Raw genomic sequence first — 144,179 nt, 5'->3', positions numbered from 1 at the left:
TAATAAAAAAAAATCTTAATTGCATATTTAATTTCAGGGTGAACGGCAAGAGATACTTCACATGCCCACCAAATTACGGTGGCTTCGTGAAACCTGTCTACGTAACTGTCGGGGACTTCCCCGAAGAAAAATATGATCTGGAGGACGAAATATAAGTTTCCTTACTTCACATATATAACACTATATTGCTGATGCTTTAATTTGCGTACAATTAATCAGTCATATAGATTTTATGCTTTATTATTCTTAAATTTGAGTCGAACTTTGGTAAGTGAGAAACTCGGGTAAGAGAGATGGTTCCTCGGAATCTTGCTTCTCCATGTTCTAGTATTTATACATATTTGGTATATTTTTAGGTGCAATATAATCAGTGCATCATTAATTGTATTTAATTTGTATGTGTGAATGTATGAAAACATTTTTAACACTGGTTGATTGATGAAAAACAATGAATCTTTGAAATTGATAGATGTTTTTGTATAATGAAAACTCATTTTAACATTTATATGCTTGCTGGCAGGCTGAATATGTAGGCTTTTTATATATGAGCTAAAAAAGAATGTAAAGTGGGTGCGAGAATTGATATGTCGAAGATTTGGTCAAATGTTGACTCAAAATTTCTTTTTATAGCTAAGACTGAAACATGAAACATATTACTTTTAAAACACATTAAAATGTGATTTTTCACTTTTTTTATAACTTATTTTGAGAAAAATTACTCAATAATTGCATTTATTAGTTGTTAGATTTGATCATTGGATTTACTGTAAAAATAATGGGTAAATTAGTATTGAAAAGCACATTGCATATAATAACACCGAGTTTAGTGAATGATTACTCTCTAAAACTACGGCTAAATGGTTGTTAATATGAACATACACGGTATGTATGGTGACCGAACGTGATCTGGTTAGTGTGAAAGGTATCGCATATTATAAAATGTGGTAAATATCTGATTGTGCGGTGTTACACCGTACACATATTTTGATATTTCTCAAACGTAAATGTAGGCTTTTGTACCATTTTTATTGAAGTTGAAAAAATGAAAAATTGTGTTTGAATTTATTTTAGATTAAATTTTGCTGATTTTTTTTTTAATTTAAATATTAATTATTAAGTTCGTAAAATCATGTTTCCAGTTGAAATATTATATTGATTATAACATTCCACAAATTCGACAGATCTGGCGATATATTTTGAGATAGCTGTAACATTGTAATATTTTCGTATCATTGCTTGTCATTTGTAATTTATATAAAAATAAACGTATTTAACGAAATTAAAATGTTTTTTAATTATAAATTAATACGACTATTTATCATTTTAAATATAAAATACAGTTTAAAAAAGTGTATTCTTAAATTTTAAGTATCCATTGCTGCACATCTGTTTTGGTCTATATCTATTTTTTTTTTTAAAAAGGAAAGCACTAACAACGCCGTCCACATCATAACGAAACTTCAGGGGGGATTGAGGTCAAGCTCTATTTGATTAAAAAAAAATTATATGGGGGAAAACTAAAGACAAACCAATTTTAGTCACAAAATATTTTATTAGTCATTAGAACTTTCTCCTCTTCAATATCTCCGGTCTCCAGTTAACTGGATGAGTCTCTTCTGAGGCGGTGTCATCCTCCTTGTATATCTTGATGGTCTTGTCCGCTTCTGTGGTGATGAGTCTGGAGCCCGACTGGTCAAATGTCATTGAGAATATGCCCGCCTCCGAGTCCATTGATCCCGGTTGCACCGGCGCCTGGAATATCATCATCATCTTTACTCAAGTAAGCAAGAATATTATTTCAATTTCCGAAGATTAGAGGGATGTCAATACGTTTTTTGACAGTGGAATCAGACTTATTATATCCAATACATCAAAACACTGACCTGTAACCGCTGGAAGTTGTACCCCGTCCTCCAGTCCCACAGGAACATGGTGCCATTATCACCACCGCTGACAAGCACACCCTCAGAGTTCACCGCCATGCAATTCACTATCGCATTGTGCCCAGAGAGGTTCTGTATGAACTTGCCTTCAGGACACTTCCATTGTTTTATATTATCCGGTGATGCGGAGGCGAATGTGTATTGTGTGGGATGTATGACTACAGAACGGACTGATTTCTTATGATTTGTGAGTGTGCACATTGATTTGCCTGCTGCTAGATCCCATAGACGGATGGTGGAGTCATGTGAACCCGTTATTATCTAAAAAAATATAACAATGTTAATTGTGTGATTTAGATTTAAAGATGGTAATAAAGAGAAGATTCGTTTAAAAAAACAGCATATCAATAATTTCCATATATAAAAAATCAAATAAAAGTTGGCCACTGAGGGGAATTTAGAGAGTTAAGTCTCATTTTCTTCCACAGAAGGCAGGGATAAAGATTTCCGCCAGAAACAAAGAATGCAGTGTTATGTACCTGTGGCTCAGCAGACTGGCAGGCGAGCGCTGCCACAGTATCAGTGTGTCCCGTAAGTGTGTGCACATTGGCTTTAGTGCGCACGTCCCACACACGCGCGGTGGCGTCTCGCCCTGCAGTCACCAGCACGTCGATGGTGGGGTGCAGTCCCAATGTGTACACCGCTGACAGGTGCCCGTGGTAATGCCGGATCACCTTCATATAAATGTCACATTTTTATATATCATTAGGTTTTTAAAACCCGAAGAAAATTACTATGGATCATCGGAGAAATAAGCTTAAAGAAGCTTTAGGGGTATTTTAGACCGTGAGAATAGTAAGTAAGGATTTTTATGGTTGTCAGAATAGTTATAACACTTAAAAACATTAAAATTTACAAAATCACACTAAAAATATAATTTTCTTAGTTAAATTGAATCCCATTACTTACCTTGTTATACTCCAAGTCCCAGCATTTAACCTGTCTGTCCTCACCACAACTGAACAGGTAAGGATGTCTAGGTGATACTTCCAGACCTACATACAACATAAACATTGTTTTTAATATATAAAGTCAAATATTCAGTTTTGTTCAGTGCTGGATCAGTGAAAGAAAGCTCCCGAGAAAAGGACCGCCAACCACTGTGAGAAACTAGGGTTAGAGAGAAACATCTATAAACAAGACATCGGTTCCTTGGACTCGTGTATATCTATGAGCAACTGCATTTTAATTTATTATAAAACTATCATGTCTTTTTACAAATATAATGGTTTAACTAACCTCTTACTGTACTAACATGTCCTGTGAGGGATACTTTCAATTTGCCAGTTGCTAAATCCCAAATCTTTATAACTCTGTCCGCAGCACCTGAAATAAAAGTACTTGTATTATGACATAATATGGTTGAAAATAATTTAAATTGAAACAGCAACCATAAAGAACATAAATATCAACCCTCTGATGAAAGGAATGACTTCTTTACTAGACTTATCATTTAATACATACAACACACAAGTTTAAAAGCGCATCAAAATCATATAGACTTGCTAAATGATAAAAATGTAAATATAGTGCACACACCTGTAGCAAACCATTCATTGCCAGGCTCAACAGCAACACACCTCACCCACCCCAAATGTCCTGATATAACCCTGAACAATTTCCATGGTGCGTGCCACTTTGGTCTGGGTGCTGTTGGAGGTTTGCGAGGTACAATTGCAGCAGCCCCAGTCCCTAGTAGACCCTGAGAACCAGGGGCTGCTGGGGCTGTTGTGGACCCTGGGTTGTAAGGTAACATGGCACCATCTGAACCTAGAGCTGCGGACTCTGCCATTTCTGAATAATTAAAGAAAAAAGTTGATTGTTAATTTATGTAATATATAAGTTATATTATAGGTGCTTAAACTTTTTTGCTACAGTTTTTGCTGTGTATTAACAAAGTAATACCTGTATCATGTGGTGTTTCAGGTCGGCTCAAGATTTGCTGTTGTTTGACTGCTTGCGCTTGCTCCACTGCAGACATCACCAGACCATAGCTGTCTCTAGCTTTTATATTTTTCAAAATTTTCTCACTGCAATAATTAAAAAGAATTAACAAATATTGATTGAGTATACGAAGTAAAGAAAACGTTTAAGAAATACCAGCAAAAAGGCATTGTTGTCAATTATTAAGTCACTGCATTTTGGCTTATAAGGTATCATACTAACACAACAGGTTCGTGATCTAAAGGCAATAAGTTTTATTACCGTAAATAACCGCCGTAGTTGATTTAAATTTTGAATTTGTATTCATCTTAATAATTAGTACTTACGCTTTTTCATCAATTGGCGGCAATAAACCTTGGTTAGCCAAGAACATATCATGAGATCTTTTCAATGATCTGAACACAAGTGTATGTACAGAGTGCTTTATAACATCGTCAGCCATTTTTTGATATTATTAGTTTTGCATATCACAAATAAAACCGCTTAAATTATTTCTTAACTATTTAGTTTTAACTTAGTGTCAATTAAACTAACCCAAATACAAACAAGAATAAACAAAACGCGCTTAACGTTTTTGTCAAAATTGTAATAATATGACGTTGACACTCCGGCAACTTGGTAATGTGACAATGACATTTCATTTTGCGAAGCTTATTGTCTATGGATATTTGAACCAAAGTGGAGCTTTGGAACATTTTATACACTCTTTGCTTTGGAAGGTAGTTTTTGGTTAGGTTAGGTTATTTTATATACTCTTTGGTTAGGTCTAAAAAGATTTACTTATTTTTTTTTTAGATTTGATTTGTTTCGATCAATTTAAGTTTCCTGTTTTTTTACCTCTGAATAAGAAATAAAGGCGGATTGATGGCCTTCTCCCTACTTATCTATCTTATAACCTATTCTACCATCTTGTTATAAATAGGGTTTTATAAGTAATCTAATGTTAATAAAAAAAATAAAAGTACTGTTTGCAGTGGTGTATTAATCCTTTATTATTGTATTATAAATAGAAAATCATTTTACAAGTTATTATACTAATTTCATATCTTATTTATCATAATTTTAATTATCCAAAAACAATGTATTACAAATTACTACTAAACTTATTTTAAGACATTTCGAACAAGTACCACAAAATTCCAAAGCATAAAACATTATGCATATTATTTTATTATTAGCATCTTACGAAGCTTAATTTTTTGTATTTACATTTACTTATGTACAAGACAATTTTTTTTATTTGCACTACAATAATTACCTTATGTAAACGGAAATAATTCATATTGTCATCTTGCTTTACTATTACACTCAAAAACCTTAATACGTTTCTTCTGATATGATTTGGTTAGTATTATTTAATACGTAGGTAGAAGTATGTTAGGGTAGAGTTAGTCTAGTTATATTTTGTAAAGGAAAAACTTAAATTCTTTTTCGCCTTCTAATCGATTACTAGAGTAAACAGTACTTAAGTCTTAATTTTATTTTATTAAATAGACCTACGTTTTTGAGGGATTTGTGAACTACTTACAGATCTTAAAAATATAAATTATATGCGTTAAAGTACTAACATCTAGATATTATCTGTGCAATTAAGCTATATACCCGAACATAAAAACATCTTGTGAAAATAGCTAAAACACGTAGTTGAAATTCACTCATATGAAAGTTTTTGCTTTGAAGTGTTGAGAACTGTTAGGTTCTCACACGAGGCGATCGACGTTGGAGTCCGCGATGGACTGCCACTCGTAATCTATGTCTGTTGTATCGGCGACGGAGAAGACCGCGCCTCCCTCGCTTCAGATGGCCGACTTCTCAGAATTGTTGGCGTCACTGACGCGCCTCGAGTGCGGCGCTCGGCGGAGGGTCCTCGGCTGGAGGTTCAAGGGAGGAAGGTTTGGTCTTTCGATCCTAGTAGGCGAGGAGACTAGCGGTCTAGTTCTACGTAACGTTTCCATTCCGTTTCTAAAGTATTCCTCTGTTCTATCGGAGTAGCTTTCGATGAGAGGCGCCGGGTCTTCGTATTCGACGTTGAAGTGTCTTGTGATGGCGAGATCGTCCGGTGGTCCGAGTTTATATAGCGGGGGTTCGACACACTCGTAGTGATGGTCTTCGGTCTCGTCGTGCGGGTAGGTGTCGGCGACGAAGTGTCGCGTGCCGCGCGGGGTGAGAGCCGCCCACAGGACGCGGGAGTCCAGGGCGGCGCTACCGTACAGCGCGTTGGAGCCGCTCGCCTTGCCCGTACCACTCTTACAACCACCACGTGCCCTGAGAGTTCAATAGAACACATTAAATAGGTGACTACAAAAAGAAATGTAAAAATGGAACGATAGCAGGAATTAATTTAAAAATACGTACTCTCTACACTTGAGTAGGAAGAGTGCGAGTAGGGCTGCGATGCAGAGCACGGCGATGCAGCACGTGATCAACACCAGGAACCACGTGTCGTCGTAACCCGCAGGCTCTGCGATCACATAATGGCGGTTACTTAATTATCATTATAAACTAGGATCGTCTAAACTAAGATAAACCTGTAATTGTATAAAAACACGTGACTTGCGTGTAACTACAAAGAAGAAAATATATAATAAGAAGATAGGTCTTAAGACGTTTTGGAATTTATAGGTCAACGAGTGTTACTGAACTTCTCGTGTACATGCATGTTATCATCCAAATAATGACGAAAACACCTTAATACCAAACTCATTCCACTGACCATGTCTTGGTAGCTCATGGTATTCGACTCCTGGGAAGAGCGCGTTGACCTCGTTGTTGTGGTGCGGGGGACAACGCGCGGCCTTGCATGGCGGCGTCAGGTTAGCAGCGCCGGCGCTGGCCAGGAAGGCTGGCAGCGGCGGCGGCGGCATACGCAGGATGCTGTCCGGCGGTGGACCCACCGACAGACATTCAGACCCGCACGACATACTGTTACAAAGATATATGAAATTAATTAAAATAGACACAATAGTCCTTTTTGTTATATTTTTATTCCAATTTCAAACATTTTGTATTATTTTTAAAAATATCGATAAAGTTAACATAGCAAAAGTAGTTCAAAGTCCCGTTTTAATATTTTTCGCACAACCAAAGCGAAATAAAATATATCTTCAAGGAAAATATAGGAAAATGTCTTTAACCATCATAAAAATATTGTGATATAGTTTTTTAAAGGTTTTCCACGTAATTTTCAACACAAAATTAGAAGATAAAGCAATTAAACAATAAAAAAATTACTTAAGCTAATTTTTTGATATTGTTAAAGCTTAATTAGGTTATTAACATCATTAATTTATTAAGGAAGTAATTAGGTAATGATTTTATACTCACATGTATTTTTAAACAATTTTTTTATACAAAACACAGCACTTTACAACAGTTTCGAGTTACACTTGCACAGAATTTGGTACAGGGATGAAGAGCGCAGACGCGAACCTTTACCACAGACACACCAAACAATATTTTCAATCAGAAATTTTCTATTACATCATCATTCATTACCTGCTTAGTACCAAAGATGAAACAATACTTTTGAGTAAAACACGCAATGGATGTAGTGTATTCTATATGTTAGGAGGGAATTCCAGACGTAGTACGAAGCATTTTATTGATTCGCGCAAGCGCGGGAAAGGATTTTGCGACCCTTACATTATAGTACTCCGCTACACAGTTCAAGAGGGTGTCAAGTGTCACATGCTGTCTCTGTCTATTGTAATAGATTTAAACATGCCTGAAAGAGAGGGATGATTGATTGTGTGCATGCTTAAATATGTCTATGACATGTTATTATGGCCAGCTTTTATTAAATAATATTCTGTTATTTTATACACTTTTGGTTTTTTTCTTTTAAAAATTTATCAAGTAATTTTTATAAAATTACATGAAAGTGTATTTGTCCTACAACAACCAATGGACTAGCTAATCGGTTAATATGAACTGTGAGAGATTTGAATTCGAATCCCGGCGAAAAAATCAAACTTAAGAAAAAAACAACAAAGTTAGTTATCTTAAAAGAACCCTAACGGATTAGTTTTAAAATAATAAAAACATATTAGATAGTATTATATACGCACTGCCGACGATGTTTATTTGCTAGCCATCTTGATGAAATTTCATACGTGATCATCATCATCAACCCGCCCTTATCCCTGTCGAGGGCCGGCACAGTATGTACTACTCCTCCATACATCTCCATCAGCTGTCATATCCGAGTCTACCCCCTTCCTACGCATATCCTCTTTCACACAGTCATTCCATACTTTTTTGGTCTCCCTCACTCCTCCTTTGATTTATAGAAGTTATATGAACAGTTTGTTGAATGCAAACCGAACCTGAGTGGGTAGCGAATTTATTTCTTTGACTGTGTATGGAAGGTGTAGAAGAATTTAATTAGCTTTGCTAGCGCTTTGTGCTTGCGGAAAATTGAACGTATACTCCCGGGTTGAGGTTTATTTTGTTGATTTATTTTTACTGTGGAACATTCTATTTAAAACGACCACAAAGGTTTTAAATAAATGGATTTATATTGTAGATTTTTATTGTTTATTTATTTAACGTGTGTTATGTCCTACAGAAATAATTTTAATATACAAAAAAAACACGCACCATTACTACAAAATGTTTTTTTTCTCAGTGGTAATAATGGCCAGGATATTAGTATTTTTGTTTAATATCTAAAGAATTGCTAAATCTTACTAATATTATAAATTCGAATGTTTAAATGGATGGATGTTTATTTGAAGGTATCTTCGGCACGGCTTAACGGATCACGATGAAATTTGGCATGGATATAGAACATAGTCTGGAAGAACACATAGGCTACCTATTAAGTTTTTTTTAATTTCGCGCGGACGGAGTCTCAGGCGGCAGCTAGTTTTTAATAAATCTATCTTGTAATAAGTGAAATTAAATTTGAAGATACCATAAAACTAGATGTAAACGAAGCCTACCTTTTTAATAATTCACAACTTAACCTTCTTCAGACAGACAGTGGTGAAAAAAATGTTTAGTTTATGACGTCATCGGTACAGGAATTTCATTAGACGTCATTCCTATAGAGGGCGCGGGGAACGCGGCTTTGACGTGCGCCAAATAGAATGCTTCTCTTTTACACCGACCACAAAGTGCACCAATATTTTTTTAAATAATTTTCCCTTAAACTTTATTAACGAACTATTTTGATATTAAAATATGTTGTCAAATAAAAAAAAAATATAGGTGTTTAATTTTATTATTAATGTATGAAATAATTAGAAATAATATACTAGAAATGAGACGAGAATAATTTGAGCTATTTATTTTGTTACATTTCTTTTAGAAAATAAATAATTATCAACTTTTATCTCTGAATGAAAATGGAGGGAATATTGAATGTAAATTTGAAGTTCTTCAATCGACTTTTAACTGGGTAGCAATAGTCTTCAATCTGCATTAATTTAATCCTTAAATGAAATGATTTAAAAGTTGTTTGAAGCTTAAAGGTATTCACACGTCAATCGATCCTCATAACGCTTAAAATATTAACCGAACGAACGTCCATGACATTGAACTTAAAGTAATTCCATTGTTCTATAAATTTTAATAATAATAGTTAATTCAGTAACAAACTCAATAATTAGCTTATTTAGCTATAATATAAGGGGATTATATTTTGGGAAGAATGCCGAAATGAAAACAAACATTGCATAAAGGGCGCCATTTGTCTGACGTCATCAAGATGGCCGCCCCATTGATGAGTCGTATAGCGGTTGGGGGCGCACTGCGCATGCGCGAGCTATACAACCATTGATAGAGAGCGTGAGGACTTTTAAAACAAACGATTTCTTATATTAAAATTTCAAATATGTACTTTTTTCAATTTTTTTATTTACAGCGATTTATCAGAGAATAACATAAGATGATTGTTACTTATTACGATAATTCAGCTTACTAAAATAGAACATTTCAACGATAAAAACCCATTTTGTTAAGGAAATTACTGAAATAAGGCCCGCCATTTCTACGATCACTACATTCGTTTAACTGGTTTTTGTGTCACTCAGAAAATATTTTGTCTTCAGTTTCCACGTAACCAATCTAAGTAACGGTGGATTTTTGAGATCAAAATCTCCGTTCAACGCATATTGTTATCACTTTTATGTCAAAGATATATAGATAACGACATATTTTATACACAGATTCTGATCTCACAAACCCACCGTAAGTATTAATGTAATCTCTCTTAAATCGTAAGTAAGTCTTTGTTGGGGCCGTAAATTGCGTTGTTGTTTCCACTAAAATTAGTCTTCTGGCAGAACTTTATAAAAGCTAATAATAATAATAAAAATAATCGTGTGGTGTAAAATGCTTTCCAGAGCAGCCTCTTTCAGACACCTCACAATAAATATATAGGTAAGCTACGGCGTAGACCTCATAAAGGTTTCAGAGCGAGCGAGCGTAGACGCGCGGATGCTACGCCGCGGAGTTACGAATATTTTGAACAGTAAATTGAATATTTAAAATATTCAATTAACTTTATTTCTCAGTTAATTTTTTTCACACTTCGATTATTATAATTTTAAATTGTTATATAAAAATAAATAAATTCGTTTGCGCTGTTTCTTGAACTTCGTATTAAAACTAGCGGTAAGTTTTATTATTTAGAATTGTAGATATCTTTAGACTTTGATTTAATAAATTAAACACTTGATATATTGTTTAATTCTACAGTTTATTCAGATTACTACTTTATAATTTGAAATTATTTCTTTTTTTATTTACTGCAAAACTTTTTATAAAAGTTAAACATAAATATTAGTGTAAAATAAGCATTTTTTTTAATTTCACTAAAGTTATTTTTAATATAGTTTCAAAATTAAGTTCTTTGAATAGATAAATTAGTGTACTTAGCTATAATATTCATACAATTACGATTTTAAATTTGAAGTTACAAAGTTCTGTTCAAAACAGATGTTTTTATGACAGATCTGTCCTTAAAAATAAGAGACGTAATTTAATGGAAAAACAAATGGTTGCATGAATTATTAATAGATTCACTTTATTCGAGTGGTTGGATCTCTCATCTCAGATATTAGCTATTGTTTTTATGTAATCTGTTTATTGATAAAAAATTGCAATAAATATGATTTTTGTCTACACACACACACACACAAATATGGAAATGTTTTTTTTATTGTGTACGAGTGTACGATATATTTCGTGCACTGGAACAAGCAAACTGGAATTATCTTCATTTTTTTATATCATAAGGTGGCAAACGAGCGAGCGGCCCATAGACATACGCAGTTGCATATGCGTTGCCTACCTATAATCGATAAGGATGCACAGAAAGAAAATATTTTCCCTTCCCATGCATCCTCTCATCCGGAAAGACCACTTCCACTTACCATCCTTTCCTTATAAGAAAAAGGGTGGAAAGGGAAAGTGGACTGAATTAGGACTCCGGGACGCACACTCATCAGACGAAACGAGGAATTGCTTCCACTTGACGCCTGTCTTCTGTGTGATCGTGGTATTTCACCGGGCGAACCGGGACAATCCTATTTTAAGATTAATTATTAGACTGTCAGTTGTAAGATCTTTCGGTATTTTTGTATATCGTAAAAACATCGGATAAATCTAAAACTTGAAATAGAAAAACGATTCAACCTATGACCTTAAGATTACAAGTCGGACTTAAGCCAATGCGCCATCGGGACAATCTGATTATATCATACATTTAATATTAAATAATACAGAAATATTTAAATTTTTTAATGTAACTTTTTAAACCTTATTACAGCTGAGTGTAGTTTAGGAGACGGGCTATAAAATTCAGTCAATATCTATCAAATATTTATGAAGTTTCCCTCGTAGCGTAGCGTTCAGAGAGCGTTTTATTGTGGCCTGACCGTTTATAAAGGCCCCGACATTTATAGCTCAATGAATATTGATTACATTCTATATAATCAATCTCGACTTGAAAGTTTTACAATCTGAATCTATTGTTGTTGGATTTGGTTACCATTTTGTAAGTACGACAGAGTACCACGATCACTTGCAATATAAAAAAAGGTAAGGGTCGCTTTGCACGGACAGCTTCAAGCAGTGAGCGTACTGCAACTGTCAACGCTGTAAAATATTTGCGCTGTTAACTACTCAAACCTAATCATTTACGTGATGCAGATATTGTATTCACACAACCAATGCAATAAACTTCACAGTTGATATTCGTAAAACTGTAAAATACTTTTACTCGTGTTTTGGCAATGGAAATAAACGGTTATATTTAATTATCTCGTCAACGTCAAAAACAAGGCAAAACAAAAATGGCGACGATAAAGTACCTAATAAAGAATCCCGTGGTGGAGCTTAATCGGATAGATTGTCGCGATGGAAATAATTTATGGCGCGATTTGAAATTCTAATTGGACGAATGAAGAAAGATCTCGCCCACAGATAATACGATTAACTCCGTAAATAAATTTCGGTATGAATATAAAGGGAAATAATATATATAACGTAAAATTACATACCTAATGGTACTTAATTACTAAGTCTTTGTTATGTATTATATTGATGTCTAGATATACATTATGTAGACGTTAGATGTTCCGAATAAAAAAAAAGAATTTTAAAGTAAGAACATAGATAAATAAAAACAATTAAATATTACTGTCTCTTAATGGATTGGTTTAGAGTCGCTAGCGTGTTTTTTTCCTGTTTGAGATAGACAGGCACGGTTACTTTGCTTTTGTGGAAGTTTTGAACACACAAGCAATCATATGAACAAACAAAACATCATTTACAGTTCTAAAACAATTTAAAGCATTTGAAAAATGTTACATTTAACTTAATAATTGGGGTTTGCTTTTTCCTAAGTACTTACTTAGATTTAATAGAATTGAAATGTCTCGTTATTCAAGAAATAAACTTTGACTTGATGTACTTTGATTTGCCTGACATTACATCAACCTTTTACCCTTTCCCAAAGACGTAAGAACAAAGTAAAGTTGGTTGTATACTTATTATAATATTTTATTTCACTATTTACTTTAAATGTCCATAATTCTTTAAGGTAAGCGATGTGTATATTTAACCGATTTCAAAAAGGACGAGGTTCTCAATTTATCTCTATGTTTTTTATCTGGTCATGTAACACGGCAATGAATTATTTGTTAAAAGTATTTATAATAAAAATTTGTAACTAGTAAGAAATTACATGAGTATATATATAAATTTGTATTACCAAACAAACTATCGCCCGCGGCTAAGTCTGCGCGAAATCAAAAAAAAAACTAATTACTACCCTATGTATTCTTCCACACTATGTTCTACATCCATGTCAAATCTCATCGAGATCATTTAAGCCTTTGGAGATACCGTTAAAGAAACATCTATCCATTGATGTAAACAATCGCATTTATAATATTATTAAGATATGTTGGATTATAAAAGTTTCAAGTATAATTTAAAAAAAAAATATCTCGCACTAAGTGTCTCACAACTTATAAACAAATTTAATAAACAATTATTATTAAAGCTAAGCCCCGCTGGAAAGTAAATAATGAGAACTAATTGAAAGACGTCTCGAAGCGTGCAATCAAACAACTCAAAACAAATTGCCAACTAGACTCTCTTATTACATTGATGTTGTTTCGTTATTTGATTTACTCTAATTAATGTCATCATCAGTAAAGTTTTATATTAAACAAAGTGTATAAAAGACCAATAATACGATCTTACTAATATTATTAATGTGAATGTTTGGATGGATGGATGTTTGTTGGAAGTTAACTCCAAAACGGCTGAATGGTTGTTACTGAGATGCAGAACACAGTCTGAAAGAACACACAACTAGTAATCAAGTTTTTTTTAATTCAGCGCAGACGGAGTCACCGGCGACAGCTAGTCCTAAATAAATATATTGGTGAATGAAATTTTATTGGATAAGTTAATCAAACTTTTTAACTTTGCATTAATAATGAGCAAAAAAGCCACATTTATTTTCAGCCAGGTCCACAATGACATTTGTCAAGTTTCAAATGTAAAAAACGAAGTTGTTTTAAAAATTAATTATATATTTATTTTCTGTCCACTATTTCAGTCGTAAGATAGGAAAGTTAATAAAGGAACCTTTGGATTAATTAACATAGTTCTATTAGAAAAAAATATTCTTTCTGAAATCCATATTTTTAAGTTTTCGTATTCACTTTTTGCTATCTATACTTATTTTAAGTGCATCTAAGTTTATACCGTCTTTTATTTCTCTAACGTTAGAAGTCTCATGTCACGAGAGCTCGAAACACGAGCGAGTGTTACTTATTCATAAAACTGGGTTATTTTCACGGCTACCAAAATACTATGACCTTTTGTTTGCTCTCAACTCGTTATAAAGTCTGGCTTCGTTTTAAAATATAATTCAGTTGATTTTATTTCTAACGTCATCAAGAATTTATAAACGTTGTTTAAATACTGATAAAGACGACGGAAAATAAAGAGTATGGAAAAGAGCGGTTGGATTAAGATAAATTTTTGGTAAATAATAATAAATTAAAAAAGGAAAATGAAAATATTAAATAAAATAATTAAATGAGATTAGCACGCACTGTTAGTTTGAAGATATATTTACCACTGCTATTTTAAATAGCAACAAAAAAGGAAGAAAAAATACATTATGTTACACATAAAAAATATAAAAATTATTAGTAAAAACGTATAAAAATGTTTCGTATCTGACGACAACAACAGCTATTTTAATTTTGATAAACATAAGTAATGATTGTAAAAATACTGAAGATACAATTGTATAAATTTAGTAAATGCTCAGTTAATTTGTTAAATAAATGCATAGAAATTGTATATTCTACCTAGGATTTTCGTAGTAGTTTTAAATCCTATTTACTTAAATCGTGTAATAAAAAATCAAATAAGTCATGTCTTTATTTGGTTAAAATGCAGACATTATTACACTTCATTTGAAAGCAGACTAAGAATGAACGCATTAAACTTTAAATATCGTGTTGAACTGATATTTGAAAGTCAAAAGTTTCACACGTGTACTTTTAACATACGACTAATTACCAATATAGAGACGTCAGTTCACTTCATGGACAATGTTACAGTATGTTTCCATTGTGGATATATGTGAATAAAAACATACTGTTCTAATTATCAGAGATAATATGTATTGCTACATGTTCTTGGGCAATGTAAACTCACACCAACGTTGCATGCAACTTTATTTGTCAAATTACTTTCCCGCAAAGAATAGTACTAGTCAGTGTAGCAAAAAGGACAATGATACTTGTCTATCTCGTTACTATGTACCTTTCAGCGCTATGTACTTTAGGTGCGTCGTAATACATAGTGCTATGTATATTTTATAAAGCCAGAGACGCGGCGTACTTTGTTCTGAGTGCAGACAACTCCAGCTGCTTTGGCACGAGCTGTAGCACTCACCGCTCCCTCGTGACCTTCCAATAATTACAACTGACATTTTGTTCGTGCATATAACGTGTTTATTTAAAACCACATATTTTCATGTTACAATTCTTTTAAATGCAAGTATTTACTGTTTAACATTAAAAAATAAAAATGGTAATATTCGAACAAATATAAAAATCGTATCGCGTATTTCAAATCAATCGTAGCAGTTTGTAGCCGTTCGTAGAAATGACCCAGGCATCTACGAAATTCCTTAGTCTACGAGGCTAGAGAGATGCAGCGATCTTATTAGTTCATTTGTGGAGTCTTAACGACTTCTTTTAAAAAAATATTATGCTTCATTAACAAAAACGATGCTTTCTGAAAGTTCGCGAAGATTTTTATCTTTATCGAGCAATAGATGGCGCGGACCAGCCATAACTAGTGAAATATAACTTAACTAAAATTGTTTTTTCATTGTATAATGATAATGATAACAGTGGTAGAGCCCGCTTTAACATCTTCGCACGAATCGGCCCGGCTCGCCCGGTGAAATACCACGACCACACAGAAGACAGGCGTGAAGTGGAAGCTATTCCGCGTTTCGTCTGATGTATGTGCGTTCCGGAGGCCTAATTTAGTCCTCTTTCCCTTCCCACCCTTTTTCTTATAAGGAAAGGATGGAAAGTGGAAGTGGACTGTCCGGATGAGAGGATGCATGGGAAGGGAAAATATTTTCTTTCTGTGCATCCTCTCCTCCGTCGATTAAAGGTAGGCAACGCATATGCAATTGCATATGTCTATGGGCAGCGGTCACTTCGCTATTTCTGCGATTTCAGGTGGCCGCTCGCTCGTTTGCCACCTTATGATATAAAAAAATTGAAATAGTATACATATGTTATTGGTTTTATAATTATCTAATAGATGGCGTTAGGAATACAATATAACTGTATATATTGTGGGTTAGTAGAGAGCTCTTTTCGCTCGCCCTGATTTTGTAAGTGACCCGTTGCCAGATTGAAAGAGATTAAAACTGATTCTAATTCGATGCGAGAGATTTAATTAATCCGTTTGAAAACAAGAGTATGTACATAAAATTCGCGGTGTGTTTGTCTGTGTGAGTTAATATGGTACGTCGGGGCGAGGGGCGGGGGCGCGACGTCCGAGCTATATTAACATTGGCCGGATTATCCGGAGAGGTGTACCCCGAGTTAAAAGCTTTAGACGAAAAAAAAATACAACCAACTTAAAATTTTTATGTAATCCTCTTACAAAAGGATTACCTTTGTTCTTTTTCTAGAACTTTTCATGGACCTATTGTTTGATGTTAAACTTTTCATGATTTGGACAGGGCTTTGTTTGAGGATTGGAAAGTCCGAGGGAACTTAAATTTCAAAATTTACTGGATTTTGTTTCGTAATTTTATACAAATGTGAACAACAACGACAAATAAAGGCGCACATTATCAAATAACTTATTAAAAAAAAAGTAAGATAAAAAGTAAAATAAAATGTTGTAGTTATTTTTGTCAAATTTCTTGTTTGACAATCACAATAGGGTTCACGGTGGCCGTCCGATCGATGCGGGCTCTGACGTCACAGTCGCGACCAAAACCAGTCAATAATGAACTCCACAGCTGGTATAAAAATATAAACCCTTATTATGAACGGATGAAATGAAGCTTGATTAGATGTATAAAGCCTAGCACGATAATTTGTAGCACTTAATGGATGTCACCTACAAAATTAAACATATATCGCAATTATTCGTGATAGACGCTAGCTTTGAAAGTTGGCGGATAAGTTTTCAAAATGCATCGGTAAATTTAGTATCCTTCTGTCACCAGTTAAAACACATCTTACCATATTTAAGTTTTCATTTGTACCTTTTCTGTCTTATTTTATATCCTTACATCTTAAGTCTCTTGGCGAATAATATTTATTATTAAAATGATGATAACAGCCTTAATGGTGTGAATAAAAAGTAAGGCACTCAGATACATTAGTGTACACATAAATCTTTTTACATATTTGTAACTAAAACTTATCTAACCTAAACCCAAAAGTACAGAGAAAGGTGACATCTAAAACGATCATTGTGTCGATTCCCCTGCGACCTTGAACCTCGATCGATTCCAAAATTATCAAAGAAATGTCTCGACAATACTATTTCTTTCTTCGATGTTTCTACTCTGACAAATTGCTATGTTGTTATTTAATTTAGGTTTTACGGGCGCGCGGTTGCAGGTAAATGAGAACTAAGACGGGGAATGAACTCCCCAAAGGTTGGGGGTGAAAACCTGATTCAATCACATTGGAATAGAAAATAAGTACTGCTTGAAAAGTTAAATAAATGTCAGCGAATATTTTTAAAACGACATTTTATGAAGGCGTTGAGAGATTGTGTTGTCGTATAAATTCGTCTTTGGATTTAGGAAAATTATATCAATTTTCTTCAATTTAAGGAATGAAATAATTTTTATTTTAGTAGCAACTAATGTGTTTAAATCTTAACTTGATATCCTCACTTAATTCTTCTACTTAATAACTTGATCATTCTAAATTAAGTTATAAGGATTACAATAAGCTTTATGTTAAGGCTACTGTTACCTATATTCTAAAGTCTCCTGACTGTAATAATTGTTCCAGAATATCTGGACGAATGGGTCCTAAAATCTGCGCAGTATGTAAGCTGAGCTTGTTAAATAACATGCTAAGCGACTCGCGTCACTGAGCCGCGACGTATAACTTTTAATTGAAGCCATCTCGTTTGAATGTTAAGTGCTCGACATGTACGTGCGAGTTTTAACGAGCTACTTATATGTTTTTAACGACTGTAAGACAGTGCTATTATGTTCATAAAAGCTGTATAAGTAAAGCATTTGATTTGACACGTCCGGTACATGAGTACTCCAGTGCCTGACGTGCCAACTTTATTGCTGGATTCAACATTTTTTTCAGTGTGTTGAAACATATTTCTTTTTTCGAAAAGAACAACAATTATCGGTCAATAATTTTCCTTATAGTATTATAAAGTTTTAATAATAATTTTAGAAACAATAAATCTGTTATAGTAACGTCGAAATGAAGACAAAATAAGTTATTGATGCGTCCAAAATACCGCGACCTCTCGCTAACACGAACAACCTAGATTCCAGAATAGATTGAAAATTTACTATCTAATATTATTAAAACGTTCACTGTTAATGTAACTGTCGTTTTATATTTATTTTGCTATTACTATTATTAATATTATTCGAATAAACATAAAATTCCATTCTCCGCCTTCAGTCTAATGTAAACGTTTGAGTTCTAAATGTAATGCATCAATATTTATTTTTGTATTTTACGTTTGTATTTTGATTATTAATTTTTATATTGTATCCAACGAATAGAAACGACATGAAATGTCTGTCTGTTCAATTAACACAACACAAACATGGATGTTTCAATTCAATTTCACAGAACAAGGTTAACGGATTCAACACGGATGAATACGGCCGCCATTTTGTGTGTATGATGTGAGGATGCGTACTCAATCGAAGCGGAAACTATGATAAGATATGGTTTTACGACAGAAAAGAGCTAAAGATATAATATATTTTGTCCAACTAATAAAATACATAGTTAAGTATTAAATTTCTAAATTTACAACACAATATTGAAAAATCAATGATTTTGGTATTAAACTATCGGACTTCAAAAAGAAGGAGGTTATCTTCGTCCGTCTTTTTTTATGTGTGTTACCGCGTAACTCCGCCCCTGATGCTCCGATTTTATTTTATTTTTTAATCGAAAGGTTTTGCTTGCAGATGGACACCATTTTTTAAATTAATTGTTAAACTGACCAGAAGTTTAATAGATTTTGAGTTTAAGTTTAAAATACGTTACGAAAATTTTCTAGTCATGTATAAATATTGTTTCGAATTATTCAAATGACCACCACTAGATGGCGTTACTGAGAAGCGTCACTTAATTAACGTCTAGAGCCGTGTTAATTGAATGGGAACATCGAACACGAGCAGAGCGTTTGATAGACCAATCATGGAATAATCGAATGTTTATTAATTGTTCTTGATTTATATATAACCTGTTGTTGTTCTAGGAATATATTATATGACATTAGTTTTACATGATATGTACATACTGTTATTTTGTTTATGGCTAGTGCACTCCTAGGCCCCGAGATTCAGACTCAGCATAGTTCGGGGTCTGGAAGATACTTCAATATAATTGTTCTAACGTGTTTTTGTGAAATAAATTTATTCTTATTCTTATATAATGTGATTTGTATATCTGATATTTTGGTTGATAATTTTCATCTGTAAATGTCGAACGATTCGGTCCTTTTTTCATACAAAATAGCTTAAGCGTGTGTCATTTAAACACGGACATATGTTATACACAAAATTTATAACTATATTATCAAGTTGTTAGGAAATGGTGTGTATTGCCGCCGGCGAATCGTTCCAAGAGGAACTTGCGGAACGGGCGACGGACGGACAGGCGTCAGCGGGAACTTTTAATTGGATATTGGCGAGATTGTTCCAAAGGATTTTAAACTCCAACCGTTAAATTATGTGTTTATAAAAAAATAACGGTACCCCGCTAAGTAACCTAAGTTACAACGACATCAACTGGAACATAATATTTAGTTATATTCCAGTTAATGTTGTGTGTTTAAATAAAGCTATTGGTAATTTATTTGCGAAAGACCATATTATTTTCCCGTGGATAATTATCAACGTGTCATATCGAGATATAACAATTCTTATCGATTCTTGAAGTTGAATAAACATAAAAGAAATAATCATTAATAACTCACATTTCTATCTTAATCGTAGTTATTAAAGTAAGCCTACAGTAAGTAATGTTTTACCTTCGCAAAACCCTCACGCCCTAGTCATTTACACCTGTCCTTTTCTTACAACATACTTCTTGTATCATAAAACACAGATAATTTAGCATAAAATTACTTATAGACAATAGAGGAAAATTACTGTTTGCCTTTGCAACTCTTTTAAAAATAAAATAAAAAAACAGACGCCTAAAAGCATATGACATTAATCTTCTCAAAGTATACTCAAGTGCGGACGCTGAAGCAACATTTAATTTAATTTGAGGCTCGCTGGTTAAAGCACGTCACGCCAAGTAACACACTCCATCCGCCTTCTCAAAAGCTTGGCTGCACGTGCCAAAAACATTTGCCTTGCCTCGTTGAAAATGACGTTTTATTTCAAAATGTCACGTTTAATTTTTTTTTATTTTATTAAAGTCAAAGGCGAAGCTAGTTTGATGGCATGTAATTAAAATTAAATTTGTAATTTAATTATCTATTTTTGGTATAAAACTTGTTCTTGTAATTTAATTTAGCTTGTTTTTATTGAATTAAAATGTAAAACGTTACGTTTTACGTAACTATGTATTATATGAAGTAATTTTAAATGTTAATAATAGTTAAACTCGGCGTTAAAAAAAAAAATTACTTTTAAAGGGCAAATCTTTTTAGAAATATTCTGCCTTTAGAAACATTAATTAATACTATTTATTCAAAACTATTTTGTATTAAAATAGAGCTGAAGTATATGTGGGCGTATTCTATAAGCGCTAGATGAGGTCTTGTGGGGAATGAGGTCGCACGAGCCGCAAACACTTTATTGGAAAAGCGAAGGAATGCTTTGAACGAAAAAGGACTCTTTGTGACATAAAAGTTCATTGGTTTCTTTTATACTAGAATGGTATTCGATTTCTTTGAATGTACAAAATAAATAAAATAAACAATTTTATATTTTAATCAATTTATAAACTACTACTTTAATTCGTGTTGAATAGCACTGCTTGTACATTGTAATATTTCACTATAAAGATCAAATAAAATTTATCTAATCTGTGATTCTATCCATAGACAACTCTACAATTTTTCAACGGCTAAATTGTATAAAAATAATTAAGTAATATAATATAGTATTTAATCTTACTAATCTTACTTCTTACTAATATTATAAATGCGAATCTTTGGATGGATGGATGTTTGTTAGAGCGCATTTCTAGAACGGCTGAATGGATCGCGCTGAACTTTGCCATAGATATAGAACATAGTCTGGTAGAATACATAGGCTATAAATTCTTTTTTTTTAATTAGCGCCGAAGTAGTGGCGGGCGACAGCTATAAAAAATATAATATTAATCATTTTTTAATTTGAGCTAAGATAAAGGGCAAAGAGTATTTAATCATGGTAAATGGTTTGATATGAGAGTTATCGCTATAGGTTGAATTCTACATTAAACTTGATGTACCGTTATATCTTATCAAAATGTCCGTCTAAAAGACGAACCAAATGTGAAAATAAACGTGAAAAACAAATCTATATTTAAAACGGGGACGAGTAAATGTCGGGCGAATAATTTTTTCTTAGAAATTTAAAAAAAACGTATCTGATAATGAAATATTATGACATCAATATGTTTTAAAGAAACCTTTCAAGTACAACGTACATATACAAAAGATTTTTTTTTGCTTCTAAACAATAAGTACGTTTTTTTTTTCATTATTGTCAAAAGCACAACCATATTACCAACTCAATTTGAACCACGAATTATTTCTTTTTAATACGGACAAACAGTTTTGTACATATAACATACATATATATGTAATATGAGCTTTCAGAGCCATTCGCATAATGGATACAGACTCGCGGGTAAAAAGGAACGTAGAACTAAACAGTAATGGATTCTATTGTTTCGTTTCAATCACATAACCCGTATCCGCTAGCACTTTTAAATAATTAAATAATTCGACTGTTGCATTGTTTAATGAAATGATCTGAGAGGACTATTATCTTATATGTTAAATTCTCGTGTTACAATGTTAGTGACCATACTCCTCCGGCTTGAGCGATGTTCATTAAATTTTGACAAGAAGTCTGACAATCGCCTAGTATATACATACTGTCGGAGTCGCAGGCGATTATTAGTATAATAAAAATGCCTTTAACGTTTAAATTGTGGCAAGAGGATTCAAAAATATTTTGGTTATTCAAAGAGATAGTTCTGATTTAAGTAGTATTTATACTCTTTGATAAAAGGTCTTTTAAGCCTCACAGTACATGCGTAGTTTCATTATTACGTTTGGTAATTAACACTATAGAATTCTATCAAAACCGCAAACTTTATCAGAAGGTATATTATCTAAGATTTAGTATGAAACTATGCCGAAACCACTTCGATAAGCCGCTCCATTAAAATTTAATGAATGCTTTTAATAATTATCGATGTCTCGCAGCGACGATGGCGCGACAAGGATCGTAATTAAATATGGCGCCGCTCTCTGCAAATCTACTTATATCAGAGACGCGTGACTACGCGTATAATTTAATAACTCCATCGTATATTTGTATGGGACTATATTTACACGATATTGTTTAAAAACGTTCAGCTTAATGATAAATATAAAAGAGATGAAAGTACAAGTATTTAGGATATTGCAAATTTAATTTCACACGATCTGCAACTACTAACACTAAAACTAATGTACCAATGTCTTATTTTAAAAACATGAATGATTCATCGAACACCTTAAACAGTTTTAAGATGAAGGGTTGTGCCTTTGATGAATTTTGTTTATTAAAAAAATAATTATAACATATTTGTTTGCAGAAATGAGGCTGATCGTTCCCGGCTGCTGCAGCGACCCTCGCGCCTTGCCGTACATACGGCTGCTGGTGATCGCAGGCATCATGGCGCTCTATTTGTCTATGGGTATGTTCAGTCTTACAGAAAACAAGTTCATTACTCTCTAACCTTCCCATCATCGATTCACGATACTGTATTGGAGATCCTTCAAAACGATAATTTATACCGGTACATAGACGCGTATTATATAGCAAAAATATATTTTTGTTGTTATTTATGAAAGAAAAAAATATAGGCAACTTTTCAAAGGAATTAATATAGCGATGTTTTTTCAAGGAGCCCTTAAATATTCTTGGAAAGCTCAATCTCTGCTAATCCGTCTAAATCATTTTATGGAAAGAAAAAAAATTATAGAATTTCTTTTCAAGTGCGATCTTGACGTTTTAACAAATTTGTTAATGTTAGAGATAAATATATTAAAATTGTAGGAATTATAGAAAACTGCTTTGTTTTTGAAGATTATCTATATAAACTTAATATATTTCAGTGTCTTATATACATAAGAAAGTAATATGATCGAATAAATTATTTTGATCTAGCTATTGATTAATTCCAAATAACTAGAAGCTACTTTAACCAGTGTCAAATAACACACAATTAAAGGTAAAAGCGCCCACTCAAAGGTTTATAAATAAGTCAGTAATTTATTTTCCGTTGCTCAATTTTGCTACCTACGCAAAAGCGCCTGTCGAATTTCATCGACAATTATGTTGTTCAAATCGTGGGCGACTTAATTCCTCAGGCGTTATTGAAATATACTACTGTTTCAAAACATCTTTTGAAATAATATCCCAATTGAACAGTTTTTGTACGTCATAGGAATTTTAATGATTACAAACTTGTTGTGAATTTTATAACGAAACATGTTTTCCCGTTGGACCAAAAGGGCTGCCGATCAATCGGCCTAATGGAAACTGTATTTCCAATGGAAATATATATTTTCGACCCAAGGGGAAACAACCCTGTATTCTTATAAATAAAAGAAATGCATAGCTTTAAGAAATGTGGTTTTTAATATAATTACGGTCTTCATGTAATAATTTTTCTCTCCAGGCGCTTCGATTTTCCAGGCTATCGAAGGACCACTAGAACGCGATATGGAAGATCACATAGAAAAAACAAAGATGGAGTTCCTCAACAACCATCCTTGCATCTCAGGTAAGTTGTGTAAGCTTTTTTCATGACAAAAAAATAAGTTTATTTAAATTTCTTTTGAGATATTTATTAAGTAGACACACTTACTACTTCTTACTAATATTATAAAAGCAATTTTTTGGATGGATCGATGTTTTTACAACTTATATCCAGAACGGATCAACGGATCTTGAATAAATTTGGCACAGATATAGAACATAGTCAGGAAGAACGCATAGGCATATTGAGTTTTTTTTTAATTCTGAATTCTATATTCTATTCTATATAATGTTATATTTTTAGTTTGATTATTATTTAAACAATAAAGCATTACGCGTTTGTTGATACGTTTATTGATATTTCTCACGAGCAAATGATTCGTAATTAGTTTGTATTCGTGTTTGTTTAAAGTTGACATCGAAAAAGAGTTTATATTTCTATTAGAGTAAAGGTCAAAATTCAATAAACTTCATTTATTAATAATCTATTTTAAAAATGAAATTTAAATACATAAGTTAGAGATAATAGGATTCAATATTTTTTCAAATTAAAACGAATACAAAAAGATTATTGTTAACATAATCACTGTAACAAAGACAATTAGTAAGAGTAATGAGTTTTTAAAGTATTGTCTTTGTTATTATAATAAGTAAGAAGTAGTTCAGTGTATTTAGACTACAAATTAAAAAAAAATAAGTAGCCTTAGCACGCTAATGGAAAAAAATTAAGGAAATTTTGTGGTAATTTTTGTAAATATTATGTAAATGTATGAAACTAAATATATATATAAACTATCACAAAACGTAATATACTTCGTCTTTAATTAAATATCTCTTAGAATTTTACAAACTAAGTTACTCTTTAGAGCTGTGGTTCCCAAACTTATTTTGTCTACTGCCCACTTTGAGAATAAATATTTTTTTAGCTCCCCGAATTCTAAACTAAACTTTTACTATAACCCGCAACATGATACATGCAGCGCCCACAAGGGGGCGTTATCGCCCACTTTGGGAAAGACTGGTTTAGAAGCTTAATCGAAACTATGTTATCAGTTACCTAAATACATAAACTGAAACTTGCCGTCTGCGTAGAACGAAAAAAACTTACTTAGTTCCCGGTATTTATTCGATTTTTCTCACCTTTTAAACCTTAACCTAGACCTCCACGATCATTTCAAGACCAAGATAAGTTAAATCCGTTCAACTAACTAGAGAACTAGAACGAGACTAACGAACAGAAATTGATTTTTATATACATACTAGCGGAACCGACAGACGTTGTCCTGTCTACACGTCTTTAATTTGAAACTGACTGAAAAAATTTGACACTGCGATGGTAGCGCCGTCTGTCGGATCCAATGTAAAACATTCCAAAATCAACAACTACTAATAAATTAAAAATTAATTAAAAAAAACATTGTCCAGCGGACAAAATTGTGAATCTAAACCATTCCCAGATCACCTTGAACACACACAAAAAATTTCATCAAAATCGGTCCAGTCGTTTGAGAGAAGTTCAGTGACATACACACTCACAGAAGAATTATATATATAAAGATATATAAAGATATAGATTATTACATATAGACACTCAAATTTAATTAATATGTATTATAGGAACAAGCATATTGTATCTTATCCAAAAATTGTCGTTAGAGTTTAAAAATTTCCTGTTCCTTTAGTTTAAGTTACTTTGGTTTTGCCTCTGTAGTATTTCTTCTTAAACAATAAATCGATAATTGTTCTTATTATATTTGTAATGAGCACAAAAGTGACTGAGATAGAATTTATGAGGGTAATTATAATAAATTAGATGGCAACATCGATTTGTTTAATTGCTAAGTAGATCAGTTATAAACAATGTTATCGCACAAAACCGGCCGATTTATACATAAGGGTTAGTACACACGAAGCAGTTTTTGTAACGGTTACGCGATAACGTCAAACATATCTAACTTATGTATGTTTGAAAAGATACTTATTTCTAAATACTTCTAAAAACCCGCCTTACAAATATTTTATGTTTATATTATAGAAATTTAAATACAAAAAGAAATAATCAAATACTCAATTGACACCATGTTATTTTTTATTTGTTATAAAAATATTAAAAGAGAACGTTAGCTTTTAAACTAATTTTCAATGAAACCTTTTTTTTGGTGTAGTTGTTTAATATTAATAACGGTTAAATAAAAACAGTACACCCGCCATCTTGACACCAATATGGCGGGTGTAACTTAATTTCGTTCTGAAGAAGGTACAATTCTTTTTAAAAGCGTGGTACTAAATAGTACAATTTTGGTACATTTTTAATACTAGATACAAGAATATTCGTTAGGGTACACCCGCCATCTTGATTCTCGCCTCTGTTAGTATAAACTTCTCATACTAGATATAAGGGCGTTACCCTATGGACTATAAATGCTGCAGTTAGTGATTCACAATCATTATTTGCGTACTGTGTTCGCACCCTTATTGATATTCTTTTATCGGCTACCGTCGAGTGGGTCGAACAGTTGTCTGTGGGGTCTCTAGCGCATCACACGTACCTGGTCAAAAGACAGATTGTCAAAAATCTTTTAAACTTGTTGCCGTATACAATGCATCATAATGTCGCTTCCTGATCACATCAACACGTCCGAAGTGGCCGCGCTTTTCTTTGAGCCTAATCATCCGAAAAGATTCTTCAAGTACAGTTGACCGAAACTCATCTCCGTTGAGATCTTACTACTACGATCTGGTAACGGAAAGTTGATATCGAACTTTTGAACTTTTTCACGTGTTTATTTTGCATAATAATGTTTTAGTAATCGACTCGCTATTCGCTGCAATTTATACCCTCAAAGTGTTATTATAGTTCAAAAATATCCTTTTTAAAAAAATCGTCGTTGAAAATTTTACAAAATGTTGGAGAAGCCGAAATACACTCGTATTCAGTCGTACGGGAGTATGACGTCATCGAGAAGTGATGACGACATGACTGTACACAGCCAGCTGTTCCCGTATCCAAAAAAGATGGTGGTCGAAAGAGAGATTCTGTACGAAGAGGAACATCCGCCATTCCAGCCGCTGTTTGCTACAACCAGGATCTTCGGGAAGGCGAGATTCACTTGTCTAATGGCGCTGTATCTCTGCTTCTACGTGTTTTATTTAATCTCAGGGGCTATAGTATTCTCTTCATTGGAATATCCCTTCGAAAACGACATCCGCGTCAGCGTGTTTCGCGCCAAACATGACTTTATGGCCCGCAACCCGACCGTCTTAGGTATGTCTTATCTTTTTGTTTGTTTTTCAACGAGATTATCTCGATTGATATGGCTTTTATTTATTTATGATTTTATTATATTACCTAATATTTAGATATCAATAAATTAGATATGTTAAATATATTGACTTACATAAAACCTTTTTGAATACGTTTGCTAAATTTTTATTAAGAATAGCAGAAAAAACGTAAAGCATAAAAACTAAACGCAAATAAAATGATAATAATTGTTACATATTTCTTATTACTACGATATCAGTCGCGATGGACAATATGGCGTAATAGTTCAGATATTCAATCACGAATAAACAAAACATCAATATATTACATTGCGTGATAATAAAATAATATCATTTTTCTTTTAACAAATTAAGGGTAGGTTGAAAAAATTATACATCGTATATTTTTAATGTTTATTTTAACACTGTTATATTTACATTTTTTTTATATCCTTTTAATACAATTTCGAAAAACAACAGAGTCGTATTGTATCGATCTTAATTTCGCTGACAATTAATTACGCGCCAAAACGTTTACAATAATCTGTGCTGCTTTATTTCATTTTCCCGCCGAATAATGTGTCAGATGAAATGACGAAATTAATTCTGATTAAGCTTTAAAATAATGAAGTTGTTTAAATGTCGTTATTTAATTATAATGGGCATGATTTAGTAGAATGCAAAATTAATTCTTAACTAGTGTTACGAAGGAATTATTCGTAGGTTTTATAGTAATTATTTAAATTCGTATATTTGTTTCAAACGGTTGTGTTTACAAACTACTGTTTTAATTTTGTTGACCTAAAATAAATACTACAAACTAAGAGAAATATTTAGCTGTCGACCTTTGGTTTGATCTATCGCATTTTATCTTAATTTAATGTACTCGTCGCGTGACTATGGTAACGATACTTGTACTGTAATTAGGACGTTGTAAGTGGTATTACGTTTCATATCTAACGATCAACGAAAGATATTTTCAAGCCTCCTTGTGTTAACTTTGTGAAAAAATCACGTTAATACTCGCTTTTTTAACTTATTTCGTGTAGTAAAAATCACTTGTCACAACCTTTAACGCCTGTCAAATATAATTAGCAAATCGTTATTGTGAAAAATTATAAAATAAAATATTTGAACTTTGTGCCAGTTTATCGACCTTATTTCATGAAAAATATAAACTCTGTTGCCCCAAAAGTGGATTATTTGAACTTTGTCAAGGCTAATTAAATGTAATACATTAAGAGTGTAATTGAATACGGCGTAGTCAAACTGTTGGTTGAGGCAATGACCTCACCTTATAGCCATTCATAAAGTTAGGGCGTAATATTCCTTCAAATAAAAAGAGGGACCGTGGAACATTGTACAAGTAGTTTTGTAAATAATTGTTTTTTTTTTAATATGGCTATAGCCGAACATTACAAAAACGTCATATAGGGGTTATTAAGTAATATTATACGTTCTTAGTATTGCATTTTGTTTTGTTGCACAACTTGTTTATGTTTACGAATTTATAAGTGTGTGAGGGTCCAATTAAGTCCTATAACGGCTTTTAGAGCAAGGTAGACAGGTTTGATTAAAATAAAATGAGCAGGCAACAAACAAGTTTTGAAAACAAGTGAATCGCGTGGGACTGCGCATACGATGAATACGTAGTCGCATTTTGGACTCGGAGGGGGTCAGAGGTGTTAAAAATAGTGTCTGTTACCTCTACAGTGTTCAAATTTTAATTTAATATGAAACATGCCGCGTAGTGATATCGGTGGTCTATCCGCATTGTTATTTGACCAGAATTATCCCGAGAGACTCTTTAAATATAGCTGATAATCAATACATTATTCCTTACCAATGACAAATAACTTTAATAGTAATTTGTATAATGGAATTATTTTATGATTATTCATCGCCTCTATTAAGTTAGTTTTTTCGTATTTTAGTTTATTGATAAACATTTCATGTGGTAGATAAATTCATTAGCTAAAATGGATAACCCAAAGTACGCTCGAGTTCAATCCTACGGAAGTATGACCACATCCGCCAGCGAAGACGATATGACGGTCCACAGCAGACTGTTTCCATACCAAAAGAAGATGGTGGTTGAACGTGAGATTCTTTATGAAGAGGAGAACCCACCGTTCCAGCCGCTGCTGGTTACTTCTAGAATGTTTGGAGAAGCCAGATCGACGTGCTTGTTAGTGCCGTATATTTTCTTTTATGTACTGTTCTTGATGTTGGGTGCTGTAGTGTTTAGTATGCTAGAAGATCCTATTGACAAGCAGACGAGAATTGAAGTTCTTCAAGCTAAAGCGGATTTTATGGCGCGACATCCGGAAATATTAGGTATTTTTATGACAGTTCAGTATTTTTATAACATAATAAAAGACCTGTAATTCTAGATTTATTGATTAATTGAGTAAAAATAACTAGTTTTATTTGGCTGAAGGTTAACATAATATTAATAAGAAACAATAGTAGATACCTTTAGTATTTGCTGATAAAATGTTTGCAATATATGAGAAGTTTATGAGAAAAGTCTGGGACGATTTCAGTTGATATAAAATATTGCCTGTCAACGCAGACTTTACACCTTCGGCAGTAATATTGTGAGTAATATTTTCTTTCATATTACGAGATTAAAACGAATGGATGTGTTTGTATAGAGAGGAATTGTCGCCATTTTATTTAATAAAGATTTAACACACTATAACGGCTTAATAAATTGGAATTTAATTTAGTTATTACAAGGTACAACTTAGTAAACTAGTTTTAAATAAGCCATCGTTATTTATCAATATGTAATTAAAATTGAATTTAAAATTGCGTTTACAAAACATTCTTAACATGATTTAAAAATGCTTTGAAGAATATTCCGGTCTATAGTTAGTATTATCAATAAACGAGCAAATCGTAACATCTTTTATAGTCTCAATTGACCCCTGATGTGTCCTAGTGCGACGTAAGGCGGCCCTGTCGTCGGAGAGGATTAAGATAACTATATTTTATTACATACCTAATATTATCCCTTGTGGGATAACTAAATACCTAAACACATTAGATGACAATTTTGTCGATCTTTATCCACTAATTTAATAGACCGACGAGTATAATATTGGGCATAAACTAAACTAAATTATAATAACCCACTAGCGCCCCCCTGTCAACGCCAAAAGTGGTCGCACGATTCTTTTCATTTATACTTTTCGTACTGTAGCGGTCATGTTTTTTTTCTTTTTCTGTGCCCATGTAGGTTTTACATATTCTAAAGATTTCTAAAATAGTATGAGTCAATGTATAAGCACCTTTACGGTATCCCATACCACACGTTAGGCAGTGATTAAAGTTGATAACGGTCCTTTGACTGTGCATCCCGTCCATTTTCATTTCCTATTTGAGTACCTTAAATGGAATTTCCTCGTCCTTTTCAAAGGTGTGTCTAAAGGGACGTCACGTTACTGATGTGGGCAACTTTGGAAGTCGCCAAGTAACCTATGTATACTTTGTTTTCTATTTTTAAAATGTTAAGGCATTCGTTTTAGTTTACGTAGTTTGTTTTGTCCAAATTAGAAAATGTCTTGAAGTTACTTAATGTTCTGAGACAAAGTAACATATTATACATAGCAATATAATAGTTGTTATCAATGGCAATAAAATACAATATTTCCAATAGAAGTAATAGTGATATAAAAGTGATATATTGTAAGCCCCCTCTTGAGCACAATATCTGAGCGCTTGACCCCGGCGCCATCGGCACGTCGACCGGGAAATAGTTCGATGTTCGAGTTGAACTGCATCTGCGGGCAAAATGCAAACTTCGTTCAATACTACATAACTTCTGTTAACGCCGTTTAGACTTTTTATATCAGCAATGCATCGCCTGTTCGTCAGAACGGCTAGACTAATTTTGACGGAATTCGCACGGAAAGGTAGCTAATGCACGCACATATTATAGATTACGTTTTTATATCTGCACTTACGAAGTTATAATAATAAACTAAAGGAAAGAGGTTGTATTCAATTTTAGCCATAGATTTTTTTGACAACACAGCAAATTTAGCACAATACGGTCTAGTGGCTTGGCTTAGTGGTCCTTTTCTCACTTTTTTTGTGTTTTTTGTGTTGTTACATTTTTAGTACGTTTAACTGCCTAACAACCTTTTGAGCATTACATTCTGAATAGTTCTATTAATCTTAATTTTTAATAACTACACTAGAAGAAATTAGTAAATAATGTTTATCAATCCAAATGTTTGTGGAAATTCCAACGATATATTTCTTGTCGGGATGTCGTGACGTAATGACAGTTCGTATTATCGCAACAAATGAGTAGCAGAGAGCAAAGGCCAGCGTGCTGTACAGCCAACACCCCCTGCACAGATTACAAACGTGCCATTTGTGACGTTTGATTTATTGACGCATCAGAGTTAATTGTTGTTGTGAATAAATTATGCAACTTCAATGTTTTATTACTATAAAGTGTAGTGTAGAATAGTGAGTTTATATATTTTACAATAACTACAACACTTCTCTGTAAATGACGCACGAATCTCTCTCTCTCTCTCTGAGCACATCGTTTCCTCACTTCGTGACCTTTGTTTGACCATCTTTCGTAGGAGGTTTCTCCACTCTGTACTACTATTTGAAAAGTCACTACTTTAATATTACTTTCTAACCTTGTTATTCAAACAAGTGATAACAAACTAAAAAAAAGTACCTGAACTTTATAGCAAAGTTTTATGTAACTTAAGTACTTAACTCTTGTGTGATGAGTGACTCAGTAAAGATAGGGTGGGCTGAGAAGTTTTAATGTTCTCGTGAAATTTATAAAGCGCTTAAGAGCTCAACATAAAAACAGTTTTGTAACACAAGACAAGTCATGTTAGAAATAATAATAATTTGTGAATATATGAAACATAATTTTTCCATCACATGTATTTTTAAGATTTTAAATGTCTACGTCACTAGCATTAAATATTTGTTCCTGTAAAGTTTTAAAAGAACAGGGCAGCTCTACGTGGCTTAATCGGCAAGTGTCTAAATTTGTTTTACATTTCGTCAGACTTCAACCAACATTGACATTCGTTAATTAAACGTAAAATATTTTAAACTAAAGTGTGCGTATTTTTATGCCATAATAAACTAAACCAACTAACTTGAAATGAAATAATTTTAACAACGTCAAGATTTTTGTTCATAAATAAATAATACTAAAACATAGGTAACCAAAATAGAAATATTGCGCAACAATTTCCAATTGGAATTACATTCTACCGGTCTCAGCAAGATGGCTGATACTACAAACTAAAAGTTATAAATCGCCTAAAATCTAATACAAGATCGTAATGCTTTGTGTCCGTCTTTTTTTCGTTCAGCTATACTTTTTTTCTTCAAAAACTGTTGAGGCGAAAGTCTCTGTCGTATCCCGTCAAAACTGGCAAACAACAAAGCAAAACAATTTGGCCACAGTGTTCATATTAAAACACATAAAACTGCTTTGAGACCGCCATTGTTTGTTCCCTCTGTGTTTGCGTATTCTCGTCTCGGTTTGCAAGGGCGTGAAAATTGCTGTCTAACCTAATTTAATTCGCGCTCCGAATGCCTTTAACAATACTAAATGCCCGCCATCTTGTTTAATTTAGAACATACGTTTTAATAAGCCTTGAAAGAGGATTTGGAGATTAAATATTTATACAAAGGAATAATATACATATCTACATATATATGCAAAAGCGTACGTATTCTTGTGTCCTACTTATTAGACATAATTAATTGTACGAGGAAACTTGGTTATGAAGCACATTTACAGCTATAATTACTGCCAATGTTTATCTAAATTCATTAAATTATTTTATTAAAATATTATTGGGTAAATATTTTGTTAATAAGCAAAAAAATCGTCTAGTCTATGAAGTGGTTGTCATTTCTCCAGTTTGCTATCAGTATTTGAATATGTATGATTTTTTTATTGCTTTTAACGTGTCTGGTTGTTTTGCATAAATATTTATCATTCGATCTGTGACGCATAATATTTTGAAGCTTATTTACATACTAAGATAATGGGAATATTATATTTACCATTTATTTCCTGTGCCATCACAACAGCTGTCTAAAAAAAATAATTGGATTATCGTAAAATGTAATTTTAAATCATCTCAAAGGGATTAAATAACCGATAATCAAAATGACGTATACAAAGTTGCGCAAACTTACGTCCAATTTGCGCGGGAATAACCGATGTAATCTTGTTTATGGTCGAGATGAACTAGCAGATGTCAGTTACTTCGTTAAATCCACCAGAGATTAACAGGAACTTGTAGTTATGAGATCGATAACATGGTTGTAATTTGCATTATGAATTTCTTACAACAAACATAAAATAGAAATGATAGCGCCTTTGAAAACTTTTTATACCCTTTTTGGTGTGAAAATAGAAAAAGCTTAATAAATATGCGGTATCTTAGAGTGTAATTATTAGTCAGGTGCAAAATTCATTCAACAGTTTTTAAATTACGTGGTAACCAGCAGCTATAAATCCAAACAAACTTTTGCAATGATAATATTAGTAATGTTATTAAATTTTATACTATACGCGATATGGCCTGCAATCTCTTTATATCATCCTATTTGAAATAAGAACTATCATTGTATTATAAATTGAGTTCAATACTTTTTGTTATAATTTAAAAATAAAGAACTTTTCGCTCGGTCGATAACCATGTTGTCTAGACACGTTGAATGCAAACAGTAATGTACTCTATGTTCTGGTTTTAATTCCGCTAAAGGTTTTTATGTGGACTCTTGGTGACCGTCTGGGTCATACACCTCAAGTTTGTTCACTTCAACAATGAAGGCACATGCAATGATTAGACTTTTTAATTATAAGTTTCATGATGAACGCCTTATTTTGTACAATTTAAAAAAAATGTTTTGTTGTTTTTTTTTTTAATAACTGGATATAGAATATCAATAGCTATTCGTAGAAGAAACCTAAATATGTATTTTTTATCCTCACGTTTTCCACATTTCAAATACTGTACTACAAACGATATTCCACATCGTATATCTTTATATTCATGGTCGCCTGGTACTTATTTAACGAAGCCCTAGAGCTTCTCATCTAGAGATAACTCAATTCGGTCCTCCGGCGCCTTAATCCATTCAATTTAGCCACACATCAAGCTTATAAACCTAAGCCAATTACTTATTCTCGTACGAAGCAACAGATAACAAATCTAATTATTTTCTTTCACTAACTAAGCCGCCGTTATTCAATAAGAGTAATATGGGGTCAAACTTTCCTTTCCCTTATTAATTAATTTGTCGTATTAATTGCAATGACAAAAGTGACTGTCAGTGAATTATTAAGTTATCAAGATTATAAAAAAAACACTGGTGTAACCGAAAACGATAAAAAAATGGCGCAAACACGTGAATGTTTATTTGACATTTGTGTCTTTAAATTTAGAATTTCGTTTAATGTGTTTTTTAATTTTTATTTTAAGAACTGAAAACCAGCCTGTGTGAAATGATGTAATAGATGCATTATGGGCGTTTTTTCTAACTAATATAGCTAGATATGAATATCCTCGAATCTTGTAAATCTTAATCTTAGTTATCTTGTTAACTAAGATTAATCAAGGACACTTTGATGGATGGCAATCAGAATGACAGTTTTAGCTCACCGTAATCTATTGTTCCAGAGGGTGACCTGGAGGCGCTGCTGGAAGAGGTGATCAAGGCAAGCAACCGCGGCGTGTCGGCCTCCAAGAACGTCACTAGTGGTCCCAATTGGAGCTTCGGACAGTCGCTGTTCTTCTCGTCCACAGTCGTTACTACTATCGGTCAGTTTTTATCTGTATTACTGCTAATGCGTTAAAAACATGGATACCTACAGGTGTAAGAGAGATCAAGACCCTCCAAAAACCATCATCTGATTTGTTCCGTGTAACAATTTGTGTAGTTTTAAGCTTTCGTTTTAATTCACCAAAATTGTGTCAAGGCGGGGTCTAAGTCATTATCGTTAACCCACGTCTAGTTTCCAAAGTGTGTTTAGATAACCCATAAAATGCTAAAAAAATATTTTTATCTATGGACACTGCTGCAGCTAAAGTTTATAATATAAAATTCAATTTTCCGCTTCCCCAAGCACGGCATTGTATCTACGTAAACTATCGCTCCACCTTTCTGTTGCCAATTTACTGAACCCGAACTAAACGATAAGCTTCTGCGCATATATTATATCGCAGACATTTTTATAGTTTTAATTTCACTTTTGACTTTATATTCTAATCACGTTTTAAATCAAATTTATAGTACTACATATTTAAAGTACAGACTAAGACTCTTTCAGATAACGTCTGCTATTCAATTAGCGTCACTAGTGAGCCAATATTTTTTTTCATAGAAATATTGATAGCCGCAGTATAATTGAACCATATTTCGTTTGCAGGTTATGGTCACGTTACTCCGTTGTCGAAGCCAGGCAAGCTGTTCTGCATGGTGTACGCGCTGCTGGGTATCCCCCTCACCTTGGTGTTGCTGTCGGCGCTGGTGGAGCGACTGCTGCTGCCAGCCACCGCGCTGCTGAGAGCCCTCAACGCAGCTTTGGGACATCTCTACCGACCTTTCACTATACGACTAGTACACCTCATGATTATCGGTTAGTGAAATTACTATTTAGAACGATAAAAACTAATTTCTTAAATAATTAATTGAAAATTAAATTGTATTTCAGTAACGACATTCGTGGTGTTCTTCATCCTGGTGCCGGCGGCGATTTTTGCGAGCCTGGAACCGGAGTGGGACTTCCTGGACTCGCTGTACTACTGCTTCATCTCCCTCACCACCATAGGCCTCGGCGACTACATCCCCGGCGACTCACCCGAACAGCCCTACCGTCCGCTCTACAAGGTTGCTACAACACGTAAGTACAACGTAGATTTTTCTTTAAATTGTGCTCGATAACTTCACGATATCATTATATGTGGAGTAGTAACACACCCAGTATCTAAAATAATACAATAGAAGGCTTAACTAGCTGCATATATTAGAGAATTATCTAGACAATAATGGAAATGGTCACACCATTAGACTATCAGATATATTAAGTCAATAGGCAGCAGTATAGTATTAAGAGGTATTTACTAAATCCACTCTATTCCAGTATACCTCATCACCGGGTTGACGTTCCTGATGTTGACGCTAACGGTCTTCTACGACATCCCGCAACTGAACCTGAGCACGGTCTTCTCATCGATGAAGCTGGACGAGGACCCGGAGAAGATGAGGCTGAGCGGCTCCGCGGGACCCGGGTACGGTATCGGCGGGCTGGTGATGCGTGACCACTACGACCAGCGCCGCTCCGTCGTCCACATCCGACCTCACCTGGATGACAGCCCCAGCCCCGAGGACACCACACCCGTGCACGCGAGGGATATTCGCCTCCATTAAAAAAAAATTGTCTATACCTACTATCATTTAATTGTAATGTCAACTTTTTTTTTTAATTGAATCAAATCTCAATGACATTGGATGGTTATGAAATATATATTAGTTATTTTATTAGATCAGAGAAAAAAGTATGATATCTTAATTGTAATAAATGTCATTTTTAATAAATCTATGTGTTATGATGTAAGTGTATTCTAGACATAGGAATTAACAATTCCTTACGTAAAAGCAAGATAGTTTTTAATTAATTGAATTTTTTGATACTTACTTTTCAAACGACATCTTAGTTTTTTCTATTCCAACTGCAAATATTTTCAAAATTCCTTTTGTCACAATAGAAATTTTATGGTAAATACGGATTTCTTTTACATCGGTTTTAAGACAATTATCGCTACCTTAATAATAATAACCTTTAAGTGGCGTAAGCTTAGCCTCAGTATATTTTATGTATGTATCTGTCTTCACTCGCGCTGGAAGATTTTCCCGCGTATTAAATTTCATAGATAACGAAAATTAATGTCATATGTCAACCACAGACGATTTTTCGTGTGTAAAATGTGTTTAATTTGCATAATATTTTATTAGGTGTGTAGTAAATTGTGGCACAAAATAACATATATTTTTTAATAGCCAAATTATCAATTTTTCACGATTCAAAAAATAATTGCATTTATACTTGAAAGTGGAGAAGTTACCATAATGTGTGCCATTCACGGTAATCTTGTATGAAATCATGTTTAAAACTTTTAACGTGAAACTTTTTAATAAATCATCCAATTTAAAAAACAAGGGTAAAAAAACATATAATTTTTTGGCATAGTAATTTACTTGAACTTAGTTCGTAATAAGACTGAAAAAAAATGATATTTTCTACACAAATGATTTTGTAATCAGTAAAGGAAAGTAACATCTATAAAGTATACGCCTTGAAAACATATGTACAACAAAAACCTTAATTATCAATGTCATATCATAACAATCCTTTATAAAAAAGATATGTAAACGTAAACAAGACAAAAACCCTTAAGTTGAAATGTAGTCGTATTATTTTATAAATCAAAATAATAGAAAGAAAATATACCTGAAAAAAGATATAACTAGTAGGCAAAAATTCTATAGCTCTATGTATGAATTAATAAATTATTTACAAAAATGCTGGAAGTAAATAAAAATATATTTGATGTCTATACGAATATGTTAAGTAATAAATCTATAGGACTAGATATTATCAGCTATAGAAAATAAAATATATATCTATTTACCCATTATGTTGCCATTAATTAATAAAAATATTTTATAAATTAATAGATACCTGATATTATATGATAATACTATGCACCTTATTTATATTATGAATCGAGACGAAAAAAATACTTTCGTATAATTTGGTCCTATAAAAATGTAATAACAAATTTATTTAAAAGATCACTCTTAAACTCTACTGAAAGCAGCGTAACAATGGAAACAAAGGTACTTGCGACTGTACAGGGAACATAATATGTAAAATTCTTTATTATTTGCTTTTTATGACCGTAGGTTATATAAATATAAATGCCTACAATGTATCAACTTTAGAAAACTATCACAAATAATATTTACAAGTTAGTTTTTATCTATGATTACTAAATAGATTGTAGTGGATAGCCAAGTTATAAAATAAAATTCCTTTGAGTGGTAGGAGGAACGTTAAACCAAATTATATATGTGTATAAATAAAGAAATAAATACTTGTATTACGGGTATTATTGTATTATTCCCCAATGAATCATAATTTATTAGCAATTTTTTTATAATTTTCGTACAGTTCTACATTGTAGTGTATAATTTTTTGGAAATAATTAATGACAATAATTTTTATTTACCGTTTATTGTTCAAAAGTAAAATAGATACAGAAATATTTGAAACTGTTTATGTGGGACATCGCTATATTCTGATCAATCACCATCTTGCCTTCCCTATTTTGAACACCAGTAACAAAAAGAAGGGAAATGAATGTAAAGAAAAAGACCTACGTACTACTAAGACTACCTACTTCAACTAGATGTTTATATTTGGGACCTTGGTGTTCCAATATTATAAATAAATGACCGTTAAAATCGCTTACAAATTACAACAAAAGCGAATTTATTTATCTGTGGCATTAGGCTTGCCATAATATACTGAGAATTAATTAATAATCGTGTTACATACGCTATGAGCCATACATCTGTGGACTTTATATATGACCTAAAGGTCTATGTTACCAGGTCATAAAATTATAACAAAAAATGGACTTTATATATGACCTAAAGGTCTATGTTACCAGGTCATAAAATTAAAAAAAAAATGTACTTTATATACTCTTTGGTGGACTCATTGGATTTGAGCCGGCATGTTTTTAAAAAATGTCGCTAGTTTAATTGAAGATTAATCTACACATATTTTGTATATAAATTACACCTTTTACTAATATACAACAGCCTATTAACGTGGTATGTTAGTCACTTGTTGCGTAGGGATCTTATTGTAATATAATAAATTAGGCATTTTCGCATTTTGTGTTAAGGTTAAAGTAATATAACTTTTATCTTTTTAACACCTGATTTCTAAATGGATTCGCCTGTATCTGCATTTGCTATGTATAAAAATACTAAACAGTCTACACCAAAACATGACAAGAAGAAAAAGAAAAGTAAAGTAAATACCTCAAATGTGCAGAAACCGCTATCTCGTATACTAAACCATGATGGGAAAAGTGTCGCACAAAAAATAAAAAAGAAGCAAAAAAAGACAAACGAGACCAAAAATATAATTAAGAAAAAAACGGACAAGAAGAAGAAGCTTAAATCAAATAAAATCATGGTAAAAAAATATGACGATAGCATAAATCATTCAGTTAATAATGATACCATTAATGAAGAGGAGTACGATAGTGAAGAAGTGCCAGCGCTCATTCCAGTTCCCATGCCAAATAATGTTTTAGGCGATTCTTCACATGAAGATGATGTCAACTCATATTCCAGTATTGGTGAGCTGGAAATGACTCCAGTCACAACAGACAGCTCTGCAGAAGCCTTGAAGGTCTTCAAGTGGATGATTGCCCCATACAGCTATATTGACTTCTTTCGATCTGTTTGGGAGAAAAAACCGTTACATATTGTTAGGAACAAACCCAAATACTACAATGACTTGATTTCTACACCCCTTATTGATAATATGCTACGTACTGACAATATTCAGTATACGAAAAATTTAGATATCACTTCATATAAAAATGGTAAACGAGAAACACATAATCCTGTAGGCAGAGCTCTCCCGCACATTGTGTGGGATTTCTATCTGCACGGTTGCAGTATTCGACTGCTTAACCCACAGACTTATATGCCAAAGCTGCATTTACTGAATGCTACCTTACAAGAACATTTCACTTCTTTTGTTGGAGCGAATGCTTACCTGACACCTCCAGATAGCCAAGGCTTTGCACCACATTATGATGATATTGAAGCATTCATACTACAAGCAGAAGGCAAAAAACATTGGCGCATATACAAGCCTTTAAAAGAAAATGAATTGTTGCCCAGAGTGTCATCAAGAAATTTTTCAGAAACTGAAATAGGTAAACCAATCATGGAAGTAACATTACAAGCTGGAGACATGTTGTATTTTCCTCGAGGATACATTCACCAAGGAGTTACAATTGATGGAGAGCATTCCCTACATGTCACCATTAGCATGTATCAGAAACAATCATGGGCTGATTTGTTTGAGAAAATGCTCCCAGCGGCATTAGAAATTGCCATCAATGAAGAGCCACTTTTCCGCCAAGGCCTGCCATTTGATATACATGACAACTTTGGTCTTGTACACTCGGACTCAACAACACCAAGGAGAGTAGAAATGGAAGAGTTTATGAAAAACCTCTTTCATAAAATAAAAACTTACCTACCTATGGATGGAGCTGTGGATCAAATGTGCAAAAAATTCCAACATGATGCCTTACCCCCAGTGCTCAGTGACACAGAAAAAGCCTGCACAGTTTATGGAGACACGGCTGTGATGGTTGAAAATGGAAAAGTCATCAATAGAGTTGAAATGGGTCTTGATACAAAAATAAGATTGTTACGTAAGAATATATTAAGATTAGTTTCTGAGGAGACCATAAAAATATATTTCTATAATGAAAACTCATTAGAGTATCATGGAAATGAATTATCATTCATGGAAATTTCTGAGGAATTCGCTCCTGCAATTGAAACATTGATTACCGCATACCCAGAGTATGTTTTTATAGAGAATCTTGATGTACCAAATAACGATGATAAAATGCAAATTGCTGATGCCTTATGGTCAAGAGGATTAATAATGACTGAATATCCTGTAGATATTGTATCTGATTAAATAATTTACAGTTTACAATAGTTTCAAGCGACTAGAGATTTCACAAATATTTGTGATATGCATCTGTTTTTGGATATCTTATTGATATTATAAATGCAAGTGATTGGATTGATTAATGAAAATTTGTTAAAAGGATCTTAAAAACAGCTCACAATGAAATTTACCGGGGATGTAGAACATAGTGTGAAAGAACACATAGACTACTAAGTGTATTTTTTTAATTCTCCACGGACGGAGCCGGTGGCGACATTAATTGTATTATAATGATTGAACTTATTTCACCAGTTTCTGTTTCCATTTGAGAAACAAATGACTGTGTGTAAAACTAATCTAGTAATATAAGCTTGTAGTTTTTATTGTGTGTAGATTGTCTATGTATCTCTCCAAAAAACTTGTGTACTGCCTTTTGTATTTTCGTAATATTGGACTGTATGGATTTATCTTGTCGGTGACAGAAATCTAGTTTACCATTCATTTTGACTTATTTAAATCAACTTTAGGCACATAAAAATTTCTGGGCAGCATAAACCTTTATAATGTGAGAAATATATTCTATCATTATATGTGTTAGGACTAAAATAAATGATTACTACAAATTTCTCAACTTACTTTTCCTACCTTCTTATTTCCTAATTCCTTTGTTATTTCCTATCTTTTTCTATACTAAGGTCCAAATATTGCATCTCCATATTTTTAACTGGTATGCAATTATTATTTGTACTGTTTTGACCATATACTAAGGGTGGAAAATCTCAATTGACATACTTGTTAGGCAAAATAAAACAATGATCTTTTTATAAAGTACAAATTTATTATAAAAGATGTATGTGTAATTGAGCATCTCGTGAATAAATCTATTTTGTTTGCAGCTGCTTACAAATTTCTGTTACATCTGTTCAAATTGAAAAAGATTTTATTGTTTTTACACAAGTGACTACAACTTTATTTTCATGGCAAGAAATCTTAAAAAAAATGCCCTCGAAAACAGCATTTTATTTGTTTAATGAAATTTAATAAAAGGCATTAAATATGATATACAATTACCACTAACATAACATTTATTCAATTAACTTATATTTAGACCCATTATGTTAGAAATGGAAATAAGTAGAGTAACTTGCAAAGTAATTACTAAAAGGCACACTTAGGACTTGCGGTTTTATTAAACGGCAACTTCTTGAGTATGTTCTTGGCTGTCCATTGTCAATTTAGAGGCACATTTACATCTTTTCTTCACTTCATTATTCAAACCTTCTCTGTTTCGGGCTATTTCAATTGCATAGAACTGAACTCTTGGTACTAAAATTGTATTTTGTTCTGAATAATCACCATTAGTGTCAGCACGAAGTAATGTACCGAAGCTGTAGTCTTCAACAATGTTTTTAAATTTCTCACAGAACATACGCCAGCGAGATTTATTTACGTTATTTTTCAATACATTCTCGTTTATATATTTCACATCCATATCAGGGAAGTCCTGTCTGAAGTGATTGTAGATGAGGTCATCGTGTTGAGTGAGCCGTAGCCATCTTGTGTCTACGGAACATAGAACCTGTAAGTTATCGTTGAATAACTTTATTACAGAGATTTGTCTTAAATATAAGTAATGTAGAAGATGAGTACATTTTAGAGTTTGGGAATTTTTTAAAAAATGGGAAATTCAAGACACACAAATATAGTTTAAAAATCTATTATACCATTACAATAAATGGATAACAGCGGAGGCAACTGAAATAATCATAAAATAATACTTACATTAAAATATATATCGCTATGTTCCATAGCTTTAGCTGCCCATAAATGTTCCAAAGTTTCATCGTTGTCGAATTCTTCTGCAGGCCGTGATAAAACATCCTACAACATATAAAGTTTGTTTAATAAAACTTCCAAATTTAATTAAAAACCAATCTTTTATAAGAAGTGTCACCAACCATTGCGCTTTATTCAAAGGATCTCTCGGACTTTTGGATAATAAACTATGTTCTATAAGGGAATAACAACATAAATATCAAAAGCGTATGTTATTAAGATTTAAAATAACTTTGCGTAATTTTTATTGGGTAAAAATAAAACTAGGCTATAAAAGGAACTTTCGCATAACCTATGATATGATTTTTGATCTAAGATTGACAGTTTTTTTTTAGCTTGGGTTGCCAGGTTTAGATTTGATCAGTATGCTCAATGCTGCTCAATGTCAATGTTTGGATCTAATTTCTTGAAGTGACACAATAATTTCATTAAAAAACATCTTTATCAATCACCATGATTATGTTCCTGGTCGCATCAAGTTATAAAAGTATTCTAGTCACAGTGCTTGATTATGATAATTGAAGTTTGAACTATAAAAATGCTGATAATGATTTATAGGAGAAAAAATATATATATGGGCAAAAACATAGGATGGGTAAATCGAATATATTCAATTTTTAAATGACATTAATTCGTTTCATATACCAACGTATGTAGATGTGAAGTGTTGCAATATCAATGGAGATTGTGATGCACTTAAGAGGTTTTTGGTCATTTTTGTTTTTAATATAAAAAATATATTCGTACACATGATGTTTTGCGTTACAACACCGATACACCGAAAAGCCGCCACTCCACGTTTGTTTCGGGTAATCTCCAAAAATTCGAAAAAAAAACTAAAATTCTAAATTTAAATTTAATTTAATTAGGACTGATAATGCAAAGTAGCTCATGTATGAGCGAGTAACATCGGCGTCATTTTATTTATCTAGCTATAAATCATCATCAGCTATACGTCCTCATTGAGCCTACCCTAAATCAAGAGTGGTTAGGCCTCAGTCCACCACGCTGGCCCAGTGCTGGTTGGTTGACTTCACGGTAGGTATATATAGTATTAACTTTTCACATTTTGCCCACTATGCACATACCTAATTATAGGTAAGATAAGACTTATTAGTAATATAACGTATGTGACATGTAGTTAAATAAACTAAGATAAAGTCATTTAAGATCCGCCAAAGCTGTCATTAAGCAGCTATTTAGATAAAATATATTATAAATTAAAAAACTTATCCAAGGATTTTTTTCTGGGTTACGTATTTTTTTTAAATTACATAATAATAGGGAGATAGGCGGAAAAACAAAAAACAGAGACTGTCATCAACTATTAATTGTAACATGTGTAAATTTATAAGTTTAATACTGACTTTTTTAAAATTATATTCCTATTGCTTTTCTAATACCGTTAATATTAAAACGAACGCAACATTCCTCGCCTGATAAAACGAGAAAGTGATATATGAGAAGCTAATGTTGGAAAGAGACATAACTTTCCTAGAAAAATTCATTTAAGCATCGCTTCATACCGAGTATTCATTGGATAAGAGAAAAAGAGGGTGGCGCATGCGCGTTATGCCGACGCCATCTCTAAACTACTGTGCATAATACTTGTTGAAAGATTTCTTTTATCTAAACCAAACTTAGTTTTATTATTTTGTTGTTAAAAGTGTTAATTATGAAATAATTTTACCATCAACGAGGTTAAGTGTTCGTTAGTTGTAAATAAAGTTAGTGGCCTGAGCTCCAGCTACGGTTGTCGGAATCTTGCGGAAGTTTCTTAGAGCAACGCATATTTTTTGCGGTTGCTTCCCTGCAATCGCTACGGATACGCAGATATTTCATGAACGTTTGGCGGCTAAATTGTTACTGGTAACTTTTCACAGCTAAATCACAGCATGAAATCTGCTTTGATAATAGAAAGTAGCGGTAAAGGCGGGTAATCGCGTTTGCGCTCGTACCCGCGTACGCCTATACATAGACACAGGTTGTGTACTTGTGTTATGTATGAATTATTGTTATGGGTCAAAGACATCGCCAAGTGTGAATGTGCTATAATAATAGTGTAGTAAATGCCTCGCTTTTATGTTTCAGTGTGAACGTCTGAAAAACGCGTCAAGTGTTGTCGTCGTTTGATATGAATTCTGCTTTAAAGCCGGTGCTGCCCCAGCCGGGGGTCCCGCAGCCGGGCGGTCAGGCGAGTCCCGCGAAGGCCAACGTGGCCAGCGCCAACCACACCGTCGCACTTCCTCAAGGCGCCCAAAACTCCCTCCACCACGGATCAAATAACCTCGTCGGACAAAATCTAACGCATCACGTGAATGCTCCACCAGTTCCACCTCACGCTGTGCCCTCTATGGCGCCGGTGACGGCCAATATGGCACAAATGGCTCAAAATATGAGTCACCATGGAAACTTATCACACGTCACGCAAAATTCTGTTCCGCCACCGATTCCCAGCAAACCTGTGTCTACAAGTGCCCCGCTAAGCTTAGTACAGGAGAAGGCAAATACCTCTCAGCCTCTAGCTCTAACAAGAACACCAGAAAAGAAGGAACCAGATTCCAGCAGCCATGCAAATGGTACAATAGAGTCATCAAAAACAGGAACAAATGCACCAACAACACTAAAGGCACAAAACCCTGAAACTAACAAAGACAAACAGGATATTGCTAAGACTTCACCAAGTACTCCAAAACCACCTGAAAAATCACCTGAAAAACCGTCAAGTACACAGTGTACGCCTCAAAAGATAGACAGCCCAAATACACTCAGTCAAACGGAAAGTCCAGCTCAACCAAAAGTTGCCACTGCCAATGAAGCACCAGAGAAATCACCAACTAAACCATCTGAGCTCAAACCAACAACACCAGCAGTTGTTGCTCCCACACAAGGTGACCTCAAGCCAGTACCAGAAACAGCCAACAGCAGTCAAGATAAAGTGTCCCCATCTCCACCTCAGGAACAGGAACCTGTCTCAGATAGTCTCAAACCAGACTCACCATTAAAACCAGAAGAAAAGAAGGAAGAACCAAGTGAAAAGCCTCCCCTGGTAGAAGAAAAAAAAGAAGATGTCAAAGACATCACGGAACCTCCAAAAGAAGAACAGGCAGTTAATGTTGTAAAGCCAGAAGAGAAAGTAGAAGAGAAGAAAGTTGAAGCTAAAACTACAATAAAGCCTGAGGTAAAAGCAACTCCAAAGTCAACGATGAAGTTAGCAACAGTCACTCCGCCATTGAGAAAGAGAAGACAGCTTTCCCCAACAAAAGCTACTGATGGTGTCACACCTGCAAAGAAATTGTCAGATGTAGATTCCACACCGGATACTAGGATTAAAAGGAATAGAACTAAGGTGAGCATTTTTAATAACTTTTGTCAATATAATGTATTTTATGACATAAAAATTTATATTCTGCAATGGATATTCATAGTAAATATAGACTACATAGTTTTGGCGGGAAAACAATCATGGCGTCGTTCCTACAATAATATGTTTGTTTTAATTTAACTTTTCATTTTATAATATAAATAGTACATAGTACCTGCCATTTGTAAAATGTTTTACTCCAAAAAAAATCTTTAAAATAAATATTTGTAGATTTTACAAATATAGATTTCAAATAAATATTTTTATATTAAAATAAGACAATAAAAAAAAACTGAGGAAAAGGAAATATTGCACTAAATTATTTAATTATTGAAATGATGCTGCAGAATTCAATGAAGTCATGTTTACAAGGATAAATTTTTATGTGCAGATGAATAACAGTTATATCAAGGTCAAAATAATCGGTAATAATAATAAATGTAGTTCTGAATTTTGTGGTCTTATTTTGCTTTTTTATGAACTTTATAAATAACAGTTATTCTTAAGTTCATTGGACTTATTAAATATATTTTTACTTGAACTATTTGTATCCTATTGACAAGAGGGTAATGTTCTTATTTGGGTCTTTATATAAAAAATATGCTCTAGCGTAAGATATTAGGTTCTAGCCCAAATTACTAAACAGATTGGAACAAACAGAATGTCATTTGATTTGACTTCTTTCCCGGAGTATGATAAAGTAAACAATATTGGCACATGCCACTTGTGGACAAAGGAATAAAATTCTAAATTAAATGATAGAATCTCACTTGGCATAACTTTTTCTACTTAGCTTTCTTTCTTTAACATATATTCTAAGATAAGAAAACATTAAATACAATGTTACAGTAAAAAACTTAGCTTAATAAGTAGGCAATAGATGGTGCTAATCTATTGTAGCCTCAATCAGTTGTTTTTTTTTAAATTAAGGTTAACTAATTGTTACAACTATAAACTTATGATTATACAATAGTCATAAATTTATGTGTTTGTTGTAATTCCAGGTGCAATTGTATCAATCACCAACGCCGGAGATCGCAATGGCTACCAAACTATCAGCATCTGCTGGCCGCTCTACACCCACTAAGCCTAATGATGATAAGCTTATTGTTTTTTACAAGTAAGTCTGTTTACAAAAATTACATATCTTTAAAATATGCTTTAGTTATGAGTTGTGAACAATGAAAGAAAATAGACAGGGTTTAACAGGATTAATTTGTCCTTTAGTGCTTTTTATCTCTTATTTTGGTATTTATACAAAAACTTAGCTTGATTTCTATGCATATAACATGAGTAATTAATTTAATTTTTAGTTTAACTTAATAGTTTTTCTATCTTCGACTATGAAGCAATTTCTAATAATATGAGAGCAAGTTGACGAAAAACGTTACATCTTACTAATATTAAAAATGCTAATGATTGGATAGATGGTTGGATGTTTGTTACAAGGTATTATCAGAAGGGCTGCATGAATATAGCTGAAATTTGGATAGATGTAGAACATAGCCTGGAAGAACACATAGGCTACTAAATAAGTTCTTTTTATACACAGCCGCGGGCGACATTTAGTATCTTAATAAATCTCTTAAGAGTTGTAAGTCTTCTTGTGAGATATCCATTAACTTCTTTAACTGGTTACCAGGAACGAGTACCTAGCCGTACGTAACGCGGAAGGCGGTTTCTACGTGTGCCAAACGGTGCAGAATGTGTACCGGACCACGCGCAAGATCAAGATACGCTGGCTCTCGCAAGACAAGACCGACCCCTCCGGAGAGACATACAAACCTGACTTCTATGATGTCACAGGTACATATTGAAAGCGTTTTCTAACTACTTCGCACTGATAGACAGCTTTTTTTTTTAATAATTTATGATGTAAAATAGTCTAGCTTATTTTAACACTGAAAGTAGTTATAAAGTTGGTCTAGTTTTTGAATTTTTTGATTCAATAGTAAATTGTGTTTTTTTTACTTGCAATACAGTGTAAACATGTGTAAATGTAATGTTCATGAGTTTCCATTGTTGAAATACTTGTAAAAATAATATTGTGCCCATAGTTTTTAGTTGTAAAGTTTGATCTTTTCTTTATTTGCAGACATGGAATGTGTACTTACAACATTGTCGTTAACGAGGGCCCCAGCGGGTGGTGGTGCGCAGGTAAATCCATATAATTATTAATTAGTCACCTTTTGGTAGAAATTAGACCAAAAATCAAGAATATGTTTAAATAAAAATAGTTCTATGCCCTTTTTCACATTAAATTTAACAGTATCAAACTTGATTCATTTGCGCAATCATTGTATTAAAAGTGAAAATGTACAGTTACTAAAGCCGGCGGAGGAGGCGAGGGCGAAGTCCATCTTAGAACGCGCTATCAAGGCGGAGCAGAGCGGGGCCAACAACCTGGAGCTGACTGAGGAGCACCCCGATGGCCGTAAGTCATTTTACTCAACACAAATGTATAGAACACGCCATTTGACTCGTGAGGAACAAGAGTAAAGTTCTGTCCGACGTGCCAACTCAAACGACGTTACAATTTATTGAAATGCCTGCTTTCACCCAATGTTATGTTTTAATTTAATCATATTAATAGAGGCGAATTAGATTTTTATGTATGAAGTAATCCTTTATTACGGTGATGTAATATTTTAGATTTGTATGGTAGTTGTATGTAGTTGTATGATGTGTGAGCGTGGGCAGTTGTGTTTGCAGTGGACCTGTCGCTGTACACGGACGAGTCGCAGCTGGAGAAGGCGCGCAAGCGACGCAGCTCCAAGTCCTCGCGCGGCAAGCTCACAGACACAGACACCGCTGTATGTATACAAACTCTCATACATATGCTGAAACCACTCCCCCTCCTCCCCTCAAACTGGGTAACAAGTCCATAGAGAGGGATGTAGCTCCCATTTCTTATGTTGCCTCGAGGCATTTTTCTCTATTTAAAAATACTTATTTATACATGTTACATACAACATATGACAAAGCTACTAGTAAAATATGTAGATTTTAACTTCTGTTTGCACAATATTACTAACAGTTATTGAAGCTTTTCAGTATTGCAAAGATTTTGAGTTCTCAAAATATTCAGATATTAGACCTTTGTCTATGTGTTTTAAAGTATTTTTTTTGTAATTACAAGATAATTTAGACATTATTTGATATGTTACAGGAAGAAGAAACGCCAATAAAAAAAAGTCGAACAACACCGAAGCGCAGTCCGAAGCATTCGAAGCGCACGAGTGCGAAGCGGAGAGCGGCAAGTAGCTCGCCCGCTGCTGCTGCTGCTGCCGCTAGCAAGGTAGGCATTGTACGACGGATATATAGACATGTACGTATCAGCAATCATCCGCCATTTTACATTGTCTCACTGTGTGTCTGCTCGCTCCCTCCCGCTCCCTCCCGCTCTCACACCGCATGCTGGAGCGGGACGGAAATATGCCTCCATTTGGGTTTCTAAAATAACAAACATAATAAAGATAATATTTAAAAGAAAAGATCAAGGATATTAAATTAATAAATTTATAAAACATTGAAAAATCTCAAAAAAATTATATGTAAAATATGAAAACCCAAATGGAAAATGCTGTGAATGATTGAATGAATATATTGGATTTAGTTAGATGATGTTTGTTGACTTAGATGTAAGGATATGAGAGTAAATGATGTTGAGTTGCATGTTTGGTTTACTTATTTGGTACAGTTCCCGACGATCCCAAATCTTTATTTGGATTAAGGTATTAATTTCTTTTATTTATCATTACTCATATCATTCCATCAATGATAGAAAAAAATGCATTTGAAATTGTAGTAGACAAAAATCAATATATTTAAATCTAATATTCATTTTGAATTTTCCAAAAAATAAAAACTTTTTACTTAATTTTTTTTTCTAAATTAAAAAAAATTAGAGTTATAGATGTTAAAAAATAATTTAATGTCTTTTAACTTCAATGGCAAGAACAAAACATATATTTTTTATGTTAAAATGAAAAAAAAAATGCCAACGGTGTATGAGTGAAGAAATTAGATTATGCTTTTATAAGACTTCTATTCTTTAATATAGAAATTCTCTTAGAGAATATATTTCAATATTTCAAATAGTTTTAATAATAATTAAATAATCAATCACCACATATCATTGCTTGCTTTTGTGTTTTTATTAAATTTTATTGCCTACTTTTGTATGTTTTTTTTGCAATTTTTTATTAAAATCTTTGAACATTCTCTATAAAGAAATACATGCTGTTGTAATAAAGAGGAATATTTATCCAAATGGTTTACAAAAACCTGCAAAATATAAAAAAATCGTTTTAAACAAGTTTTTTTCATTGAAAACTGATATACTGGATAACGTCTTCTTTATTACAGAATAAATGTTAATATTAGAATAATTTAAGTGCAGTTATTATAAAATAAGAGCTTTTTAAAAAGGTTAATCTTAAAAATTATCGACTTGTATTTATTATCTACTTATAGTTATTACCCCTTAAAGATTGTCTCTCTATGGTATGGTGAGCTGTAAGAGAACTCTTTTTTAGAGTTAAGCTCACAAGTACCTCACCACATTTCTATTGTAATATTACAAACATTAAATATGAATACTATAAAAATATAAATTTGTTCTCTTATTATATAAAAACTGCACTAAATGTTTAATGGTAGCAAATATGGAAATGCAATGAAATTAAAAAGTTCTAAAAACGCTTTAATGTAGTTACTTTTAATTATTCTAATCTGTAACTTAATGATATCTGTTTAATAAGAAACTTTTTTCTATTGCATATATTCATTTTCTTGTGTAAATGTTCATCCATTAAAATGTTCACCTTTTATTAAAATGCTACAATCATATTTATTTATTAACTGCATTTTTTAACTTTAACCTCAAAAACATATATGAAAATAAAACTTATTACAAAAGATATATGAAACGAATTAATACAAAATGTGTGTGTATGTGTGTATACATTAATTGTGTTTGACAACACTGAGTGTGTGGTGACTGCAGACGGCGACTGCGGTGACGGAGAAGACGAAGGCGAAGGTGACGCCGGCCAAGCGCGCGCCCCCCACCACGCCCGCCACCACCCCACCGCGCAAACCACGCAGGACTGGCAAAGGTATTTGTTCCGGCAGCGCTCAGTCACCTGGAACTGTCAAATATATTGACTTATCTTTCTTGTTTATTATAGCACTTGCTTGATTCTCAATTACTGTTTGTTTGGACGTCTTCATAATCTTAGTTTATATTGCACAAAGTAAGCACGTGTATTGATTCACTAATCGTTGGTTTCTGACACCAAAATCCTTTATCTCTGTTTTGCCATAGATAATGAGAGGGATGACGATATGTTTGTTAAATTATTTCATAGTATACAAATTTGTTTGATCGTTTTATCCATTTAGATTTTTATTATTAACCAGCTGTAATTAATAAAAATATTATTTTTGTTGAACAGAAAGCAAACCATCTCCAATAGTGCCCACTCCGTCGACGTCGACGGGTAAGACAACTCGCACGCCGAGGAAACCGCCCGCAAAGAAATAATATTAAATGTAATAAGTTTGTGAGTGGACTGAACTATGACAACATGCCACATGCCCACGTGGCCTCAGTACTTTAAATTATTACCACATATTTATTTGGGTCACTTTGTTCGGTGTTTTTGTGTTTTTCTCAACAATTTCTAGCAATAAACTTACGTATACCGAACACGTACAAGTAAGGGTTCATGGTATGTACGTTTGTACATAACGCAACAATAATGCAGAAATAGTTTTTATGTAAAACTTTTTTTTTACATTTGGCAACATTTGCCAATATTTTCTTTTCGTTTTGTTACTGTGAACTCTTATTTTTACAACAATTTAAGTACACATAGGCCATATTTTGCACAACAATTTCTATTTTTCAAGATATATATCATAATTGTAAGGTTACTAATAAATTGGGGATGTCTGTTTGTTTGTCAGTCAGTGTGGAATGCCTCACAGCAATAAATCGAAGTTAGCCTTGTGAATTCACTGTGTTCATTGTGAGGGAAAGGATTCAAATAAACATATTGTTAATGCGAATTGTGTAGTTTCTAACTGTTTAATATTTTTACTAACAATAATATTAGAAGGTTTTTTTTGTAAATATATTCTAAAGTCACCGCAAAACTTTAACATGTTTATTTCGCAGGAGTAACTCTATTTATTAGCTTCTTATATACTTTGGGACTAGTTACTTCAGTTTTATTATATATTTGGGGGTAAAATATACAAATTTTGATATAAAAAATTATATATGTTTAAAATATTAAGCAAATATTTTATTTATGTAAATAACTTTGCTTATAAATAATTGTGAAATAAAAACAAAATTAAGCAATATAATAGTAACGATATGTTACTAAAAAAAATAAATAGGGTTATTCCTACTTGGTGATTGTAATGGTTATATAAATATATATATTATGAGGTATTTTTGACCTCAAAGTAGATTTAATAAGTTAAATATAAGATTAGTAAGTAAACGAAATCTAATTTTTTTTCTACAATATTCAATTTATTGTATATTAGTACAAAAGTGGTAATTTGACTATAGTTAAATACAAATGACTTGGCGTGGGTTTCTAAAACCAAAATCTATATAAAACATGTTGTCATCTTTGACAAAACAGAGATAATAGGTCTCAGAAACCCACGGTTATGAAAATTGTCTTTTGTATGAGGACATTTGTCGAGCCAATTTCTTTGGTAGTTGGATCTATCGATAGTCAATTTGGACCAATAGGCGGAACGTTTCAACCAAATTAATCACAGAAAATCACTACCAATCATGTGTTTTTGATTGTTTTAAAAAAATCATGTTTATTTGAGTATTTTTCACTAACGATTGTGTATACAATATAATGAAATAGATTTAAAATTAACAAATTTTTATAATTCAATAACATGCAACGGAATGCCTAGTCTAATATACTATTTTTAATGGAAGGTTAACAAAATTGTCCGACCAAAGACAAACTAAACTTCCGAAACTTGTAACTGTCTGATTTTGAAGTGTTAAAAACTCGAAATCGCTGATAAAATAAACAAAAGATGTAATGGTGCAACAATTTTTTTAAAGTAACTTTTCAATTTGATGAAATTTATATAATGGCCTCTGGCAGGTTTATAATAAGCCGAAATCAGATCATTTTTGGTGACGCTGCTAAATATGCGTAATTTTTTACACCTACGCATAAGGCACTGTGGTGTTGCAAAACGTTATCGAAAAAATGCACCAAACATCAAATTTTTACCTTTACCTTATCTATCACTTTGGTCGGACATAATAGGAGCTAGATATTGTTAAAAATCAAATGTAAGTCTCGCTCCAAATTAAAAAACATTGCCTTATAAGTGTTTATATTATAACTAAAGTTGAAAATGTTCGGTAATTTTATCGATAGCAGACTGTTAGGTCTCTAGTATTGACATTTTATAAGTTTGTTCTCTATTACATTGTGACAAACTGTTTTTTTGTTATATTGTTTTCTTTTACAATACGAGTGGGCAACTATTGCCACAATCTCGCGTGGATGTGTGTGTGGTAGCGGTTTTAATACCTAAAGTAAGGTAATATTAATTAGATATACATTAAAAGAGTTATAAGTATAGTATAAATTATTTGTGTGTGTATTTTCTGTTTCGCGGCGAGGGAGTGAACGCCGCGTCGTCTGGTACAATATATGTAAAACATTATTAGCGTTTTATACAAAATGATATCATTCGAGAGTACTATTGTAACAGAAAGTCCACAAATTTATATGCAATTCAAAATTAAATATAAATAATATAAGACATCGAGTGTTTTTATTTTGTAAGGTTTGGAAATCCCAGGCAGACGGACGGGACAGGGACATACTCTGTGGCTGAATAAAGCATGCGGCAGTAGTGTGCAGCTTAAGGTTAAAACACTGTACCATGATACAATGTTATAATTAAAGTTTAATTTATAAAAAGATTGCCACCTGGCCAGCTAAGTTACTGATTTTTGTAATTTATTCAATATTTATATTGTAGCCTTTTCCCCCTCCTTTCAAATCTAGACATTTACAAACCACTCAAATCATATGGTTGCAGATGTCTGAATAACAGTGATTGGTAACATCTTCCTATTTTAAATATTTATTAAGGTCATGAGAGCCTGAGTGGCCGGTAATTTTTAAAAGGTAAGTCATCACACAACATTGGCCTAAAAATAAGTTTAACTTTTTCTGTAGAAAGCATTAGAATTACCATCTTAGCTTATCAGAAATTTAAATAGCTTGTTAGCACTGCAGTGGCCTAACCGGATTTGACACCAAATTCTCTTTATAAAAAAATTCCCTCTTCCATATTTGACAACAAAGGTTGCAATATATTTTAAGCGATGACTTTGTACTCAGAAACCAAAGTTAAGAGTGTTTAACTCTTATTTAAATAATTAGGACACTCTTGCTTTAATTGTAAAAAAACCCTGACAAAAAACTGACTTCGGGTTCCAAATAAAATGTTCAGTGAAAAGGTATTCATTCATGTGCAAAAATTGTATGGAAATTAATGAAAATTCAGAGTTGAGTTTTAATTTTTTATTAATCTTAACCCTACGTTTACGAGGTCTCCATGGCGGTGGCGGTCTCCTCGGTGTATTTGCCCTTGTCCTTGCCGAGGGCTGCCAGGCGGCCCTTAGCCCTGCGGTCCAGGATCGCCTTACGGTCCTTGTTCATCTTTAGCTTGACAATTACACACTGGAATTAAATACTCTAGTTACTAGCAGTTCGAAATGGTGATAATGCTTATTATTGTGCACAAAAATCAGAGCCATGGAAGTGTCTCAGCATTAGTCCCATCTCATGCCAAAACATGAGCAAGCCCAAGTGAGACAGGATGGGTTCTAAGTTAGAACTTATCATCATTTTGAATGCATTAAAAAAACTTTCTAAAATAAATCCAGACACTAAATGACGTTGTCAGCCAGTGAAATGTTTCAGTAAATATAACTTTTAATTTCCATTGAATTTGACAATATTTAAACAGGTTTGCTCAATATTATTAATTAAGAACTTAACACAGCTTATTTCTCAGAAATTATTACTTTGGGCTTGGGTTTTTAAGAAATAACATGTACAAAACTTGCTAGAACTATAATATTTACCTTTGAGGGGTGGATTCCGACATATGCGCTGGCACCATTGGCCTTTTCACGCTGGATCCTTTCAATGTACACTACAAACTTCTTACGGTACACTTGCACCACTTTGCCAACTTGCTGGCCTTTGTAGTGACCACGGACAACCTTTAACAATGACAGCATCAATTATTAGAATTTTTTTTATTATTCAATAAAGAAAACTTAAAACAATGAGAGCCCTAATAAGTATCTAATTATTTCTTAGGTATGCGGAGAAGTTCCTATGGATTTCTTTAGTATGTAGAGATTTTTTACTTGTGACTTCAATAACTTCTATTAATATAAAACCTAACCTAACTTAATGAAAAAAATAGCCATAAATTTATTTGTATTGATAGGTAAAAATCTGCTTTATGTATCTAACATTAGTAATTTTGTAAGATATGTAGAATATTTGTCAAGCAAAACAATCAGAGCCAAATTTTGTACCAGGGCACAGGGCGGTAAAGCCGAGACTTGGACGCACACGAGAAAACCTCGAGCTTGTCTAGCCAAGGCAGCCACACCTGCAGTCTATGAATGGGTTATCGTCATCATTTTGTTTTGCACTTGACAATATGTAGAGAATCAAAAGTGGTGCTTTTTGAGGTTATGCATCATGTTTGTTTATGATCACAAACTAGCCAAGGGCTACTATTTTAAGAAAATACGGTGATATTGTTAACAAATACATGTTTATAAAACTAACGTTACCTGAACTTCGTCGTCTTTGCGGATAGGCATGGATTTCACGTTGAATTTCTGTCTTAATTCCTTTGATAGAGGGGACGACATAAGTACTCTTCTGATGTGTGAAGGTGCGCTAAAATGCCTTTTCCTGTTCTTCCTCCTCGAGGAGGTTACTTGCTTGTTGTACTTCATCCTGCCACTTGCTGCTGAAAAGCAAAATACCACGTTTTATTTCACTGACTCAAAACATTAGGTTACTAGTCCTTGCGTATGAAACGTCAAGTTGCCGCTGAGTTTATTGTGAACACTGATATTCAATTCTTGCAAAATATCCATGGTTAAGAACGATTAATCTATTTAACAATTAATTTTATGTGATTTTAACAATTTTTAAGTAACGCAACCGAGGATTTTCGAAGATTTAATAACGTACCCGACACAACACGGCAAAGAATCAAGTTAAGAAAGGCTCATAGATTACAAACGAAAATGGACGAGAAACAATATTGCCAGTTCAGAAAATAAAATAAGTCTTTTCTAACACATTTTATTTTGTAAATCGACACAAATTGTTAATAAAGTAAAAGTAACAGAAATAAAACCACGTTTTTTTTCAGTAAGCAGTTAACTTTATTGAAAACAAAAATAATAAAATGGTCAAAAAGAAAGAAAGCTAACTTTTCCTATGTAAGTTATCTCACTTTACTTTTAGTTAATTAGTGTTCCAGAAAAAATGTTGAAACAAAGGAAATATATGTGATAACATGTCGAGAATTAATTGGAAAAGACTGAATTTAACAAAATATTTAATACACATTAACTGTAGTATAGTAATAAAACAAAAAATGCTATTTCCCGAAAGTATCTATACATTATCGTTAATAGATTTGTTTTATGACCCAATAGTGATTTAATGTCTGATTGTAATTAATTTTACTATAGAAACGACCAAGAGAAATGTCAAAAATACATATTCGATAGTATCTTTAGGGTGCGCTGTAACTGTACCCTAACGATGGACCATAATGTCTTGAGCGAGCCGAAACTGTATTTTAGGGGTTTTGTTTTGTCGTCAATTTCTAAAAATCGCTAAACTTCTTATTCTTAGAAAATATTTGATGTTTAAAATAATTATAAATTTTTAATAAACTGCTCAGCAAAGATCATTAATTAGGGATTTTATGTCTCAATCGGTAAAGGGCCGTATCTATTTCAGCTCCCTTATTCGTCTGTATGGGATAGGAGTATGAGAATTGTCAAAGAGTAGTTAACTGGAGTAGTTACAATATTTTTTCGTTTTTAATTAATATTTGGTCATTTTTAATTTTTCATTCCTTATTACACATTTTAATTTTAATAACTAGATTACTAATGTAATTTTTTTGTTTACCAACTCTAGTGTAAAAATTGTTTGTTGTTTACTGATGAAGACGTCACTAGAAATTAAAATATTCAAATAATTCCGAAACGAGGCATACAAGCTTTAGTCTATTTTTATGCGGTTTGAACTCGAGTATCGGTAAGTCAGAGACTCCGGTAACTCAATAACAGGTATTGCCGCATCAACATCCGTATTCGATTGAGATCAAGACACTTGGAAGTGGCAATAAGTAACTGCCATCTGATACTAGATTTTCTTAGAGATTATGACAGGTATTAATTGATAAATAAATTGGGAAATAATTGAAACTTACTTTGTAAAGTCCCCTGTAAAACTAATATTATATTTGAATCTCTTTGATTTTATTAATAAACCATTTCTTACTAATATTACATACAATGATATTCTATATTTATAAAATAAAGTTAAAAAGTTATATTAAAATAGAAAAGTGTCATTGACTAGAAGCCAGAGAAGTTACACATGATAATTTAAGGTTTTTGAACTTTATATATAAGAAAAAACAGGCGTTGTAATAAAGCTCAACAGTGGTAGAGCCCGCTTTAACATCTTTGCACGAATTGGCCCGGCTCGCCCGGTGAAATACCACGACCACACAGAAGACAGGCGTGAAGTGGAAGCAATTCCGCGTTTCGTCTGATGAGTGTGCGTCCCGGAGGCCAAATTTAGTCCTCTTTCTTTTCCCACCCTTTTTCTTATAAGGAATGGATGGAAAGTGGAAGTGGACTTTCCGGGTGAGAGGATGCATGGAAGGGGAAAATATTTTCTTTCTGTGCATCCTCTCCTCCGTCGATTAAAGGTAGGCAACGCATATGCAATTAATATGTCCATGGGCAACGGTCACTTCGCTATTCAGCGATTTCAGGTGGCCGCTCGCTCGTTTGCCACCTTATGATATAAAAAAAAGAAAAGGTTTTTAATAACTTTTGTCGTTTGACTAACGCCCACTGCCATTGGTAGGTGTGGGCAAACAGAATTTCCATTTTGTATCACCTCTATATATTTATTCACCGTTTTACCTGAATACATAATTAATACATGCGTGTCGGTTAAGTGTAGGAACACTTGAATAAGCTTTTCTTCCTAAACCTTAAAAATACGTTTTTCTTTTATTACTTCCGTAATAATAAGATACTGGTTGGAAATAAAAAATGCCTTGATGCTTACAAGGTTTTATGATTCTGACTGAAGGTGAACTATTAAGTTGAATTTTTTACTACTTGTTATTGTTTTAGCCTAATTTAATTATTCTTTTCATATTGTATATATTTATATAATATTATATTGCGTGTGTGCAATATAGCATGAAGATATATGTAAAGAAGTAAAATCGTCAACTACTTTAACATCAAGAGCGCCAAAATATAACTTACAGTAATTATCCTTCGTAGCAGCGAAGAGCTTTCTACGCGTGCTACGAGGTAAGGCGCGTCCGGTCATTGACTCGCCTGCGTAAGCCGGCTACGAAATTGCGTAGCAATTACTTCAACCATTTGTAGAGAACAATCTTCGCGATTCATCACAGATTAAATATTAAATAATATTTATAAAAGATGTCTTAAGAATAGTCAAAAAACGTTGTACGTTTACAAAACTGTTAAAACAATAAAATATGAACTTGAAATGTGACTGTGAACTGTGTTACTTAAACTACAAAAATATTTTGTAATCCAAGTGATTTTTTATCATTGTAAAATCAAGAGTTATTGCATAGAATTGCGCCGATTACTAATCGATATCAATTAAAATTAATTTACCTGAATGTAAAATTGAATATAAAAAAATACTTGAATTTATTTGCGAAATCTGTAATTTTTAGCAGCAACAATGCTGTTTGTATATGTTATTAATAAATTAAAGTTACAAAACTCATGACGAAATGATTAGTATGGTGGATGATTCGGCTGAGTCCGTCAGCGACCTTGTGACCTCTGAGTGCGAGCCGGCAGAGCGGGCGCGGGCTGGCAGAGGGCGCTGGGGCGCGCGCGGGCCTGCGCACTGCGCACCAGCCTCCCGGGCGGCAGTGAATGGAGCGACGCCGAACAGCACCGCCGTGTGTGATAACATAGTGAGGTGATGTGATGGTGATAGCGGAGTGAATGGAGACATGGCCGCGAGCTCGGAAGAGCGCGGCGATCACCTACCATGTGCTGGATTGTAGGTAAGTTCAACCCTTTCAAGGTCAAGCAGTAAACAAAAGTTTGGTACAATCCTGATTTATGATACACGCTGGTTTAAAATATTGCGCTATTGTGATGCTTTGATATCATTACGAATTAAAGATTTTAATTTAATCCATCATTCATTAAAATAGTGATATATCACTGATTATAATGAGTTTCATTAAAATCATTAAATTACGCCAGTTTTCATTGAATGTGCTAAAGTACCGTCTCTAATTTGTGTCGTTAAGGTAAAAGCTGTACATTCTAAGCACATTAAGATTGAACGAAGACATGTTAAGGACGAGTTGATTTTAATTTATTAAGAAATTTAATTTTAAAGCGAATCGTCGAAATTTATTTTATATACATACCTGTGATTGAATATTGCGAGCTTGAAAACAAGGGCTTGTTAAAAAGATCTTTATTAACCAATAGTTTTTATTGCCTCAATAATTTCAAAATTATACCAATTTGACGAAATATCCAAATTTTGACAAATATTTTAACAGCCAATTTTTTTTTAATATTTTCTTATTCACATTATGTTTTGGTTAATGTATATTTAAAATATTGTTAAATTTGCGAAATTATGTGTATATAAGATCAAATATACAAATAACATGATGTAAGCATCCGTCAGGTCGTCAATGACCGGTGAACTTGTCGGCTCATTCATGGCGGGCCGGTAACGCCCTCCGACGCTAAAATATCGTTTCTTAAATTACGTTGTTTTTAAATTAAAGTATTAAATAAAATAAAAAAGTATATAATGTTATTTGAAATGTAGATATTTACTTTGTTTCTTAAAATATTTCATACTAAAATAAATAAAAGGATATTTACATATTAGAAAAGTTTAGTGTTCGTTTAAAGTAAAAGTATTCATAAAATTTTGGACTTGACTGATGTTAAGATAAACAAATCTTAAATTCAACTTCTGTTACTCTGGTCACGTTGTTACGCGAGGTTTAGGTTTTCCGTTAACTTTGTGTTCCCTTTCATTTTGTACATTCGTGCGTGTCGACACAACTCTACACGAACATTTAGCCTCGCATGTTACAAAACATATAGAATTCTGCATACAAAATACGTAAAATGTAGCGAAGTTTTTTAATACAAGCACATATAATTTTTATCAATGTGTCATAATTTAAATAAAAAAGCTATGTCTAATATCTTAGCTTGGCTTAATCTGACAATGATTTTAAATTACTTATATTTAACAATAAACTAACAAAGAATCTATATTCTATAAAAGCGAATAATTTACTAAAATATATTATTAAAAGGAGTCCCTTTAGGCAAGGTCTCGAATTTACTGGCAGCGTTGCCCCTTTGGATAGCTAAACTAATTCTTTGTCCGAGGTAGCTGCCAGCTCTTCGGTCCTCTGTGATGTCGATTAATTTTTTGGATATATCCTTAAAAAGTCTTAAAGCGCTAGGACCCCACGGGCCAAGGGTTTCGACGCCGAATGGGACACAGTCATATTTTAAATTGTATTTTACTTTCATATCGTATGATACAGCTAATATGGCAATTGTTTTTTTCTAAAACTTCATCTTATTTGTGTAATATTTGTATCATAAAATTATTGACGTGTGTAGAATATAATGAGATATATAAATAGGTTGTAATGGCCGTGTTCCGGGACGGTACTCGTTCTCGGAGGCTGCACAATTAGGCGACATAATGACCTGTAAGAGCGTGGGATGTGCTGATACATTGAGCACAAATATATCTGACAGGCATGTGTTGCAGAATAAATATTTTATTGTTCATTTTAATCATTATTTTTTTAATGCTGAGATTGAATGTATATAGCTTCAAAGATAGAGGAAGACAGATGTAAAAAGCAGAGGAAGAAAGTATGGATAGAATTATGTGGAAGAGAATATGCATAAAAAGAGAGTGGGTAAGAGATGAATAAAACAGCTGCGAAAGCAAAAACGAAACGCAGAATTTTCTCTTTATTTTCGTAACACGGTATTGATAAAAAAGAACGCTAATTGAAAAAAGCATACAAATATATCCTGTAAGATTAGAGATTTCTTTAAAGGCCTTGGATACGATACATGACCATTACCTCTAAAAGGCGTCCAAAAATACGATCCCTTGAATAATGGATGCCGGGAGAAAAGAGAAAGGTGTATGCTTAATGTTTGTGCAAACACTTCACTTCGCTCCATCTCTCTCTGTTTAATGGATGTCTAATAAAAGAAAACGGATCGACTCCAATGATGGAGCGCTCTTTTGTTTTTTATGCTACGCTTAATGCAACTGCCTTTTAAAATTTATAACTATAGTATATTTTAACGATACTTTATAGGTTTTTTTTAGATAAATCAATAGATTATTTTCTTATTTATATTTACAAACTCTTACTATCGAAAAGTAAAAGTCAAGCGGACTTTTAAACATGCTATATCATAGATTTTTTTTCAGAATACGCAATAATTAGCTTAGTTTGAATATAATTTTTAATATATAACACTTTACTAAGTGAAAGTGTGGTTGTAGAAACATATTTTATTAATGAGGGACCGCAGGTGAGCCACTGATATAGTGGCTCGATCAAAATAACAGCTCGTAGCGCACATGTAAAAATATCGACGTTATCTCGACGTTAAAATGTAAATTCTCCGCGACTCGCCGTCTGAATTTTTCATGAAGTGAAACTTCGCAACAACAGAGAACTGTGAAAATACAATTTTCAGCTGACATGTGATGTTTTAACGCCGGAAAAAGCTTTCGACGTTATTAATTACAAACAGACGTTTTGTTACAAATTTATTTTTTATGTATAGGTTTGAAATCTTTTATGTAGTAACCTAATATTAATAACGATAATTAAAAACATTGAAATGTTTTCTTGTAACTCTACGGTTATAATCGTTTTAATAATTATTTATGCTACGATTTAGTCAATTGTCACAATTTCAATAAAAATCATTATTCCATTTCATCGAATGTTAGCTTTTGCCTGCCACTTCGTCTGTGTGGATTTGAAAAATTATATTGATAAACATAGCCTACGTAACTCAGTTATAATGTATATTTTTAATGGAAAAATAATTAATGAAATCAGTCCACTAGTTTTTGAGTTTCTCCGTTACATACATAAACAAATCTTTTCTATTTATAATATAAGCAAATATTTCGAAATGTCATCTAATAGATGGGGATTTAACAATTCATCATAAATTCGAGGGAAGCTCAAATGAAGGGCCATCCCTTATCATATTAAATATTCCTTGTGACAACCGTACTCATGACCCTTCCGGAACACCAACTAAAAAGTTTCCTCACATTTTGAGCTATATTAATAATGTGCATTACATATTTTTGTGAATATCTTTCTGTAACGGGATCATGAATAACATGTCCCATTTTAAACTATAATATTGTATACAAAATATAACATTAAATTATGTATGGCAATATTGATTGAGCAGTTAGTGATGAATTCTTTGCAAAATCTATATATATATATATATATATATATATAAGAAAGTCGTGTTAGTTACACTATTTATAACTCAAGAACGGCTGTACCGATGTGCCTGAAAATTAGTGAGGAGGTAGCTTAGAGACAGGAGACGGACATAAGATGCTATTTATTCATTTTTTTCGAATTTATGCCTTAAAGTGCTGCTTTTTATTTTATTTATTTATTTATTTCATTTAACATTAGGTAACATTTTACTTAACTTATCTATATATTAAGTTTTTTTATATATCCACGCGGACGGTAAGTATTTCGACCATTTAAGAATGAAGTTATATTTCATTTAAATATCGCACATTGGATGTGTCTTTTTTCGTCGAAGAGATTCCTTTGTTTTATTTCTATTTCGTGAATTAAAAAAAACTCTTTCGAGTACTTAATCCATAGTCAGATACTGTAAAGTAAAGGATTTACGTTTTTGTTTTTTTTTGTGTACTTTTCTTCCAATGGTGTCTGTTTTCGAACGAGGTTGGTCATTAAAAGGATTTCTGTTTTTACAGGGGCGCCTTTAATTACGATCGGGGAGTTTGTTCCACGTTCAAACACAAATTGCCTTTAGTTTTTTTTGGGTTAAGACGCAGGCGAGAGACTTGATGTTAAAGGAAAAAAATCCCATGAATTTAACAATAGCAACAATAAAAGAATTGCTTTATCTGGCTTTATAGTAATAAATAAATATGTCTTATTAAGTTAAGTCTATTTTAAAGTTTATTTATGACCACTTTGCCGCTGTCCCGTTATAAAATAACTCTATTGGTATCGAGAAACGATCGATGGAAATAAAATTGCCGCAGCTGTGCTATTGCTTTTCATTCACAGATACTAAACGTGTTCCGATACCGGCGAATTGAAAATTAGATAATATACAAGATTACTGTTCTGTTACATAAACACAATATCTGAGGAACTCAGAGTCAGGTTATTTAAATAGATTCTCAGTTTAGATTTCTCATACTAAATCTTTAATTAGAATCTAAGCAATTAGGCATTTGCTAAGCTATTATATAATTTAAAAACAGGTGGTAACTTACTTGAGATGAAGTATTTACAAGAATAGAGGCGAGAATGTGGAGGAGGTAAGTCAGATGTGCCAAAACTGCGTTAAATGGCGGTCCGTTATCACCGCCTTCGCAATCAGAAGGGGGGGGGGGTTCGAAATAAATGCCTCTTTCCATTATTGAGTATTCTGATATACAAAAAAACTCTATAATATATTTATACAACTTTTATAAATATTGAAATGATAAACTTAATTCCGCGAAGTTGAAAAAAATATCCGTGACATGTTCTATTACTGTAGAGCTACGAAGCGTAGCGATTGCTACGGTTCGTAGCACTGTGCACGTCCAACGAGCCTTGTTTCCGCTGGTTTGGGAATTAGTAAAGTATATGTCGGTGAGAAATTGAAAACATTGTTAGTTTATACTATATTATGTCCTAAAACCGTGATTTAAATAAACATATCAATTATTTCATAACCATTCCAAATAAGCTCAAAGCCTGTGCTAGAATTCACGATAATACTCGTATTAATCAATACCTACCACTATTATGGTAGAAATGACGCCTGTCAGATTGTAAGCGGCGCGGGGCGCTTACTTTACAGTATTCGACCCCAAGACACTATACAATGTCTACATCGAAGTCTCTTTGTATGAACACGAGTGTCTTTTGATTCTTCCGTAAAACTGTAAAATACAGTTAATAATATTGCAATTTCTGTCCTAGTCTATTTAAATTTATAAATCGGAAGTTTTATCTCTAACCATTAGGCTATTAGCGCTGCAAAAATATGAAGAATAGCATGTTTAGGTTTAATTTTAATTTCCAAGAGGAAATTTCTTGATTGCGTAATTTCATATTAAAAGAGGACCAAATTGTTCCTCTTTATTAATATCGAATCTTTATAATCTTTTTGATCTCAAGAAAATTCTTCACTTTCTCATTGATTAGTTTAGTTAATATTAAAATACTTGGCAACATTTTTTGAACGTTGAGAATATTAAAACATTTTTTTAATTCTAGCTTCGATCGTTTTATAGTATATGGTAAAAATTAAGAAACAACAGTAGATTTTTATATCTTTAGTAGATTGTGTGGCTGGAATTTTGAATTTGTTTTTAAATGTTAACACATTCAGTGCCACATACTCACCTTGCAAGTTCACTATAATAAGTGAAAATGAAAGGAATATTGATAGTGTTAAAATGGTGGTTATTACTAAAGTTACTAAATTTACTAAATCGCTAATAAGGCCTTTCCTTTCTGTATGTTATATTTATAATGGACGGCCTATGTAACCATTAACCGTTGGATCTCAACCCGAATCACTTTATAAAACATATCACCCCTGCCATTATCTTTGTACAAAACAATGTGTTTAACCGGGGATTTTGGTCTCAGAAACCAACGGTTAATGACTTTGACTCTACCAGTTAGACCATGTCTTTGCTACTTGCGCTTCACCGGGTTGTAAGTATATATAGTTATTATCTATGCTTACCAGTCTAGTGCGCCATTATGCTAAGGTATTTAACACACACAGCTTATGAATATTTTATCGAGACAACGCTAGAGTGCGTTGGCGGTGAATACACAATCTCACTAATTGCTTGCGATCTATCTGAGCAACGTGTGATTAAAATAAATTATTTTATGCGTCTCTATTAATGTTACAATATAATTTTTAAGTGCTTTTTTTATAAGAAACAAATGAGTGACGGGAACGTCAGACATCCACAATACTGGAGGAATTGTAGATGAGTTGATGCCTTTTAGTATGAGAAAAAAGATTTTTTTTTTAGGTTATTTTGTTAATCAGAAATACTTTTTGAAATAGTTATAATAAGTAGAAGTATAAGTATTTAAACAGGTAGCCGTAGTGTATCAAGTATTATGTTTAATTAAAAAGGTATTATTGTGAAAACATATTGGAAATTTAAACGTAACTCGGTACTTATTTTAAAATTGTATTTTTAATTATTTCTTAGTGAACACAAATCGTCTTACCATTGTTTAAAATATTAGTGAACTGTGTTATTAATCTATTTACAATAAGATTATCTATCTTGATAATTTGAACAACGTAATACTAAAGGAAGTAAATCCAATTTAAAGGGATGAAAGCCTCTAAGCCGTGTTTCATTAATGGGATATAATTGATATCAGTGGCTACGAGCGCTACGACGCAACGAAGCTACGTAGCTACGGATAGAAATTGAATATTCCTAATAAACATCTCGTTCCGTTAAATGTGTTTAGAAGATGGAATGTGTAAATTGATGACACGTTTCATCGATTTAAAGATTTTATCTCAATTATAGATTATTATTTATGTACATTTTATGCCACTTATCGAATATTTTTGACGTTAAATAAGTTTTAGTACTACAATGTTTTTTTTTTCTATAATGTAATCTCTCACAAGCTTTAGAATTATAACAGAGTTAATAATATATATTAGTATAGTGTTGCCAGTGGAAATTCATTGTATAACTTGCATATTTGTGGCAATCGTCTACTGTATTCTTAATATTTAAAGTCGACCTACTGACCTACAAATCGAAGACGCGCGCAGCTTTGTCCCCTCGTATATCTCACGAGTAAAAAATGAACTCAACGTGAAAACACTTTGTTGTCTTTATTCCTTTATACGGAATTATATAAAGGTAAACTTAAAATGGTTGAGTTAGAATAAGTTCCTCAATTTTAAAAGTTACGAAATGAACGACCGAAACATGGATAGGCTGTACTCTTAACTTCTTTGGATATTAGGTCTGCAAAAAGTAATTGTAAAGGTATTCATGATAAAAAGACTGTTACCAATATAAAATGCAACAAAATATATTTAAAATTTGCCAATAAATTAAAATGTAAAACTACTACACCGGGAATTTTTTAATTGACGCCGATATTGTTAAAAATATCGTTTAAATTAATATTTTTTATATCACAGTAAGTTTGTAAGTGTATATGTTATCTATTGCAAGTCGTCTTGTTAAGTATTCTTCAAACAAAACCAATTAAACTGTAAGTTTGTCCGTCGCGGAAACTTTACTGTAGATATTGATCATTTTGTCTTAAATGGACCGAATAATGATTGCTCTGATATTGCTTGAACTGTGCGAAGTATTGTAGAACTTACTCTAGAATATTGTTCTCAAGTTATAACTGATCGTGACAAATTGTTCCGTTCAAAAATGTAATTTACATTTGTAAATTATAAGTAAAGAAAATGAAACCAGAGATTTTTTACAATCATTCACTAAATGAAATAATAAAAACGATAATTAATAAAGATCTCTATTTTAGGTTTGATTAGATTTTTATACATAAAAAAATATATCAGATTACTGTCTGGCAACTGCGGATTAGATGGACAACGCATATGCAAATGCGGAATCCTTAGGCAGGTCGCTACGCTATTTTGGTGAATTTACCTTTTACTATGATTTTTTTTACTACAATATGAAATGAGGTTATGTAACTTTTTTTTGATGTGATGTGGATGGATGGATAGGTGTTTGAAGATATCTCTAGAAGTGCTGAACGGATCTCGATTAAATTTGGCATACGTATAGAACATAGTCTGAAAGAACACATAGGCTACACTAATTAAGTTTTTTATATATCCACACGGACGGAGTCGCGGGCAACAGCTACTATTAGTATAAATAATAAACGTATTTATTAATACTTTAGGATAGATAATATAAAATAACTTTATCGATATTTCCCCAGGCGACCTTATACAGGCTTTAAATATGTACTCTGTTTTTTCAACCGTCGTATTTATACAAGCTATAGATAGCATTGCGTGCATTGACGTGGTTAAGTGGGACACCCCGCTTAGATTAGGCGTGACGTAGCGTCCGCCATTTTGTATTTTTAACCTGGGATCTAATAATCGGCTTCAATACACCTGATTACATTTTGTAATGGATTTTCTATTGATAAAAGTACCTGGAATTTGGTCGAAGTATTTAACAAAATAATTATTTACTTACTTATGCCAGCATAGCGGCCCAAAGTGGATCATGGCTTCTGACACAAGAGACCGCAAAATTCACCTTTCCTGCAGCACCTTCTCCTGCCAGTCCATCTGTTACTTGTAAAACTTACTGTTTGTGTATATTTTTTACGAAGTGGATCTAGATTTATTACGTATTGAGTTGGAATAAATTATAGTTAATAAAATAATTTAGAGCATTTTATCTCTTTTTGTAAGTTATTTGGTTTAAAAAATCTTGATAGTTTATTATTTAGATATTGTTGTGATATTTTTCGTAGGCTCGTTTTTCATCTGTTTATGGCTGGTGTTGGAATGTTGCCAGCGTATTGGTACTCTGTACTCAACGCTCTCTATGGTTTACGAATGTCCGGTCCGTATAAAAATATGGACATTTGATTTGTTTACGCATAACTGCCTTGACAAAAATGTTGTGTCATTTAAACTATTTATTAATATTTTGTTTTCCTATCTTTTTTATATACAGTAATGAACTTGAGTATTTTCCAATTATCACGTTTTACCGGCATATAGGTACTATAACATGAAAATGTTAGTTAAATTAAAAGTCAATTTTAAAATATATTTTTTATATATTATATTTTATAAAGACTTTTACATTACCCAAACGTAATCTTCTAATGTACATAAAAATAAAGACATAATCCTGATATTGAAACAATTTTCCTTCTAAAATATTGTTTCTTTTGCTCATAAATAAATTCCCTTTACCGAAACTAAAGAAGTCTTTAATAAAATTTCGCGGTAACGTCATATTTATGTGGTCATTAGATTTCGTCTTTTCGCTATTTTCTTTCATAATTGAATATTACAATGGCTTTATTTTCATAGCTTTTGATATTGAATAAATTGCATTATTAAAACGTTTCTGAATATAATACTTATGTTAAGCCCACTGCTGTACAAACAAATAATATTGACATATCATAAATCTACCTGAAAATCTATATATCTATGTATGTATATATATGTAAGGTATCCTATTTAGGTTAGCTTTGATTTAAATAAATTTGCACCACGAATTAACTCGCACAGCCGCGTTGTGGAACAGTCTGTCCTCGGCGGTATTTCCAAACCAATACGACTCAGGGACCTTCAAGAAGCGAGCATACCATTTCTTTAAAGGTCAGCAACGCATCTGCAGTTCCTCTGGTGTCGCAGATGTCCATGGGTGTCGTTGATCAACTCGGTGTTCCCCCTTATAAAAAAAAAAAAACAAAAAAACTCCCTGCTTAGTAGATCAATAAATCCATAGAACATGGTTGTGAATATTAGGGAAATCATTTTCATAAATTGATTGAAAACAGAGAAAGAAAAGCACTAACATATTAATTTTTCTTCTATATATGTATTTGTAATATTAAGTAACTAGAATGATGTATCGAATCAAAATGGGCCCACGCCTACAATATTAAGAGTCCGCTTTTTCCGCGATCCCACACCTCGATCCAGTCTAAGACATCGCTGCTTATGTAAATCCCTCTCTACCTCATCCTTATATACCTGTAAAATGCCGTGGTATATTGAAAATACAATTTAGATAATGGTTGTTAAGTAATTATCTTAAATATATTATATTTAGATATAACAGTTGATGTATTAACAATGTGTTTAGGGAGTTTGTCTTCCCTGCCAGTGATCCCTCTTGTCCCGGAGGGCACGTAACGAGAACACAACCCTGTCAGGACTTGTTCTGACATCTTAACATGTGTTTAATATTTATATTATAACTTAGTCTATGCTTAATGCTTCATGAAATGCGAAATAATTTGATGTATTTCTAGTTAAAAGAAAAACCTACCAAATAATCTCTTTTCTACTTAGTTTTTGGTAGTCACTAACATTATGATTTGTGTGAGTTATGTTTTATTATGTCGCCATATATTATGAAAATAGGCAAATGAAAAGCCTTATTTCAAATGGTAAGAGTTGTTAGACCAATGAACTATACATAAATATATATATATATATATATATACATATATATACCAAAAATATCTGATACTTATAAATTTAGTAACAAGCTGTAAATCTTTTTATTAAACTTAAGCTCGTTAAAAAGCAAGTATCTAATTAAAGCGTCAATAGCCTAATGGTTAAGGGTACGGATTTCCGACCACGAGGTCGGGGGTTCGAATCCCGCCATTCGACTATTATCGTAAACCATATCCTAGCACAAGCATAGAGCTTAGTTGGAATGGTACAAGAAATATTAGTAAATTTACAAAAAAATCTGCTAATATTTTAACAAAAAAAAAATCTTTATGTAAAGTAAGGTTAATATTTGAGAGCACATAAAGTATATTAGAAGTACATAACGTGTACAAAACATAAGGCATCTCATGAAATTTTCAGTGGCAGCCCTTTGATATGTTAAAGCGTGCAGTAAAAGACTCAGTGGAAGGTCGTCTTTAGCAATATAGCAATATAGGCTCTTATTTTAAATTATATGAAGCACCTATGTATGTATGTATGTATGAATTATGTGGTGTACTGTATACGTCCAGTACGCGCAATGATACATGATTGAATATAACAGTGACGTATTATTTGGTGACAGATTTGTGATAATAGGTTTAAAACTGTGATGAAATGTGTGATGACTTTGTGTTGTATAATTTTGTAAAATATTTTTTATATATCATCTAATTTCTTTTTATTTATGTAATTAAAAATCAACAAGCAATTTCCTATTAGCAAAATTTTGCTATTTTTAAAGTACAACGATATCTTTGAATGCTTGAAAATATTTTTTTATACAATAAATCAAGACATAACACATTCAAAATAGTACTTTCTTTTGTAGAAATTTATAGATTTGTATTAATCTATTTCCCAGTCCTTTTACTTGATAGTCTGAAAATATTAGTTATTCGTAGGTTATAGTTTTAAACATTTATTGACTAAAATTGGCAAAATGCCAACTTCCAACCACTTTGATCGGTTAAACACGACAATATTATACAAAGTGTATTTAGTATTTTCTTAAGTGTTCAGGCGCCCGGATAAATAAGAATTTATTGAAGCGAATTTTAATAGACTATGTTTCATTTAATTCTACTATGTAAATAACTTTGTATACTTTTGTATATGTATATAGCATGATTGTGTAAAAGTTATTATATTTTTATGTCATTACTTTTACTGCATATTTATATAATATATCTAATAACAGTAGTAGAGCCCGCTTTAGCATCTTCGCACGAGTTGGCCCGGCTCGCCCGGTGAAATACCACGACCACACAGAAGACAGGCGTCAAGTGGAAGCAATTCCGCGTTTCGTCTGATGTGTGTGCGTCCCGGAGGCCTAATTTAGTTCTCTTTCCCTTCCCACCCTTTTTCTTATAAGGAAAAGATGGGAAGTGGACTTTCCGGATAAGAGGATGCATGGAAAGCGAAAATATTTTTTTCTTTCTGTGCATCCTCTCCTCCGTTGACTAAAAGTAGGCAGGCAACGCATATGCAATTGCGTATGTCTATGGGCAACGGTCACTTCGCTATTTCAGCGATTTCTGGTGATCGCTCGCTCGTTTGCTACCTTATGATTTAAAAAATAATAATAGCCGAAATAAATAATGAATTTGAAACAGAGAACCGGTTTTACAAATTTTATCTCACGACCTATTATTAAATCTAAATTATAATAATTTAACTTTTAAATTGAGAATAGATCTTCTAAAATATAACTAAATTTTTTGGTCAAACGTTTGCCAAAACCGCAAATCGATTTCTAAAGCTTTGCATGTACAATAATGTACAATTGTAGCACTCGCTCGCTCACATCGCTCGATTATGCAAACGAGTTATTCGAGTGTGCTTAACGGATTCATGGTTACAACGCAGACAATAATTTTGCCATGATTATCATAATTTACTGAGATCTTATTTCTTTCTTATTTCGTTTGATTTATTTAAATATTTATTTTATTACAATTTATGTAATATTTTATTGTAAATATTACTGTTGTAAATAACGTTACATTGCCTTTCTATCAATCATCCAACTTTGTCATAACGGCTTTCAAAAGGTTAGAAAGTGCAGTCTTCATATTACAGAACATACATTGCTCTCTAACATAGAAATGTTAGTTCTCTCGTCACACACAACGAGAAATGGATGCGATACAACACAATAATATTAAGTATATCACAAACATCGATGTACATTTTGCATCTGCATAGGATATGTAACATCCAATTTTCCAACACAATGCATACGAGTACAAACAAAAGCCAATATAAACAGCTTGTGACAAGACCAGTCGGAACTCCTTTGCCTCTCAAGTCATAAAACTTTCGTAGAGCTACGAGGTTACGGCTACGGATTCGTAGCAATACGTCCTCACAATATGACGTATACGTGAGACGTTCTATTCCGCGTCCCAGGCGATATTAAAATTTGTTGGATGGATTTTATTGTCAATTGAAATTGTTCATGAAATCCTATATGATATATGCTTTGTATATTTAATGTTGTATGTTATAGCTTTTACTCTAAATAAACTAAGTTTTTTTTCAGATTAAGGCGTATTTTATATCTTTGGTAAATATGAGGATTATTAAAAAAAAGTATTTGTACTGTTACTACATTACTAGAGGTGGCCCGTGACTACGTTCGCAATAAACTAAAAAAAAAAGACTAGTTACTAGCCTATGTGCTCTTCTAGCCTATGTGCTCTTCTAGCCTGTGTGCTCTTCTAGCCTATGTGCTCTTCTAGCCTATGTTCTACATCTTTACCAAATTTCAGCGAGATATATATAGCCGTTCTAGAGATATCTTGTACAAACATCCATCCATAGTAAGATTTTGAAGTTTCGAAGGTAAAGATCTACATTGTCGTTCATTAATCGTAAAAGAAAAAATGCAGCTAATCCATTTGCTGTAAATTGAACAAATGTATGGTATATCTATAGTAACATTATAAACCGGAAGAGTTTGTTTAAACGCGTTAATCTCAGGAACTACTGGTCTGATTTGAAAAATTATTTTTTTGTTAAATAGTCCATTTATAGAGGAATGCTTTAAGCTAACATTACGCTGCGACCAATAGTTTTTTTTAATTCCGCGCGGGCGGAGTCGCAGGCGACAGCTAGTGTATTATACATTGTGTTCGTGTCAGATGTTAAAAGGTTATCTCTGTGAAAGAGTATTATGTTACAAAGTGCGCTGTAGAAAGTATTAAAATACTTTGTATTATACGTGCCTCTTTGTCTTTGTCAGTCACTTTTATATCACTGAAACATATTTAAAGGCTGTAAACATCTCTACGGTGTATATTAAGTCTACTTATACTATGTATACTTAACTAGCTGTCGCCCGCGACTCCGTCCGCGTGGACATATAAAAAAACTTAATATATATTATAGAAAAGTATAATAAAAAGCAGCTCTTCAAGGCATAGATTCGAATAAATAGTTTCCTATGTCCGCCTCCTGGCTCTTAGCTACCACCTCACCAATTTTCAGGCATATCGGTAAACCCGTTCTTGAGTTATAAATAGTGTAACTAACACGACTTTATTTTATATATATAGATTTTTAGCCAATGGTGCCAAAGCCAGTGGTGACTTGAATTCGCCAAAATAGGGTAACCATACTTTATACAAGAGATGGAGTACAAAAATAGATTGTTCGCACTCTGAGCGGTAGATCAGATTTCTTATTTTTGTTGCGTTCCTTAGACTAAAAGTAACGAGATTGAATGTTGACAAAGGTAGGGGAAGACCATAAAAAGTATGGAATGACTGTGTGAAAGAGGATATACGTAGGAAGGGGGTAGATTCGGATATGACGGCTGATAGAGATGTATAGAGGAGTACATACTGTGCCAACCCTCAATAGGGATAAGAGCAGGTTGATGATAATGTTGCGATCCTTAGATTAGTTACATTCGAAGCATATGGATTAAAAATGTCTTAGATGAAACAAACGGATGGATGATTTTTATGACAAACTGTTAATATAGACTACGATAAGATTAAGTTACCATTTGGTACGTATTTACGTAATATAGAATTTATGTAATTTTAATGTGCGTCATAAATTCAGTTCTCGCCGACAAGTTTTACAATTTCCAGATTAGATTAGATTTGACGATAGCTTCTCGTAAATTTGCAATAACAATGACAATACATATTGTAAAGTACTTAAGCTGCATTATTGGCATACGAAATATATTCTCATAATGAGTATTGAATATTTGGATGACGAAATAACAACGAAATAAATTTCTTTCCTCAAGTTAGTACAGAAGAGATTTATTTTTCGGATGGTTCTTAAACATTTATTCGATTAATCGGACTATAGTGAACATAATTATTTTTTAAAAGGATTAATAAAATGTTTAAAACAAAGTTTTAGAACGTCTCTGCGGTCGTTAGATCTAATATCAATCAAACTCAGTTGCCCCCAACTCGTAAACTTCGATTCACCTCCTTACTTTACGAGCGGAGACAATTTATGAGGTCCGCCATCTTGAATTACCAGCCACAAGATGGCGGATAATGTATTGTTCTATCGTAAATAGCTTGGTTTTATTTTTAATGCTTTTAATTAATATTATTTAATTAATTAATAGTTAAATGTTGAACTTATTGAAACTTATTATTTTAATTTTGTCAGCAAACATTGTTATCATTAAAATAATTGTTTGTAAAAAATCAAGATTATTTTTCAAGACTAAAAAAATAATTATGTATATTTTTAAATCTACTTACATTTTAAACGTTTTTTTAGCTCTATGACAAAAACTTAATTAAAATTTTGGCCGGTGCGACGTTCCTATACGTTTTTAGTAAAAAAATCCAAATTGGTCACCGGCTGCAGCGGTTCCCGCCAAACGGTTATTGCAAAATTAAAATTTGACTATAAATTTATTTTCTACCTTTTATGACAAGGTTTATCAATTTAAATTTTAAACTACTATCAATTTTTTTTCATATCAGGGTTAATTTAAAATAGATGAATTTGTTTCAGAATTTGTTTGTGTTTAAGAAAAAATAAAGTTCAAGTGTTTAATCAGTGAAACCCGACGGTTAGAATACTCGAAAGACATACATACATCTGACATACATCATAACAAGACCTGGCCGCGCTTTTTAATTAAAATTCACTAATTAAATATGCTTTCATAAAGTTTCTTTTCAAACATACGTTTCGTAATTGCAAGTTGGATATCCTACTATCGTAACTATAACAAAAAATTATTCGTATTTTTTTATCAATTGTATATTTAAACCAACCGTACTTCAATTACTAATTAAATGATATGCTGAAGCCTAGTCTACAAGTTCACAAACTGAACGGAAATCAAAGGGAAGTTGAATTTGACATAAAACTATGTATGTGCAGCAATTCCTTTTCTATGCGTTTTCGCATGTCGATTTTCATCAGGCGCTAACCTTTGCTGCGGTTCTGTTTTTCATAACTAGGAATAAGTGAATATCTTCTGAGTAATATTTAGGTTAAAGGGTTTTTATAAAAATATAATAAAATATTAAATTTAATTGTAAGGATACAATTTGCAATATATTAAATTTGATAATAAAACTGATAAGTAAAGTAGGCGAAGGCGAAGTAAACAGAAATATTTAAATTGCTTTGCTTATAAATTCAGTTGTCTTATTACGTATTCAATGTACTAACGGCGCAGGAGCTTGATACAGTGTTGTAATTAAACAGCCATTGCCGGGGTCCGAACTTGCGTTGCACACTGTAACGGCATCTGAATGGCTCCATTAGGCACATTCAAACGGTGTTTATCTCTGTGTGCAGTCTCTTAGTTATTCCACACTTGTTAATTAGCTAACATAACGCATAATGTTCACAAGATTCTGTTCTAGAAATTTACTTGGTACTTGAATCTTGATACTACTAATACCAATTTATATTCCTAGGAAAGACATTTATTTTTAATAACATAGAAGTATGTAGTATATTACATAAATGTCAAAATGTAGAATTAACCCTTATTGTGGCAAGATTTCGTCTTTGAAGAAAAGCAAAAAAAGAAAGTTAAAAATGATTTTATAGTGATCTTATATTTTTATAAAGTTGTATGTATGGTATACTATACAAAATGAATATAAGAGTTAAATACACACTTGTAGTACTTAATTTAGTACAGATGTAAACATTATTCCATATGTTAATTTGTTTATATTTGTACACTAGCGGACCCGACAGACGTTGTCCTGTCTACACGTCTTTAATTTGAATATTATTTAAAATTTGACACTGCGATGGTAGCGCCGTCTGTCGGATCCAATGTAAAACATTCCAAAATCCACAACTACTAATAAATTAAAATTAATTAAAAAAACATTGTCCAGCGGACAAAATTGTGAATCTAAACCATTCCCAGATCCCCTTGAACACACACAAAAAATTTCATCAAAATCGGTCCAGTCGTTTGAGAGCAGTTCAGTGACATACACACTCACAGAAGAATTATATATATAAAGATTTTCAGGTAATGTCAAACCATTTTTTTAATTTTGATCTGTCTGGTCATTGTAATCCTCGAAACACCTGGGTTGATTTTGACGGGAAGGTTGACTTGTGCAATTTTATAGGCTACTTTTTTGTTAAATTTCGCGCTAACAAAGTAAAGGATGTCCTCTAGTTAATGTACAATATTTAACTTGATTTATCCCAAGGTTATATTGAAAGTTATTCTTGATAATATTGAAGGTATGACAAAACGCTTTAGTAATTAAGTTACACAAATTTTGCCATGAAGCCATTGTCGCAGCGTGTCGGGCACATGTATACACTAAAATTTTCCCGCCATTTCCCCGATATTCACAAGTCAACGAGCTCTTGACGGGAGGAGATTAAATTTTCAATTAAACACCGAACGAGGTTCGTGAATATTTGATGTTACATTAAACAGAATTTTGCCTTGAATTTGGTAATAGCAGTTGGTCTAGATTATACCATCTCGTTTTTAATAGTTTAATTTATATGATGGATTTGTGATATTGAGAGGAAGACTGTAAAAAGTATGGATGGATTGCATGAAAGAGAATATGCGTAAGGCAGTGTATTATAATATTTCGTTTGATAGAAAGATTATGAGTAGATGTGGTGTCGACACTGTTTGCGGAAAATGTCAGGAATATTTATATGATTGGTGAATATGATAATTGGTGAATATAAAAATATATTTTGTGGATATTTTAGTTTTGTTTTGATGTTAATAAATGCTGAAAATATTTGTTTTTCAACATTTTCTTTATAGTATGGATAGGACACCTTTATAAAGTACCAGGCTGTCATAAGGGAATTGGTTTACGTCATTGTTAAATCAGGATTCCAGTAATGTATTTACGACTTTCCGAATAGGTGATTGCGTACAGGTTTGATGTAAGATTTACGACGACCCACACGGAAAATAACAGCCACAGGGGAAGAGACGATTGGAAGGGATTTTATAGCTATAAATTTATTTAGCCTGTTTTATTTTGCTTCATAATAAAATTGAACATTTAGTCCCGGTTTTTGTATACAAAGTATTAGTTAAAGAATCGTATTCGATTTAAATCAGTGTTGATGTTTATCATAGGGTCCGGTATAGGTACGGTGTTCAAAATATTATCTTTTTTAAATATATTTTTGTACTGATGTTTCGGTAGTGGAAATATACGTTTTATTGGCATTTTTTTATTTCTATTGTTTTTATACATTGTAATACTTCGGTTCTTTGAGTGTCACTTAATAAATCAATTTATAAACAAACATGCAAGCAGTAACGTACCAATTAAATAAGCAATAGAATCAGTGCAGCGAATTTATAGTCTATTTTAATGAATGCCAATTGTTCAATTGCATTTGTTATATTTTTAAACCGTATATAAAATGTTGTATTATTTATACAGTTCTTGACGACACATTTTCCGATAAAAAATTGAGTGTTGTTCAAAAGTTTTGGTAAACAGGATATTAATGTCTAACTGTTGGTTCCTAAGACTAAAATTTGATCCGTATGCGTAAAAATGGTTATAATTTACCCAAAATATTTAATATTAAGAAACAAGCAATATTTATGTTTCTATGGAGTTTATCACTTAACCACCAAAAGGGTTTAAACTTTGTATCGATAAATAAAATTAATATCATTATAAAGAAAACAAAAAAAACATTAAGCTTTCCATTTTTGAAACTACGGGACAAAAAAATGTTGTTGCCTCTTTTGTTTAAAACATAGTCATCCAAAGTACGTGTCTCGTTGGCTTTAGATATTCCTGTTTATTTCGAAATTTATTATTACAGACATTTATTGGTCTTAGTACAATAACCATAACTATGCCTATTATTTTTTATTATTGATATAAAAAAATGTATCCGACCTCTTTCTCTTAATGACGGTCTTAAAAACTACCATTAAGACACCGAAAAATAGAGAAGTACTCCATTTATACTTTTGTAATAAAAACCAGTCGGAATGTGCTTTTTATTAACCGTAGTACGTCTCGTAGAGCTTTTAAAAGATTTTGACGTTACCCAGAGCTTTTCGCCAAAAGGAATGTCAGGAAAGTTGCTGGCAACTCTTATTACTTTTTATGAAAATGTTTTACGACAAAATACAGACTGATGCGATAAAAAAATAACGCGAATTTTAAACTACATTTATACTTTAAAACAATTTGTATTTATAACCTATATTGCTTCACTTTTACATAATCGAAAATTAACGAGGAAGCTTGATTATAATTTCATACCAGTATCGTTAATCTAGCGGTGTAAGCAGTTTTCTGACTCCTGAGCGACGGTGGCTCAGGAGTCAAGCACTTGACTTGCAATGTGCAGGTCCTGGGTTCGAATCTCGCCATGTACCAATTTGTTTTTTGATTTACGATTTGAAAATGTATATTTATCAGACGTTCTTACGTTGAAGGAAAACATCGTGATGCAACCTGCACATATCTGAGAATAAATTCAAAGATATGTGTGAAGGCAACCCGCACTTGGCCAGCGTGGTTGACTATGACCTAGTCACCCCTAACTTAGGGTAGGCTCCGAGCCCTTCGGTGGGGACGTATAGTGAGCTGATGATGATGAAGCAGTTTTAACAAAGTTTTAAATATATTTATATACTAATAACTTCTTAAATAAAGGTGTTTTTATTCCAAACGGATGAAGTCATGATCTTTATGTGTGGTGTGACAAGGAAGGATAAAGTTAAAAATGTGTATATTAGAGGAAGTTTGAAAGTAGCGCCAGTGATCGAGAAATTGAGGAGTAAAAGATTAGCGTGGTTTGGACATGTTACGAGGAGGGATGATGATGATATAAGCAAAAAAGTAATGAGATTGAATGTGGATGGCTACAAGGGTAGAGGAAGACCAAAAAAGTATAGACGCTCCGAGATCCTAAGCAAGAGTATTTTTATTAAACGTTTTTATTTAGTAAAGAAATGTTTACTACTTACTTTGTATTTATTAACACAATTTAGTAAGTATTTAACTGATTAAAATTAATTGATTTCTTTAAATTTTTATTGTAGCGTACTTATCAGAAAACAGGAAACATTTTGTGATAATTTGTTTTTCTTAATTTTCTTAAGGGACTTTCGTTCTTTTGAACATGTCTGTCCCATAACATTTAACTTAGAAGCTGATTACAACTATAAGTATAAGCGACATAACAATAAATAAAAAAACAAGCAATGATAATACCAAAAAGAAACGATAATTTAAAATTTTTAAAGATAGGAAAAGAACCGATTATATTTAAGGAGCTTATTTGAGCTCCTATTAAAAAGTAATTTTCGTGGCGTTGATGTTGTTTTTTGAAGAAATTATTTAGTCAGTAGATTTTTGAAATTTCCTTTGAATAAAAACAAAGTTAAGTTAAGTATTTAAGCATTTATATTTATGAAATAGGTAACGTAAGGCTTTTCTTATAGTCTTTCACAGGACAGTTTATAAATACAGAATAAATTTAGATTGTTTTATTGTTAATTGCGTATTTTATAATTATACTAGCTGTCACCCGTGACTCCGTCCGCGCCAAATTAAAAAAAGATCAATAATTGACATAAAAACTACCCTGTCTTCCAAGTTCGACCAAATTATAGATGCTTACAAAATTCAAGAAGCGAGCTTATCACTATCTCAAAGGCCGGCAACGCATCTGCGGTTCCTTTGGTATTGCTGATGTCCATGGGCGTCTTTGAACACTTCGGTGTTCCCGCTGTTCGTTACCGAACATACAACTTGATATGAAATGTTTATATAAGATATATAAATAGCATGATCTATTTTAAACGATTACAACAATCAAATATATTAGAATTGAAACTTTATTGGACTCTTAATATGTCTCAGGTCATTAGTAAATGATAATAGAATAAGGATTCATAGAAGTTTGAAATACTATATCTTATGACATTCTATTTATGAGCATTTAACGATAGTTAAACGACACTAAAATGTTGCAAGATTTCAAAGACAATTACGAGAACCACGTGCTATGTTTGCTTTGATAATGTCGGCTAAAGTTGTCATTTTGTTATCTTAATTATAGGCTTTTTATATGAAAATTTAATTACGTTTGTTAATCGATTACCTCTAAAATTAAACTGATTATAATTTTTTTTATCGTGTCTAACATAGAATAAAAGGTTACCGTTTTACCTTTTAGAAAATATTTCTGTATCTAAAAGTAAAAAGTCCGGGTACTAATTCTAAGATAATTTCACGAAATGTTATTTTTGTGCCAATAAAGTTATAAAACTTTTAACATTAATAAGTATTTTAGATATAATACAGGTGCATGGCAATTTGGCAGTGGCCGCATATTGCAATCTCTACTGGCATTCTCTGCTAATCCGAAACCGCTAGAGCTTTAATCCGTTGCAGTTTCTCCATCTGGTGCCTTCTGGGAACAATACTGAGGGCCTAGCAGGAATATTTGTGACAAATGTTTTCGTATCATCATCGTTAATTATGTCGAAATTAGTGTGAGATTTTTGGTGTAATTTACGCCCGATAGGGGGCGCTGTACAAATTATATCAATGACGATACGATGGCGATTATTACAGATATTCGTGCTAGGACCACTGTTAGAAACTGATGTATATGTAAGCGTATAATCTGTACGCGTTAAGGTCCGCGTCCATTAGCCCGCATAGGATGCACCGCACGCACGGATTTAATTAATTAATTTATTTATTAAAAATGTTATACAATTGCACAGATAGGTTGAGCGTTGAAGCCTATCATAGTATGAACTGTGTGACAGATATCGGAATGGATTTGCCTTGAAGCTTTGTCTTAGGAGCGACGTAGCGCTATGTAAAATCATACAAGGCAAACCAAAATCCATCAGGCCAATGGACGTTTAAAGAACGACTGCGGTGTCTTCCCTCAGTTTATCTAGAACGTTAATAAACTAATCTGCAGTAGAGAAAATACACAATGAACATATTTGAAGTATTAAAATTATTTAACTAATAGCAAAATAAATGATTTCATATTAACATAATAATTAAAACAGTTTAAACAGTTACATCATCATCATCATCATCAGCTCACTATACGTCCCCACCGAGGGGCTCGGAGCCTACCCTAAGTTAAGGATGATTAGGCCATAGTCAACCACGCTGGCCAAGTGCGGGTTGGTTGACTTCACACATATCTTTGAATTTCTTCTCAGATATGTGCAGGTTGCATCACGATGTTTTCCTTCACCGTAAAAACGTCGGATAAATTATAAATATATATATAAAATATAATAATAAAGATTTAATAGTCTATTCTAGATAATTTCTAATTGCTGCATCTTTGGGTGCAGCAGTTAGATATTGGTTAATGTTAATTTTTGCTAGTAAAAGAAAAACGAACTTTTTAAAAGCAAATGTTTATTATTTCTCGATACATACAAAAAAAAATCTTTTATGACAGATGGGATGATTATTTCTATGGATTAATTGCATTGTTTTCATGAGGAAAACAAGGAGGGTTTATCTCGAATCTTATCTTAACCTATAGTTGCTATCAGGATTGACAAAACGTTATCAAATGAGATTGACAATGTAATAAGTAACCATTATTCAGCACTTTAAAACAATGTCATAATCGTTATTTTTGTTTCGCGTAAGGCTGATGATATTTTGTGTCAGTATTGACCTGTCTTGGAAATTAACGTAGAACAAAAACCTTTAATCTTGTGAAATAACAATAAAAGTATGAAATGTTCTTTTTATATGTTCAAACATTGGTCCTTCGAGACGGATATTGTGTAAGTTAGCTATAATACTGTATTTATTCACTTATAACTACATAAAACATACAATTAATAACAAATAAATTAGTAAGGTATAGATTTTGGGAGATACTCTTTAAAAATATTTTCCCAGAAATCAACTTCGATTTTATCAGGCTTGAATCCTATTGTTAAGTTCTCATTTATATCTAGATAAGATTCTTCATGCATTTTATACGGAGTCCAGTGTAATCCAAAAATTCCTTCTTGTGTTGGATTCCTGGAATAAGAAAGTGTTTTTAAAATGAAAATCATCGATGGATATGGGTGTTCGCGTTTTGACTACAGAAGACTACAGAAATTCTCCAGTTCAAATCTCAAATTAACACTTTATAAGTACTAGATTAAAAAACAGACATTTAAAGTGATAAAAAGATCTTACCCATATTTCGCGAAATTGGTCCAGAGTTTAGTTGTCTGGTTAATTATTTTAAAGCTCTTAGCGTTTTTGTTTATTTTAAGATTTTCTTTCTTCATAGGGAATATATAATTTATTTCATCAGCATGACACACCGGTATTTTATCACCGAAAAACTTCTCTAATGCTAACGTACGAACCATGAAATTTCTCTCAGTTTTTCCAGTAAATTTGTAGAAGTAAAGTTTATTTTTCAATGAACAACTTCTTGCTAATTGGAACATGGGATAAGTAAAAATGTTTAAAGAGTAAAATTTAACTAGTTCTTTCAAATTATCCATTGTCACTACTTCGTCTTTAAAATAGAAATTTTTTATTTTTCTTCCTACTTCGAACTGTTCCGCCAACGTGCAATTAAGAGATATTAATTTGGGGACAAAGAATTCGCGAAATTCATTTGAATAGGCGCACGTTTCCTCCAGTGATATTCCGATTCGCATATGAATGAGACCTTCATCTTCGGTATATCCCATTACAAGTTCAACGCCCTCGTGTACACCGTTGCGTAATTTTTCAATAACATCACCAAATATGAATCTTTCGTTATTGCCAAATTCCTTTTCGTCAACTACTCCAAAACATAAATCGTAAGTTTTTTTTCCTTTTTCAAAAAATGTTATCGGTAATTGTACACCGATAAGTTTTTCTATTGGCTGACGTTTGAAGAAATCGTAAAGTTCTTTGTCATCTTCAGAATAACATCCTAATTTTCTAGCCAATGCGAGTCCTCTTTCCCGCGGTTCAAATGTTTGTCCCCATGGACAAGTCAAGGATCCACTCATAACCATAGCTCGTTGGAACAGACCTTTCGTCATTGGAGATATTAAATGGTAACTAACGCTTAGACCACCAGCGCTGTGGCCGAAAATAGTAATATTTTTGGGATTTCCGCCAAAACTTGCAATGTTCTCGTTAACCCATTTTAGCGCTGCAACTTGGTCTTTCATGCCAGCATTTCCTGGAATATCTTCAGTGTCTAAACAAAGGAAACCTAGAACTTCTAATCTGTAATTAAATGTGACGAGAATAACATCTTGTCTTACTAAGAATTCTGGTCCATACATATCATCGTTTCCACTTCCACTCACCAGACCACCACCGTGTATATAAAACATGACTGGTAGTGCATGCTTTGGCTTAATATCTGGCGTATAAACATTTAAATACAAACAGTCTTCTGATGCAGATGAACCAATGTCTACTTCGTTTAAAATACATTGGTAGCAAATATCACCAAACTTCTTAGCATCTCTGACACCATCCCAAGCTTTTTTTGGTTGAGGAGGCTAAAATATTATTAATCCAATATTATTTTCAAAATTATATTCTTATTTTCTAACGATTAATATATTTGTTTAATATTGGCTAATTTTAATTAATAATATAACATTTAATTAATTAAAAAAAAACAACAGAAACATACCTTAAACCGCAAATCACCTACAGGGGGTTCAGCATAGGGGATGCCTTTAAAACTAAAGAATTTACCTCCTATTTCATCTTCACTTAACTCTCCTTCTAACAATCCTTCTTTAACACGTACTTGAACCATTTCAAAAAAAATCTTAACTCTATACCACGAAAATATGACTTTAATTAACTGAGTATAGAAATACTTCTACTACTAGTACTAGTCGCCCAGTCAAAGTATGGTCATCAACTGATTTGTGTCGTTTACAAAATATTTCTCAGATATCTCGTCAGATAAAAATGTACACAATCTTTATTTTATTACTTTGATAATAAAGTAATGATAAGAATAAATATTTGAAAAATTAAACAACTTTAAATTGTATTTTTAACTCGAGAAGAATAATCCAAAAAAAATGTTGCTAAACTTGGTATTTGTTTTCCGATTCCAGTGTAACATATTGTGAGATAAATCTTACGGCCCAGTGCGATCAAGTTACGAATCTTTTGATCGATGTATATTCTTAAAGATTTTATGGCAGAGTTAAGGAAAAATATTGCCACCAGTTAACAAATATGATCGTAGTTAATTTAAGTAGATTCTAGTATTAGACATAAACTAAAGGAGACCACTTAAAGTTTGGTAGCGTACCAAACTAAAATATGTAAAAGGCAGACGAACATTATAGCAGTAATTTCTATTTGTATCGAAGTAGGAGCGTCGGTGGCTCAGTGGTCTAACGGTTGACTTGCAATCTGCAGGTCCTGGGTTCGAATCCCGCCATGTACCAATGTGTTTTTCGATTTTCGATTTACATATGTACATTTATCCGACGTTCTTACGGTGAAGGAAAACATCGTGATGCAACCTGCACGTATCTGAGAAGAAATTCAAAGATATGTGTGAAGTCAACCAACCCGCAGTGGGCCAGCGTGGTTGACTATGGCCTAGTCACCCCTAACTTAGGGTAGGCTCCGAGCCCCTCGGTGGGGACGTATAGTGAGCTGATGATGATCGAAGTTGTTACTTTTAAATATATTTTATAACATGTCAGTTTTAAGATATACGTTTATGTTTGACTTTCCACCGCTGTAACTGGCGTACGGTAACGCTATGGGGTTTCACGGAAGATCAGCGCTGTGTGGTACAGAGAGGAACACCCAGCATATAAAGCAGAGTGAAACCTTATCCGGTCAGCATTGCAACACTCTTTGTAAATATTTCCTGTTTCTTATTAATGTTATGTTTTATGTGTTATTTGTTTATAATTATTTTTGTGATGTTTTTGCTTATTGTGTTGTGATATTGAAAGTATTAAATGTTATTTTATTTATTTATTTTATTTAAAGACACCGAGTACTAGTAAGAGGTTAGAATTGCTGTCTTTTTGGGAAATACGGTGGATGAAAAAAGATCATAATCTTCTAATTCCATCTGTTTGATGGCTGGTTAATGCATCAATACAACCGGGCAGTTGCATAAAATCAGAATTTATAAAAAAAACTACCGACTGCGACCAACAGAAAATAGACAAGTTTGTTAATTGCATCATAATTATATTTTAACGATGTAAATGAAGAGAATATCTTCTCTAATTAAAATCAAATTCACCTAACAATTATGATTCTCGGGTAAATACTGATTGTAATTATATTATAACAGTGGTAGAGCCCGCTTTAACATCTTCGCACGAATCGGCCCGGCTCGCCCGGTGAAATACCACGACCACACAGAAGACAGGCGTGAAGTGGAAGCAATTCCGCGTTTCGTCTGATGAGTGTGCGTCCCGGAGGCCAAAATTAGTCCACTTTCCCTTCCCATCCTATTTCTTATAAGGAAAGGATGGAAAGTGGAAGTGGACTTTCCGGATGAGAGGATGCATGGAAAGGGAAAATATTTTCTTTCGGTGCATCCTCTCCTCCGTCGATTAAAAGGTAGGCAACGCATATGCAATTGCGTATGTCTATGGGCAACGGTCACTTCGCTATTTCAGCGATTTCAGGTGGCCGCTCGCACGTTTGCCACCTTGTGATATAAAAAAAAAAACAAAAATTTTACATTGTATCTTCAAAAGAGATAGTAAAGATACGGATCTTTTTATACTCTTTAGATAACCGTAATTTTAAAGTATAGTCAAATAAGGATATCTGGCCCGATGAGAGGCGGCATCAACGTGCACTGCGCACTGCGACATCAGTCAGTAAAGACATTCTAAGAAGTGTATCAAGTCAACCAACCCGCACTAGGCTAGCGTGGTTCATTCATGTATAGGGTATGCTCCAGATCCCTCAAGAAATCATATTTCGCGAAAATTTTGGAATTGCGTGCTTAATAACGAAAATAGTTTGTTCCGTGTGACATGTGAAACAGTTGGACTGGACTGACTTGACGGGAATTTTTCTGGAAGGTAGCTGATGTGCGGGAGTAAATACTTTTTTAAATTGATAAAGTCGCGACAAGTCGATGATTATTCAAATAGAATTACATTACTTCGATAAATAAATCGATTTCCATTAAATTTTTGGGACAGGTTATCTTTTTAGTTTATTATGTTAATGGAGTTTGTGTTATATTAATCGTATTTTGTTAATTTTTTATTATTGCTTTATTTTGTAAATAAAAAAACATGAATAAGTTATACATTTTTTACTGTCATCAAATAAAGTAAATGACCAAATTAAATGTTATTTAGCGTACCGTAACACTTTGAAGTCATATAACTCTTTTTTTGTTAAAAACGTTGAAAATGGCAAATTGCTTTGTACAGCCATTTTAAACGTAATCCATTAATTTTAAAATACAAAAAAAGGAAACAAAAAACTAGATTTAAATGATTACTTAAATAATTTTAGTATGGTATAGATGATGGTAAATATTCTCTGTAGATGTTTTCCCAGAAATCCACCTCCGTTTTGTCAGGTTCAATTCCCATCGTTAACTGTTCATTGATTTCGAGGTATGCTTGTTCATCTGAGTTATACGGTGTCCATTCAAAGCCAAAACTTGATGTCGGGTTTCTGAAACACATTTTACAAAATTGTTATATTACGTATGAGTGTATTTAAAAAAGTGGGTTGGATTAAATAATATATCCCTTACCCATGTTTAGCAAAATCAGTCCAAAGTTTTGTTATATTCTCAATTATTTTATAGCTTTTCGATTCTTTTTCAATTTTCAAATTTTCTTTCTTCATTGGAAAAATGTAAGTCAATTCATCGCAATGACAAGTCAATATTTCATTATCGATAAGATATTCTAATTTTAAAATGCGAGACATAATATTTCTTTCTGTTTTACCTGTGAATTTGTAGAAATAAACTTTGTTTTTTCTTGAACAACTTTTTACTAATTGGAACATAGGATACGTGAAGTAGTTCAAAGAGAAAAATGTCATCAGTTTCTTTAAATTCTTCGTTGTAATGGTTTCATTTCCAAAATAGTAATCTTTCACTCGTCGTCCCACTTCGAATTGTTTATCTAAAGTGCAATTGTGTGCTATTGCATTTGGAACGTAAAATTGAAGAAATTCGTTTGCATAGTCAAAAGTCTTCTCTATTTTTCTAGATCTTAAACATATAAGACCTTCGTCATCAGTATATCCCATAATAATCTCGATACCCTCGTGTATTCCGTTACGGAGTTTTTCGACATAATCTCCAGAGATGAAACTTTCGTTATTAGCGAATTCCTTTTCTTCTACGATTCCAAATAGTGTATCATACTGTTCCTTTCCCTGTTCATAATAAGTGATAGGAAATGTTATTTTAATTAATGATTCCTTTGGTTGCCGTTTAAAAAATTCATAAAGTTCTTTGTCACCTTCAGAACGAAATCCTAATCTTCTAGCTAGTGCAATTGCTCTTTCCCGTGGTTGAATTATTCTAACAAACGGACAAGTCAATGAGCCACTTTGTATTATAGCACGCTGGAATAAACCTTTTGACATAGGTGATATTAAATGAAAATTTACACTAATAGCACCGTAGCTATTACCAAAAATTGTGATATTTTTCGGATCACCACCGAAGTTGGCAATATTGTCATTGACCCATTTAAGTGCCATCACTTGGTCCTTCATACCAGCGTTACCTGGAACCTCTTCAGTGTCTAAACATAGAAAGCCTAGAACTTCTAGTCTGTAATTAATTGTCACTAGTACTACGCCATGTCTTACTAAGAATTCAGGACCGTACATAGAATCATTGCCACTCCCGATTGTTAGGCCCCCACCATGTATGTAAAACATGACTGGTAAGGGATGTTTCGGTTTAATCTCAGGAGTATAGACGTTTAAATACAAGCAATCTTCGGAACCGATACGTATTAAGCCTCCTTCATTCTTTATTTCAAACTGATAACAAATAGATCCAAACTCTTTTGCATTTCGAATTCCATCCCATGGTTTCTTCGGTACAGGCGCCTGAAATATACGATGCATAAGTAATTTAATTTGCATTTTATCGCCTTTGGGTTTCATTTCATTACACGCGGTATTTTAGTCTGCGTCAGACTTAATCTTATCGTATGATTTAAGCAGTTAATTATGTTAACAAGTTGTAGAAAAATTCTTAAACTGCTACTGTCTTTTTTAACTATGTTGGACTAGAGTATATGTCTCATTTAAAAATTATTAAGTATTTTATCTGAAGAACAATTTGTCTTGAAGATTGATGCTTTATTGTCTTACCTTGAAACGCAGATCTCCAATAGGTGGTTCAGCGTAAGGAATCCCTTTGAACGAGTAGTACTTTCCCCCTAATTCACTTTCTGTAAATTCCCCCTCAAGAAATCCCTCTTTGACATTTATTTTAAACATATTAACGAATATTTAATGCATACAACAATTAACTATAGTGTAGCCGAAAAAAACCCGGGAATAACTGAATAACTAAATTAAATTCGTGTTTCTTTATGTGTTCAATGATATTTTTTTGTCTTCAATTAAATGATAATTGTGTTAAAATAAAACGTTATCTTTAGCAGCAATAAAAATGAAAATTATGAAGTTGGCGTAGAACTTTGACTATAGAGAAACTGACTAGGCAACAACCGTCCGTTGAATTAAATTCTTCTATACAGGTGTACGCTTATGTATTTTGGAACGCATACTGACGCATAAATTCATAAAAATGTAAACGCGCACGCTGTGACATATCGTTTTTAACAACGCTATGTATAAAATTCGATATAGATCATTATTTAAACTTATGAAGGTCTTGCTTCTTACTACTATTTTTTACCCGCGACTCTGTCTCAACATAGTCTCGAGTAACACATGAGAAATCGCGGGCAAAAGCATAAATGGACGACAGTAATAGTTTATTTTATTAATTAAAAAATCATTATTAATCGTGAATATTAAACAAAAAGAGAGCGTCGGTGGCTCAGGGGTCAAGCACTTGCAATCTGTAGGTCCTGGGTTCGAATCCCGCCATATACCAATGTGTTTTTCGATTTCCGATTTACATATGTACACTTATCCGACGTTCTTACGGCGAAGGAAAACATCGTGATGCAACCTGCAGATCTGAGAAGAAATTCAAAGATATGTGTGAAGTCAACCAACCTGCACTTGGCCAGCGTGGTTGACTATGGCCTAATCACCCTTAACTTAGGGTAGGCACCGAGCCGCTCAATGGGGATGTATAGTGAGCTGATGATGAATAAACAAAAGTATAAATGTAGTTGTTTAATCCTATCAGCATTTGTTTTACAAGTTTTTGTTTGAATAATAATTAAAAACAAATGTTTAATTATCAAAAATTATCGAACAGAAACAATACTCGGATTCATCTTTAACCCTTAGTAGCCTGATTTACATACGAAAGTGATTTATTTTTAATATTACTGTGTTTGCTTGATAAAATAAAACAATAATGAAATTTGTTTGTTTTTAATTTCGTTGGAAAGAATATTATACAACAGTAAAATAGGTACAGCCAACCTATAAAAAAACTAATAGTGATGTGAACATTCGGTTTAAAAGATTGGTATCAAAATTGAAACTCTAGGCTACTAAGGGCTAATGCTTGTCTCTACAATATTTTTTACAGACAATAATGTATTTAATATTTAATAGCTTTTGCCCGCGGCTTCGTCTGCGCGGAATTAAAAATAACCCATGTATTCTTCCAGACTATGTTCTACATTTTAGCTAATTTCAAAAAGATCCATACAACTGTTACGGAGATACCTTTTAAATAACATCCATCAATACATCCAAACATTTACATCAATAACTAGCTGTCGCCCACGATTCCGTCCGCGCGGAATTAAAAAAACCATTGGTCGCAGCGTAATGTTATATAGCCTAAAGCCTTCCTCTATAAATGGACTATCCAACAAAAAATAATTTTTCAAATCGGACCAGTAGTTCCTGAGGTTATCGCGGTCAAACAAACAAACTATTCCGCTTTATAATATTAGTGTGGATATTAGTAAGAGTTATAGTGTTATTTTTCAAAAATACGCTACTGATTGTGTATATAAGACCAGCTGGATTAATTTTACGGAAATTTCCGTACAATTGTAAACGTACGTCAGCACAACTGATAAAATATTACGGTAATTCCAGGGGGAAAGGTTTTTTAAACGAGATTACGTGTTCCATAACTGTTACGAATTCAATCAGAAACGTTAAATCATTCCGAAGTTATCGAGTAAATATGTTAAGAGAAACTTATCCTTCGGAAATCGTAACTACTTAAGTGATATAATTAGACTATGTGTTTTACCAGACTATATTCTAAATCTATGACAATTTACAACGAAATCCGTTGAGCCGTTCTGGTGACAACTTGTAATAAATCCATTCATCTATCTAGTCATCGTAAATATACACTTAGGGCAGACTAAGAAACAATTAAACTTCTTTGAGTTTGCCAGTAATTTATAGATTTTTTCACAGATATTATTCTAAAGTTCAAACAATATTGAAGTTATAAATTAATAAGGTATAGAGGAAGGTAGATAATTTCTATAAAGGTTTTCCCAGAAATCCACCTCTATTTTGTCAGGTTCAGTACCCATCGTTAAATCTTCATTGATTTCCAAGTAATCTTGTTCAACTGAATACGGAGTCCATTCCAAGCGAAAACATTCATGCGCCGTTGGATTTCTATAAATATACATTGTAAAATTATAAAGTACATTTTTTTTCAGTCTGCAAAACAGATTTTACATTAATTTAAATCTTATTTCATTTGCATATTTACAATGAAATAAAATTTTACTTACCCAAATTTTGCGAAGTTTGTCCAAAGTTTTGTAACATTTTCTATAATTTTAAAACTTTTTGATTTCTTACATATTTTCAGTTTAGTTCTCTTCATCGGGAAAATGTAATATAATTCATCTCCGTGACAAACTGGTATTTCATCGCCCATTATTTTTTTAACATTACAAACGTGAGCCATTAAATTTCTCTCTGATTTCCCAGTAAATTTATAAAAGTAAACTTTATTTGTTCTTGAACAACTTCTTGCTAATTGAAACATAGGGTAAGTGAATGTGCTCAAAGAGAGAAATTTAATGAGTTCGCTTAAATTATTCATGCCAATTGCATCATTATTAAAGTAAAAATGTTTTATTTTTCTGCCAACTTGGAATTGTTCTTTCATACTACAATTATAAGCTATTGAATTAGGAACAAATGATTCTGGATATTCATTTGCATAATTTATTATTTTCTGTAAATCACTTCTTAAACTAATTAGACCTTCGTCTTTTGTATATCCCATTATGAGGTCAATGCCCTCATGGATGCCATTACGTAGTTTTGCGATAACATCTCCATAAACAAATCTATCCTTGTCACCTTCTTTTTCGCTTACAATTCCGAAATTAAGTTCAAATAATTCTTTACCTTTCTCATTAAATGTTATAGGTAACTGAATATTAACAAGTGATTCCACTGGCTGGTTTTTAAAAAACTCGTAAAGTTCTTTATCCCCATTACTATGGCATCCTAATCTTCTTGCCAAAGCGAGGGCTCTTTCTCGGGGTTCAAAAATTTGTCCCCAAAAAGAATTTAAGGATCCACTCATTATTATAGCTTTTTGAAAAAGACCTTTTGTCATTGGCGAAATCAAATGGTAACTGACGCTACAAGCCCCAGCACTGTGGCCAAAAATTGTTATGTTATTTGGATCACCACCAAAGTTTGCTATGTTCTCGTTAACCCATCTGAGTGCTGCTACTTGGTCTTTCATGCCGGTATTCCCTGGAATCTCTTCAGTGTCTAGACATAGGAAGCCTAGAACTTCCAATCTGTAATTAAATGTTACAAGAACCACTTCATGTCGTACTAAGAATTCAGGTCCGCACATATCATCATTGCCACTTCCACAAAGAAATCCTCCGCCATGAATATAAAACATGACTGGTAAAGGCTTCGTGGGATTTATGTTTGGTGAATAAATGTTTAAATATAAACAGTCTTCAGAGCCGGTAGGAGTTAATTTAATTGCGAGTACATTCACTTGATAGCAGATGGAGCCAAATTTATTTGCCTCGCGAACTCCATCCCAACCCTTCTTTGGCTGAGGTGGCTGAAATGTATAATTATTTTATTACTTGTGTCGATGGTATTTAATAAAAAAAAAACATTCACAAATAATTTAAACATATGAAACATTTTAAAAAGTCGGCAAACTGCACAAAAGTTTTCAGATGACCGAAACCCGTGGCCCAAATATAAATATTTAATCTACTTTGACAATTAAAACATGGCTGTTTAAATATTATCGTTTTTTTAACTCATATATTGTTCTGGACTACTTTAAAATGACGTAAAGTTTTATTGATGTTAAGAAACGATAGAATAATATACCTTGAATCTTAATTCACCAAGAGGCGGCTCAGCGTATGGAATACCTTTGAAGCTGTAGAACTGACCTCCAAGATCATTCTCGACCACTTCTCCCTCGAGTATACCTTCTTTTACTATAACTTGTACCATATCTTACACACCCACTATCAAAACTGTTTTGGTATCTCTAAAATAAAAACTTTTAGATTTGTTATTTCGTATTCTTCAAATTATTGTAAACACATAAGTAAGAAAGCATAAGTGTAAAGGTTATCGCGCATTGTTCCATTCCTCGCCCAAACGGCAACGCTGCGGCGATCAAGAAGCGGGTTGGTGCCCTGCCGTGCTGTGTTGGGTGGAAGAGGAGTGGAGCAATGCGCGGTGATCCTAAATCTGACTAATTAATTTGATTCAAACTAACATTTGTTTCTTTTTAAATTCATTCGGTAAAAAAGCAAAATAAAACGATTTAGGTTTTTATGATTTGAAGTCTTGAGTCACGATATGTAAGCGACGTGTAAGTACTTAGTTAAAAAGTTGCTGTGACCTGTTTCGAAGAACGATTTTTGATCAAAACTAATCTGATGATGTCAGAAAATCTAATTTAAATATAATAAGATTTATTAATTGTTTACTACGTGACTTTTAAATGTTTAAATGCCTTCGATTAATTTGAAAACAATAACATATTATAAGAAAAAAATCTATATAAGTATGCATATTAACTAATGTGTCTCTATGTTATGTAGAGAAAAAAATATAACACACTTCGTGTAAGATCTGTTGACCGTAACTTCAAAACAACATTATTAATTCAAACTTTGTTTTTGCTGTTCTGTTCACTTTTAGTTTTACTAGTAATTTATGTATATTTCTGTAATGCAAAGTAATTAAAACTTCTATGAAATGCATGAAATAAAAAATCGCGCTCACGTAATATCATGGTTTTCTTAAGTTCGCAATTAAAATTCAACGGTAAGCGAGGAATTATATTTCGTTTGACGACACGTCTTGTAAAACAAAACTAGTTGCTATAATTTATTAGTATCGCCAAATTAAACTATAAAATATTTTGTATTATTTTTATATACTGTCGCCCACGACTTCGTCTCTGTGGGATGAAAAAAAACTTAATTAGCTCTCGACAATTATTCAAATTTTTCTCACCTTTTAACCTTCCCTAGATCTCCACGAACATTTCAAGACAAGAGTTAAGTTAAATCCGTTCAGCCGTTCTCGAGTTTTAGCGAGACTAACGAACAGAAATTGATTTATATATAGGTATATAGACTAGAAAGGTAATGGAAGATCGGAGAAAGTATGGATGGATTGTGTAAAAGAAAATATGCGAAAGAATGGAACGAATTCAAATATGATGACGTCAGAATAAGATGTCTGGGAGAGTAGGAAAAAAGGAAGCAGGATTAGGATTAAAGGACAATACGTATCAAAAGGCAATTCGCTTCAAAAATAAAGGAACAGATACATATGTATACTTACAAACATACTTATATATGTACCTGTGATATACATATTAGCCGGACAAAAACTAAATTGATCGTAAAAACTAAGATAAAGCAAAATTACTCGAAAAATCCATCTAGCGTTGTCTTTGATTTAATTGATATTATTAAGCCGGCGACACACCTGCAATTTAAATTTATTTTACTGAACAGTAGAACTATTACTATTAATTTATTTGTGTAGACAAAACTGAAAACAGTTTAATGGACGTAATCTTTCAGTGTACAGTGACGGTGTGTAGCGGGCTTTAACTGTACAGTCTGATTGTTCAGTTTAAGCTGTGTAGTCGCAACTGAAGGTGTGTAGCGGGCTTAAGATACTAATGCAAATTCATTTGTTTTTGTGATAGCTTAACCGAGTTTTTCTACTGTCAAAACCTGTGCATATATTTTTGCATTCCAAAGAGAAAAACCACGTTAGCACTGTTAGTAAATCTTAATGGAATAAAAAGATAAAAACAAGGAAAAATCTCTGATCATAAATTGGTTTAAGTTTTTGTCGATTATATTATTGTTTTTGTTCTAAAGTCACTGAAGTTATAATAATTGTGTCGCAATAGCGCACAAGAAATGTATTATTTTAAGGTCAAATTTTCGTCAAAAATAAAACATCTTCTCCACTATTAAAAAAAGAAAAAAAAAGTTAATCTTAGGTACGTATTTTTCCAGTACTCTAGCCAACGCTCCTGTTTATTTTTCGTTATTGAAGCTATTATTAAAAATGCTTATTGTTTACTTTTGTTACGTTTCAGAAGGACACTTGAAATATTTATTTGGAGGCAAAGGAAAATAAGACCATTGACTAAGAACCCGCATTCGTTTGTCTGATATGTATAGCCTAGGTCTACTTGGTTTGGTGACAAGTTAAATAATTGATATAGACAAAACGAAGTACTTAAACGAAGTAAATGAAATTTTTGTACAATTTTAGTATACTAGCTGTCAATCGCGATTCCGTCAGCACAGAATTTGGAAAAAAACTTATGTCTATGTGTAATTCCAGACTACTACAATACCTACGCGAATTCAGACAGATCCGTACAACCGTTCTAGAAATAGCTTCTAACAAACATCCACACTTTAGCATTTATAACATTAGTAAGATAGAACTGTTAGGAAGAAAATCCGACACTGTGCCGGTATACTGGTGCAACACTAGTCTTACTAGGATATCGACGTTTATATCCCTTAACTAATCATTCTGACACTTTATAATAAAAGCGCGTCATTCGCGCTAAAGGATTCTAATTACTAATTTCTAAAAGTACCTATACATAATATAGTGTTAAAGTATATAAAAGCTAAAAACTTTGAGACTCGCCATAATAATAAGAATAATCTATTATGTATTTATATCTTTATAGTATTATGAAATTCCTTTACAAAATCTTTATGTTGATGCATTAGTTACTGCAGCGCGCATTCCCACATGAGTATTAATAATCTCATTTTCTTAAAAGCTTTCGAATGAGTATTCGAGCTTTGAAAATATCGATATTTCGCATTTTATTCTTCATCATTTATGTATTTAAGTAGTTCGTATTCCGATACGATAAAATATCGTTTACTTATGAAAGTATATCTTTACTTACTCTTGTACTATAAATAGTTTAAGAGTTACTTTCGAAATCAATTGCAATTGAAACTGTCGATTGGATATTGTTTTTCTGGATTAAATAAGTTCCATCATTGCTGTTATTCATGAAAATAATTGTTACTATAATCATCATCATCAGCTCACTATTCTTCCCCACCGAGGGGCTCGGAGCCTACCCTCAAATCAAGGGTGACTAGGCCATAGTCAACCACGCTGATCCAATGCGGGTTGGTTGATTTCACACATATCTTTTGAATTTCTTCTCAGATATGTGCAGGTTGCATCACGATGTTTTCCTTCACCGTAAGAATGTCGGATAAATTTACATGTGTAAATCGGGAATCGAAAAACACATTGGTACATGGCGGGATTCGAAACCAGGACCTGCAGATTGCAAATCAACTGCTTCACCCCTGAGCCACCGACGCTCTGTTACTACAATATAATATACAATCTTTTTTTTTTATTTTGAAAATGAATAACCACGAATTCTGATGTAAAGTTGTGATGTAATCGTAAAATGGTATGCACTAGTCTAGTAAGTGCCTATTCTTTACCCTTGAAAGAAATCGGAACCCAATTGGATATTTCATTTTGTTTTTTAAATATAAGTATTTTCGGATAATCTTTTTAAAACAATTAAGTTTTTCTTTGTTGTTGATTTTTTTTTTTCAGTTTGTTCAAAGTCATACAATTTAAAAGTTAATTCTAAAATTAACATTTTTAAAGCGTAATAAAATTTACAAAATCAACTCTTACTTAAAGTGTTCACAGTCAGCTGTGGCCAGAGGTAGTTTTTTTCACTAGGAACGCTCTCTAGTAAAGTTTTCATGAATAAAATACGGAATTCAATGGACCTTTTCCGGGTCATTTCAAGTTGCCCTCCGGTATAGCTGGAAATGCATCATTTCGTTACATTTTAAAGCACTTAGAATTTTAAGGGGTTAGTTTCACTGCTTGTCAAGTACAACGTCCAAAATTAATTAAGTTTTATACATGTGAATGAAATATAAAAGGAAGACAATAAAATTAGCAATAGTTTACTAAAAGTGGTAGCCCGCTTTAACATCTTCGCACGAATTGGCCCGGCTCGCCCGGTGAAATACCACGACTACACAGAAGACAGGCGTCAAGTGGAAGCAATTCCGCGTTTCGTCTGTTGAGTGTGCGTCCCGGAGGCCTAATTTAGTCCTCTTTCCCTTCCCACCCTTTTTCTTATAAGGAAAGGATGGGAAGTGGAAGTGGACTTTCCGGATGAGAAGATGCATCGAAAGGGAATATATTTTCTTTCTGTGCATTCTCTCCTCTGTGGATTAAAGGTAGGCAACGCATATGCAATTGCGTGTGTCTATGGGCAACGGTCACTTCGCTATTTCAGCGATTTCAGGTGGCCGCCTGCTCGTTTGCCACCTTATGATACATAAAAAGCCAATGACATGCATTGAAATAAAAACGTTATTATGTAAAAAATAATTATATAAATATTTATAATTAAAAAGCATTGAATTAGGTATATATTGAAAGAAATACTGAATGAATACTGCTAATAACCATCAACATTCGATTCGGTATTTGCAATATGTGTCTCGGTGGGGACGAGGCTGCAGCCGGCACTTGGCACCTCGCCAGGGGCCGGCCAGGAGCTTGCCAGGGGCCCGTTAGTGCCGCGCGGTAATAACCGGCGATACTAAATCATAGCTCACTACCGCTTCGGATAGAGAACGGATTTCGATTCAAGTTTACAAAGCCATCCCTTCCGTCGTAATATTTACTATATTTTGTCAATGTATGTTGATAATTTGGGATAGATTTTTACATTATAAAATAATAGTTTGGAAATCCTTTGAATTTTTCTATTACAAATTTGTTAATTATTTCCAAGGGCAATAAGTATGAAGTTTTTTTTTCAAATTTTTAGATGAATTGGAAATTACAATTACAAGCATTTGCAAGATGATCATGAGAATTTTGGATATATCTGTTGTTCTTACGAGAAAGAATGAATATTTAAAAGTCTTGTTTCCACTGTCGAAAAACTCATACTAATACATTGGAATTTCCCTCTCATTCTCTTTATAAAACAGACATAACATGTCGTGTAAGTTTGAACTGTGTAAACTAATAAGTTATGTTATATTTATATCAAGTAATAAATTCTCTCCAATAAGATGTGTACAAACAAAACGATAAAAGAGATATAGAGTGTGCAAACAACGAATTAATTTTCAACGACAAATGTTACAGCTGCGAACCGCAGAAATGTGTCAAGGTTTTTCTCATCACTGACGCTTCCCAAAGCATCTCATATTTTTAAAGCACGCATCGTATTTATTTAATTCTTAGTTGTATTATTACAGGCTATATGGAAATAATTTGCATATCAATTAAAAAACAAAGACCTTGAAATGTAGGTAAAATAAATTTATAATTTTACTAATATTATGTTATAAATGCGAATATTTAGATGGTTGGATGTTTGTTTGAAAGTACCTACAAAACAGCTCATCGGATATTGATGAAATTCGTGATGTGGAACATATTCTTGAAGGACAAATAGGATACTATTTTCTTCTTTTAATTCTGTGCGGGCGGAGTCGCGGGCGACAGCTAGTCTTTAATATTCTTTTTCCTAAATTTTAAATCTTATTACTAGTTGCGGTTAGTATTTTGTTTTATTTTTCATGACGTTATATTTTAATTAATTATTTCAAGATGATTAACTACCTCATTACGAATAATGATTAGGCGACAAAGTCTTCAAACTTATTTAGTTCGCATCTGAAATTACTGTAAATTAATAATTTCAATTTGACTACAAAATTTTATGAACAAACTTTATCGATCTTTTATAAAGAAGTTTTATCTACGAGGTAACAATGTCGGATTAAATTACAAATTTATAAAAATAAAATTAGGGAAGTTTTTACAGGATTCATTAAAAAAAAAAACTTTGCAATACGGTTTATTATGGTGCTTTTACTTTTAAAGAAGTGTTGTTAAAAATAGAGGAATTAAGCGAAATAAGCCGCAAACTAAACTTAGTGAACCTATTTTTTACTAAATTCAAAATAATACTTTACAATGGCATTATAAAATTGGATGCGGTATTTAATTGTTGAAACTTTTTAGAGAATTGCAAAAAAAAAGAACATTTTTAAAATTATTAAAGAGAATTCTTCATTTCAGTCATCTAAGTAAATATTTCGTAGAAATTCCGACAAAATAATTTCCTAACGGATATTAAAACAAAAAGGCTTAATTATAATTTTACAAGAGCTTAGTTAAGTATAAGCGCCTCAAAAATGTTTTTTGATAGAAAACAATTCGGCGTTCGAGATAAAAGACACACACACAAAAGTAAAGGAGCACAAAATAACGCTATTGTGTTCCACTAATAAGAAAATTGTTAACGGGGAAGCAAACATTTTGTTTTACTCAAAATTTCAAAATGATAGATGGCATTTGTTTGAGCGTTCACTTAAGCTATTCCTTGGTGAAAAAATATGTTTATATCGACAGGTTGAACGTAAGAAGATTGATTAGAAGGGTAGAAACGATCAAGCGACCACCCAAGTTCGACTATAACAAAGAGACCATTGCCCACAGACATCCGCATTTGCAGATATGTTACCAACCTTTAATCGTGAAAGGGAACGAAAAGAAAAAATATATCTCATAACATTGCGTCCCCTTCCCCATCAAATTCACCAACTCTTTTTAACCCATCCTTTTAAGAAAAGGATAGGAAAGGATAGAGAACCTAAATTAAGCCTCCGACTACAGCTCTACATAATATACTCCTCTGTGGTTAACCAGGCTATTTAATATTCAACAAATTCCATTGCACCAATCTGGCAATAACTACTGAGTAATTAAAACCAATGTTAAATTATTTAAACTTTTGTGAGACATTATACTAAACTGATATATAAGTGATGTTTAGCCGTGTTTATATATCAGTTTAAAACCAATGTATATGTCCATACATGTACCATACATACATTGTTCATTGTATTGATCTTAATATTATAAATGCGAATGTTTGGATGGATGGATGAATGGGTATTTGAGAGTATCTTCGGAACGGCTGAATGGATTTTGAAGAAATTTGGCACACATGTAGAACATCATCAGAACACATAGGCTACTTATTATGCTTTTTAATTCCGCCCGGACGGATTCACCGGCGACAGCTAGCATCATAAACAAATATTTTTTAATTACGATATAATTTCGATACGATTTGAATCACTTTGAAATTCTTATTTATATGGTCAAATAACGACTGAAAATTATATATATATAATTTTCAGTCGTTATTTATTATTGTTATTAAGTTGTAATTTCTATTATGTTTATGCTAAATTAGTTTATAACTTAACATTTCAATTTCTGCTAAACATAGTCTTTAATATCAACTTCAAAATAAACATATTTGTGTTACCAATTCAATGAACTTAAGTTCCTTTACATGGGAATATAAATGATTTCTGTGAATCTACATTTATGTTAGGAAAGTACTTGGGTACCGTTCGCAAACATCGCTCGCTTCTCCCCGAAGCGTTGCAAACTGCGGTAGATATCGTTGCAAAGTGTTCGTGATATCGAAGTGATTCCATTCGATTGGCGTAATGTTTGTCGAAAGAAGTACATGATTCTCATTTTTAAAATCTAACTTCGCTTATTTAATAGCGTAGAAAAACATTGATTACAAATGCCACGGATGCATTTTATACATCTTTATTTATACTTAAAAATCGTTGTTAATATACACCTAATATTATAAACTTTACATGAAAAGTCTTAAATCTATGATATTAAATAACATATTAAAAACGAATAATTTACTAAAATATATTATTAAAAGGAGTCCCTTTAGGCTTGGTTCCGAAGATACTGGCAGCGTTCCCCCTTTGGATAGCTAAACTAATTCTTTGTCCGAGGTGGCTGCCAGCTCTTTGGTCCCTTGCGATGTGGATTAACTTTTTTGATAGGTCTTTAAAAAGCCTTAAAGCGCTAGGACCCCACGGACCAATTAATAATTTTTTTGTTAATTAGAAGTTAATTAAAAAATAACGCACTTACTGTTGGTTTTTGAGACCAAATATCTTTGTATAAAACATTACTGTCATTATCTTTGACAAAAACAGGGATAACAATATGTTTTAAACGGGGATTTTAGTTACAGAAACCCGCATTTAACTTTATTCAATGATTTCTTAAAAAGACTTTTAGACTCATAGTGATTATAAAACCTCGACTCTGAGTGTTACAGTAAGAAACTCCATCTTATTTCTTACTAATATTATAAATGCGAATGTTTAAATAGTGGATAGATGAATAGATGGATGTTTGTTTAAAGGCATCTTAAGAACGGCTCAACGGAGTGTTATCAAATTTGGCACACGAGTAGTACATAGTCTGGAAATACACAAAGTCTGCTTATCGAGTTTTTTTTAATTCTACGCGGAGAGACTCGCGGGCGTCAGCTAGTATTAATATATTTCTGAATAACATAACATCTTGTCGAGCAAAAATCCGGTGAAATAAATAAAAGCAGATTTTAATTTTAAAGTCAGAGCGCAGGTGGAAAGTTGGAAGATTACGGTTCACTGACGTGTACATATTTTCGAGTTATATGTATAATACAATGACAGAAGGTACACAACAAGATTATGACATATTTTACGAGAGAGTCAGTACTGAAGCGTCAACTTTACAGATGTTACCTCATTTGGACGTAGCATTTTATTAAACATTTCACGCTAGAATCAATTTGAGAATGGGCACTGAGGCCTTTATATTTGAACGTCCTGACCTTTTTTTAGTTCATAATCTTACTAGTCATATTATGATATAGGTCGCGATGATTGTTATTCACATTGAATTATATCACACGTGTAAAACAGAAGCCCGTGTTTTGGTAAACACGTGTCACAGCTCGTTTGTACACGGACAGACAAACTACGTTCAATTTAATGAACAAACATTGTTCCGGTACAGGCACTTGAATCAACCTGAGACTGCCGTTTGCAGATACAAGATGCAATTCCAACCGTATGCTAAATGTTTTGGGTTGTATTTCGTCTGCAGTATCGAAGGGAATAGCAAGCTCGTGATCTAATAAAGCCTTGGTTTCTATTCAACGAATCTAATGGACACTTCGGAGGCGACAACAAATTGAATTCTAACGAACCTTACTATTGAAGTTTATTTTGTTCATGACTTACTTAATTCTGAAAATAATTTCATAAATCCTAAATCAAAATGTTATTGGTACGAGAAGTTTAATTAATAAAGTTTACTTTTGTAGTATTCTAAGGATAAAATTACCATAGTATTACTGACCTACAATTATGAGCATGTCTTAACTTAGTGTTGTTTGTCTGCAGGCGGTTCGGCTCTGGGTCGGCGTAAGAGCCGGGGCGGAGCGGGGGCCTTGGGCTCGCCGAGTTGACGTCATGCTCAACGATTCCTCCGTGCCAGCCAACCTGACCGAGCTGGCCGCCGCCCTGCCCGCCAGCCCCTACAGCCTGGCGCAGACCATCGTCATCGCCATCGTGGGCAGCGTGCTCTCCGTACTCACCGTCGTCGGCAACTCCATGGTCATGATCAGCATCAAGATAGACAAGCAGCTTCAGACCATCAGCAACTACTTCCTGTTCTCGCTCGCCGTCGCCGACTTCGCGGTCGGCCTCATATCCATGCCGCTCTTCACCATGTTCACTATCTTCGGCTACTGGCCGCTCGGGCCGCACATCTGCGACACTTGGCTGGCGCTCGACTACCTCGCTTCCAACGCCTCCGTGCTCAACCTGCTCATCATTAGTTTCGATAGATACTTCAGTGTGACGCGGCCGCTGACGTACCGCGCCAAAAGGACTACACGTCGCGCCAAGGTGATGATAGGCGGGGCGTGGGGCTTCAGCCTCGTGCTGTGGCCGCCCTGGATCTACGCGTGGCCGTACATCGACGGCGAGCGCAAAGTGCCCCCGCACGAGTGCTACATTCAGTTCATTGAGACCAATCAGTTCATTACGTTCGGGACAGCGATCGCCGCGTTCTATGTGCCCGTTACAGTGATGTGTATATTGTACTATAAGATATGGCGGGAGACGAAGAAACGGCAGAAGGATCTGCCCAACCTGCAGGGCGGCAAGAAACACGACTCATCGAAAAGATCTAATTCAAGGTGAGTGTCTATTTGTACTTTTTTATACTGTTTATATCAAGTAAGTTGATCGACAGACTGTCATAAAATACCGACTATTTTATGACAGTCTGTCGATCAATAACTTACATCAAATACACAATCCGTTACCTAACTTGTTTTAAACGTGCAAGTTCGCATGTAGCTTTCAACTTCTACATCAAAAGTTGTCGAGATATTAGACGTTAATAGACTGAATCCCGCCTATTTCTCGTCGGGGCACTGTAATGGCGGTTTTTACTTGCTCCTTCTTGACGTGAAAGCGTTTACCAAATGACTTTTGTACCCCGACAATGGTAAATCATTCAAACTTCCAACTCGGAGCTTTCGACCTTTTACAACCGTAGTATTACATCTTGCAAATATGTAGCTATAAAAAGGGTCATTTACTGCCTTTAGTAAGAATTTTTGTATTGAGTATGATATCACATCCGTGTTTTCGCACATTACTTTAAAGAAATCTAAGGAACATACTGTAGATTTTTTGTCAAAAAACAAAGGCGCAAACGTGATTTTGGTTTTTGTACTTAATTTGCCAGTTACGTAAATATTTACTTCTTCGACAAATGGGCGACTTAATTCTAAGCTTAGGTCATTAACCTTCTAATGATCATCTCTTTTTTAATAAAGTTCTAGTGCGAATAAATTAAACTTAATTGGTAATAGAGGAGTCTACGCTTCGGCGAAAGTAATTTGCATATAAATTAACTCGTATTTTTACTCACAAAATACGTACACGGTGAAGTAAGTGAAGTTAACATGGAAGGGGAGAGGATGGAAAGGGTAAAGTGGGAAGATGTTTGTTCAGTAATTACTGTACGTCGCTCAAACGTTCATGTACCGATTCGTTCACGTCTGTTTCAAGAAGGTTTTATCGTTCATCTGCTCGTTTTAAAAGGCTTTTCGTGTAAGTCAAAGGTTCGTGGGATAAATGTATATAAACATTATCATTTCAGCTTAAACATACCTTTTTATACCGTGTCTATAATGACAAATCATGGCTATTGAAATCGTTATTATGCGTAGACTTGCTAAATAATTTCTTGACTAATAAATGATGAAATATTATATAAGTAAGATATTATTTTAATCATCATCATCATCAGCTAACTATACGTCACCACCGAGGGGCTCGGAGCCTACCCTAAGTTACGAGTGACTAGGCCATAGTCAACCACGCTGGCCAAGTGCGGGTTAACTTCACACATATCTATGAATTTATTCTCAGATATGTGCAGTTATTCGGATAAATGTACATATGTAAATCGGAAATCGAAAAACACTTTTTTACATGGCGGGATTCGAACCCAGGACCTGCAGATTGCAAGTCAAGTGCTTTACCCCTGAGCCACCGATGCTCGATTACTTTAATATCTAAAGATAAATAAATATACATATTCTTGTAATCTTGGAGATTTGCCAGATGTAACATATATTGTACTTCCGAATTTTTTTTTTTTTTTTTATCGAGTTACTTAATTCGGACATTAATGGAAACTGCCTAACATCTAGATATAAGATTTTGTTTGTGGTATTAAAAAGGTTTTCATGTTGATTTTTGTACAGTCTAGAAATATTTTAATTTTGTATATGACTTTGTTAAGTACACTAGAACATGAAAATATTTTAGTTTTTTCAATCGTAGGATATTTGTTAGTTTATTTCATTACTAGCTGTTGCTGCGACTCCATCCGCAAGCCAATAAAAAAACTTAATTAGTAGCCTATGCGATCGTTCATACTATGTTCTAAAACCTTGCCAAATTTCAGCGAGATCTATGCAGTCGTTCTGGAGATACCTTCAAACAAACATCCATCCATCCAAACATTTACATTTATGATATTAGTAAGATAAGATTAAATAGAATAAGTGAAATTAAATAATATTTTTGACTATTCAAATAACACAATTTTGCTCTATATGAAGTAGGCATTTTTTTGTAATATAAAGCCTGCATAAGCTTTTCTTATATCATAACTCTTCAGGCATTCAGATGTAAAGGGCAATGTCTACTCGGGGCGCGCGGCTTGTTTGCGGACTAGGGGTGTGAATAGGCTTCAACAGGGTGGGTATAAAAGGGGGTGAATTTTTTAAGAGCTATAAGTGAATGATATTTTTCATTGGTGTCGTTTTAGATGAATGATACTACGTTGTAATTTTTTTATAAGATTTTTATATTAATACATGACATGTATGTCTTATACTTTGAACTCACGTGTCAAGTGTTTCCAAGAAAAAAGATAGAAAGTAAACTGATATATAAACACGGCTAAACACTCACGTATATACGTCCGGTGGCGGCACCGACTAGTTTCGAGCCCATCGGGGGCCCTTCATCAGGATGCGTGGTACTGTTATTATTGCGCGGACGCGGCCCGTCGCTAACTCACACGCGGACGTATATACGTGAGTGTTTATATATCAGTTTAGTATAATGTCTCACGAAAGTTTGAATAATTTAAGATAGAAAGTTTATTTAAAAACCTTACATTAATTAATAGCAAAAAAACGCAAAAGTAAATGGTACGCTATAGTCGTCTTTTTTGGCTTATCATAGAGTTCAAATTCCAATGACTTACTATGAGTATTGTGTCCAAAATCTCCGTTTAAAACATATCTTTGACAAAACAGAGATAGCAATGTTTTAAACAGAGATTTTGGTCTTAGAAACTCAAGGTAAGTTACAGTTTTCTTTGTTTCTATACTGCCTATCTTTGTAAATAAGGTCGTGAAGTATTATTACATTTTTTTTTCATTTCTTTTGTTTCATCTTTCCTTCTTTGAATGTTTACCATCATTTGATTAATAGGTTTATTCTGTTTTGACAGTTATAAAAGTATTTTGTTTTAAAACGTCGAGGAAAAAAAACGCTATGTCATTAAAGTGTAGAGGGTTTTTGTTTTATTAAAAGATGCTTTCCTTTTTAGTCTCAGCGTAAAATATTTTTAAATACATTTTGATACAAAAAGCGCTTTAGAAATATTTGAAAGAAGACAGTGAATGCTCGGAACTTGGTAAGAATAAAATTCTAGTTGTGTTTAAGTAAATGAAACTCAGCATCTTTTAAGTTACATTATCTACTCAACTATTAATTAGTTATCAGATATATTTTACAGAAAAAAAATGATTTCTTTTCGTTTCGAAAAGATAGAATTTTTAATGAGAATTCGCAATTAGTTTACATCTTACTAATATTATACAAATGTTTAGATGGATGGATGTATGTTTGGTTGAAGGTATCTCCAGAACGACTGAACGGATCCGGATGAAATTTTGCATAGACGTGAAACATAGTCCGAATAACACATAGGCTACTTATAAAGTTTTTTTTAATTTCGCGCGGACAGAGTCGACAGCTAGTTACTCATAGTTTCAACGTTAGGTTAGAAACACAATCAACGGATTTTTTTTCTTTTTAAATCATAAATATTACAAAATAATATGTTTATTATCAACTGTCCTTGAGCTCTTGTAAAATGAACATTTTATCAATATAAATTTACACAGTTTTATCCGAGATACATCTTAGTTAATAAAATAAAAATTAAGTACACTCAAGCGGTAATGGCTTAATGGAGTAGACGTTTGTATGTAGTTCTGTTGCATTTGATGCCATTAATACCGGATACGTAGCAGTGATCGATGTGACTTGCCATCCGCTTGTGTGCGCGAATGTACATGCCTGTATGTACAATCGTGTACATAAACTATATTGTCTATGTAACTAAACAAAAAGGCAATTATTATGTTTAACATAATTTGAACGTAAGCCTACTATGCATTTCTCTTTTAATGGTTAAATAATTATTTATTTGTTTTATTCATATCTTCTCATCCAATTATAATAACAATTTCTCATCGATGTATCCTCATGTTTTAATTTTTCTTAAATATTAAGCGATTTTTTGTTAATTTACTAATATTTCTTGTATCATTCCAACTAAAGTCTATGTTTGTTGCTAGGACATGGTTTACGACAATAGTCGAATGGCGGGATTCGAACTCTCGACCACGTAATCGGAAATCAGTACCCTTAACCATAGGCTATTGACGCTTCATTACATATGTTTTATGGATCAAATATAAATAATACCTTGGTATACTAAAATACTAAAGTATATATAATAGTTAAGATAAAATGCAGAATGTAATAGGCCTTTCCAGCACTGGAGGCCAGTGGCAACATTTGTCACGTGTCCACGACTCTTGCAATTGTGGCTGATTAATGACGCGACGCCATCTTGTTTCGACATTTATTAAAAAGAAAAACACTTTCCACGTCCACCCTTGTTAAGTGAAAAGGCAGCGTAAAATATGCAGAGAGCGACCGTATTGTTTTAATGAAAGATGTTGGTTAAACGCTATACTGGAATTTAACTTTTGTGATCTGGTACTTCTATGATATTTATGTTACCATAGACTTATGAAACATATAGACCGTTCGCTTAATCGACATTACATACTTCAAAAACAATTTAAATATCGTATTATTTTGTTGTCAACCAACCCGCACTAGGCCAGCGTGGTTGACTATGGCCTAATCACCCTTAACTTAGGGTAGGCTCCGAGCCACTCGGTGGGGACGTATAGTGAGCTGATGATGATGATGATGAAGAATATTTTGTTACGTTGTACTAGTAAATATGGCGCAGATTTGAATTAAAAAAAATAATGCTTGTAAAAATATAAATAAAAAATATTATCAGTGGGCGCTGCGTGGGGTGTTGAGAGAAAATTTTGCATCTGTCAAAGTCAATGTTTACGCGTGGACGTTTTCTCACGGCTAGGGTTGTCAAATTGTAAAACTTATTTTCTTATTATAAAATAAATAAATAAAAAAGCTTGTTGCAAGAAATCTGTATACACTAACAAATGTTCTACTTGTGATATCACATTCTCTTTATATTCATTGACTACAGTCAATAAGATTTTTAGCGTTTTGATTGATATTGAAAAAAAAGAATGGGTATATTTCTTTGTCTGGATAATATTTATCTCTTTGCTTCCTTTCAAAATAATTTCATACTACTTTTTTATAATTGTTGGCAACCCTAACTCAGAGCTTCAGGAAAAATGATATTGCGCCTCAAGAGAATGAGTCTCGAGTACAATTCTAATTTCTCAGAGTTACAACATGCTGTCGCTTGTTCATAGTAGACGTGCTTACGAGTACAAAACTAGAGCCTTTTATGAATTTAGAGGAATGCCACACGAGCGAAGACAATTTTTTCTATCACTATGACATTGTTTTCATATTTATATGAAGTTTTGAATTTTATTTGATTTTTACAATGCAATGCAATATCGATGTTGTTACGGTTAAGGAAAACCACCAATACTTTATACATGTTGTGTTTGTCGGTAAGTGAAATTACATGTTGCCTGAAACCTCTTGTTAAATAGTGCCAAAAATGTATATAAGAACACATGTACTTTTGTGGACGAACGAAATAAATAAATAAAACATCGTGATGCAACTTGCTCATATCTGCGAAGAAAATCAAAGATATTTGTGAACTCAACCAGTACTGAGCTAGCGTAGTTGACTATAGCCTAGTTACCCCTAACTTAGGGTAGGCTCTGAGCTCTTCAGTGGGGTGATATACAGCTGATAATGAATGCTACGATAATATAAAGTTTGTGCCTATTTGTTTTGATTATTTTCTTTTTTTTTGACGTTGAAATTGCAAAAAGGGTTTATTGAATTTCAATACACATTCAACAGTAAGCTGATCGTCTCAGTATTGCTAGAAAATAGAGTTTATAAATAAACGGACAATATAGATGTGAAGAGGGGCCGATAAAACAAAATCCTCAAGCAAGCCGTGAGGGCGGTCGAGTACTCGCTTCGAGAGGTTTGTGGAGAGTTTTAAAGAAGAGGGTTTAAGTGCAAATTGTTAAACATCGATACTTACATTCTTGAAATATTTTACAAGTTTAATAGTTTGACAGTATTATTATAAAATACGAGAAAATGTGACTTAACTACTATAATGGTAGAATTATACTAAGGTATTTTATACGTTGTATGAATTCTAAAACAGGAGCACGTCAGACAAATGGCATTTTATGTATTTGAAATAGCAAACGAACGGAAGGGAAAGAGGACTTAATAAGGCCTCCGGGACGCACACTCATCAGACGAAACGCGGAATTGCTTCCACTTGACGCCTGTCTTTTGTGTGGTCGTGGTATTTCACCGGGCGAGCCGGGCCAATTCGTGCGAAGATGTTAAAGCGGGCTCTACCACTGTTAAATCCTTCTTCTTACTAATATTATAAATGCGAATATTTGAAAGGATGTTTATTTAAAGATATATCTAGAACGGATGTATGGATCTCACTCAAATTAGGTATAGAACATAGACTGAAAACGCATAGGCTACTAATTAAGTTTTTTTTTAATTTCGCGTGGTCGGAGTCGCGTGCTACAGCTAGTTAGATATTAGATTTAAAAGTTTTAATTTAAGAAAAGAGCTATAATTTTTAAAATAAATTATGTTAAGCTTAATAATATTATTTTTTATTATATTTTTATTGTTGTGAGAAAATTGCTATCGGTGGGTTTCTGAATTAGTTATTTTAAATTTTTATTTTTATGAATTGGACCGAATAGGTTAGCTATTCATTTGTTTATAATTACTGGAGATTAAACGATTTCCTATCTTTATCTCTGGAGTATAATAAATTTTAATTGTCTGTTACTGCAAGATTTCTCAGGGAGTGATTTATCAACGTCCCTGTAACGGGGTCCTTCGGAAATGCGGACAAATGGCCGCAAAAGATGAAGATTGAGTGGAAATTTTCCACTTCAAATGTAATACTTATAACCAAAAATACACACAGAATTTACTCAGATATACTAATTATTATTAAATACACTTATCAAGGGTTTCTGAGACCGAAATCCCCATTGAAAACATGTTTTTATTTTTTTTGAAAAAGATGAAAGACAGTACTATGTTTTATACAGATAATTTGTTGTCGGAAACCCACGATTAATCATTTCATAAACACACAAGGTATTTCCGGAATAATTATTTTTTTAATTCATTTTTCAATGTGTGGACACTATTTCATTGTTATTGTTATTGTTATTGTTATTCTAAAACAAAACCTATTTACAAAGTTTTTCATTAAATAAATCGATTAATTTCCAATCTCCATGTTAGTCGTGAAGGCAACAAATTTTGTGATGTGTCTATTTATTGAAACTGTAAATTGAGCAATCGTTAAGGCATAACTTGAATAATCAGAAGAGTAAAAATATCCAATAGATTCTCTCAGAATGCAAAATAAATTCAAACAGGAGATATCTTGTAACAGTTGCTCCACAAACAGGAAATTTCATTGAAATAGGGAAATGAAAATAAAATACGCTCAAAGCATCGGTTCCCGGGGAAGCGAGAAAATGATAAAATTGTATACACAGCCTCACAGCTAAACCGCGCCAATGTAATTTTCAACGGGACAAAGTTTTTGCACCGGGAACCGGGATCCAAAGCTGATTTAAGATAAGTTCTCGCATCTAAACGTCTTGGATTTATCATAATAAAATCTAGCGTATGTCTGTCCGTTCAAATTCCAACGATGTAATCTAATTTATCTGGAGTTGTTTATTCAAGCGATTATTTGCAATTTATTTGGCAAGATTCAAAAGAATATTTATTTTTACTTTGAATAACAAAATTACAAAGGTCCAGAAGATTTATATCTAAACTATTTGTCGCTTGGAACACAGTCCGCGCGGAATTACAAACTTAATAAGTAGCCTATGTGTTCTTCCAAACTATGTTCTACATCTCAATCAAATTTCAGCGAGATCCATACAGTTGCTCTGGAGATACATTCTAACAAACATTCATATTTATAATATTAGTAAGATTGACACCAATAGATGCCTATGCAGACTTATTGGGTTAGTTGGTATACACAATATTATGACAAGCACAAATAATACATATAGCTAGTGAATGAGAAAATACGTATACATATATAGAATAATTCCATTACTAGCATAAAACGTATCACATTCCCACAAAGCGCGGCATATCTATTGACATCTGTTCCCCGTTCAATGCTCTAAAACTGTCATTTCGATACGATCAGCTGGTCCATTGTGACCAACGGAAGAAAGTGTCAGCGAGAAGGACGGCATTATACCGTTGTCACGAGAGTGGATGGAACGACATGTGTCATTGTGTTGCGCTTCAATTGTAGCAAGCTTGTATGCAGGAAGGAAACTAACATTGTGTCGGATAGTGTATATTGCTTCAATGTTTCGTATGATTTTACTTGAAATTGTACTCTTGTACTACTTTGGCATCAATTCGACAGGGGAGGATACTTATTCTAGTGTCTTACCTCTTTTTCAAAAAAAAATTCAAGTCGTTTTGTAGCCAATTTATTCTTAATTATTGACATATCCGGAGATATCTATTGAAAAAAAATAATTTATTGAATATAGTTGTCACCAGCGACTCCGTCCGCGCATTATTAGGAAAACTTAATTAGTAGGTTATATGTTCTGCGAGGATAATTTCTACATCTGTGCCAAATTTCATCAAGATCCGTTGAGCCGTTCCAGAGATACCTTGAAACAAACATCCATCCAAACCTTCGTATTAAAAATATTAGTAAGATTATCATCATCAAGTTTACAACTGCAAACACGGAAATCATGTCTTCGTATTCCACCTAAATTACAATCTCAGTTCCTTCGCAAATAAGCAAAGTAATTAATTCCATTAGCGAAATTCAATTAAGCTGGACAATGATTAACAAGAAGTCGACAAAGTTTACGGCGTAATCATATATCCTTACGCAATACGCTATTAGAATCGTTACCATTAACCCCACCTCGTACCCCCTTAAAAGCCCACCCTAACCCCACTTCTAACATACTTTCCTCTCTTGTTTCCTATCTCGAATATTTGCAAGCTTTCGCTGCCTCAACCTATGTTTATGGCTTCTTAAGTAACGTTTATTCTGATCCTTATTCCGTATGATTAGAGTTTAATTTTCCAGTGAATATTCAATGTTATATGTTAATCAAAATTGAACTTAGAGCTATTGGGAATAAAAGTGATAATTACTTGTGTTTCGAATTGAACTGATTTGGTTGGTTTCTCGTCAAAGGATTTCCAATGTAGCTGAAGCGAGACCAAGCGTGAAAATGTTTCTTACTTTGTTCATAATATTTTTAAATGAATTTGTTTAAACCAGTACTTTAAATAAAAAAGGTTTAAAACTAAAAACTTTTCGACAATGAATATTTAGTTTGTCGTAAGATATTACGATATGACATTATTATTATTGTAAAAACGTTACCCGTAGGTGGGAAAATCTTTAAAAACCCAAATAAAACGTACTCATATTTAAAAAAATACGCTTTCTAGCGTTTTGAAATTGAAGAAAGAATGAGTTAAGAAAGAACATAAAATAACAACAGAGGTCCTTTTTTAGTAGATAGTAGACAGTTTCATTACGCGTACAAAATCGTCTTCAAGTCATATGAAAATTGAGTATAGAGTCTGCGAGAAACATCTGCGAACGCATCGATCCTCTCCGCTTTAGAACTCTCTTTGTTTATTTGCAAATGCTAAAACTTTTCTCATAGCTAATGAATTTCAAACTTGTAGAGGAAGTGCTGGTTTTCTTTTGGAATTGTTTTGTTTAAGAACGAGGAAGTAGACAAAAGAACAAGTTTAAATAAAAATGTCATTTAATTATTAAATAGAGACAAAACTAGTTATCTGTTTAAGGAATTTTTAGTACATAATATACGTATATGGAGGGTATGTTGGGTTAACAAGAGCTTTATGGAGTAAATACTTTGGAATTGTATCAAACGATAGATGCGAGGTTCTGGACCTTTATTAAGGTTAATAAGATTGATTTAGCCCCTAAGATACACCCTATATTAGTATACTAGCTGTCGTCCGCGACCCCGTCTGCGAAATTAAAAAAAAACTTAATTATTAGCTCCCGTGTTCTTCCCGACGTTGTTCTACATCTATGCCAAATTTCAGCGAGGTCCATGCGGCCGTTCTGAAGATACCTTCGAACATCCATCCATCCATTATAAGTAAGATAAGTATCTATATAGGATGTATCTTAGACATTGCGTGAAAATTAACATGATTAAAATAGAGACGTCAATTGATACGTTGAAAGATAAATTGATTTAGAAGACGAAATATCTTTATACCAACCCTACATACTAAGTGGTCAGGTCAGACATGATGATGTCTGCTATTAGCTATGATGTATTTCAGTAAAAGTTCTCTAACATAACGTAACGTTTGCAGTGACGAGACACGTGAGGTGGATGGACGCGCGCGTTCGGAGTCCGGCGATGCAGACTCCGTGTACCATGTGCGGGGCGCATTACACGACACACGCTGGAGGGACCATCAGGTATAGCCACATACAAATTCTAATATACTCTAGTACAATTGAAAGAAAGATTAAAGAACGCAGAAAAACATCTCACTGTGCAGGATATAAAAAATAAGGACCCCTTGATAATATTATTAAACGTATTTAAATATAACACCGATCAGGACATTGTTGCTGCGCTGAAAAATCAGAACAGGGAAGTAGTAGGAGAAGAAAATGACAAAGAAAAATTAGAAATAGTATATAAGAAAAAAGCGAGAAATCCACTGACGCAGCACGTTGTAATAAGGGTGAACCCACAGATGTGGAGAAGGTTAACGGAAGCGGGCAAAGTACAAATTGATTTGCAAAGGGTAAGAGTGGAGGACCAATCGCCCCTTGTACAATGCTCGCTCTGTCTAGGGTACGGACATCCGAAGCGCCTATGCACTGAAAAGGCAGAAAAGTGCAGCCACTGTGGGGGGCCTCACAAAAAGAATGAGTGCACCGACTGGCAAGCAGGCCTCGAACCCTCATGTTGTAATTGCAAAGCGGCGAAACTGGATAGAGTCGACCATAACGCTTTCAGTCAAGAGTGCCCGGTGCGTGAAAGATGGGACGCAATAGCGAGATCGTCAATCGCTTATTGCTGAGGGCGCCCCGGGCACTCAGGGCTGGACGAAAGGCAGAGCCTATTGGCCTCGCACTCTCCAAGCCCACCCGAAGCCTAGAAACGAAATACTGAGGGCGGATGTAAGCACCCGGAACAACTGGTGGGAAGGTCGGAAAGCAAACGGGGACCACAAGGTAATCTTACTAAACATTAAAATTAAAAAGAACCAAGAAGAGGACATTCAATGCAACATCAGAATAGGGAATACAGAAAAAATCAAAAGGGAAGAATTTCCGGAAAAGCTAATAAAAATTTGGAACAAAAATAAAATCAATATTAATAAAGTAAATGGAATTAAAATCATAAACAGTTTGGAAATAACTACTCAAAATTATATAAAAATCGCACATAAAAATTGGAACGAAAATTATAAAAGGGACTTCAAAAGTATAAATAAAGAAAACTTACCTTGTTGGTGCACCGAAGCCGAAACTGCCAGGCGAAGCGAGGTCCCATACACTGCGACGGCTGGAGGAACACTGGTCGTCGTGCAGCACCTGCAAAGAAAAGAGCGGCATAAAATAGTCAGCTTTTGGGACCGACGAAGAGGGGGGTTGATGGGGGACGCTTGGTGTCGAACGGCGAGTAGCACGAAGAGCGGATATGAGGTCCTTCACATCCTGAAGGATGGGGAGGCCTCAACTCATGGGAACACACACGCTGAAGAATCATCGCCGTTGGAGGGTGCTGCGGAACACACAAAGATTGTATTAATAACTTCGAAAACAAACAATGAAAGGCATGATGAATCATGCCCTAAACCGTTTATCAGAAGAGAACTTACGTGGTCCGCAGTACTCTTCAAATATAGAAGACTCCTGTCGCCGACGGCTTCTTCACCACGTCTGACCAGTAAACACTACCTGGCCGTAACAAACGGACTCCCGAGGCCAGCTTGCCTTCCCACTAGCTGGACGACGGATGAGAACACCTGTAAAAGACAAAGAAGGGTCAACGCACGGGGATAAGGCTGAACATCTTTAGTAAAAATTTAGATTGTATATATTTAGTAAAAGAAAAACTCAAAGTAGAATCAATATAGGGACAATTTGGCATAAAATTCAAACTTAGTATTAGTGGTGCTTCCTTGAGCGTATGCTTTCATACGCAGAGAGAAGCACCACCACGCACACCATATTGATGATGCTAAAAAATTGTAAATATAAAAAAGCAAAAGATAAAATGAATGTAAATGTAAAGGTCATATAATAAAAATGTAAAAATAAATTGTAAAACAAACTGTAAGATCTAGGCAAAAATGTAAACGTAACAAAATATTGTAATTTAAAACAAAAATCCAAAAATGTAGTAAACAAAAAACACATTATGATGAAAAAGAACTCTGACCACCTATGTCAGGGGTGTAAGCGAGGGCGGCACAAAGCCGTCCTCATTAAAAAAAAAAAAAAAAAAAAAATATACTCTAGTATCTGCAGCAAAGCAGAGTTAACCGCCTTTGCCTTTCGACATAAAAGGGCCAGGCTAATTCTATCTCAATCCTTAGAAAGAGTTTCCGACACCCCTACCAACCGCTGTAGTCAGCGACAAATGAGCACAAAATATCACGGCTCATAACCTGACCAGTGGAATTGAGATGTCAGTCGCTCCACGTCTTGAATCTACCAGTAACCAAGAACATGATAGTTACTGGTAGATCCATATATTTGGATTACAATAAGTACCACAATATCACAGACGGTGTCATCTGATTAAGGTATCGCTAGTCTTATGTGCCCCTGGTACTTATATTTGGTACTCAATTGTTTGATTCTGTTTTACTATGAGTTTCGACTGCCGAAACATTTCTTAATAAAACACATTGTTGTCATTCTCCTTGAAAGTACTTATATATATATATATATCGATATTAGGTGTTCTTCGTATCTATAATACAAAGTAAAAAAATCTATATAATTTTATCACCTCCTAATAGACTTATTGCACAGGTGTAAACATTTCCAACGTATTTATACTTTCTTCTAACAAATTACAGTTGTAAAAGTAATAAAATTGAGTTACATTAAATGGGTAAAAGCGTGAAATCCATACGAAACAAATTGAGTTAGTGAACTGCGCGCGAAGTTGTCCGGCACGAATTAGTGGCAATTCAAGCTCGTATTTTATAAAGAAACTTTATATCTGCGAGGAAATGTTTTATTTAAAAAATATGCTTATATCGTACTTTATATTACAACTTCGTGATATTGTAAACATAAAAAGATATTGAAAATACAAAATAGTATTTCAAATTCAGATTTTCAGAAAGAAAATATATTTAATCTGTTTGATCTTTAAAAGAATGAATTTAATTATTCATTAATGTACTTTTAAATTTAAAGCTGTGAATGATTAAGTGCATATAATATTGCACTTTAGCGGAGAGTGCTTGTTAACGGAATTTTGTTAACAATATTTTAAATAAGTGCATATGATATAATGAAAATTACGACTGAGTTACACCAAAAAAGTAAAGCAACAATTGCTTGCACTACGACAATTATAAACAATACTATGACATATCATTATTTAGATTTGGTATAGAGCAAATACTATAATCTCTCAGAGAATGCTTTGTTTGTAAAACTCGAGAGAAATAGGGTTGCTGACTTCAAGAAATTTAGACGCGAACATTGTCGTGTGAAAAATATACGAAATGTGATTTGTCAACCCTTGACTTCTTGGCTAAATATAATATGATATAAAATGCGTCCTAAATTCTTAGCAGATCACGAAAAAACAATATCCAGTGACTTGCAAACGCACTATTCTCACCCAAAGACGTAGTTATCAAACCCATAAGCATGATGAAACCGCAAAGAATTTGGATTAGCAAAAAAATTCGGCCAAACTCGAAGAGATGTCAACCCTATTAATATATCGTCGTATACTTAAAACGAAAACATTTCTTCGCCTCTCTTTAACTCGATTAACTACGAATTAATTTCATACGTTTGCTTTCAAACGATTTCCCAGAAGTTTAAATGTGAACGACTCGGTTGGAATAAAGTTCCTTCATATGGATATTCATATGAATTTATAAAGTTAATTAAGATCATAAATACGACTAAATTTCCGAATTTAGTTGTGAAAATTTCACGATTGGCGGATTCCGATGTTACTTATACATGGTTTGGTATACACATATTTTAAACTGATTCCAATAATAAAAACACTGATGTTTTTAAATCCCAACAAATACGTTTCTTTATTTATTACAGTTATTAAACATTAAATCTTACCTAGAATTTATTCCAGACTAAAAAGTTTTCATTACATTTTCTTCAACTAAATGTTCTGTAATTAAAAACACTTAGAAAACGTTTTCATTCCATGTAGACTCTTTCCGTCCCCTAAGACCGGACGAAAGACGGTCAAGGCTACCTTCATCTCTCCTACTTTTACAAAACTAAAGCTTCTGTCAGTTCTTTACACAGAACTAAGACAATACGACTAGTATTTTATATACAACAAGCCAATTTACAAAGAAAATAATTAAATTCTTGCAATAGGCAACTGTTGTCTGGATTTTTTTGTATAAAACAAATGGTACGCGTGATATTCAATTGTTAATCTCAAAAATCTACAACGTAAATTTATACTAATTTTATTTTTCGATTAACATTGATTTGGCAACGGTCCAGTCTTGGCTGTACTGGACAGTTTGTGATACGTTGTTAGCCAGAAATGTAATCGAATCCGATTTAAGAACAAAGTCTTGAAATGGAAGTCCTTTAACAGTGGTAGAGCCCGCTTTAACACTTCGCACGAATTCGCCAGGCTCGCCCGGTGAAATACCACGACCACACAGAAGGCAGGCGTGAAGTGGAAGCAATTCCGCGTTTCGTCTGATGATTGTGCTTCCCGGAGGCCTAATTTAGTCCTCTTTCCCTTCCTACACTTTTTCTTATAAGGATGGGAAGTGGAAGTGGACTTTTCGGATGAGAGGATGCATGGAAATGTTTTCTTTCTGTTCATCCTCTCCTCTGTCGATTAAAGGTAGGCAACGCATATGCAATTGCGTATGTCTATGGGCAACGGTTACTTCGCTATTTCAGCGATTTCATGTGGTCGCTCGCTCGTTTGCCACCTTATGATATAAAAAAAAATGGAGACCATGGTTGATAAATACAGCTTGGCCTATATTCAGACATTGTCTGAGGATCCTTAAAATAGAATAATGTATAACTCAATTGTAAAAATTAGTTAATTTATAACTCGTTTACTCCATGTCTTAGTACTTAGTGACCCAGTTGGAAACCGTGGTTCACCTTTAAGTGCCATTTAAGCTAGTATATATTGGAGATGGACTAAGTTTGTGCTAAGATCGTTGTCAAACTTTAAGTAATAAAGCGAACTACGAGTATTACCTATTCTTGGCCAACATAGAGACTTAAGTTAGAGTTATCTATTACGAATCAAATGATCAATGAGATTGTTACTTAGTAGAGATATTTAGTAGGAAAAATCTACACTAAGGAATCATTCAACTGCCTTTAATAAGGCAGTTAGTAATTAATATTCACATGATTTATCATGATGGTGATAGATAACTTATTAACACTCAGAAATATGTATGTACGTTATTTCTTTTCAATTAGGTTGCGAATTCGCGTAGCACGAAACGCGGCTGGATCGCGATCCAGGCGTGGTGCATCGCCTGGTGGCACTCAGGGCGCGAGGACCTGGAGGACACGGAGCCGGAGGAGGAGCCCTCGGACGCGGGCTACGCTACCCCCGTGTCAGTAGAGACGCCGCTGCAAAGTTCTGTGTCCAGGTGAGATAGTGACTAGAAAGACTAAGTAGGGAAGAAGTAACAATTATTACTGCATAAAAAATAGCTCTTTTAGATTATACATCTAGATTCATAGATAGAAATTTCTTTTTCTTTATTAAAAGCTATTAAGAAACTTCCAAATGCAATGCTGAATATAATTAAAATGTAGTTTGCGGTTTCCCTACACGTTCTGTGTTATATTGTGTTATTTATCATCGAGTTTTTGGAACTATGTTGCTCTAGAGAAACTAAATTCTCACCTCGTTATGTTAGGATCAATACATATCTATCAATTTTAGGTAGGAAATAACTGAAAGTATCTCTTCCAGGTGCACATCTTTGAATGTTATTAGAGATCCTTACGCGTCTCGCGGAGGATCGGGTGGATCGAGTGGCGGCGACGGAGGAACTTCACCTTTACGGAGGACATACGAGAATCCAACAGCTCCAATACCCGCGGCTAGGGACAGTCGCTCCCTCCCACCTAACACCAGAATCAATACCACTACCTCACCCGCACCAAAATCCGCGTCCGCCGACTCAGTTTACACTATCCTAATAAGACTACCAGATGCTGACACCGAAAGACCGAGTATAAAGATGATAACAGAAGAATCCCCTCCGTCGAACGCTAGATCTCACTACAGACCACCGGCTAGAGGAGATTCTGAACTAAACCTACACCCTGGAGGACATGGTGCACTAACGAGAAGAACATCACATTTACAGGATGTTCGGATACCGTTAAATGCTAAGATTATACCTAAACAGCTGGCAGGGAAAGGCATCACGTCGAAACAGCCAAAAAAGAAAAAAACTCAAGAGAAGAAACAAGAGACAAAAGCGGCTAAAACTTTATCTGCAATATTGTTATCATTCATTATCACGTGGACGCCTTACAATATTCTAGTATTACTAAAGCCTTTAACAGCGTGCACCAAATGTATTCCAGACGAACTTTGGTCTTTTTTCTACGCTTTATGTTATATAAATTCTACTATTAATCCTGTTTGCTACGCTCTTTGTAACGCGACGTTTAGAAGGACGTATGTCAGGATTTTAACTTGTAAATGGCATAACAGGAATAGAGAAGCTATGACTAGAGGTGTGTACAATTAAGTAAAACGTATACATAATGTATTTCAAAATTATATGTTCTTCTAAATATACTTTATATACCAAAATTTTATTGCCCAATTTTGGTATTTTAAAGTTAAAATATTTCATTTAACTTCTTGAGTTCTCTTCTGGAGTGGAACATTCTCGTTTAAAAAAAATCACTTAATTAAAATTTTACAAAAGAAAAAATATGTATTTGTTTTCAATTTTTTAATCTATAAAATGTATAAATATCATGCTTTAATATCTGAAAATGAAACTGGTTTCCAGAAATCACTTAAATTTTGCTTATAATAAAATGAAGTGTTCTAATAACAACGATTACTGATTTTTATTTACGCTTCAGTGTACAATTTTCATAACAAACGATTGTTTTATCATGCGTTCTCATTGCAGAAACATTTGTACAAAACATATATCTTACTCTTTTCTAACAAAATAAGAGAGTTGAGAATTTTTTACAGATGTTTCGTCAGTGTAAACGGGATTCCATTTTGAGTTAGTGATTTACTTAACCCGTCCATCTGTAGATTTATTATTTTGTAGTTTTATACAGTTTTGTTATACGTTTCGTAAATAGTTTATTTCGATTTAAATTCACCCAATCTTCTGTTATAAGAAGATATAATCCGAACAATAGTGTAACGGAATTACACAATATAGTACCAGCGCAGTTGGCACGGTGGCATCAAGAGTACTTTTGTTTCTGACGTGCCAACTAACGATGGCTCCTAGGCATATAATCGTAACTCGAAAAATACAATTTTTCTGAGAACCTGTTATAAAGAATGTCAATAACATAGAAGAAATCCAATAGTTAGATTATACTACACCTCAAATCTCGTGAAATAGAATTTTTTCTCCAAAAAAAAGTTACGACTTGATGCGTAAGATCCATTGATTGCTGTGTACTATATAAAAGTATTAAAAAACGAAGTTAAGTAAATAACAATGAGTAATGTAGATATTGAAAAATAAGTATTTTAAATCTCTAGACTTTCTGATGCTTTGATAAAGTGTGAGCTTTTAGGATTAAAATTGTCGAATTTAGAGCGTGAATTATCATTTCATTAATGCCTTTATTAATTTATTTATATTTTTTATTTTATTTTATGGCTTATATATTTATGTACAATTTACGTACGCTTTATATTTTTTACGCTTATTTAAAAGCTAGTAACAGTTGTGAAGCTAAGTTTTTTTTTGTGAAAAGACCAAAGTTAGATGTGCTAATGCCGATTTAGATGTAATTTGAATGTTAAATGTTTTAAGACAATTCTTCGAGAGAGAACTGTGAGCCTTGATTTTCCAATTCTATGTCTATTTAAATTTAAATTAATAAGATTCGTATTTGTAGAAGTTTTAAGCAATATTAAAACAAATCCACTTTGGGATTTTATTACTGTGGTTTGTGGAGTTTTAATAAGAAATTCTTATGTAAACGAATAAACTTCCATTATCTATGTACTGTATAAATCTTTCTTTTAAATGTAAATAGATAATAAATAAATTAATATTTAATATTATACAACGATTATGAAATATCTAGATGTTTTTTAAACTCGCTCGATCTTTGTTTTACTGTGGGTTGCGACTGCAGGGGAATATTGAGACATATTGCCATCTCTTACATTTTCTTTAATAGAAAAGAGACCACTATATGTATTAATAGTGCCATTGCAGTGAAACCCAAAGTTACAACATTACGAAACAAATATTGTATAATTAATTCTCATGTAACACTTTTGTAATATTTACAATGAAAATTAAGTGAATTCAAACAAATATAACATGGATATATATTTTGGTATACATGCTTATATACAAAATTAAACGTAAAATACGTACCTTATGATAAAGCAAAAAATTACTGATGTCGTTCCTTTTTCCCTAATAGACAGCGTAACGTGTGCGAAAGGGACAGTTGCGCGAAAGACGTGAGCATACTCCCGCAGTTAAATAGCAACTGACAAAAAAAGAAGGCAGTCTGTTGATTCTTGCCTTGTTTTGTTTGGCTCCATTTTTTGAAGACGATTGTTTGTCTACCAAAATATATATTGATAATAAAAGATAATAGTTATTAACTATGTATAACCCTGTGTATATTAAATATTAAATCCTAAATATGTATTTAAAAGTTCATTTTACAAGAGTTATTCTGTAATAAAATCCATATCAGACGAAGTAAAGTTTATTGTAAATATTTATTTTCATAAATAGAATTTTATAACACGATATTTATTAAAATAATAATAATAAATTGTTATTTAATTATGTTAATTTCATATAAACATATTTGTTCTTACTAACTCTTGTAAAATAAACTAATTAATATTTAAAAAAAAACCTGAAAATATTGTAAATATTACACGTAAATTAATCATTTGTAATATTAAATTTGTATCAATATTATAATATTAAAAGTGAAAGTATTATTTAAATATTAAATATTATTATATACAAGTAAAGTGTATGTGTGAAGTTTACATTATGTATTTATAACATGCACATCAAATCTATGTGTCGTACAACGTTCCTTTGTTTAAGAGGTTTTTATTAAACTATTTATTAATATTAATACGTGTAGATAACTAGATATATTGTAAAAATTAAATTAAATATACATCAAACGAAATAACCTCACTTTTATGTGAATTGCGCATTTTTAATACGTCTTTTTATTTGCTTTTTCATTATTATTTTACGACATTTATACATCACAGTTAATCGCTTATTATTATTTATCTAAATAAAAGTTTAAAGCAGCAATTTTTTTACCAAATAATTTAAATTCAAATACCAGAAACCAATACTAACAAATGCGTAATTCAAATTTATTAAAAAACAAAATTATATATAAAAAAAATAAACTATCTTTGCACACACTTATATTTGGATTCTATTTAACATAATATTTAATTAAAAATGTTTTTGTTTGCTATATTTTAATACGTATACCGAATACATGAAGTATAGAAAACAGTATAAAGATCAGAATGGAAAAATATTGTCAACATTCATTTGTAACATGTCTTCTTGACTCATACGACGAATCTCTTGTAAATTTAAATTTATTATAACTCTATCGATGATGTAATTCCTAATATTATTGTCAATGCGCACAGTAAACTAGAAACTTAAATGTTTTCATTTGTGGATGTCCTTTGATCTTTAATTTGTAGATTTATATGTAGTGTCATAAGTATTTATATACTACTAATAGGTGAGGAAGAATTGTTGGTTTATTGCACACCACTGACATTCAATAAATACAGATTATAAATTATTATAAACATGTTTTTTTTTAATTTGAAAACATAGAAACTTCTTGGCCAGTAATTTTATTTAAAAGTACAAATGCTTTTTAATTCCCACATAAATATATTATTAGCAGAGTAAAATATCACAGATTAAATTCGAACAAACATTCTATTACGAATTTCGTTTGAATTTGACTTTAAAATAATTTCATTTAAAAAAGATAAAACAGTTATTAATGAGAAGGGAAAGCAAGAAATTTTTTCTTCTTTCTCTATTAAATCGAATCTCTTTACTCTACCACTATTAAATCGTTACAATACAAATCCAAAGTTTACAATTTTTTTTTAATTATAAAGTATATAAAAATATATTAATAATTAAGATTAGAATAATGCATTATATATTTCATTTATATATAGTAGTAACCTCAAATATTTGTATGGATGTAATCATATATATCGTACATTTTCCATTAAATCTGAATGTGGTTTTATTTATAATTTTATAAATATAATAAATGGCATATAAACAATAGCTAGGTTTATTATAATAATGTAAATTAATTAATCACTTTTCATATAACAATTATCGTAAACCTGTTTGTACATTATGTACTTGCTCACACCACGTGTCTTTATATATATTCAATTACCTATGTACAAAACGAAACCGAATAAATGCTCAATAATATTTGAGGTTTCTACATTTTAGTAATCCAAAGTTTAGATATATGTGTTTTAGATGTGGATTTTTAAATAATAAAAATAAAATTGTCAAAATAAAATGAACTGATGTATGTAATTAAAACAATTGTGTATTGTAGTGTTAAAAAAAAATGTGGTAAATAAAATATGAAATTGGCACATATTTCCAAAAATTAAACAATTTTTTTCTTTTAAAAAAATACATAGCTAATTTTAGTCTGTGTATTTTTAATAGCAATTATTTTTTATGAATTTTTAGTTAATCATATTATGAAAGGTTGTAAAAAAATTGTTAATTTTTAATTAAAATAAAATGCAACATAATTAATATATAACTATATTGTCCATGTGCCAAATTATAATACATAATATACATATTAAAATTGTTTATTAATTTTTATATTTTGCATATTTTTATTACTTTGATATTAATAGGAATTTTGTACATTTTTTAATGTAACAATCACTTGTTTACACTTAAAATACAATGTTTCGAAACATTAAAAAGATTTGCACAAGTTAAGTAGTTAAGTTAAATCTGGTTCGTTGTTTTGTCCGTCTGTCACCAGAGGGCATGAAAATTGCCCCTTTATATCTCTTTAGGGCTCATTTAATACCTAATTCCAACACTTTAGTCGCTTCTCATGTTGATTATTACAGTTACGATATTCAGAATACTACGAATATTTATTTCTAAGTATTTATAATTGTAAAATATTTAATATTATTAATATTAATTTGTCTTATATGTATAAATTAATAACCGTGAGTTTCGGATACGAAAATCTCTGCATAAACATATGGTTATCCCAGTCTTTCATATTTGATGAAACAGAGATAAAAAATATGTTTTGAACGGAGATTTTGGTCTCAGAAACCTACGGTTATTTTGTTATTTTTATGTAAATTATGTATGTTGTGTTGAATGTGCCAAATATTAAAAAAAAATGTCTTTAATAATAATTTTTATTACTGTCATTGTACAAGATTAGAATTCACAACGTGTTTATGAATAATAAATAAATGTGTTTTTGTAAGTTATTTTAAATATTAATCCATGTTTTTGTATAACCAAAGACAATAAAAATTTAACTAAAACCAAAATTTATTATTCGAGAATTAATTCAGTGAGTTCACGTAATTTGAGCTTTGTGGAAACAGCTATTCAAAGTTTAGGCATTGAAAATTAAAATACGCAAAAAATTAAAGGCCAAAAAATAGTACCTTTACACTAAAATCAAAATCCCGAAGTAAGCAAATCACTTTTTGGTCTCAGAACTCCAAGGTCTAGAAATGTTTAAAGTAAGAATTAACGATAGTATACGGCACTAGGAGAAAATCCGGAAAGCACATAAAATTGTGAGAGAACATCGTACATCGTGCGAGGAACTTTAAAACAAAGAGGCGTTTGCAGTAAATCCGCCTTTCCCACGAATTCTCTCAAAGTTCTCTTGGATCTAGGTTAAGTTAGAATTGCGGGGAATCTTGGTATCTCCGCAAGGGAATTCAATACTTTTAGTTTTAAAAGTAAGAGAAAATTCTTTAAAGTTTGTACGCGTTTAGTATAATAAAGAATTCATTGTAGAAGCGCTAATTTAATTAACTAATAACTAATATAGATGTTGTATCACTGTTAGTTGCTAACAGAAAACAAAACAATACAAAAGTTCAAAACAATTCATTAGCGTAATAAATTTCTTAATGAAAAATTTTTACATTTGTTTTTATAAAAAATTATAAACTTCATGTAATAATTACAAAGATAATGTTTTTTACAATTGATAGAAAGAAAAATATTTATAAGCTTAAGAAAAAAATACTAAAACAAAGAGAAGTAAATGTTGAACACACAAAAAACAAAAGAAGAAAAGATAAAAAAAACAGCATTCTGCTAAATATTTTACAAACTCTTGCATCGTCGAGAAACAATCTAAGCGAAAGTGGTAAGTGCAAGTAAATCCGTAGATTTGGAAACGTTTTCTACAAAACTTCCTTGGAATTTGATAGGAATAAAACTGATACGAAGTAACTACTTTTAGACATTATTAATTAGAATCCTTTGGCTTTGGCGCGCTTTCATTACCAAGTCAAGTGTCAGAATGATTAGTGAGGGGACATAAACGTCGACATTTTAGTAAGGCTAGTGTTGTGCCAGTACACCGGCACAGTGTCGGATTTTCTTCCTAACATTACAAAGATGCGATTAGAATAAGCTCACATTCATATTTATGACATGTATTTCATAAAACCCAGAATTGCAGATCATTTGCAATTCTTATGATGAATTTTTGCTGCGCGTATTTAGTTTATACTCTTTCATTCCATACTCCATCACTGAATTTTGGATTTATTTTTTATTTTATTTTAAAATAAAGCATTTTTATTTCCTAACATTTATTCCTTTTAATAAAGTATAAATATAATATAACTTTTGTAAGAGCTTAAATCGCGACTAAACTTTCCGGGGAATTTCTAGGGTGAGCCTTATATTTACAGATAATCTGTTTAAGGGGCAATTGACATTTGTAGAACATAAAAAAAAATATATAAAAGTTATAAATGTAATTCATTTCAATTTTTTGTTTTAATATTTTTCATGAAATGATTTGTTGTCCCTTTCATTGTCTTTAAGTAGAATGAGATAACAACAGATAACAGCGGCAGTGAAAATTCACTTTAAGATTAGCATCTTTATACAACTTTAATAACTTGCTTTCAATCTGCGATATTATAATTAAAACAAGCCGCAGGCCACACAAAGAAGTCCGTATAATTAACAGACTGCTTTAGAATTTCAATTAACGTCGTTGAAAATAACAAATTTTCTTAGGCCCTTCGTACACATGGCAATGTAAATCTCCGGCAACCGGCGATTTTAGTCACTAGACGACTTATGCGATACAATGTCATAGAGAAGACAGTCGCTGGCAACCTGTTTGAAAAGTCGCTGCAATTTTAAAGATGGCGAAGCAAATCTAGTCAATTGATATGTAGTAGCTATGCCTGTATTGATCGAATAGACGACTCGAGTCGACGATTTAACGTGTATGGAGCACGTAGCGCGATTGTCGCGACACAATCTTAGTTTCATTTCGACGTTGCCTCGTGTACGAAGAGCCTTAATCGTTCACTTCAAAGCGTTCTGTTGTTGAAGTATGCTAATGAAACTTCAGATGCACTTAATTTATGCTATTTCAAAGCTTAAGTTACAGGTTGTACATCGCACCGTTGCACTTTAGCTTTCAGTGGCGCTGTGAACCGAGCTTTTTAGTTTTTTTCTATACTTTAATTTCAGTTCATTGAGAAGCAGTCGCTAAGTTATTTTTATATCGAACTTAGATTGAAGTTTGTTTTTATTTATAGTTATAAATTATATCACACGTGAAAATTATTTGTAGTAACCAGTAACAAAATGTTGTCTGTATGTTTTTGTGTGAATGTTTCGGTACTACAAATTCAAGGTCATTTTACATTGATGGTGTATTATTTTCTATTAATTATTTCGAATATTTTCCAACGTCTTTCGCAATTTAAATCTAAAGTTAAATTTAAATCGTCAGAATCTTACTTTGGAATTTCACAGATATTTTAAAAAAGGGTCTTCACGACGGACGGACAACAAAGTGATCCTATAAGGGTTCCGTTTTTTTCCTATTAGGTACTTAACCCTAAAAATAAAATCAATGTTTTAAATTAATTGTTGTAAAGTTTTGTTTTGATTAAACACAACGCACTCGGGGGACGATGGCAGAGACAGGAGGAGTAGGGGAGGCGGTGCAGGGGGATGACAAATGCGAATTTTCAACTACTTCCCAACTTATAACAACTTCATCCTTGCACCGGCTTTGTTCCGTACAACTGCGGGATATGGCTTCACAAACATTATTTTAAGCAATTATAAACTTGTTCTCATTTTGAAAACTTGTATTTAGAGCGTCGGTGGCTCAGGGGTCAAGCACTTGACTTGCAATCTACAGGTCCTGGGTTTGAATCCCGCCATGTACCAATGTGTTATTCGATTTCCGATTTACGTATGTACACATCGTGATGTAACCTGGACATATCTGAGAAGAAATTAAAGATATATGTGAAGTCAACCAACCCGCATTTGGCCAGCGTCGTTCACTATGGCCTAGTCAGCCCTAACTTAGGGCAGACTCAGAGCCCCTCAGTTTGGACGTTTAGTGAGCTGATGATGATGGTTTTAAAGGAGTCCTTATTGTGTTTTATACATGTTTACATCATACCTACAGCTTCAAGCCTACCCAAATTAGGGGTTAAGGTCTTAACGTTGGCTCCTGAGCTAAAAATTTCTGTATAAAACATATCGTCATTCCTATCATTACCTTTGACAAAACAGAGATAACAATATGTTCTAAACGTTTTCATGGTGCAGGTAAACTCCAAACACGACTTTGAATTTCATCACAGATATACATATTTTCCTTAATCGTATGAAAGTCGAAAGTCGAATCCAGAACCTATCGACGACAAGTACACAATGCAACAAAGCTAAACCACTGGGGCACGCTTCTTCAACTTAAAATATCGAATTAAAAAGTAATATTTTTTCCAGATCGTATGTTTATATTTTTTTTATATCATAAGGCGGCAAACGAGCAAGCAGCCACCTGAATCGCTGAAACAGCGAAGTGACCGTTGCCCATAGACATACGCAATTGCATATGCGTTGCCTACCTCTAATCGACGGAGGAGAGGTTGCACAGAAAGAAAATATATTCCCTTTCCATGCATCCTCTCATCCGGAAAGTCCACTTCCACTTCCCATCCTTTCCTTATAAGAAGAAAGGTGGGAAGAGAAAGAGGAATAAATTAGGCCTCCGGGACGCACACTCATCAGGCGAAACGCGGAATTGCTTCCACTATATTCCTTTCATTCAATAATAAAAATAACCCAGAACAATATTACAAATTATATCTTACCAATAATATAAATGCCAATGTTTAGATGGATAGGAGAATGTTTATTGAAGATATCATCAGAACGGCTGAACGGACCTCGATGAATTTTGGTATACATATAGAACGTAGAAAGAAAGAACACAGGCTAGTAGTTATTTTTAAATTCCTCGCGGACGGAGACATAGGTGACAGCTAGTAGATAATATTATACGTTTAAAATTTCGTTGCCGTGCAATAAATGAAATTCCGATTCCATTTCTAGTGAGCATGTCGAGTCGCGAAGCGCCTGAAAGTTTTGTATTTGCATGTAAATAGAGTTAAAGCTTTTTTGTTTAAAATCTGAGACGGCTTTTGTTATTTGTTCAACATTACACCCTCTATTGTTTTCATTTCATTGTTTTTATCGTTTACAATTTAAAATGCTGATTGTTCTGTAGACAACGTTTAGTTTCAAGCTCGTATGCAAAATGCTTATTAACATAAATATATATTTTTTATTTATTTCTAAGTAAGAAAAACACTATTTTTAGAAAATGTTATCACAGTTATTCCAAACTCATATAAATATTATTTTACTAATATTATAAATGCGAATGATTAGATGGATGGAAGTTTGAAGGTATCTCCGCAACGGCAGCATGGATCTTCCTGAAATTTGGCATAGATGTAGAACATAGTCTGGAACACAGAGGCTACTTATTAACTTTTGTTGTTAAATCCGCGAGGCCGTGAAGGAAAACATCGTAATGCAACCTGCACATACATATATCTCCTAGAATTTCCCAAGGAGTCTAAAATGACACATTACGTTTGCTTAAACTGCTATTTCGAGACTGGAAATTCATTTTAAAATAACAATAAGAAGAGTCCTTCAAGAAGCGAGCTTATCACCACCTAAAAGGCCGGCAACGCATCTGCGGTTCCTCTGGTATTGCTGATGTCCATGGGCGTCGTTGAACACCTCGGTGTTCCCGCTGCTCGTTTGTCCCCTTCTGTAATAAAATACAGCACCCTTATAAAAAAAAACAATAAACAAAAGATATCTAGCAAAAAACAAATAACAAACATCTAATTATTTAGTAAACTTAATAGTTTGATCACAAAAATGTCTAGGTTATAAAGAAATTGTTTAAATTCCTGCAGCCCATGTCGCGAGGTCGTCGCACCATTGCCACGGCTTTAATGAAATTCCAAAGCTCTTTTATACTGAATTAAAGTCAAATTAAAGTCCGACATTTAAACGTCTTTTGTTCTTGCCCTCTCAATTAACAGCGTTTTATAATTATTTAAGTTAATTTATAAGAATAAAGAAACTAAGCAACATCTTAGTTGGAATAACTTTTAAGATTCTTCTAAGATATCTAACTAATACTATAAATACGAATGTTCGGATGTATGGATAGATATTTGGATGCATGTATCATCACACTGAAATTTGGCATAGATGTAGAACATGATTTGGAAGAACACATAGACTACTAATGAAGTTTTTATTCTGCGTAGACGGAGTCAAGAGCGATAGCTAGTATTAAAAATAATTACAATAATTTGGCAGATAAATATTTTTTTAATTAATACAGTAAGTCCTTTGACAAGGTTAAGTTATTGTTTTTGTAGATGTTTCGGCAGTAGAAACGCCCGGATGTTGCCATACGTTAGAAAAGTACCAGGGCACCATAAAGTCGGGTACACATTGAACTCGGAGCGGAAATGTAATAAACTTAATTGTTAGCCATCTTTACGACATAACTTCAGCTATTCCGCTGATTTAGCTCTACATAAAGTTACCTGGTTTGGTGAAGACTTTGACTTTTAAAAGACAGGACTTGTCATGCGCACATTCCTCTCAATTGAATAAAATAGAACAAAAAGTTCTAAATAAGCGTGGTTGCTGTGTAAGTTTGTAAACTTCGGGTCAATTAGGCGATTGTAAAGAATATCTTTCTACTTTAATGCCCTGCGAAAAGAGACAAATTTATTTTATACAACGTCGGCTCTTTAGCTAGTCCGTTTCTTTATAGTCAAAGGGCAAAGAGATTGGCTCACTCGTGATTCTACTTCAATGGAGATAATTCCGACAATGACTTGAGAAATGAGATTAGTTATCTTTTAAGAGGTCGATGGGGAACGGTTATTTTTGTGAATCTGATCCGGGGATGAACAAAATATTCGTATTTATCTTTTGTGTTTCATAGCCGGCAACGCATCTGCAGTTCCTCTGGTGTTGCAAATGTCCATGGGTGTCTTTGATGACCTCGGTGTTCCCGCCGCTCGTTTGCCCCCTTTTCTTATAAAAAAAGATAGTGATTTTTATATTAAAAATAAGTCGTTGCAAATTTAAATATTCATCATCAGCTCACAATACGTTCGGAGTGAACTCTAATAGGGGTGACTAGGCCATAGTCAACCATGCTGGCCCATTGCGTGTTAGACTTCATACATCTTAGAATTTCTTTGCAGGTATGTGGAGGCATCACGATGTTTTCCTTCACTGTAAGAACATCGGATAAATGTACTTACGTAAATCGACCATCGAAGAACACATTTAGTATATGTCGGGATTCGAATACAAGACCTGCAGATTACAAATCAAGTTCTTAACCCCTGTGCCAAGGACGCTCTATGAATTTAAGTGTCACTATAAACATGTTTCATGCTAGAATAACTTTTGTATTTAATCTTTGTTATTTCAATAAAATACGGTTGTATTTCCGAAATTAATTTCCACATACAAAGGAATCGCGTGACAGCAAATTAAAGTTCAAATTGCACTGTAATTAACATTTTGTGTAAATATTCAAAGCGGTACGTTTCTGTCAACAGCAAAACTGCACTGACGTTGTGAGTTTCCACAACTAGCTAGTTAATATCTTTAACTACGACTTACGTAGTTTAAGTTAAATTCGTAAATAAAAGACAAAAAAAAGGAGAAATTTTTCATAAGAATAATTTACTGCCAAAAAAGTGCGTAAAATAAATTAAATACTCAATCAAGTTTACTTATATTAGTCAAGAGAAAATATAGCGAAAAGCTTATTTTTGTCAAAGTTAGATTGACTATTTCTGTAAATTGAATCAAAGAGAATTCGAAATATTTGTTTGTTCTTATTTTTTTTTATTTTATCTATTTTAACATAAGACATGGACTTATTAAATAAAATGGAGTTATTAAATAAAAGAAAAAAATAACATGCGAATGCTTTATTGTGCATGGAACAAGGGACAAGAATGGGATACATAATTACTTCGTCCAGTACATTATTTAGTGCTTGCCCAGATAGCCGCCGTATCCGCCAAGACTGTATCCGCCGTATCCGCCGTGTCCGTATCCGCCGTATCCTCCAAGACCGTATCCACCAAGACTATATCCTCCGAGACCGTATCCTCCGTATCCACCGTATCCTCCTAGGCTGTATCCAGATGAAATGATGGGGGTGGAGACGGTCTTAAGTACGGGAGCTGAGATTATGGGAGCAATAGGCGCAGAGATGATAGGGGTGGATACGGTCTTGATGACTGAGATTGGGGCAGCCTTGATCAGACTGGCAGTAGAGATCGCGGGAGCCGTGTAGATGGGGGCAGTTATTATCGGAGCTGAGTATCCTGGAGACAAGAATATATCGAACTATTATAGAAAAATATTTTTTAAGAAAAACAAGTTGATGAATATATTGGTGGGTTAAGTCGTAAAGATAAAATATTAGCATATTTTATGCTATTAAGTATTATACAAAATAATTAATATTTACATTCTGTTGGGAAAAAAATAAAGTAATTCTTTGTTCATACTAAATTCTACCTAGTTTCAGTTTTTATTTATCGCATTTCTATAACGTAATATTTTCATGAAATAAAACATCTATTGTTAATGTTTTAGGACTAAAACTCAAAGTATTAATATCATTGACTATCTTAGTAATGAATCTTAATTGTTACTTACCATAACTTAAGCCACCATATCCGCCATAACCGGAAGGAGCTCCTTGAGCAACAGCCAACAGGCAAGCGACCTGAAAATTTTGCAAAGAAAAATATTGTTTACAACAACAACTTCAAAGTAACGTAAAACATAAATAACAAGAAGCTGATATGTGCTAAATAGATCTAGGATCTTGAAGAAAAAAGTTGGGTTAGTGATTACAGAGAGGGATATGTTTATCTTACTTCTTACTAATATTATAAATACGAATGTTTGAATAGATGTTTTTTTAGAAAATATCTCCAGAACAACTGCAAAAATCTTGCTGAAATTTGGCATAGATGTAGAACATAGTCTGGAAGAACACATAGGCTATTTATAATGTTTATTTTATTTACACGGACGGAGTTGCGGTCGACAGCTAATATAAATGCAATAGTGAATTAATGAATGAGTTAATTTCTTTCACAATTTAATTTCCTTTGCTTGATCGATTTACTACAACAATTATGTGAATATTGAGTAAGTATTTACTACGTAGTCACGCTCTATATGCAATAAACATTATGTATGTATGTATTTATGTCGTGGTAGGGCTAATGGAAATTTTTATCAATTATGTCATATTAGATTTTAAATAGTATTATAAAAAAAATATGTTACAGACTAAGATTTTTTTGTTTATTTTAGAATAACATTTTATTGAATTATTGTTAACACTAGCCGTCGCCGGCAGCTCCGTCCGAGTAAATTAAAAAAAAAACATTATTAATAGCCTATGTATTCTTCCAGAATATATTCTACATCTATGCCAAATTTCAGCGAGATCTGTACATACGTTCTGGATAATTTCAAACAAACATCCATCAAAACATTCGCATTTATTATATTAGTAAGTGGTCTTTAGTTTCCATGATTAAAATCCCTGTATAAAACATATTGCTATCCCTATTTTGTCGAAAATAATGAAAGTGATGACAATATGTTATACAGGGATTGTGGTCTTAGAAACCAACGATAAGCGATGTTTTGCTTTTGAAATTTTTGTATTAATGATAATAAAAACAAAAATTATAGAGCCCAAAACAATTTGACACATTTAAATAAGAAATAATCATAAATAATGTTGCCAGATTCAAAAATATATTTTTTGATATATCAACCTGAAGGTCCAAAATAGTAAAATATATACGACTTTTTATGATTATCAAATAAATAAATATATATTTGTATACTTACAGCTATGTAGGCGAACATATTGCTAGTATATCTTCAGACGAAGTATACTGTTGTTTGTGGAGGCAAGATATTTATAATGCTACGATTTCCTGCGACCGCCGAAATACGTAGCGATACACGCAAATGTTGCAATTCCGACCTGTTTTGTTAATTTACATCAGCCATCCTTGTTACTGTTACGACCAACGGAAAAGTTTTCCTTTGTCAACTTTTTGTTATACTAAGTTACTCAAGTAAAAAGTAATTGTCCTAAAGTCGGTACGGAAAAATTCTATCCCCATTTCTAGACTACAGTTTAGTGGGTCTAGCATGAATATTTGTGACAATGTCTATCGTATCGTTATCGACAAAATTTGTGCAGCGCCCCCTATCAGGTACAAAGTACATCAAAAAACTCATACTTATTTTCACACAAGTATTCGTGCTAGGCCTTCTGTTTTGAAAATGCATGTCTAACATTTTTTTGTAGAACTGAACCTAATTTATTTTTATTTTATTATCTACGTGGTGACAACACTAGAATTAATAAGTCAAATTACCTATTTCCTAGGATATCATAGCTATTAGTATATTATAGAGTAGTGAACAAATAATGCTTAGCTAATATCAATAAAAAAAAAACAGTTTTAAAAATCTTTGAAAAGCAGTTTTTATTATAGAAAATGATTACTTTGGTTATAAATTATAAAAAGTGCTTGGTTAAACGTCGGGAGATGTACTATCATCACTTATGGGGACTTGTTATACAAATTAAAAAAAATTAACTAACTTTTCCTAAATATGCAGTCAGTTAAAGATCTCTAAAATAATGTAAATCATAATCAAATAATCCTTGAGGAATTTTAATTGTTGCATTTATTTACATTGTAAGATTGTGTAGAGTGAATAGGCACTTACTAAGCTAGCGCGTACCATCTTTTGACCAAATCTCCACTTCACCAGGTGGGATCGTGGTCAAGCGCTAGCTTATAAAACGTAAAAAAAATATATATAAAATCACGAATTATTCGTTAACAATCGTTAAACCTATTACAAAATCTTATACGAGTATATAAAATTCTCGTGTCACAATTTTCGTACCCATACTCCTACGAAACGGCTTGACCGATTCTCATGAAATTTTGTGAGCATATTGTGCAGGTCTGAGAATCGGCCAACATCTATTTTTAATCCCGCGCGTACGGAGTCGCGGGCGACAGCTAGTTAATTTATATAATTTTCTTCTCCTCTTTTCATAAACGAACACAAATTGAACCATTGATAATTAACCCTTATTGTGGCAAGATTACATTTTTGAAGAAAAGAAAAAAACAAAGTTAAAAAAAAACTAAGTAAAAATTATTTTATAGTAAAAAAATGAAAAAAAAAATGAAAAAATCTTTATTGTTATACACAAGAAATTCAAATTCAATGTTGCCTTGACTCCTTAACTAGGAAGACCTGTACTTAAGGAGAAAAGGACTTCCCATATATATAAATTTAATAATTGTTTGTGCAGAAAAACAACTAGTTTATGAATATAGTGATCGTATATTTTTAAAAAGTTGTATATATGGTATACTATACAAAATAAACATAAGGGTTAATTAAAAAGTTACTTTATTACTTTAATTGCCAATAAACGTATTATTAACATAATATTTAATCAAAAAAAAAAATTTTTTTAAGACTCATGTAAATTTTTCGCTTTATCATTGTACTAGTTGTCGCCCGCGACTCCGTCCGCTCGGAATAAAAAAAATAATTAGTAGCCTATGTGTTCTTCCAGCCTGTGTTCTACATATATACTAAATTTCATCGAGATCCGTTCATCCATTCTGGATATATCTTCAAATAAACATCCGTCCATCCATCCAAACATTCGCATTTATAACATTAGTAAGATTTATCTATTTTTATTAAAATCGTATTATACAATAAATACTTCGCGAATATATTTTTGACCAATAAAATATGTTATAAAATATCAAAGAGTTTATTTGTTTCAATCTGTGTCCAAACACAATTTACGATTATGTACACACAGGCACCGCCTACAATATTAACAGAGATCCCGAGAGAGTTGGGACTCTTTAATTCTGTCTGAATCTCTAGAGATTGTTTTCCAATATTGTAATCGATTGAACAGAAACTTGGAAAACATTGGAGTGAATAAAACTAGGGAAAGAAAAAAGAACAGTGGGTGTAGCACGAATATTTGCGATTAGCTTAGTAACCTGGTCTAGCAGTATGACAATCAACTCGTTATTTATTGCGTTTACAATATAATCATTTTTCCTTAACTAACCCAAAAAAACACACTTATGTCGAAATTAGTATAAGCTTTTTGGTATAATTTACGCCGGATAAACCACAAATTTTGTCTATGATGGTTCGAAGGTGATTGTCACAAATATTAGTGCAGACGTTAGATATAACTCAAGTTATATCTAAGCTCAAGCTTTCCATTATATTTAATTATTAAATCAATAAAAGTCACAATTTTTTTTTATTTTCCTTAAATTTTTAGATCTGAATGTCAACTTCTTTTGATTGTTCAATGTATTAGAAAATCTGTTTTACACAATTTGTTTTCAGAATTACGAAAAACTGTTATGAATTATTTCTTCCTATTTGTATATGAAGTTATGAATAAAACTGTAATCGTAGTATAAAACGATTCAAAGCAATAGGAAAAGATTAATCATCCCGTGTCCCGGGAAAAGCAATCACGCTGTTTCCACTGAAACAACTTTGTAAAAACATATATCGTTATCTCTATTTGTAAAAGGGAATGAAAAAGGATCACACTATGTTTTTGTACAAGTTTTCAGACAGTGAAAATTCATAATAAAAGACATTGAATTTATGTAAAAAAGACATCGAACGAAGCGCAATGTTCGATGATCCGTTAAAATTATTCGAATAACTCGATATTAAACGATAAATCGATTTAATTACGAGTCGATTTTCTATAGATTTATCATTCGAATTATGCTTAAACATAATTTGTTATTTTAATTACGATAATTTACCTAATTTGTTCGTAAGTTCCTCACGCAACGGTTACGTCATTTAAAATTAAAAACTGCAGTGTTTTGTTTCAACTAAGACTAAAAATATGCGTATCCTGGGACAAAATATTAACTTATTTTTTAGCTATGTGCTACATATGTGCACATTAAGCAGTCAACGGTGTAGTGAAAATAAATACTTTTATACTTTAAAAAATAATAACTCCATTAAAAGGATTTTATAAAAACATATAAGTATACAAAAGACTATAATTGTATTAACAAAATATTGGTAGGTTTTTGGTCATTTTTTATTTTATTTTATAATATATTATAAGTTGGCAAACGAGCGAGCGGCCACCTGAAATCGTTGAACTAGCGAAGTGACCGTTGCCCATAGACATACACAATTGCATATGCGTTGCCTACCTTTAAAAACTTCATTCATTATTCATTTTCAGTCATTTTCTAATATATCTTGTTGCATTCCAAACTCTCTACGATTTACTGCAATAATCGAATGGCAAGTTTCGAATCCTCTATCACGTGATCGTAAATCCGTACTCTTAACTATCAAGCTATGGGCACTTCTGTCGATTAATATTTATGTTAGTGCATCATCATCATCAGCTCACTATACGTCCCCACCGAGGGGTTCGGAGCCTACCCTAAATCAAGGGTGACTAGGCCATAGTCAACCACGCTGGCCCAATGCGGGTTGGTTGACTTCACACATATCTTTGAATTTCTTCTCAGATATGTGCAGGTTGCATCACGATGTTTTCCGTCACCGTAAGAACTTCGGATAAATGTACATATGTAATCGGAAATCGAAAAAACACATTGGTACATAGCGGGATTTGAACCCAGGACCTGCAGATTGCAAGTCAAGTGCTTGACCCCTGAGCCACCGACGCTGTTAGTGCATACCTCAATATTATTAGTAAAGATGCAATTTAAGTGTTGTTTAAATGAAGACCTTCTGAAGCATCTCAATAGTTTTTTCTACAATTATAATGAAGTCAGTAATAACTTAATACTTAATTATATTTATTTCTGCATGCTACGCTTGGTTTGACGCGATTTCCACTCAGTAAATAACATCAGTGAGGTATAGTACATTAATTATTTTGCTAATGGCTACAATTGCTTTGTACATTATTAAGTGTATTATAAATGTATTTAACACTAGCTATCGCCCGCGACTCTGTCCGCGCAGAATTAAGGAAAAACTTAACAAGTAGCCTATGTGTTCTTCCAGATAATGTTATACTCGTACATCTATGCCAAATTTCATCAGAATATATTATATTAAAACAGTCTTAAACGGCTCAACGGATCTCAATGAAATTTGACATACATATAGAACATATCTACAAATTATGTTTTTTTTTAATTCCACGCGGACGGAGTCGTGGGTGACAACTAGTATTTATATACTCTTAACTTTCTTTAAAGTTTGTCGAATAATTCAAATATTTCTGTTATCACTACAAAGAGCAAGCTTTTCTCGCTAAGAAATGAAATTACAACAATCTCTGGGCGCAGCGGGCGGCAGCTGAGTACGTAGGAAATGAACAGAGCGCTTGAGAATTTTAATTACCACTTTACGTTGACCACTTCGCAGTTTGTACAGCTCCTGCAGCGCTTTATTACTAAGTTATTCAGATGTATATTTCGTTAAAAATAGTTCAATTTATATTAATTTAAATTTATATCATACTTCATAATAATATTATAAATGCGAATGTTTAGATGGATGGATGTTTGAAGATATCTCCAGAACTGCTGAACGGATCTCGATGAAATTTTGCATACATATAGAACATAGTCTGGAACGACACATAGGTTGAAAATATTTTTTTTTATTCCGCGCGGACGTATTAACAGGCGACAGCTAGTAAGGGATATAATCAATATATACAAGTATACTTTCAAAGGCTACACATGTATTATTGTATTCGTTAATTTCCGGTTTATGCATGAAGAGGGATGAAGGAGGCTCTAGGGAGGCTGTGCATTAAGCTAGGTAACGATATAATCGATGAGGCGGATACGACTCTAATCTCTTGAGTATTTAGAATTCTTTTGTTGATTCTCCAAGTGATTTCTCCGGCGATTTTTAAAGTATATTTGATGTTTGTGAAATTAGCGCGTATGGCAACATTATTAGTTTCATGTCTTTCTGTATTTTTTGTATAGAAATGCTAGCTGTCGCCCGCGACTCCGTCCGCGTGGATATAAAACAAAACTTAATATATAGATCAGTTAATTAAAAAAAATTATGCTTCAAGGCATAAATTTAAAAAAAAAGAATAAATAGTATCCTATGTCCGTTTCCTGGCTCTAAGCTACCTTCTCACCAATTTTCAGGCATATCGTTAAAGCCGTTCTTGAGTTATAAATAGTGTAACTAACACGACTTTCTTTTATATATACTCGTATATATATATATATATATATATATATATATATATATATATATATATATATATATATATATATATATATATATATATATATATATATATATATATATATATATATAGATTTTCAGATGACTCTTACGTACAATTTATTTTTTATGTTGTCTTTTGTTATATTTTATGTTAAAATTATTTTATTTTATGAAGTAAGAATATTATTAAATAAGTATTCAACATTATTAAAAAAGGACAATTTTGACATTTGTCTTAAATCGTTTTGTAGGATCAAATATTACTAATATTATAATAATATAAATTATAAATGCGAATGTTGGGATGGATGGATGTATGGATGTTTGAAGGTATCTCCAACGGCTGAACGGATCACGATGAAATTTGGCATACATATAGAACATAGTCTGGAAGAATACATAGGCTACTTAATATCTTTTTTTTATTCCGCGCGGACGGAGTCGCGGTCGATAGGTAGTGTTAATACAATTATTTCTTATGAAAGCATTAATAAATAAATAAAAAAGTAATAAAGCATATTACGATCTTTTTTTTAATATGTAAAGTAAGCAAAGGACTTTTGCTGCATGTCTGCATCAGAAAATAAAAAAGGGAATAAAACTCTCGTTCAAAGGCCGCCACCCTGAGGGAAATAAGTAGCGACTAGTAAATTGTTCCCGAAGCGAGGGCGGATTTAAAATTCATTACATATCTGCCACCCCCAGGGACGTTACTGGGCTTGAATATAATTCATTTGGTAGCAACCAAATTTTATAACAGTAACCGTGGACATATTATCAATGTTTTTCAAAAATAATGACATGTTTTATACAGAGATTTTGGTCTCAAAAAGCAAATAATTTTACTTTAATTACACACGATTTTTAGCCAGCCAAAAACATTAAATTTTCACTAAAATTGTTCTCATTGTCACGATACTTAAAAATCCACATTTAAGGGCTCCTTAGTGACCACTTAACTACTTCGTAGTGTCAATAGAAGGCTGTTGAGTATACTTAGTCTCTAAATAATCCGTCGTCTGAGCGCAGCTTTCTGTAAGGCTTTCATTGATCCCACACTTACACTGCGATTAAACACCGCACAGTTGAATACAAATCATAAAACTGTGTCGGTTTCAGCAATTTTATTCTTTAAATAATGAAGTCTTACTATCTTACTTATATAAATGCGAATGTTTAGACCAGTGGTTCCCAAACTTATTTTGTCTACTGCCCACTTTGGGAATAAATATTTTTTTAGCCCCCCACCATATTTTCACATATTAAAAAACCACTATAACTTCAAATTAAATTAATTAATTATTGTGACCTATAAATGTATATTAACTGAGAATTCTAAACGAAACTTTTACTATAACCCGCAACTTGAGACCTGCAGCGCCCACAAGGGGCCGTTATCGCCCACTTTGGGAAAGACTGGTTTAGATGGATGGATGTTTGTAATGTAACTCCTAAAAAAGTAAACGGATCTTTATGAAATTTGGCAATCATACTAATATTATAAATACGATTGTTTGGATGGATGGATTGTTTGAGGGTATCTCTAGAACGGCTGATCTGATATCCTTAAAATTTGGCATACATATAGAACATAGTCTGGAAGATCACATAGGCTACTAATTATGTTTTTTTAAATACCGCGAGGACGGAGTCGCGGGCAACAGATAGTGTAGAATATAGCCTGGAATAACACACAGGCTACTAAGTTTTTTTTTAATTTCTGCGCGGACGGAGTCGCGGGCAACAGCTGGTAACAAATAAATTTGATATTTTAATTTTAATAATAATTTTTAATTAATTCAATCATATATTCTTATCTTCGCAGACTCCGGGTTCAGGCGGGATAGGTAGGTGATTCGGTCCGTGCTTTCTTTCTGTGTTCTGAAAATTATAAAGAAATACTTTTGTTTTATATTTATTAATATCGTTTACTTATACAGGCGAAAAACCTGTATAAGCGATTCACATTTTCCTATCTTTTATTATCTTGAAAAACAGACGCACAATATTAAGACGTAACAGCTGGCCTTTACACAGTATAGGCGAAAGTTTAAGAAGCTACAGAAGCAATTAACCAAGTCATCATCATCAGCTCACTACACGTCCCCACCGAGCTCGGAGCTTACACAATGTTAGGGGTGACTAGGCCATAGTCAACCACGCTGGCCAAGTGCGGGTTGATTTCACATATATTTATAATTTTTCTTCTCAGATATGTGCAGGTTGCGTCACGAGGAACACCGTAAGAAGTAAGTAACAATAACAAGAAGTAGCCAAGTATCAAGTCATATTGTTTACCTGTATCATACCGAAGTTACTATCAGGTGTTGATCTCATTGTCTTCTGAATACGTTTCTGTGCTGAAGTTGCTCGCTGTTGGAGTATCTAAAATGAAATAGATTATGAAATACATTTGTTAATAACCCATTTTGGAATATACACGGACTTAAGGCCTATTTTCACTTGTCGGCTAAACGCGGACACTGATTGTCACAAGTCTTATTTCCACTGGTGCGACAACAACTACTAATCATAATGAAGCCGTGCACAAACAAATTTGTGCCGTTAGCTGCTAGTTGAAAACGAGCATTGATAATTTCTTTAATTCTAATTTTACTTCCGCTTACTTGAGTAAATTTTAAAATTAAGAAGTAAAGTAGAAAGGAAGAAGAATTCTTCACCGATAATCTTCTCTGCTCCGCTTCTGCGAGCTTCTCCTCAATGCGTGGCAGAGTGATGTCTGCGCTGGGGGGCTGCAGGAGACGTTGCAGGTGTGGCGGATGGGAGGCGGCTGGTCGACCACCACTAAACTCTTCTATAGGGATCTCATAGGATATCGCTGGAAGAAAGAATTAATTTTAAAATGATTATTTTAAATTAATGTAAACAAAAGATTATGTAATTTTACCGAATCTGAATTAGTGTTCCAAGTTACTATTATTAAAATCTAGGTCTGACTTCTACTTATCACTGACTAGCTGTAGCCCGCGACTCCGTCTGTGCGGAGTTAAAAAAAACTTAATAAATAGCCTATGTGTTCTAGACTATTTTCTACATCTATTCCAAATTTCAGAGATATCCATGTAGCAGGTCTAGCACCTTCAAACAAACATACATCCATCTAAACATTCGCATTTATAATATTATTAAGATTGGGGAGTACTCACGAGGTTTTGGTTTAACAGGCGTGTCGGGCAACACTACAGTAGGTAGGTCGTTGTCATGGTGACCATTTGTGAGGTGTTTGCCGTTGCCATTAGCTTCCCCGTTCTTGTCCGTATCTTGACTTGATATTACCTGACCTGATGATCCACAACCCATAGTTATATTCAACAATTTGTTATAACTATTCACTATGTCGACTTGTAACTGTAATATTCAGTCAATCTAGAACTAAGTAAAGGAAATGTGACATACTGAGCTGTAAATAATTAAAACTATATATTTATGGATGTTAATTAATGTATAAATTTGAAATACATAAGGATTTTTCAGTAACATTTTTACTGTAGCGCTCTTATTTAAAGACTATGTCTTATGTACATATATAATAGTATATAGAAATCGTGAATATATCGTTCTAATTTTAATAACAATTAGGAAAAGTCATCGTTTTCTAATCCTAATGATAACTCTAATTCATTAATCATTCGCTTTCTATTAGTAAATATCCAAACCTTTTCAATTAATAAAGTAATTCCTTACTACGATTATTATAAAACAAAACACGGTTGTTGACATGATTTTCTACCAATTTCTATTAAAAAATATTAATCGTAGGTTTCTGAGACATAAACATATCGTTACCTCTGTTTTGTCAAAAATTATAAAACTGATAACGAGATTTTATTCTCGGGAGCCAACTATAAAACAGCTTTTTTTATAAATCCAGATGAAGTAAATCGAATGTCAAAAAGATATTGTAAATCTGTGGCGCAGTGGAATTGTTTTTTTTTCCTCATCTGACTGATTGGCGCTGTAGACTAATCAGGAAATATTGCTGGCTATACATCCTGCTCCCCTTGTTTACGAGAGATTGGATCGCGTTTACAATTTGTGCGCACAATTTGTGCTTGATTTTTTTTAATCTATTAAACGGTTTTTTTCCAGCCAATGGTACTTCAAAAGAGGTTTAATTGAAAAAATAATAGTCTATGCG

The 144,179-nt window shown here is 33.0% G+C and overlaps 13 protein-coding genes across 18 annotated transcripts in view; 5 read left to right on the top strand and 8 right to left on the bottom strand.

The window, feature by feature from the left end:
* Positions 1 to 645, top strand: part of TBCB (tubulin-binding cofactor B) — a 2,591-nt gene extending 1,946 nt beyond the window's left edge. The window contains exons 5-6 of one of the 2 annotated variants that reach the window (XR_001228091.1): positions 38 to 586; positions 631 to 645. Coding sequence is in view for 1 of the 2 variants with exons in the window: in XM_013318178.1 (XP_013173632.1) it covers positions 38 to 155 (118 nt within the window). In the remaining variant the exon portion in view is untranslated. Of the gene's footprint in view, positions 1 to 37; positions 605 to 630 lie in introns of those variants that run through there. The other variant, XM_013318178.1, reaches the window with a different exon arrangement.
* Positions 646 to 1,537: 892 nt separating this feature from the next.
* On the bottom strand, positions 1,538 to 4,490 carry Tango4 (transport and golgi organization 4). Its single transcript, XM_013317730.1, has 8 exons — positions 4,214 to 4,490; positions 3,849 to 3,973; positions 3,483 to 3,737; positions 3,183 to 3,269; positions 2,853 to 2,938; positions 2,423 to 2,617; positions 1,884 to 2,204; positions 1,538 to 1,752 (listed from the first exon to the last, which is right to left on the bottom strand). Exons 1-8 carry the CDS (start codon positions 4,327 to 4,329, stop codon positions 1,561 to 1,563), a joined length of 1,377 nt encoding a protein of 458 aa, XP_013173184.1. The 5' UTR covers positions 4,330 to 4,490; the 3' UTR covers positions 1,538 to 1,560.
* A 584-nt stretch (positions 4,491 to 5,074) lies between these two features.
* LOC106122008 (uncharacterized) lies at positions 5,075 to 7,286 on the bottom strand. The gene is made up of 4 exons (XM_013317856.1): positions 7,212 to 7,286; positions 6,601 to 6,809; positions 6,243 to 6,348; positions 5,075 to 6,152 (listed from the first exon to the last, which is right to left on the bottom strand). Exons 2-4 carry the CDS (start codon positions 6,806 to 6,808, stop codon positions 5,684 to 5,686), a joined length of 783 nt encoding a protein of 260 aa, XP_013173310.1. The 5' UTR covers position 6,809; positions 7,212 to 7,286; the 3' UTR covers positions 5,075 to 5,683.
* A 19,262-nt stretch (positions 7,287 to 26,548) lies between these two features.
* LOC106122183 (potassium channel subfamily K member 1) lies at positions 26,549 to 38,549 on the top strand. Of its 2 annotated transcripts, none has more exons than XM_013318086.1 (5): positions 26,549 to 27,373; positions 35,067 to 35,207; positions 35,816 to 36,025; positions 36,101 to 36,289; positions 36,530 to 38,549. In XM_013318086.1, the coding sequence occupies exons 1-5, from the start codon at positions 27,013 to 27,015 to the stop codon at positions 36,814 to 36,816; spliced, it is 1,188 nt and encodes a 395-aa protein (XP_013173540.1). In that variant the 5' UTR covers positions 26,549 to 27,012; the 3' UTR covers positions 36,817 to 38,549. The 2 variants fall into 2 exon arrangements, with proteins under 2 accessions (XP_013173540.1, XP_013173542.1); XM_013318088.1 differs by lacking the exon at positions 26,549 to 27,373 and adding an exon at positions 29,028 to 29,709.
* Positions 38,550 to 39,163: 614 nt separating this feature from the next.
* Positions 39,164 to 41,784, top strand: NO66 (bifunctional lysine-specific demethylase and histidyl-hydroxylase NO66). The gene has a single exon (XM_013318118.1). The coding sequence runs from the start codon at positions 39,407 to 39,409 to the stop codon at positions 41,192 to 41,194; it is 1,788 nt and encodes a 595-aa protein (XP_013173572.1). The 5' UTR covers positions 39,164 to 39,406; the 3' UTR covers positions 41,195 to 41,784.
* Positions 41,785 to 42,000: 216 nt separating this feature from the next.
* Positions 42,001 to 43,344, bottom strand: LOC106121969 (protein PBDC1). Its single transcript, XM_013317806.1, has 3 exons — positions 43,126 to 43,344; positions 42,950 to 43,048; positions 42,001 to 42,746 (listed from the first exon to the last, which is right to left on the bottom strand). The coding sequence occupies exons 1-3, from the start codon at positions 43,126 to 43,128 to the stop codon at positions 42,357 to 42,359; spliced, it is 492 nt and encodes a 163-aa protein (XP_013173260.1). The 5' UTR covers positions 43,129 to 43,344; the 3' UTR covers positions 42,001 to 42,356.
* Positions 43,345 to 44,531: 1,187 nt separating this feature from the next.
* LOC106122154 (proteoglycan 4) lies at positions 44,532 to 52,650 on the top strand. 3 transcript variants are annotated; one of them, XM_013318047.1, is made up of 10 exons: positions 44,532 to 44,872; positions 45,095 to 46,352; positions 47,372 to 47,487; positions 48,010 to 48,173; positions 48,463 to 48,524; positions 48,690 to 48,801; positions 49,068 to 49,180; positions 49,537 to 49,695; positions 51,376 to 51,487; positions 51,827 to 52,650. In XM_013318047.1, exons 2-10 carry the CDS (start codon positions 45,138 to 45,140, stop codon positions 51,913 to 51,915), a joined length of 2,142 nt encoding a protein of 713 aa, XP_013173501.1. In that variant the 5' UTR covers positions 44,532 to 44,872; positions 45,095 to 45,137; the 3' UTR covers positions 51,916 to 52,650. The 3 variants fall into 3 exon arrangements, with proteins under 3 accessions (XP_013173501.1, XP_013173502.1, XP_013173503.1); XM_013318048.1 differs by having other exon boundaries at positions 44,533 to 44,872; positions 49,080 to 49,180; positions 51,827 to 52,649; XM_013318049.1 differs by having other exon boundaries at positions 44,533 to 44,872; positions 49,537 to 49,665; positions 51,827 to 52,649.
* Positions 52,651 to 54,952: 2,302 nt separating this feature from the next.
* RpL26 (ribosomal protein L26) lies at positions 54,953 to 56,765 on the bottom strand. 2 transcript variants are annotated; one of them, XM_013317721.1, is made up of 4 exons: positions 56,672 to 56,765; positions 56,263 to 56,441; positions 55,534 to 55,674; positions 54,953 to 55,126 (listed from the first exon to the last, which is right to left on the bottom strand). In XM_013317721.1, exons 2-4 carry the CDS (start codon positions 56,428 to 56,430, stop codon positions 54,989 to 54,991), a joined length of 447 nt encoding a protein of 148 aa, XP_013173175.1. In that variant the 5' UTR covers positions 56,431 to 56,441; positions 56,672 to 56,765; the 3' UTR covers positions 54,953 to 54,988.
* Positions 56,766 to 82,217: 25,452 nt separating this feature from the next.
* Positions 82,218 to 84,690, bottom strand: LOC106122289 (esterase FE4-like). The gene is made up of 3 exons (XM_013318223.1): positions 84,451 to 84,690; positions 82,992 to 84,313; positions 82,218 to 82,829 (listed from the first exon to the last, which is right to left on the bottom strand). The coding sequence occupies exons 1-3, from the start codon at positions 84,577 to 84,579 to the stop codon at positions 82,655 to 82,657; spliced, it is 1,626 nt and encodes a 541-aa protein (XP_013173677.1). The 5' UTR covers positions 84,580 to 84,690; the 3' UTR covers positions 82,218 to 82,654.
* A 2,410-nt stretch (positions 84,691 to 87,100) lies between these two features.
* LOC106122215 (esterase FE4) lies at positions 87,101 to 89,651 on the bottom strand. Its single transcript, XM_013318124.1, has 3 exons — positions 89,127 to 89,651; positions 87,538 to 88,859; positions 87,101 to 87,455 (listed from the first exon to the last, which is right to left on the bottom strand). The coding sequence occupies exons 1-3, from the start codon at positions 89,253 to 89,255 to the stop codon at positions 87,287 to 87,289; spliced, it is 1,620 nt and encodes a 539-aa protein (XP_013173578.1). The 5' UTR covers positions 89,256 to 89,651; the 3' UTR covers positions 87,101 to 87,286.
* A 1,187-nt stretch (positions 89,652 to 90,838) lies between these two features.
* On the bottom strand, positions 90,839 to 94,454 carry LOC106122216 (esterase B1-like). Its single transcript, XM_013318125.1, has 4 exons — positions 94,416 to 94,454; positions 93,270 to 93,435; positions 91,676 to 92,988; positions 90,839 to 91,556 (listed from the first exon to the last, which is right to left on the bottom strand). Exons 2-4 carry the CDS (start codon positions 93,396 to 93,398, stop codon positions 91,385 to 91,387), a joined length of 1,614 nt encoding a protein of 537 aa, XP_013173579.1. The 5' UTR covers positions 93,399 to 93,435; positions 94,416 to 94,454; the 3' UTR covers positions 90,839 to 91,384.
* Positions 94,455 to 102,789: 8,335 nt separating this feature from the next.
* Positions 102,790 to 120,523, top strand: mAChR-A (muscarinic Acetylcholine Receptor, A-type). Its single transcript, XM_013317699.1, has 4 exons — positions 102,790 to 103,560; positions 113,888 to 113,996; positions 119,229 to 119,404; positions 119,734 to 120,523. The coding sequence occupies exons 1-4, from the start codon at positions 102,830 to 102,832 to the stop codon at positions 120,521 to 120,523; spliced, it is 1,806 nt and encodes a 601-aa protein (XP_013173153.1). The 5' UTR covers positions 102,790 to 102,829.
* Positions 120,524 to 132,673: 12,150 nt separating this feature from the next.
* On the bottom strand, positions 132,674 to 134,598 carry LOC106121869 (shematrin-like protein 2). The gene is made up of 3 exons (XM_013317698.1): positions 134,570 to 134,598; positions 133,352 to 133,421; positions 132,674 to 133,014 (listed from the first exon to the last, which is right to left on the bottom strand). The coding sequence occupies exons 1-3, from the start codon at positions 134,585 to 134,587 to the stop codon at positions 132,674 to 132,676; spliced, it is 429 nt and encodes a 142-aa protein (XP_013173152.1). The 5' UTR covers positions 134,588 to 134,598.
* Between the last annotated feature and the right edge of the window lie 9,581 nt (positions 134,599 to 144,179).

This window comes from Papilio xuthus, unplaced genomic scaffold (assembly GCF_000836235.2).
Source record: "Papilio xuthus unplaced genomic scaffold, Pxut_1.1 DF826933.1, whole genome shotgun sequence".
In the NCBI taxonomy this organism is placed as follows: domain Eukaryota; kingdom Metazoa; phylum Arthropoda; class Insecta; order Lepidoptera; family Papilionidae; genus Papilio; species Papilio xuthus.
Note: the sequence above shows the minus strand (reverse complement) of the source record. Positions and strands in the feature narration are given on the sequence as shown.

Excerpts from the sequence above, each read along its gene's own strand:
- Tango4 (XM_013317730.1), bottom strand. The coding sequence starts at position 4,329 with ATGGCTGACGATGTTATAAAGCACTCTGTACATACACTTGTGTTCAGA. Across the intron at positions 2,618-2,852 it reads GGGACTTGGAGTATAACAAG|GTGATCCGGCATTACCACGG; the intron begins GTAAGTAATGGG and ends ATTTATATGAAG. Across the intron at positions 2,205-2,422 it reads GCCAGTCTGCTGAGCCACAG|ATAATAACGGGTTCACATGA; the intron begins GTACATAACACT and ends ATATTTTTTTAG.
- LOC106122008 (XM_013317856.1), bottom strand. The coding sequence starts at position 6,808 with ATGTCGTGCGGGTCTGAATGTCTGTCGGTGGGTCCACCGCCGGACAGC. Across the intron at positions 6,349-6,600 it reads CCATGAGCTACCAAGACATG|AGCCTGCGGGTTACGACGAC; the intron begins GTCAGTGGAATG and ends ATGTGATCGCAG. Across the intron at positions 6,153-6,242 it reads TTCCTACTCAAGTGTAGAGA|GGCACGTGGTGGTTGTAAGA; the intron begins GTACGTATTTTT and ends TTGAACTCTCAG.
- LOC106122183 (XM_013318086.1), top strand. The coding sequence starts at position 27,013 with ATGTTGGAGAAGCCGAAATACACTCGTATTCAGTCGTACGGGAGTATG. Across the intron at positions 27,374-35,066 it reads CCGCAACCCGACCGTCTTAG|AGGGTGACCTGGAGGCGCTG; the intron begins GTATGTCTTATC and ends CTATTGTTCCAG. Across the intron at positions 36,026-36,100 it reads AGTACACCTCATGATTATCG|TAACGACATTCGTGGTGTTC; the intron begins GTTAGTGAAATT and ends ATTGTATTTCAG.
- NO66 (XM_013318118.1), top strand. The coding sequence starts at position 39,407 with ATGGATTCGCCTGTATCTGCATTTGCTATGTATAAAAATACTAAACAG.
- LOC106121969 (XM_013317806.1), bottom strand. Across the intron at positions 42,747-42,949 it reads ATAGCGATATATATTTTAAT|GTTCTATGTTCCGTAGACAC; the intron begins GTAAGTATTATT and ends GATAACTTACAG.
- LOC106122154 (XM_013318047.1), top strand. The coding sequence starts at position 45,138 with ATGAATTCTGCTTTAAAGCCGGTGCTGCCCCAGCCGGGGGTCCCGCAG. Across the intron at positions 48,174-48,462 it reads TGACTTCTATGATGTCACAG|ACATGGAATGTGTACTTACA; the intron begins GTACATATTGAA and ends CTTTATTTGCAG. Across the intron at positions 51,488-51,826 it reads ACCACGCAGGACTGGCAAAG|AAAGCAAACCATCTCCAATA; the intron begins GTATTTGTTCCG and ends TTTGTTGAACAG.
- RpL26 (XM_013317721.1), bottom strand. The coding sequence starts at position 56,430 with ATGAAGTACAACAAGCAAGTAACCTCCTCGAGGAGGAAGAACAGGAAA. Across the intron at positions 55,675-56,262 it reads GCAAAGACGACGAAGTTCAG|GTTGTCCGTGGTCACTACAA; the intron begins GTAACGTTAGTT and ends TCATTGTTAAAG. Across the intron at positions 55,127-55,533 it reads TCGGAATCCACCCCTCAAAG|TGTGTAATTGTCAAGCTAAA; the intron begins GTAAATATTATA and ends ATTTAATTCCAG.
- LOC106122289 (XM_013318223.1), bottom strand. The coding sequence starts at position 84,579 with ATGGTTCAAGTACGTGTTAAAGAAGGATTGTTAGAAGGAGAGTTAAGT. Across the intron at positions 84,314-84,450 it reads TAGGTGATTTGCGGTTTAAG|CCTCCTCAACCAAAAAAAGC; the intron begins GTATGTTTCTGT and ends ATAATATTTTAG. Across the intron at positions 82,830-82,991 it reads ACCAATTTCGCGAAATATGG|GAATCCAACACAAGAAGGAA; the intron begins GTAAGATCTTTT and ends TTCTTATTCCAG.
- LOC106122215 (XM_013318124.1), bottom strand. The coding sequence starts at position 89,255 with ATGTTTAAAATAAATGTCAAAGAGGGATTTCTTGAGGGGGAATTTACA. Across the intron at positions 88,860-89,126 it reads TTGGAGATCTGCGTTTCAAG|GCGCCTGTACCGAAGAAACC; the intron begins GTAAGACAATAA and ends CGTATATTTCAG. Across the intron at positions 87,456-87,537 it reads ACTGATTTTGCTAAACATGG|AAACCCGACATCAAGTTTTG; the intron begins GTAAGGGATATA and ends AATGTGTTTCAG.
- LOC106122216 (XM_013318125.1), bottom strand. The coding sequence starts at position 93,398 with ATGGTACAAGTTATAGTAAAAGAAGGTATACTCGAGGGAGAAGTGGTC. Across the intron at positions 92,989-93,269 it reads TTGGTGAATTAAGATTCAAG|CCACCTCAGCCAAAGAAGGG; the intron begins GTATATTATTCT and ends TATACATTTCAG. Across the intron at positions 91,557-91,675 it reads ACAAACTTCGCAAAATTTGG|AAATCCAACGGCGCATGAAT; the intron begins GTAAGTAAAATT and ends GTATATTTATAG.
- mAChR-A (XM_013317699.1), top strand. The coding sequence starts at position 102,830 with ATGCTCAACGATTCCTCCGTGCCAGCCAACCTGACCGAGCTGGCCGCC. Across the intron at positions 103,561-113,887 it reads TCGAAAAGATCTAATTCAAG|TGACGAGACACGTGAGGTGG; the intron begins GTGAGTGTCTAT and ends TAACGTTTGCAG. Across the intron at positions 113,997-119,228 it reads CACGCTGGAGGGACCATCAG|GTTGCGAATTCGCGTAGCAC; the intron begins GTATAGCCACAT and ends CTTTTCAATTAG.
- LOC106121869 (XM_013317698.1), bottom strand. Across the intron at positions 133,015-133,351 it reads ATATGGTGGCTTAAGTTATG|GATACTCAGCTCCGATAATA; the intron begins GTAAGTAACAAT and ends TCTTGTCTCCAG.